The sequence below is a fragment of the Corella eumyota genome, chromosome 2 (assembly GCF_963082875.1).
Source record: "Corella eumyota chromosome 2, kaCorEumy4.1, whole genome shotgun sequence".
Taxonomy (NCBI): Eukaryota; Metazoa; Chordata; class Ascidiacea; order Phlebobranchia; family Corellidae; genus Corella; species Corella eumyota.
Genome location: NC_137491.1, coordinates 15,321,057 through 15,464,476, shown reverse-complemented (window position 1 = coordinate 15,464,476; position 143,420 = coordinate 15,321,057). Strand labels below are relative to the sequence as shown.

Here is a 143,420-nt window from a genome sequence, read left to right as displayed (position 1 = left end):
CATAAGTAAATTGGGCTGATTGGACAACGTGGAGTTGCAGTGTTTCGTGTGGAAGTGGTACACAGACTAGAAGTAGAGTTTGTCACGACCAAAATGAAGTTGAAAGGAATTTATGTCCGGGAAGTTCAATAGAACAGAAACAATGTAATTTAGGTGCATGCCCTAAAAGTGAGTAAGTTTTCTTAGTTTAAAAGCTAAACATATAAAGATGCAGCAAAACGTATTTAAAAATTGAACAAACACGTTCATTAGTTTATTGTCTTATTTGAGTTTCTTTTATATTTAAATTAAACCAGTATTATTTATAACGTTTAGGTAGTTAAATATTATTACACATTTAACATATGTATATTCAGTATTGGTAAATTTACCTAAATACCTATACCAAAAATGAATCAATATAAAAACTTAAATGTAAAAGTTTCACTTAATTTTTTTAAACAATTATTAGGAGAATGGAGTAACTGGGTTGGAAATACTTGTTCAGTTACTTGTGGTTCTGGAGTTATTAAAAGAACAAGAAGCTGTCTAGGATCTAATTTAGTTGGAGCTGCATTTTGTGAAGGGGAAAATACAAAATCAGATCCTTGCAGTTTGTCACTATGTTTGTCAGGTAAAAAATGCCATATTCGAAAGAGATTAAGTGTTTTTTTATGCGGTTTTATATTCTGACCTTTGGATTTGTTATTAAAACACCGATTGGAAAAGTTGAAAATTGTTTAAATTACACATGACGTGTCGTGGGTATAATTAGTTTTACTTCTTAAATGTGGTAACCATTATGTGACATATAAATACTACTTAGTTTTAACTGTAGAATTTAGTATTTGTGGCGAAAAAACGTTGGATTTCGTGTGATTAAATACGTAAAGATGTGTTATATTCTACAATTACATAACATTTGCTTAGTTTATTCAAATAATATACAAATTATTCCGCAATAAATTATAATTATGTTACTTCTATGTTTGTAAGCATTACTTTTGGTAAAACTTTTCCATTTTACAAGCCTTTTAAGAAACAAACAATTACCAATATGCTGATCTGTAGAATTTCTAAGTTAAAGTAAGCTAATTTGTATCAAAAAGCAATTAATCTTGCTAATGTTGCTGATTTTAAATTATTTTAGGCACGAATAACAATGCTTGTACTGAGATCATAGTTTCTATTTTAATGATTATTAGGAAGTTGGGGTGAATGGACAACGTGGAGGTGCAGTGTTTTATGTGGAAGTTGTACACAGGCTAGAAGTAGAACTTGTCGCGACCAAAATGGAGTTAAAAGGAATTTATGTCCTGGAAGTTCAAGAGAACAGAAACAATGTAACTTAGGCGCATTTCCTAAAAGTAAGTTATTTTTTACTAAAATATATTAATCTATATTCTACTAACAAATAAGCACAATTAATGTTCACGTAGCAAAAGCCATACAAAAAGTATTGATATAACTTAATATTAACGTTTTACTGACATTTTTGATACACGAGGGGGAGAATGGAGTAACTGGGCTGGGAGTACTTGTTCAGTTACTTGTGGTTCTGGAGTAATTAGAAAAACAAGAAAATGCCTAGGATTTGATTTTTTTGCAAATGCAAAAATATTATGCGAAGGCGAAAATACAAAATTGGTTTCTTGTCGTTTATCGCCATGTAGGCGTGTTTTAGGTGAGTGAACAAAATAAATTTTCCATTGTCAGTAAAATTAAAAAAAAAAAATTTTTGTGTGGGCAGATTTACAAACTAAACTACTAAACTTGTCTAATGTACAACATTGTTTTGAGTTAACATATTTCTTTTAAATTTATTTAAGCAAATGTGGTTATTTAAATATGCCTAATTTTATTTTTGTGCTGTTGAATAACATACATCACTTTATATTTTGTTTTTGTACCACAACGTAGAAAGACTAAGAATATGCTAATCTTGTCCACTTTTCTAAATTGTTTCCCTGCTATTGAAGTCTTCCATAATCAACAAATATCAAAAAGCAATCACATCGCATAGAAAAATACGCGTTTTATAAACAAAAAAAAACGATTTTAAATATTGGTAGTTATTATATATTTTTATTTCATATAGCCTATATTTAAAAGCTATTGTTTTATTTTAAAATATGACATTAGATTTTTTAAGATGTGTAGTCTAAATTTAGCAATTGGTTTATCTTAATATTTTTTTCTATTTTCCCAACACAATATTTTACAGTTAGTTTGAATATTTTTTTTATATGTTGATATTAAATAAAGAAATACAAATATAATTTAGCAAATTTAATATTTTAAGTAATGTTACAATAAATTTTATTTCTAGCCCTATTTTCAACTCAATTATGACCAGGTCTTTATAATTTTAAAATTGCGATGAATATTTATATTAAAACCGCGATAATTCATACATATGTGATAAATGCCTACACCAAGGAAAAAATGTTTTTAAAAACTCTTGAAATTTGATGTCCTATAAAAACGCAGACACTGAATAAACCTTATTTTGTTGGAGGCAATAAAAGTACTGATTACATTTGAATTTTTAAAGTGCCTGCTTTAAGTTTTTATTGATTCCTTGTTAAATTAGAATTAAATTAAGTGCCTGTTTTATCACAAATGCTTTAATATTGTTAAAGAAAGATGTATGTTGACTTAATTTTATTAGTATATATATAATAGTTAACACCAAATAAAAGTTTGCCAGCGTGTTAGAAGAACTTATAAAAGAGAATGTAAGTTTGATTTTGTATGCACGGCGTTTGACACTTTAATTTTAACCGAGCAAAAAAACATTAATTATAAAACTTTTAATGTAAACTGTTTGATTCAAACAGATTTAAAAACACATAAAAACATTAATGTTAACTTTTTGAAAACATTAATGTTAACTATTTAATTCAGACTGTTTCGTCTTATCAGACATTAAAATATTTAAAACAAATGCTTGAAAATGTTACTCTATTTTTTTATTTTGCATATTGAACTTATCATATTTTCTCACTAGATTCATCGCGTGACTGTGTGTGATGTCATGGGCTAAACTAATGCTATGTACAACAGTTTTATCAAAAAATTAAAATTTCACTATTGAAAGCATGTTTTATGTTATATTTGTATTGCTTTATAGATAAACATTTTGGCTTACGTTTTATATTTTATTAATTGAAAAGTGGCTACTGAAAAGTTGCTACTGAAAAGTGGCTACTGGGCTACTGCCCCATATGGCCTTCTTGGCAAAACCAATGGAAGTCTTCCATAGTAACGATATCTTCTATAGATTTTTTTATAATAAAATGTTTTTAAGTAAGTTTATTTATTTTTTTTAATGTTAAACTGAATAAAATAAGAATTAATAATGTAATTAAATGACCTGTTACTTTATATCACGTTAATAATTCTTATTACAAAAATTTTGTTTTTTAATTTATTTAAAATATTTACCTGATGCGGTAACTTGTGTACCATAAAATTGTTTAGGCAATGCACTTTGGTAGAAAAAAGTATAGGCTAAAAATTATTTATTAATTTTTTGTTCTTTGTGTGACTTTGTTACAATATGTTCTGTTTTTTTGGCAAAGTTACCTTTAGTGTGTTTTTACATTTCCATAACATTTGAACTCCTTACATTTAAACCCTTTTATTTGAACTCTTTACACTTGAACCCCTTACATTTGAACCCCCTTACACTTGAACCTAATTATGTAGCTTTTAAGTTTGTTTGCAACTTGCTTACATTTTATTAAGAACGGTGACCAGACATTTGAATCCCTTTTATTTAAACCCCTTCATTTGAACCCCTTACATTTGAACCTATTTTATTTGAATCCCTTACATTTGAATTCTTTAAACTTAAACCCAAATAAAGGAGTTCAAATGTAAGGCGTTCAATTGAAGGGTTTAAATGTAAGGTGTTCATGTAAAAGAGGTTCAAATGTCTGGCCACCGTTCTTACTAAAATGTAAGCAAGTTGCAAATAAACTTAAAAGCTACATAATTAGGCAAATTTCACATTATAGTTATGTTTTAAAAATATATTGATATACATACTCTAAACCTATATTTACTCTCAATATAAATATTTAACCCTAACTTGATAAACACAATTATTATTATTACTTTATAAGCGCAGTAAATAAATATTTTATAATCAAGATAATACATAGATATCATACGTGTTATTTTTTAACTTTAAAAACGAATTTTGTATTAAATAAACTTTTTGTTTGTTTTAAACAAAGTGCAATTTTTGTCTTAATTTTTTGTCCTAAGTTTACGGCGATAAAAGCATTGATTACATTTTAACGTTTACAGTGCCTGGTTCGAAGTTGTTTAAAATTGCCTAAACGCGTTTGTACCAAAACACGCGCCCTCTTTACCGTTACTGTTTTTCCTTAACCTTAAAACAAATATCGGCTTTATATTTTATATCAATCCAATGCAAAGGGATTGATATGTCAGAAGTAAGCTCTTATTGTGTCGTTAGTATAAATTAAAAAAGATTGCTAGCCGTTCCTAATATATATATATGCATATATTTATTAATACCAAACAAACAACATATGGATAAATACACCAGCAAGTAATTTAAGATGACTTATAAAATCAAAGGTAAGTTTAATTATGTAAACACGTCATTGAACATGTAGGTTTAGAGATTTAAAGACGGTGGTGACGGAAGGTCATTTGTTTAAACAATTTACTCGTTTGTTTTAAATCACGAAATTGATTTTGTCACTTTTCAATGTAACATTTATTGCATACATTTTCATTGCTTTTGTTGATGTGCGAAAAACCTAAACAAAGATATAAACGTTATGATAAACAATTGTTGTATATGCCTGTATGCATATTACAATGTATATCGATATTATTTTGTACGTTACATACGAGGCCACTTACAAAAATTTTAACAAAATCTAAATTCATTTTTATCGATGTTTAAGTCGTGTTAATAATTCGGCATTATTTGCACTAAAGCTTAAATAGTTATAAAACAATCAATAGAAGGAAAAACAAACCCAAAAATGTTTCAAATTGAGATTCTTTTTAAATTAAATTATATCTAAGTGACATAGCTAGTTTTTTTCATCAAATAGTATGTTTTTTGTAATTAAAACACCATTTTATGTTTTCTGGAAAAGTCCTTTACCAATTTAAATTTAGCAATAATAATTGCCAAAATGAGGAATGTCAATTTTGTGATTTGATTAAAAAATAGAATTACCGTTTTTAAAGATAACTACATAAATGCAAATTATTTCTGAATCCGATTATTCTTTTATTTTCAATATTTTTTCAGGCGCATATTTTATCAAGTAACTCGAAACGACGTATTTTTAACCAGATCTAACTAAGATAATAAATTGAGATTTTAATTTTTATCTTGTTTACTTCAAACAAAAACTTTTTTGCCATCTTTTAAAGAAAACACTTTAGGCGAAAAACTTTTATTTCGTCATTTAGCTACACGCTTAAGGCTTTCGGGTAGACGTTAAACAAAAAATCGCAATAATATACAAACTTGTAAAATTTTTTTTGTATAATGCATTGCATAGATTTTAAATTAACTTGATCGAGAATTGAAATGTTTTGCTACGGACGTAGTTTAAATAACAGCAATCAATTTGCAGTAATGGTTTTTACTTGCTTATTGTCAAATAAGTCAATTTGTTCGAAAACTTTTTTTGCAATCAAACTAGTATAGCTAATTTACATATAATAAAATTAGTAATTTTTATGTGCTGTTTAATTGTTACATCGTTACGAGTAACAATTTTTACTTTGAGGAAAATGCTTTAACTCGGGCAAATTATTTTTCAGTTTTAAAGGAAAAAAATCAATCAACATGAAATTATTAATTATTTTTGTTTTTGCTTGGACAATGAAATTACTAGGTAACACATTTTTTAAAATTATTTATTTATACTTGATGTAGCAAGATCATTACTGTACAGTCTCCACAAAAAAACAACATTTGCTAAACGACTACGATTCCAAGTGTCGGTTTGGGTTTTAGACATTGTTAATCTGATTATATTGCTGGATTAACTTTTAAATTTGGTATGAGTTTGCTTTGTGTCTAGGCATTACTTAAGAATGCTACCACACTAAAGCAATATTTTTTATATATAATACGACAATTTAATGATATATAATTTAATATTATATAGTTAAGCACGTTATTAATTATTTGAAGTCCAAATATTTAAAGTAATCCTTTTTTAAGTTATTAACGGACAAGAAGAATGTCCTTACGATGCATCTAGGATTCCAGAAGGACATACTTGTAGAAAAAGATGTACGACTGATGCAGAGTGTAAAGGGGTACTTAAAGGATGTTTTTGCGACGGAGGATGCGGATTTAGCTGTTTTAACCCAAGTAAGGCTTATCTGTTATTTTGCAATTTTATTTATAATAAAATATTTTTAAAATTAAAAAAAGATCAAATATGATAACAACAATCAACTTTTACAAAGTTTTTTACAAAACCAATAAAGATATGTTACCTTTTTTTAACATTAAAGTTATTATTTAATTTAAATATATATTCTTTTTAAATATATGCCACACTGTGTGGTTTTTTATTATCTTTTTTTCTTAAAAATAAATATTTGTATAAGATTTGTAAAAATCCTTTTTTTACTTATTTAAGATGCGGCATGTTATGAAGTAGAGCCATTTCCAAATGGAATAATAACAGGTGAGCGAACCTACAACCAAGTTATAACCTATACTTGCAATCCTGGATATATCCTAGAAGGAAGAAATCAAAGAATTTGTTTGTCTACAAGACGTTGGAGTGGCGAAGCACCAGAATGCATTTGTAAGTTATCTTTTATAGAACATTTTTATATTTAAAACTTAGGTTATAATTTAGAAACTAGGTTATTAAAAAATAAGGTTAATTTTTATAATTTAAAAATTAGTTTATATTAATAACAAAAACGACTGCACTTACTGCTAAACTGACATCACCCAACTGATAGAATAGCTAAACAATTTATTTTAGTTACTAAAATATCTATGCTTTAATACATAGTCAGTAAACTGGTGCCGACGGCAAATATGTATTTTTCAGTAGTTTTTAGGTACACATAAAACCGTCTTTAAGTTATTTGCAAATATATGATTTTAATATATAATTGCATTACATTTATTTAACCTTGGTTCTTAAATGTTAAAGACACTAGTTGTGATTTTGAAAGAGGAGGTCCGGATTCGACTTGTGGTTTTATCAGTGAAAACCATGACTGGATTCGAGAGTTTACAAAAGATGTTCCCAATGACTCAAAAGGTAAAAAAGAACAAACCACGCAAATATTTATTTTAATTGTGGATATTCACTTTCTTTAAAAATGGTAGTTTTGGTTCTGCAATTTTACTTAGCGTATTCTAAGGTGTGGTTTATATTCAACTTACTTGATAAATTGCCTTGTGTTTCGCCTTGTGCCAATGGAATTAGGGCAAACTAAAACTTTTTACGAAGTGTCTGCTGACTAAATAACACTAATATTTTTGGATCTTGTTAACTTAACAGTTGTTTAAGATTTTTAAAACTGTTACAGTTATGTTAATTGCAAATCGAAATATTAACAAAAACAATAAGTTCTAAATAATTTTTACAGGATTTGTATTAAAAACAAACTTTCAAAATGCAAGAACTAACTCAATTTCCACTCTTTTTTCACCGGTCCTAACAGGACGAAAGTGCATTAAATTTTTTTATAAATTAAATCGATTTCGCAGAGGTGATAAGTTTGTCGTGAACGAAGTTACTAACGGAGAAAGGTATGCCCTGTTTGGTAGAAGCATCAATAAAAATATTGGTACAAAGAATTTGTTGGTTTAATATTTTTACAGACAAAAAATATGGGCGGCACTCGAACACGAACCTGAAGAAACTTGGTTAAATTCTGTCATTTTAATTAATAAAAGAAATAATTATCAGATTGAGTTTAATGCAAATCGTGGAACCAAATCAATTTATCCCGCCATTTTCCTTGATGATATAACAATCGATGAAAATGAAAATTGTGGTAACTTTTAAATTTTTATATTTAAATCAATTATTGTACTTTACAGTCCTTGCTAAAAATTTTTATATACTAACAAATTAATTATTTATAGAAATAAGATGTTCAGAAAACACTTGTGGAAGAAATGGAATATGTCAAAACAGAATTGACAGAATGGAATGTATTTGTAATATCTTCTACATCGGACACCGTTGTCAAACAAGTTTGTATCTTTTAATCAAATATTAAAAACTGAATAATATTTTATAAAAACTTAACGATGAAAAAATAATATATTTGTTTAGGACTTGCTTGTACTGTACCTGAACCACCTGTTAACGGAAAATTGGTCGAATTGTCGGCTGGTAGTTTAATATCTGTGGGTCAAGATATAACTTATGCATGTAATCAAGACTATGTTCTTAGTGGGGAGAAAACATCCACTTGCATTTGGGGAGAAACTTTTTCATCAACAAGACTAACCTGCGAAGGTAAAACCTGAGCATCAAATTTAAAACAAAAAATTAAGTAGTTGGATGACCAAAATCTTTTGGTTTGCAATCTCATTATTATATTGGCATAATAAAAGGAATATATTTATTTACTTAGAAAAGTTGGGAAATTGGAATAGATGGACAATGTGGAGTTGCAGTGTTTCGTGTGGAAATGGAACACAGACTAGAACAAGAATCTGTAGCGAACAAAATGAGGTTGGAATTATTTTATGTCCTGGAAGTTTAAAACAACAGAAACAATGTAACTTAGAGGCTTGTCCTAAACGTAAGTTAAATAAAATTAAAATATTAAACTATAGATAATTAATAAATTCATTATTGGTTTATTTTTTATAAAGACTAAATATTTTTTAAATATTTAAATAAACAATCATTTACTTTTACTTAAAAAGATAAACTAAAGTAATTTTCTAATGCACATTTAATTTGATATCTTATAAAGTCATAGCGTTAAAGTGTGGATTTGTCGATCCATAGGTTTTTTTTTTACTTTTTTAAATTCAGAATTTATGTTTTAAGGACAAATAAAAGTTGGCGACGTTTTTATTGTGCAAATATTTTAAACAAAACACAATAATACTAAATGCATAAAAGTTTTTGACATTATTGTTAATATGTGTTAGGAGAGTGGAGTAACTGGGTGGGAAGTACTTGTTCAGTTACTTGTGGATTGGGAGTAATTCGAAGAACAAGAAGCTGTTTAGGATCTAATTTAGTTGGAGCTGCATCATGCGAAGGCGCAAATAGAAAACTAGATTTATGTCGTTTGTTGCCATGTTTGCTCCTTCCAAGTAAGTCAAGAAAAAAAATATTTGTTTGTTTTGCAAAACTAAAATTTAAAAAAAAATTATAAAACTGATTTAATCGAAGTGGTTTTATACAAGTACAAAAGTATTTGTTTTTTCTGATAATTATTAAGAAAAATGTCAAACTTGGGTTCTTGTTACCTTTTTTTGTAAGAGACTTCAAATGTCAAGTTTGTTGGTTTAATAGAAATTAATGTTGATAATTAGCATTTAAAATGTTATCAATAAAAATATTAATCAATAACAAAATAATTTTAAATTTTAGAAAAAGTTGGTTTAGATGATTCGTCATGTCCAACTGGTTATGTTTCTGATTCACCAATTTGTTACAAATTTTATAACCAAAGTAGAAACTATCTATCTGCACAGAGAACTTGTCTAGAACAAAAAGCAAAACTTCCCATTATTCGTAGTCAACAAATGCAGGACAAAGTTTTGTTTTACATTTTACAAGAAGATAGAGGTAGAAACTGGCTTGGACTCAATGACATTTTGGAAGAGAGAAATCTTATATGGGATGACAACCGAAAACTTGACAACTTACAATTTTTAAATTTTGTATCAAATGTGAAAACATTAAGATATATTGACTGTGCTGTAATATCATCTCAAACTATTTCATCAAGAGAGGCCGAAGGAGTTGGAAAATGGGACCATTCAATATGTACTCAACCAAGTACCTTTGTGTGTATTAAATTTGAAAGTTCAGTTACACCTGTAAATTTTACAATAGTTAATGCCACTAGTTTATCTTCTGCTTCTGGTGTTTACAATCTAATTCCTGGAGCACTTTACAACAATGCCCCGGTTTATGAATTACTATCTGACAACAAAAAATTCCATTTATCTCGAAGATACTTTAAAGGCTGTAAGTCGGTTTTTGAAATGTAGTGATTCTATTTATTTAAAAAAAATAATTATTTACTGACCAAATAACTTTTATGTAAAACAGTGCATTTCTTTCAACTTGGGTCTGCTCCATGGGCTACTGATATTAAGAATTTTATTTTTATTTTTTCTGATCAAACATACCCTCAAAACATTGAAAACATTTGGAATTCTGATAAAGATTATTCAAAAGGAGTCGGGGTCAGAATCGAGGTGGAAATCCATGTAATCGGTAATATTAATTAAAACATTGTAACAACAAATTAAAGTTGTTGATTATCTTAATTTTGTAAATATACTATACCTATATGAAAAATTTACGTTATAAAAAATAAAAAAATCGCAAAATTAATTTACTAGGAACATTTTTATATTTTTATAACTTACAGGAAATTGGGCTGAATGGACAATGTGGAGTTGCAGTGTCTCGTGTGGAAGTGGAACACATACTAGAAATAGAGTTTGTCGCGACCAAAATGGAGTTGGGACGATTAGGTGTCCTGGAAGTACAAAACAACAAGAACAATGCAACTTAGGTGCATGTCCCAAACGTATGTAAAGTTTTTTCCGTTAAAACTAATCATATAAATGTGCAGAAAATAAAATTAAATAATTAAACAAAAGCGATCATTAGTTTTTTTTATTTATTTAATTTTTGTTCAAAAACAGCTTTTAAAACTTTAGGACCTTAATATTAACGACTTTCTATCAAAAAAAAATTTAGTGGAATACAAAGTACAACTTTTAAATACCATACTCAAAAAATAAATATTACTAAAACTTTAATATATATGTTTTACTTGAATTGTTTAATATTTTATTAGGAGAATGGAGTAACTGGGTTGGAAATACTTGTTCAGTTACTTGTGGGACTAGAGTAATTAGGAGAACAAGAAGATGTCTGAGATCAGATTTAGTTGGAGCTGCATTTTGCAAAGGAGCTAGTTTAAAAACAGATCCTTGTAGTTTGTCGCCATGTATGCCTGCTCCAGCAGGTAATTTAATAATAAAATAAGTTGTTCGTAAAAATAATATATCTTCTAACGTCGGGTTGTGGGCCTGAAAATTAAGATTCTATAACTGCACCATAGGCACACTTTTTTCTAATTTTGGCACTTATGCGTGGGTTTATTTGGTTTCAATAACACAGCTTTTGATACTACTCTAAGATAATAATATACTAAACAAATTAAAATAAATAAAATGGTCACTTTAGTTAATGTACAAACATACCAATTTTTTTTAATTACAATACCTAATGTCAATTATGTAGGTACCTCGTACCTGAATGTTAAATTGTAAAATGTAGAAGTTTTTATATAGTCTTAATTGTCTAAAGTTAGTTTTACTATTTTTTATGTTTGTTACTTATCTTAGAAACCATATTTATATAATACATTGTGTCATTTAAAAACAAAATTTAGCATATAAAGAATTGTCTACTTAACCAATGTTCATTTAAAACAATATGTAAAACATTATTAAAAATGTAGCTAGTTTTAAACATTTTGATTTCAGGAGTCGGCAACTTTGTGTACACTGTACACCGAGCATCTGTGACATTTAGTACCGCGAGACAACGTTGTCAAAGTGATGGGGGTGATCTCGCAATCATCAAAAATCAAAAAGTTCAGGATATTTTGGCTAATTTAGTTCAGCGTAATCATCCGAACCCATCTAGTATATTTAGCTCGTTTTATTATGTTGGAATGCAAAGGGACAATAATAACATTTTTAGATGGTTAGATACCACCATCGTTCCTTTAACTTCAAATGATGGTTTTCAAGCCTGGCAGCCTGGAGAACCAAATATCTCATTAGAAAATTGTGGTGCTTTAACAACAATAGGAACGTGGTTTGATAGTGTATGTTTTTTCAGTGGAAACTATGCTTGCCAAAAAAGTAAGTCAGTAATAATTTTATTTTTTTAACCAATTTTTGTTGCTTTAATGTTGTCTGACCTTTGGTAAAAAACTAATAAGTTTGCTTGACTGAAAGGTTTAAAAAATAATAAAATAAATCAAATAGAATTAAACTTAACAATGCCACGTTTAAACTTTAGAAACTGATCCATGTGAATCAGAACCGTGTGGAGAAGTTGGCATGTGTACAGAGACAGATGAATCTTATTTGTGTCAATGTCCACCTAACAAAACTGGATCAAATTGTGAAGAGTGTAAGCAACAAAACGTTTTGTTAAAATTACTATTTATACAAATAAACTTTTGTTGTTTAATATATATAAAAAAAGGTCTGTGATGCTCAATGTCACTAAAAATATTTTTGTCAGCTAAATTTAAAAGTTAAAATTATATATATTTAAGAATTTAATATAAAGGTATAATATGTATTTGGTGTGTTGTGTATTAATATTATTTTTTTTATTTAAGTGTTGTGTGCGAATCCTTTTCTAAATCCAGGCGTGGAAATTATTAGTTCGGATATGTATCATCCAATTGGTACAATTCTTTCATTTCGTTGTTCAAGTATACTTAATGTTATTTTGGGAAGTTTTACCACGACCTGTCAATCGGATGGTACTTGGAACAGACAAACTCCTACATGCGGTATGACACCAGTTTATACATTTGTTCATATTCTTGTTATGAATTTCTTTGTTGTTATATATCTTTGTTTTATTGTTTGTAACTAATAAAAATTTTGTCTTGTGTAAATAGGTTATTTTTAGGATCTCCAAGATGTCCAGAATTAGTTAAGTCAGCAAACGGAAAAATCGTTCTTATACTTGACAACATGCCATCAATTGGTTCACAGGCATTTTATATTTGTGATGAAGGATATGCTATAGAAGGGGAGAATTCGATCCAATGCGGAGAGGATGGGCAGTGGGATAACTCCATACCGATATGTAAAGGCAAGTAGAAACAAATAAACTGAACAGCCTGAGGGTTATGTATATTTTTTTACTAAGCGTAATGCTGTTTAAGTTTTTGGATTGTATATTTGCTTAATATTTTGATTACATTGGTTCAAAAACGTGAAAAATCTCATTTTATTAAAATTTTATCCATATAATTGTTTTTTCATATTTATTAAAGTAAAATTTTTATATTATTGTTGATCTTAGATAAACCTTGCGAAATTTTAACGTTTTTGGTTCCAATTGGAGTTCAGATTGAAGGGGTACATTCTGCACCTGGGTCATTTGATTTAGACTCTGAGTTAAACGTTTCGTGCATAGACCCAACAAAAACATTAAATAAAAACTCGATTCTTCGATGTGGAAATGGCGCGCAATGGATTCCAATATATCAAACCTATGCTTGCGATTAAACATAGAACTACTGATTACTATTATACCGTAGAACAAGCTTAATTGAAATATTCATATTCATAAAAGTTATGACACTTTTATTAAAAATTGATGAAATCTCAAAACTTTAAATTTCATACTTTCTTAGACGCGCATTGGCCTAACTAACATTCAAGATAAAACATTTTGCAAAAACTTTCAGTAAAATAAAATTTACAGCTAATTTTTATTCTGGGTTTAGTTAGGTCACGTGATATTTTTGGCCGATACTATTGCATTTAAATTTTTTGAAACAAAAAAAAATTTTAAATCAAAAAATAATTGTTCTGTTAGAACTGCACAAGTCCAATTAACGAGTTTACACAATATTTTTTTTAAAAGAAAAATATTCATAAAATTTATGACACTTTTATTAAAAATTGATGAAATCTCAAAACTTTAAATTTCATACTTTCTTAGACGCGCATTGGCCTAACTAACATTCAAGATAAAACATTTCGCAAAAACTTTCAGTAAAATAAAATTTACAGCTAATTTTTATTCTGGGTTTGGTTAGGTCACGTGATATTTTTGGCCGATACTATTGCATTTAAATTTTTTGAAACAATAAAAAATTTAAAATCAAAAAATAATTGTTCTGTTAGAACTGCTCAAGTCCAATTAACGAGTTTACACAATATTTTTTTAAATGAAAAATATTCATAAAAGTTATAACACCTTTATTAAAAATTGATGAAATCTCAAAACCTAAAATTTTATATTTTATTAAACGCGCATTGGCCTTACTAACATTCAAAGTAAAACATTTCGCAAAAATTTTCAGTAAAACAAAAGTTACAGCTAATTATTATTCTGGGTTTAAGCATATAATTTTTTCGAAAAAATTAAAAAAATTTAAATAAAAAAATAATTGTTTTGTTAGAACTGCACAGGTTTAATTAACGTGTTTACAAAATTTTTTTTTTAAATTGATATTTATAAAAGTTGTAACACTTTTATTAAAAGTTGATGAAATCTCAAAACCTAAAATTTTAAATTTTGTTAGACGCTAATATTTTTTTTTAAATTAATATTCATAAAAGTTATGGCACTTTTATACTAAAATTTTATACTTCATTAGACCCGCATTGGCCTAACTAACATTCAAGATAAAACATTTTGGAAAAATTTTCAGTAAAACAAAAGTTACAGCTGATTTTATTCTGGGTTTAATGCGGTCACGTGATATTTTTGGCCAATGCTATTGCATATAATTTTTTTTTTAAGTTTTAAATCAAAAAATATATGTTCTGTTAGAACTGCACAGGTCCAAATAACGTGTTTACAAAATATTTTTGAAAAATATTAATATTCATAAAAGTTATGACACTTTTATTAAAAATTAATGAAATTTCAAAACCTAAAGTGTTATATTTTATTAGACGCAAAAAATTTCAGTAGAACAAAAGTTTAAGCTAATTTTTATTTTTAATATAATTAGGTCACGTGATATTTATTGCTAATGATATGATACAAATTAAAAAAAAATGATACAAATTAAAAAAAAATTTTAAATCGAAAAAATTTGTTGCGTTAGAAATACACAGGTCCAATTAACGTGATTACAAATTATTTTTTTAAATATAAATATTTATAAAGTTGTGACACTTTTATTAATAATTGATAAAAATTCAAAACACAATTGTTATATTTTATTAGACGCGCATTGGCCTAACTTACATTTAAGTTAAAACATTTTGTAAAAAATTTTCAGTGAAACAAAATTTGAGCTAATTTTTTATTTTTAGTATTAAAAGGTCACGTGATATTTTTGGCCAATGATTTTGCATACAAATTTAAAAAAAAAAAAATTTTTAAATGGGAAAATAATTGTTCTATTAAAACTGCTCAGGCCCAATTAACTTCTTTACAAAACATTTTTTAAAAAAATTTATATTCATAAAATTTATGACACTTTTATTAAAAATTGATAAAATCTCAAAACCCAAAATTTTAAATCTTATTAGACGCGCATTGCCTAACTAACATTCAAGATAATCATTTCTCAAAAATTTTCAGTAAAACAAAAGCTACAGCTAATTTTATTCTGGGTTTAAGTAGTCGCGCATTGGCTTAACTAATATTAAAAAGAAAACATTTTGCAAAATTTATTGCGAAGGTATAACAGTCCGTACGGAATAAAGTTCATTGTTTCTTTAAATATTTTAAATATTTTGTAAATTGATTATTTAATATAATAAAGTATACAAATCATTTTATCAGATTTTTTCTTGAAAAATGAAGATAGTCTTATGCTAATGCAATTCATTTAGTTCTACGGAATAAAAGTAATTAGTAGCTCTTATATTTAATTGCAGGAGTAAGTTTGATATCTTGGAATCCATTGTGCGCCATTTCCACATCGAAGAATCGAGTTTTTATTTAATGTTTTTGTTGGGTCTATGCACGAAACGTTTAACTCAGAGTCTAAATCAAATGACCCAGGTGCAGAATGTACCCCTTCAATCTGAACTCCAATTGGAACCAAAAACGTTAAGATTTCGCAAGGTTTATCTAAGATCAACAATAATTAAAAATTTTTACCTCAATAAATATAAAAAAACAGTTCAATGGATCAAGTTTAAATAAAATGTTTATAGGTTTTTAAACCAATGTATTTAAAATATTAAGCAAATATCCAATCTGAAAACTCAAACAATATTACATGCTTAGTGGAAAAAAGCATACATAACCCTCAAGCTGATCAATTTATTGGTTTCTACTTGCCTTTGCATATCGGTATGGAGTTATCCCACTGCCCATCCTCTCCGCATTGAATCGAATTCCCCCCTTCTATAGCATATCCTTCATCACAAATATAAAATGCCTGTGAACCAATTGATGGCATGTTGTCAGGTATAAGAACGATTTTTCCATTTGCTGGCTTAACTAATTCTGGACATCTTGGAGATCCTAAACAAAAACATTTTAAAATTAAATTATCTGTTAAACTGGTAATAATAACAGTATTAAAAAATAACTTATTTACACAAAACAGAATTTTTATAAGTGATTAACAATTAAACAAAGATTTATACAAACAAAGAAATTCATAACAAAAATATGAACAAATGAATAAACTGTTGTCATACCGCATGTAGGAGTTTGTCTGTTCCAAGTACCATCCGATTGACAGGTCGTGGTAAAACTTCCCAAAATAACATTAAGTATACTTGAACAACGAAATGAAAGAATTGTACCAATTGGGTGGTAGATATCCGAACTAATAATTTCCACGCCTGGATTTAGTGGAGGATTTGCACACAACACTTAAATAAAAAAAATTATATTAATACACAACACACCAAATACATATTATACCTTTATATTAAATTCTAAAATATATAAAATTTTAACTTTTAAATTTAGCTAACAAAAATATTTTTAGTGACATTGAGCATCACAGACATTTTTTTATATCTTAAACAACAAAAATCTATTTATATAGATAGTAATTTTAACAAAACGCTTTGCTGCTTACACTCTTCACAATTTGATCCATTTTTGTTAGGTGGACATTGACACATATAAGATTCATCTGTCTCTGTACACATGCCATCTTCTCCACACGGTTCTGATTCACATGGATCTGTTTCTAAAGTTTAAACGTGGCATTGTTCAGTTTAAATTTATTTGATTTATTTTATCATTTTTTTAAACCTTTCAGTCGAACAACCTTATTACTTTTTTGCCAAAGGTCAGACAATATTAGAGCAACAAAAATTGGTTAAAAAAATAAAATTATTACTGACTTACTTTTTTGGCAGGCATAGTTTCCAATGGAAAAACATGCACCATCAAACCACGTTCCTATTGTTGTTAAAGCACCACAATTTTCTAATGAGATATTTGGTTCTCCAGGCTGCCAGGCTTGAAAACCATCATTTGAAGTTAAAGGAACGATGGTGTTATCTAACCATCTTAAAATGTTATTATTGTCCCTTTGCATTCCAATGTAATAAAACGGGCTAAATATACGAGATGGGTTCGGATGATTACGCTGAACTAAATTAGCCAAAATATCTTGAACTTTTTTATTTTTGATGATTGCTAGATCACCCCCATCACTTTGACAACGTCGTCTCGCGGTACTAAATGTCACAGATGCTCTGTGTACAGTGTACACAAAGTTGCCGACTCCTGAAATCAAAATGTTTAAAACTAGCTACATTTTTAATAATGTTTTACATATTGTTTTAAATGAACATTGGTTTGTAGACAATTCTTTATATGCTAAATTTTGTTTTTAAATGACACAATGTATTATATAAATATAGTTTCTAAGGAAAGTAACAAACATAAGAAATAGTAAAACCAACTTCGAACAATTAAGACTAAATAAAAAGTTCTACATTTTACGATTTAACATTCAGGTACCTACATAATTTGCATTGGGTATTGTAACTATTACAGACTAAAAGTATGCTTGAACATTAACTAAAGTAACAATTTAGTTAAGAAATGTATTTGTATGTTTATAAACAAGACTAATAAACTTTAATCTCACCATATAATTATTTACAACAAATAATGTTAAAAACAAAAGAAACTGGTAGTATATCATTGTTGTGGTGCCACTTTAAAAGTAAAACTTTGTACTAAGTCAAATTTTAGAAACAAAAAGTCGAAAAAAACATAATTAATTTGCTCAAAAAAATAAAAGTATTTGTAAATAACTTACGGTTGGTATCTACGCACAGATTTCTGTTACATGCCCTGGTACCAACAAGTTCACCTGACCTACACCCTTCTGTCTCCACAACACAACTTCGGGTTCTTAATTGACTTCCCCCTCCACAACTTACAGAGCAGCCGGACCATTGCGACCACATGTTGCTACCAGACCACTGAGACCTAGTACTGCCACCTTAACATAATAAATTAAAATAGTGCGATCTAAATATAAAAGTTTAAAGTGTTAAGATGTATAAAAGAGAACAGTTTATTTAAACTATTCTAGCGACTTTTTTATACAATTTTTATATTTTTGTTTAGTAAAAGATATTTTACTTGTTTAGAAAATTATCTTAAGGTAATATTAAAAGCTGTGTTATTAAAACCAAATAAACCCATGCATAAGTGCCAAGATTAAAAAAAAGTTGGCCTATGTTGCAGTCATAGAATCCAAACTTTTAGGCCTACAATCCGACGTTAGCAGATATATTGTATTTATGAACAATTAATTTTATTATTAAATTACCTGCTGGAGCAGGCATACATGGCGACAAACTACAAGGATCTGTTTTTAAACTAGCTCCTTTGCAAAATGCAGCTTCAACTAAATCTGGTCTCAGGCATCTCCTTGTTCTTCTAATTACTCCAGTTTCACAAGTAACTGAACAAGTATTTCCAACCCAGCTACTCCATTCTCCTAAGAAAATAATAAATTTTTTACTTTAATATTATTTCATTATATGTTTTATAAGGTGTACTTTATAACACCGATAACACTTAAAACAATATTTATATATTAGTAAAAAAAATTGTTAATATTGGGGTTTTCAAATGTTAAAAATCTTTTTAAATATAACAAGAATGACATAAAATATAGAAAAACTAATAATAAAGTTCCTTAATTTTTAAATTAGTTTTGCTGCTTTTTCAAATATTTATTTAATACACTAAAAATCTTTACTTACGTTTGGGACATGCACCTAAGTTGCATTGCTCTTGTTGTTTTGTACTTCCAGGACAACTAATCGTCCCAACTCCATTTCGGTCGCGACAAACTCTACTTCTAGTCTGTGTTCCACTTCCACACGAAACACTGCAACTCCACATTGTCCATTCAGCCCAATTTTCTAACTTTTCTAAAAAATAAAAATTATGTTTTCACTGAGGCACTATGATAATGATATTGCAGACCGAAAGGTTTTTGTTAAGCTGCATCAAAGCTATATATTGTATTTGCAAAGAAGTTGTAGCACAACTAGCCTACCGCTCTATTTCAGTAGACAAATATTTATTTAAACCTGGGGTTATTTGTTAGTTTAATGTTTTTTTGTAAAATTTTAAATTTTGAAGCTGAGATGTTACCTTCGCAGGTTGGTCTTGTTGATGAAAAAGTTTCTCCCCAAATGCAAGTGGATGTTTTCTCCCCTCTAAGAACATATTCTTGATTACATGTATAAGTTAAATCTTGACCCACAGAAATTAAACTACCAGCTAACAATTCAACAAGGCCTCCGTTAACAGGTGGTACGGGTACAGTACAAGCAAGTCCTTAACAAAATATATTATTTTTTTCAATAAAATATAAAATATCAATAAGTTTTTAATCTTTGATTAAAAAACACATACTTGTTTGACAACGGTCCCTAATGTAGTTGATATCACAAATACATTCCAGTCTATCAATTCTGTTTCGACATATTCCATTTCTTCCACAAACATTCTCTGAGCATCTCATTTCTATAGATGCAATACATTTGTTAAATCAATCAATTTAATAAAACTACATGATTCTCCAAAAATGTAGGGTCATGTAATACAAAACGATAAGGCTGGGACAATAAAAGTACAATAATTATCTTTAATATATAACTTATTGTTCACAAAATAAAAAAAAAATTCAAAAGCTACCACAATTTTGATTTTCATCAATTGTGATTTTATCAAGGACAATGACGGGAGGAATAAATCTGAATCCACGGTTTGCATTGAATTCAATCTGATAATTGTTTCTTTTGTTAATTACAATGACAGAATTTAACCAAGTTTCTTCTGGTTCGTGCTCAAGTGCCGCCCATATTTTTTGTCTGTAAAAATATTAAACCAACAAACTGTTTGTACTAATAATTTTATTGATGCCTTTACTAAACAGGAAATACCTTTTTCCGTTGGTAACTTCGTTCACGACAAACTTATCACCTCTGCGTAATCGATTTAATTTGTAAAAGAATTTAATGCACTTTCGTCCTGTTAGAACAGGTGAAAGAAGAGTGGAAATTGTGTTTGTTCTTGCATTTCGAAAATTTGTAAGCAATTAATATAATGACTTACACCTGAATAAATTAAACAAAACAATCACTTTTATTTGGCGGTTTTAAAATATGCTTATTACATTTATGGTCTTCACCAAATTTCTGATTGATATTATTGATATTCTGATTTGATAGTAATTTTATTTTAAACCAGTTCAACAAAAAAATTTGTTAGATTTTTTAATTAAGTTTTACCTTTTGCTCTTAAGTCATTAGGAATATCTCTGGTAAATTCTCGAATCCAGTCATGATTTTCACTGATAAAACTGCAAGTCGAATCAGAACCTCCACTTTCAAAATCACAGCTGCTGTCTTTAATAAAAAATATCCATTACTAAATAAGTGTGATTAAATTCACAATAACAATATTTACAAATAACTTAGAAAGTCGTTTTTATGTTAACTTAAGAACTCAAATCATTACAACGCATCGTTTAAAAGGTTTCCTGGTGTGTCTCTGAGGTTAGGTCCATTTAAAGGAATTCAACTTTAAGTTACTTAAGGGCAAAATATTTTGAGAAAAATTCGGTTTGCATGTAATCGTTTTTATTATTAGTATATATTAATGCCTTATTTTTAAATTATACAACGTTTTATAAAATGTAACTTACAAATGCATTCTGGTGCTTCGCCACTCCAACGTCTCGTAGACAAACAAGTTCTTTGATTTCTTCCTTCAAGGATATATCCAGGATTGCAAGTATAGGTTATAACTTGGTTGTATAGGTTCGCTCGCCAGTTATTTTTCCATTTGGAAAATACTCTAAATTGCTACAGGCTGCATCTAAAAAATATCAAAAGTTAAAAATATGCAACAAAATTAGAATATAAAATCAAACTTTACCGCGTATAAAACAATATAATAGGGTTTAAAATTGATAAAGTGCAAAAAAGTATTTTTTTTAGAAAATCATTCATCTTTTTTGATAAGGCGAGTGTAATTTTTTTCAAGTTTAAAATCAACCAGGGCAAAATTTTTATCACTTAATTGGGAAAAATAAAATACTTGGATTAAAGCAGCTCAGTCCGCATCCTCCGTCGCAAAAACATCCTTTAAGTACTCCTCTACACTCTGCATCAGTCGTACATCTTTTTCTACAAGTATGTCCTTCTGGAATCCTGGATGCATCGTAGGGACATTCTTCTTGTCCGTTAATGACTGTTAATAGGCAGACATAAATAATAATATTACTACTCAAACGAGTTAATGTTCTTAAAATTATTAATAGCAACTCAAGACTGGGTTACTCAATATTATACTATATGTTTAGGCTAAATGCACTCAACAGAATTTAATAACAAAAAAATGCTTGCCTGTTATTATTAATACCAAAACGAAAGTAAAAATAAATATTTTCATTTGGATTTTTTTTTACTTCTAGCATAGGCTATAAAACTAAAAAATATTAGGTTATCATTCGTTTTTAACTTATCGCTATAGCGTTATAATATTATAGTCAAACCAGAAATACTGGTCTCTGTGCTGCAAAGTCAATTGCCTAAAGCTAAAACACATACCCGAAATATACACTTGCTTTTAAACAAATCAAACCGGGTTAAATTTTTAAAAACGCCTTACCACAAAAATGCCTATAAAATTCAAGACTACTTTTAAAGAAAATAATAATATTATTTATCCAAAGTCACATCTACTTGGGATATTTTTAGATTTTTAAAACACAAAATGCTAATCTTATACCGCATACCCAAAAAAGATAAAAATAATTTTACCGATTTTTGTTAACCATCTACATGGAAGCTCTTGGCCTCTAGCGAATCGATAAAACTTCAATTTTTTGCAAGTGTCTGCCAGTGTTTTTTTGCAAATTTTTTGCAAGTCTATATCTAATGCATCATAAGCCCGTTCAGTAGTTACATAATAAAACAACCATAACTATTGTTAACCAAAAAGAATTAACATGATGACAATAAATACATTTTTGCTTGTATTAAATGTGGTTGAAGTACTAAAGGTTAAACCTTTTAAATAAACTTGTAATGTATTCAAAAATCTTGATTTTTTTGTTGTGAAATTGTTGAAGAATACTTAGTCGTAAAAAATACTTACTTTATATTGTTTGGTATTTTAATACTATGTTGATTAATTTTGTTTTAAAAAGTTTTTTTTTATTTATGAACTGACTATAAGTTTGTTTTAAACTAAATGTAAGTTTTGTTATAAGTTTACGGCAATAAAAGTGCTGATTATATTTGTATCGATTAAAGTGCCTGGTTCGAAGTTGTTTTAAAATTGCCTGAATGCATTTGTATAAAAACACGTGTTTACTTCATTGTTTTAATGTAAAGTCTTCAATAAGTAAGTAGTGAAAAATTTTTTGTTGTATTGTTTTATTAAATTTGATTAAATACATAGATAGGTAGCTGTGCACAATTATACCAATATTTATAAATGCCAGACAAGCGACATACAGATAAATGCATTAGTCAGTAATTTAAGATGACTCAAAAATCAAAGGTAAGTTTAATTAAGTAAACACATTAAACTGATAGCCCAGCTTATATAAAAGTAGTATTAGTTTAGCTGTATATTAAAGTTACTTTAATAATGAATATTTTTTGCGTTATATATTTAATGCTAAGATTTGTAAATGGCAATGTAATAAGATTCCTATACTTTATTAAATAACAATATAAACTAGATTTATTCGACAAATAAATGAATGATGGTTCAAAATCTTTAAAGATGATTTGATTATAGACACTGGCAAACTATTTACTAAACTTTTTAACACACTTTAACATCTTTTAGCGGTGATGACAATTTACACATTCGATATATTTAATAAATATCAAATACTAATAAATGATTACATAACATTTATAAGCGAAATTAATTAGAGGTTATATAATGTAATAAAACGCCTAAATATAAAGAAGCACAAATATTTAAAACTTTGATTTTTCGCGATGACCCAAAATTTTTAAAACAGAGAGCGATAAATTTAATATTCAATAGATATGTCGGATTTACTAATAAGTGATAACTTGACTTCATTTAAGCCACGTTTTTAACTAAAATTGGAGTGTCTGATTATTATCTGCTTTTTAACACAATGTCGCAATTAAGGTTCTGATCGTCTATAAGCAATATAAGCGATCGAATCAATAAACAAGCGATTATTCCGTGAATGTCAATTACCAAAACTAGATAAACAAATTTGAGCTGTTATTTACGATAGTTACCAATGCGTAAACATTTTAATCCTGTAGTACTTTAAATAAGAGTTGTTGCGCGAAAATTTTTTAGCGGTGGTAATATTTCACGTGTCGTGCGATATATTTAATAAAAATTAATTTCTAATAAATGATTACATAACATTGTTAATCAAATTATATATAACTTTTGAACGTACAATTATGCAGAAGCACGAGAATTTAAACAAATATTTTTCTCACTGAATGCGATAGATTTAAAATTAAAGTAAAAACAACATGAATTACTAATTATTGATCATTTAACTTAACAATCAACTTTAGGTCATATTTTGCAACAACTACTTTGGTGACTGCCTTATTAGCTGCATTTTAATCCCTTGTCGCGATAGGGTGAGTATTTTTCTATACCCCTGATCGTACGTGCGCACCACAAACGCTAGTTCCAAAAATTTTGAACCAATATAAAAAGCGATCAATTCAATAAACAAACAATTATTTCGTAAATAACGATCACCGAAACTTGATAAACAAACTTGAGCTTTCATTTATGATAACTAACAATGTGTAAAAATTTCAATCCTCTAGCACTTTTAAAAAAAGAGTTATTGCGCGAACACCGAAAAAGAATAGTAGTAATAATAATAAGAATATCGACGATAACAATATGTTTTGAAATCGAAGATTTCGAACCATAATAAACGTTAAGTTATACCCATAGTACAAATTTAACCTAAAATTTGATTTTCCATGTCCTTTTTTAGGCTATTAAAAGACATGTTACATGACAAAAAATATATTTTAACAAAATGTAAGGTTATTTATGGACTCTATGTATTTTTTAAACATTTGATAGTTCGGTGAAGACAAGAACAAATAAGGTAAGCGTGATTCTAAACCTCTGATAAAATACAGATAAAATGTGAATTTGTGAAAACGATCTGATTCTTTATAAGTAAGCATAGAATTAAATATATATTTAAAAGCTTGACCCAAATGTTGTAAAAAGTTTAATAACGTATTCAATCTCAACGAAAGTGAGTGAAACGGGTATTAACAATAACAAATTCAAGCAAATATTTGTTTCTTAATGCCAATATGTAATTGTTAATTGTAAGGGAACCGAACAGGCTAAATATATTAAGCTCTATATCTGGGTTTTATTATTCAAGACGTTTCATTTTAAGAAGGCACTAGAAAAAAAGTTAATTTTATAATTTTTTTGCCAAAGGCCTTAGGCTTTCAAAAAGATGATAAACAAAAGCCTGTAATTTTTAGTCTTCTTTTTGGGTATGCGGTAAATAAAAAACTTTTTAGGAAGATTTGTGTATAAAAATTAAAATCAAAAATAATCTAAACTAAAAGTGATCTCGGTTAAATATTAAAAATATTGTTTGTTTTGGTAGTGCACTTAAGTTTAACATTTATATTGGATAAAGCTGGTTTGTTCAAAAAATGTATATTTTAGGTATGTATTATAGCTTTAGGCAATTGACTGCAGAAAACATAAAAACTTGTATTGCTGGATTTTTATGCGCTCATAACGTTGAGTTTAAAGATACGTAGATAACTGATGATAGCCCATTATTTTTAAATTTAATATAGAAATAGAAAAAGGGCTTAATGAAAATACTAATAGTTGCCATTGTTTTAATATTAATAATACTAGGTAAGCCTATATTTATTTTTTTATTTTTAAATCTTCTTCGTATCAAGTAGGCAGTCTACACTTGGTCTAAATATAGAGTCACGCCAAAACCTAAGTTTTTTTAATTTCTAAGACTTTCTTAATCTTTGCTATTTGGTGGTTTTTAAAAACGCTTAAAATAAAGTGCCGTTTTGAAATATTTTAAAATTAGAAAAGATGGTAATATATAATAAAGCACATTAATCCCAATATTTAATGCAACTTTATTTTTAGTTATTAACGGACAAGAAAAATGCCCCCGTGATTTGTCTAAAGTCCAGAAGGACATACTTGTAGAAAAAGATGTACGACTGATGCAGAGTGTAGAGGAGTACTTAAAGAATGTTTATGCGACGGAGGATGTGGACTTAGCTGTTTTAATCCAAGTATTTTATTTTACGCAATTTAATTGGTTGTTTTTAAACTTTAAAAATATAAAAATGAAACTAACTCTTGTAAAATTAACAAAAAAATTAACAAAAAAGGTTTTTTCTTAAAATTTAAATTAATTGTGATTTACTTTTTTGTAATACTTAAGTTGTGTTCAATATCTATACATTTAAAATTCTTTTTTTTTTAAATTTTATTTATTTGAAATTTTTTTTTGTTTATTTCTATTTATAACATTTAAAAGTTTTTAAGATGCAGCCTGTAACGAATTAGAGCCATTTCCAAATGGAATGATATCAGGCGAGCGAACCTATAACCAAGTTATAACCTATACTTGCAATCCTGGATATATCCTTGAAGGAATAAATCAAAGAATTTGTTTATCAACGAGACGTTGGAGTGGCAAAGCACCAGTATGCATTTGTAAGTTAAAATTTATACAACACTTTCTAATTTTACAGTATAGACATCCGGTTAAACTAATATTAACTACAAAGCAAGTTTTTTTAAGCTATGTTCCCTGTAGCATTTTAAAAATGAATATGCAATAATATTTAATATAAAGAAAATGCTATACAGACATAAGTGATACCCCAAGAGATCGGGTAAACAATGCAAAGCATAGATACAGTTTTTAGGTTAACAAAAAAGCTTTTATTTGCACATAGTTTCATATCATAACTAGATTTACTAAATTATGTTTAATATTTAAGACAGCAGTTGTGATTTTGAAAGAGGAGGTTCTGATTCGACTTGCGGTTTTATCAGTAAAAATTATGACTGGATTCGAGAATTTACCAGAGATGTTCCAAATGACTCAAGAGGTAATATATTTAAACTAATGATTTTTTGTGTAGTTGTACTTAATCAACACGACATTTTTTTAGAATGGTTTCTTTTTTAATCTAGTAGATAAATTGCTTTCTTATTTTGATCTTTGTTGATTGTATGTAACGCAAAGTAAAATGCTGTGAGTAAAAAGTGTTTAGTTATTGTTGCGACATTAAATGCTTCTTGTAGATTTATGTGTGTTTTTGCAAAGTTACTGCTGACTGGAGAACTACATTTTTCATATATTTTGCTATATATTTAGTAATAGTAAAAAAACATGACCCTTATATTGCAACAAGAAAATTAACAAGGAAAAAACAATTTTTTTTACAGGATTTGTATTAAAAACAAACTTTCAAAATGTCGGAACAAACACAATTTCCACTCTTCTTTTACCGGTTCTAACAGGACGAAAATGCATTAAATTCTTTTACAAGTTAAATCGATTACGCAAAGGTGATAAGTTTGTCGTGAACGAAGTTACTAATGGAGAAAGGTATGTCCTGTTTGGTAGAAGTATCAACAAAAATATTGGTACAAAGAATTTTTTGGTTTAATATTTTTCCAGACAAAAAATATGGGCGGCACTTGAACACGAACCGGAAGAAACTTGGTTAAATTCCGTCATTTTAATTAACAAAAGAAATAATTATCAGATTGAATTTAATGCAAATCGTGGAACCAGATCTATTTCACCCGTCATTGTTCTGGATAATATAACAATCGATGAAGATGAAAATTGTGGTAACTTTTAAAATTATTTGCGATTTTGGTTCTTAACACTCGAAATTTGTATATTTGAATCACCTATTGTACTTTACGGTCCTTGCTAAATATTTTGATATATTAACAAAGTAATTATGTATAGAAATAAGATGTTCGGAAAACACTTGTGGGAGAAGTGGAATATGTCGAAACAGAATTGACAGAATGTAATGTATTTGTAATATCTTCTACATCGGAGACCGTTGTCAAACAAGTTTGTATTTTTTAATCAAATAATAAAAACTAATTAATATTTTATAAAAACTTAACGATGAAAAAATGATATATTTGTTTAGGACTTGCTTGTACTGTACCTGAACCATCTGTTAACGGAAAATTGGTCGAATTGTCGCCTGGTAGTTTAATATCTGTGGGTCAAGATATAACTTATGCATGTAATCAAGACTATGTTCTTAGTGGGGAGAAAACATCCACTTGCATTTGGGGAGAAACTTTTTCATCAACAAGACCAACCTGCGAAGGTAAAACCTAAGCATCAAATTTAAAACAAAAAATTAAGTAGTTGGATGACCAAAATCTTTTGGTTCGCAATATCATTATTATATTGCCATAATAAAAGGAATATATTTATTTATTTAGAAAAGTTAGGAAATTGGAATAAATGGACAATGTGGGGTTGTAGTGTTTCGTGTGGAAATGGAACACAGACTAGAACAAGAATCTGTAGCGAACAAAATGAAGTTGGAATTATTTTATGTCCTGGAAGTTTAAAACAACAGAAACAATGTAACTTAGAGGCTTGTCCTAAACGTAAGTTATATTTTATCTTAGTGTAAGAAAAAAATATTTAAACAAACAAACATTTACTTTTATTTAAAAAGATAAACAAAAATAATTTCTAATGCACATTTAATTTGATATCTAATGAAGTCATTGCGTTAAAGTGTGGGTTTGTCGATCCATAGGTTTTTTTTACACTTTTTTAAATTTAGAATTTATGTTTTAAGGACAAATAAAAGTTGTGGACGTTTTTATTGTGCAAATATTTTAAACAAAACACAATAATACTTAATGCATAAAAGTTTTTATTGACATTATTTTTAATATGTATTAGGAGAATGGAGTAACTGGGTGGGAAGTACTTGTTCAGTGACTTGTGGATCGGGAGTAATTCGAAGAACAAGAAGCTGTTTAGAATCTAATTTAGTTGGATCTGCATCATGCGAGGGCCCAAATAGAATACTAGATTTATGTCGTTTGTTGCCATGTTTGCTCCTTCCAAGTAAGTCAAGAAAAAAAAATTTTGTTTGTTCTGCAAAACTAAAATTAAAAAAAAAATTATAAAACTGATTTAATTGCAGTGGTTTTATACAAGTACAGAAGTATTTGTTTTTTTTCTGTAAATTTTAAGGAAAATGTCAAACTTGGGCTCTTGTTACCTTTTTTTTGTAAGAGACTTCAAATGTAAAGTTTGTTAGTTTAATAGAAATTAAAGTTGATAATAAGCAATTAAAATGTTATCAATATAAATATTAATCAATAACAAAATAATTGTAAATTTTAGAAAGAGTTGCTTTACATGATTCGTCATGTCCAACTGGTTATGTTTCTGATTCACCAATTTGCTATAAAATTTATAACGAAAGTAGAAGCTATCTATCTGCACAGAGAACTTGTCTAGAACAAAAAGCAAAACTTCCCATTATTCGCAGTCAACAAATGCGGGACAAAATTTTATCTTACATTTTACAAGAAGATAGAGGTAGAAACTGGCTTGGACTCAACGACATTTTGGAAGAGAGAAATCTTATATGGGATGACAACCGAAAACTTGACAACTTACAATTTTTAAATTTTGTATCAAATGTGAAAACATTAAGATATATTGACTGTGCTGTAATATCATCTCAAACTATTTCATCAAGAGAGGCGGAAGGAGTTGGAAAATGGGATCATTCAATATGTACTCAACCAAGTACCTTTGTGTGTATTAAATTTGAAAGTTCAGTTACACCCTTAAATTTTACAATAGTTAATGGCACAAGTTTAAATTCTGCTTCTGGTGTTTACAACCCAATTCCTGGAGCACTTTACAACAAAGCCCCGGTTTATGAATTACTATCTGACAACAAAAAATTCTATCTGTCTCGAAGATACTTTAAAGGCTGTAAGTCGGTTTTTGAAATTTATTTATTTATTTTTTTTAAAAACAATAATTATTTACTGACCAAATAACTTTTATGTTGAACAGTGCATTTCTTTCAACTTGGATCTGCGCCATGGGCTACTGATATTACAAATTTTATTTTTATTTTCTCTGATCAAACTTACCTTCAAAATGTTAAAAGTATTTGGAATTCTGATGAAGATTATTCAGAAGGAGTCGGAATTAAAGTGGAGGTGGAAATTAATATATTCGGTAATATTTATTTAAAATATAAAGATCTTTTTATGTTATTATAAGTTTATAAATATAATATTAGCTACCGAGATATTTTAAATTACCTAAAACAGAAAAAACGTAAATATGAATAAGTTTGGCAAAACAATTTTATTTTAATGATTTTTAGGAAATTGGGCTGAATGGACAATGTGGAGTTGCTGTGTTTCGTGTGGAACTGGTACACAGACTAGAAATAGAATTTGTCGCGATCAAAGTAAAATTGGAACGATTTTTTGTCCCGGAAGTTCAAAAGAACAGAATCAATGTAACTTAGGCTCATGTCCTAAACGTAAGTGGATTTTTTTACTGTAAAAGTTAATATATCAATTCACAGCAATAAAAATACGAATAACAAAGCACGATTATTAGTTTTTTCGTTTTAATTGATTTTTTGTTGCACTTGAAAAAATAAAATTGATTTTTACACTTTAATAACCAAATATTATTACACGTTAAACTGACAAATGTACATGTTTGTAATCAGCGTTGTAAATATCATCTCATAAAAACGATATAAAGAAATTCTTGAAAGTTTTATATAAATTATTTAATATTTTTTAGGAGAATGGAGTAACTGGGTTGGAATTACTTGTTCAGTTACTTGTGGGACTGGAGTAATTGAAAGAACAAGAAGATGTCTAGGATCTAATTTGGTTGGAGCTGTATTTTGTGAAGGAGAAAATACAAAATCAGATTCTTGTAGTTTGTCCCCATGTTTGTCAGGTAAAAAATGCCTAATTTAAACCAACTTATATAATTTACATTTAAAAAAACACTTTGTAAATAATTATCATTAAATTTTTATACTCTATTGTTTTTATTTTTATGATCATAAGTAAATTGGGCTGATTGGACAACGTGGAGTTGCAGTGTTTCGTGTGGAAGTGGTTTACAGACTAGAAATAGAGTTTGTCGCGACCAAAATGAAGTTGAAAGGAATTTATGTCCGGGAAGTTCAATAGAACAGAAACAATGTAATTTAGGTGCATGTCCTAAAAGTGAGTAAGTTTTCTTAGTTTTAAAGCTAAACATATAAAGATGCAGCAAAACGTATTTAAAAATTATACAAACACGTTCATTAGTTTATTGTCTTATTTGAGTTTCTTTTATATTTAAATTAAACCAGTATTATTTATAACATTTAGGTAGTTAAATATTATTACACATTTAACATATGTATATTCAGTATTGGTAAATTTACCTAAATACCTATACAAAAAATGAATCAATATAAAAACTTAAATGTAAAAGTTTCACTTAATTTTTTTTAAACAATTATTAGGAGAATGGAGTAGCTGGGTTGGAAATACTTGTTCAGTTACTTGTGGTTCTGGAGTAATTAGAAGAACAAGAAGATGTCTAGGATCTAATTTAGTTGGAGCTGCATTTTGTGAAGGGGAAAATACAAAATCAGATTCTTGCAGTTTGTCACTATGTTTGTCAGGTAAAAAATGCCATATTCGAAAGAGATTAAGTGTTTTTTTATGCGGTTTTATATTCTGACCTTTGGATTTGTTATTAAAACACCGATTGGAAAAGTTGAAAATTGTTTAAAGTACACATGACGTGTCGTGGGTATAATTAGTTTTACTTCTTAAATGTGGTAACCATTATGTGACATATAAATACTACTTAGTTTTAACTGTAGAATTTAGTATTTGTGGCAAAAAAACGTTGGATTTCGTGTGATTAAATACGTAAAGATGTGTTATATTCTACAATTACATAACATTTGCTTAGTTTATTCAAATAATATACAAATTATTCCGCAATAAATTATAATAAAGTTACTTCTATGTTTGTAAGCATTACTTTTGGTAAAACTTTTCCATTTTACAAGCCTTTTAAGAAACAAACAATTACCAATATGCTGATCTGTAGAATTTCTAAGTTAAAGTAAGCTAATTTGTATCAAAAAGCAATTAATCTTGCTAATATTGCTGATTTTAAATTATTTTAGGCACTAATAACAATGCTTGTACTGAGATCATTGTTTCTATTTTAATGATTATTAGGAAGTTGGGGTGAATGGACAACGTGGAGGTGCAGTGTTTTATGTGGAAGTTGTACACAGACTAGAAGTAGAATTTGTCGCGACCAAAATGGAGTTGAAAGGAAATTATGTCCTGGAAGTTCAAGAGAACAGAAACAATGTAACTTGGGCGCATGTCCTAAAAGTAAGTTATTTTTTACTAAAATATATTAATCTATATTCTACTAACAAATAAGCACAATTAATGTTCACGTAGCAAAAGCCATACAAAAAGTATTGATATAACTTAATATTAACGTTTTACTGAAATTTTTGATACTCGAGGGGGAGAATGGAGTAACTGGGTTGGAAGTACTTGTTCAGTTACTTGTGGGGCTGGAGTAATTACAAAAACAAGAAAATGCCTAGGATTTGATTTTTTTGCGAATGCAAAAATATTATGCGAAGGCAAAAATACAAAATTGGTTTCTTGTCGTTTATCGCCATGTAGGCGTGTTTTAGGTGAGTGAACAAAATAAATTTTCCATTGTCAGTAAAAATTTAAAAAAAAAATTTTTGTGTGGGCAGATTTACAAACTAAACTACTAAACTTGTCTAATGTACAACATTGTTTTAAGTTAACATATTTCTTTTAAATTTATTTAAGCAAATGTGGTTGTTTAAATATGCCTATTTTTATTTTTGTGCTGTTGAATAACATACATCACTTTATATTTTGTTTTTGTACCACAACGTAGAAAGACTAAGACCATGCTCATCTTGTCCACTTTTCTAAATTGTTTCCCTGCTATTGAAGTCTTCCATAATCAACAAATATCAAAAAGCAATCACATCGCATAGAAAAATACGCGTTTTATAAACAAAAAAAAAACGATTTTAAATATTGGTAGTTATTATATATTTTTATTTCATATAGCCTACATTTAAAAGCTATTGTTTTATTTTAAAATATGACATTAGATTTTTTAAGATGTGTAGTCTAAAATTTTTTTCGATGTTCAACTTCTAAAATTTTTAAATTTAGCAATTGGTTTATCTTAATATTTTTTTTCTAAAGCAACATTTTACAATTAATTTACTGTTTAACCAATTTATTTTTGCCAACACAATATTTTACAGTTAGTTTGATTATTTTTTTTATATGTTGATATTAAATAAAAAAATACAAATATAATTTACCAATTTTAATATTTTAAGTAAATTTACAATAAATTTTATTTCTAGCCCTATTTTCAACTCGATTATGACCAGGTCTTTATAATTTTAAAATCGCGATGAATATTTATATTAAAACCTCGATAATTCATACAGATGTAATAAATGCCCACACCAAGGAAAAAATGTTTTTAAAAACTTTTGAAATTTGATGACCTATAAAAATGCAGACACTGAATAAACCTTTTTTTGTTGGAGGCAATAAAAGCACTGATTACATTTGAATTGTCGAAGTGCCTGCTTTAAGTTTTTATGGATTCCTTATTAAATTAAAATTAAATTAAGAGCCTGTTTTACCACAAATGCTTTAATATTGTTAAAAAAGTAGATGTATGTTGATCTAATTTTATTAGTATATATATAATAATTAACACCAACTAAAAGTTTGCGAGCGTGTTAGAAGAACTTATAAAAGAGAATGTAAGTTTGATTATGCATGCACGGCGTTTGACACTTTAACTTTAACCGAGCAAAAAAACATTAATTATAAAACCTTTAATGTTAACTATTTGATTCAAACAGATTTAAAAACACATAAAAACATTAATGTTAACTTTTTGAAAACATTAATGTTAACTATTTAATTCAAACTGTTTCGTCTTGTCAGACATTAAAACAATTAAAACAAATGCCTGAAAATGTTACTCTATTTTTTTATTTTGCATATTAAACTTATCATATTTAATGTAAGGTGTTCATGTAAAAGGGGTTCAAATGTTTAGCCACCGTTCTTACTAAAATGTAAGCAAGTTGCAAATAAACTTAAAAGCTACATAATTGGGCAAGTTTCACATTATAGTGTTTTTAAAAATATATTGATATACATACTCTAAACCTATATTTACTCTCAATATAAATATTTAACCCTAACTTGATAAACACAATTATTATTATTATTTTATAATCGCAGTAAATAAATATTTTATAATTAAGATAATACATAGATATCATACGTGTTATTTTTTCACTTTAAAAACAGATTTTGTATTAAAAAAAACTTTTTGTTTGTTTTGAACAAAGTGTAATTTTTGTCTTAGTTTTTTGTTTTAAGTTTCCGGCGATAAAAGCACTGATTACATTTTAACGTTACAGTGCCTGGTTCGAAGTTGTTTAAAATTGCCTAAACGCGTTTGTACCAAAACACGCGCCTTCTTTACCGTTACTGTTTTTCCTTAACCTTAAAACAAATATCGGCTTTATATTTTATATCAATCCAATGCAAAGGGATTGATATGTCAGAAGTAAGCTCGTATTGTGTCGTTAGTATAAATTAAAAAAAGATTGCTAGCCGTTCCTAGTATATATATATGCATATATTTATTAATACCAAACAAACAACATATGGATAAATACACCAGCAAGTAATTTAAGATGACTTATAAAATCAAAGGTAAGTTTAATTATGTAAACACGTCATTGAACATGTAGGTTTAGAGATTTAAATACGGTGGTGACGGAAGGTCATTTGTTTAAACAATTTACTCGTTTTTGTATAACATATAAGGTATTATACTACCATATTGTTTTTATATAAATATTTAGGCATGTTTTAAATCACGAAATTGATTTTGTCACTTTTCAATGTAACATTTATTGCATACATTTTCATTGCTTTTGTTGATGTGCGATAAACCTAAACAAAGATATAAACGTTATGATAAACAATTGTTGTATATGCCTATATGCATATTACAATGTATATCGATATTATTTTGTACGTCACTTACAAAAATTTTAACAAAATCTAAATTCATTTTTATCGATGTTTAAGTCGTGTTAATAATTCGGCATTATTTGCACTAAAGCTTAAATAGTTATAAAACAATCAATAGAAACCCAAAACTGTTTCAAATTGGGATTCTTTTTAAATTAAATTATATCTAAGTGACATAGCTAGTTTTTTTCATCAAATAGTATGTTTTTTGTAATTAAAACACCATTTTATGTTTTCTGGAAAAGTCCTTTACCAATTTAAATTTAGCAATAACAATTGCCAAAATGAGGAATGTCAATTTTGTGATTTGATTAAAAAATAGAATTACCGTTTTTAAAGATAACTACATAAATGCAAATTATTTCTGAATCCGATTATTCTTTTATTTTCAATATTTTTTCAAGCGCATATTTCATCAAGTAATTCGAAACGACGTATTTTTAACCAGATCTAACTAAGATAATAAATTGAGATTTTAATTTTTATCTAGTTTACTTAAAACAAAAACTTTTTTGCCATTTTTTAAAGAAACACTTTAGGCGAAAAACTTTTATTTCGTCATTTAACTATACGCTTAAGGCTTTCGGGTAGACGATAAACAAAAAATCGCAATAATATACAAACTTGTAAAAAAATTTTTTGTATAATGCATTGCATAGATTTTAAATTAACTTGATCGAGAATTGAAATTTTTTGCTACGGACGTAGTTTAAATAACAGCAATCAATTTGCAGTAATGGTTTTTGAAAATTTTACTTGCTTATTGTCAAATAAGTCGATTTGTTAGAAAACTTTTTTTGCAATCAAACTAGTACAACTAATTTACATATAATAAAATTTAAGTTATTTTAATGTGCTGTTAAATTGTTAGTAAGGTGGTTACGAGTTATAATTTTTTACATAAATTAAAATTCTTTAACACGGACAATATATTTTTTTTATATATTATTTTTTTTTTAGAAAAAAAATAAACAAACATGAGATTATTGATTATTTTTGTTTTTGTTTGGACAATGAAAATACCAGGTAACACTTGTGTTTTTTTTTAAATTATTTATTTATTCTTGATGTAGCAATTTCATTACGGTACAGTTTCTAGAAAAAGCAACATTTGCTAAACGACTACGATTCCAAGTGTCGGTTTGGGTTTTAGATATTGTTAATCTGATTATATTGCTTGATTAACTTTTAAATTTGGTATAAGTTTGCTTTGTGTTTAGGCATTTCTTAAGAATGCTACCACACTAAAGCAATATTTTTTATATATAATACGACAAATAAATGATATATTATTTAATATCATATAGTTAAGCACGTTATTATTTATTTGAAGGCCAAATATTTAAAGTAATCCTTTTTAAGTTATTAACGGACAAGAAGAATGTCCTTACGATGCATCTAGGATTCCAGAAGGACATACTTGTAGGAAAAGATGTACGACTGATGCAGAGTGTAGAGGGGTACTTAAAGGATGTTTTTGCGACGGAGGATGTGGATTTAGCTGTTTTAACCAAAGTAAGACTTATCTGTTATTTTGCAATTTTATTTATAATAAAATATTTTTAAAATTAAAAAAAGATCAAATATGATAACAACAATCAACTTTAACAAAGTTTTTACAAAACCAATAAAGATATGTTATGTTAAAAATTTTTTAACATTAAAGTTATTATTTTATTTAAATATATATTCTTTTTAAATATATGCCACACTGTGTGGTTTTTTATTATCTTTTTTTCTTAAAAATAAATATTTGTATAAGATTTGTAAAAATCCTTTTTTTTACCTATTTAAGATGCGGCATGTTATGAAGTAGAGCCATTTCCAAATGGAATAATAACAGGCGAACGAACCTACAACCATGTTATAACCTATACTTGCAAACCAGGATATATCCTAGATGGAAGAAATCAAAGAATTTGTTTGTCTACAAGACGTTGGAGTGGCGAAGCACCAGAATGCATTTGTAAGTTATCTTTTATAGAACATTTTTATATTTAAAACTCAGGTTATAATTTAGAAACTAGGCTATTAAAAAATAGGGTACATTTTTATAATTTAAAAATTAGTTTATATTAATAACAAAAACGACTGCACTTACTGCTAAACTGACATCACCTAACTGGAATAGCTAAACAATTTATTTTAGTTACTAAAATATCTATGCTTTAATACATAGTCAGTAAACTGGTGCTGACGGCAAATGTGTATTTTTCAGTAGTTTTTAGATACACATAAAACCGTCTTTAGGTTATTTGCAAATATATTATTGATTTTATTATATAATTGCATTACATTTATTTAATCTTGGTTCTTAAATGTTAAAGACAGCAGTTGTGATTTTGAAAGAGGAGGTCCTGATTCGACTTGTGGTTTTATCAGTGAAAACCATGACTGGATTCGAGAGTTTATAAGAGATGTTCCCAATGACTCAAAAGGTAAAAAAGAACGAACTACGCAAATATTTATTTTAATTGTAAATATTCACGGTAGTTTTGGTTTTGCAATTTTACTCAGAGTATTTTAAGGTGTGGTTTATATTCAACTTACTTGATAAATTGCCTTGTGTTTCGTCTTGTGCCGATGGAATTAGGGCAAACTAAAACTTTTGTTGTGCATGCTGTAAAAAGTTGTGTTTGATTAAAAGTTTCATGACCTTTAAAAATTTTGTGAATTAAATGTTTCACGAGTTTTGGGCGTTTTTGTTGAGGATGTAACAATAAATGCTTTTGTAAATCCATGTGGGTTTCTGCTGACACTAATATTTTTGGATCTTGTTAACTTAACAGTTGTTTTAGATTTTTAAAACCGTTACAGAATCGAAAAATTAACAAAAACTATAAGTTTTAAATAATTTTTACAGGATTTGTATTACAAACAAACTTTCAAAATGCAAGAACAAACACAAATTCCACTCTTCTTTCACCGGTTCTAACAGGACGAAAGTGCATTAAATTCTTTTACAAATTAAATCGATTTCGCAGAGGTGATAAGTTTGTCGTGAACGAAGTTACCAATGGAGAAAGGTATGCCCTGTTTGGTAGAAGCATCAATAAAAATATTAGTACAAAGAATTTGTTGGTTTAATATTTTTCCAGACAGAAAATATGGGCGGCACTCGAACACGAACCTGAAGAAACTTGGTTAAATTCCGTCATTTTAATTAACAAAAGAAATAATTATCGGATTGAGTTTAATGCAAACCGTGGAACCAGATCTATTTCACCCGTCATTGTTCTTGATGATATAACAATCGATGAAGATGAAAATTGTGGTAACTTTTAAAATTATTTGCGATTTTGGTTCTTAACACTCGAAATTTGTATATTTGAATCACCTATTGTACTTTACGGTCCTTGCTAAATATTTTGATATATTAACAAAGTAATTATGTATAGAAATAAGATGTTCGGAAAACACTTGTGGGAGAAATGGAATATGTCGAAACAGAATTGACAGAATGGAATGTATTTGTAATATCTTCTACATCGGAGACCGTTGTCAAACAAGTTTGTATTTTTTAATCAAATAATAAAAACTAATTAATATTTTATAAAAATTTAACGATGAAAAAATAATATATTTGTTTAGGACTTGCTTGTACTGTACCTGAACCACCTGTTAACGGAAAATTGGTCGAATTGTCGCCTGGTAGTTTAATATCTGTGGGTCAAGATATAACTTATGCATGTAATCAAGACTATGTTCTTAGTGGGGAGAAAACATCCACTTGCATTTGGGGAGAAACTTTTTCATCAACAAGACCAACCTGCGAAAGTAAAACCTAAGCATCAAATTTAAAACAAAAAATTAAGTAGTTGGATGACCAAAATCTTTTGGTTCGCAATATCATTATTATATTGCCATAATAAAAGGAATATATTTATTTATTTAGAAAAGTTGGGAAATTGGAATAAATGGACAATGTGGAGTTGTAGTGTTTCGTGTGGAAATGGAACACAGACTAGAACAAGAATTTGTAGCGAACAAAATGAGGTTGGAATTATTTTATGTCCTGGAAGTTTAAAACAACAGAAACAGTGTAACTTAGAGGCTTGTCCTAAACGTAAGTTAAATTAAATTAAAATATTAAACTAGATAATTAATAAATTCATTATTGGTTTATTAACTTTTTTATAAAGATTAAATATTTTTTAAATATTTAAATAAACAATCATTTACTTTTACTTGAAAAGATAAACTAAAGTAATTTTCTAATGCACATTTAATTTGATATCTTATAAAGTCATAGCGTTAAAGTGTGGATTTGTCGATCCTTAGGTTTTTTTTTCACTTTTTTAAATTCAGAACTTATTCTTTAAGGACAAATAAAAGTTGTCGACTTTTTTATTGCGCAAATATTTTAAACAAAACACAATAATACTAAATGCATAAAAGTTTTTGACATTATTGTTAATATGTGTTAGGAGAATGGAGTAACTGGGTGGGAAGTACTTGTTCAGTTACTTGTGGATTGGGAGTAATTCGAAGAACAAGAAGCTGTTTAGGATCTAATTTAGTTGGAGCTGCATCATGCGAAGGCGCAAATAGAAAACTAGATTTATGTCGTTTGTTGCCATGTTTGCTCCTTCCAAGTAAGTCAAGAAAAAAAATATTTGTTTGTTTTGCAAAACTAAAATTTAAAAATAAATTATAAAACTGATTTAATCGAAGTGGTTTTAGTATACAAAAGTATTTTTTTCCTGTTAATTATTAAGAAAAATGTCAAACTTGGGTTCTTGTTACTTTTTTTTGTAAGAGACTTTAAATGTCAAGTTTGTTAGTTTAATAAAAATTAAAGTTGATAATAAGAATTTAAAATGTTATGAATATAAATATAGATCAATAACAAAATAATTGTAAATTTTAGAAAAAGTTGGTTTAGATGATTCGTCATGTCCAACTGGTTATGTTTCTGATTCACCAATTTGCTATAAAATTTATAACGAAAGTACAAGCTATTTATCTGCACAGAGAACTTGTCTAGAACAAAAAGCTAAACTTCCCATTATTCGTAGTCAACAAATGCAGGACAAAGTTTTGTTTTACATTTTACAAGAAGATAGAGGTAGAAACTGGCTTGGACTCAATGACATTTTGGAAGAGAGAAATCTTATATGGGATGACAACCGAAAACTTGACAACTTACAATTTTTAAATTTTGTATCAAATGTGAAAACATTAAGATATATTGACTGTGCTGTAATATCATCACAAACTATTTCATCAAGAGAGGCGGAAGGAGTTGGAAAATGGGACCATTCAATATGTACTCAACCAAGTACCTTTGTGTGTATTAAATTTGAAAGTTCAGTTACACCCGTAAATTTTACAATAGTTAATGGCACGAGTTTAAATTCTGCTTCTGGTGTTTACAACCCAATTCCTGGAGCACTTTACAACAAAGCCCCGGTTTATGAATTACTATCTGACAACAAAAAATTCTATCTGTCTCGAAGATACTTTAAAGGCTGTCAGTCGGTTTTTGAAATTTATTCATTTATTTTATTTAAAAAAAATAATTATTTACTGACCAAATAACTTTTATGTTAAACAGTGCATTTCTTTCAACTTGGATCTGCGCCATGGGCTACTAATATTACAAATTTTATTTTTATTTTCTCTGATCAAACATACCCTCAAAATGTTAAAAGTATTTGGAATTCTGATGAAGATTATTCAGAAGGAGTCGGAATTAAAGTGGAGGTGGAAATTAATATATTCGGTAATATTTATTTAAAATTGGAAGATCTTTTTATGTTGTTATAAGTTTATAAATATAATATTAGCTACCGAGATATTTTAAATTACCTTAAACAGAAAAAACGTAAATATGAATTAGTTTGGCAAAACAATTGTATTTTAATGATTTTAAGGAAATTGGGCTGAATGGACAACGTGGAGTTGCAGTGTTTCGTGTGGAACTGGAACACAGACTAGAAATAGAATTTGTCGCGACCAAAATGGAGTTGGAACGATTTTTTGTCCTGGAAGTTCAAGACAACAAAATCAATGTAACTTAGGTGCATGTCTCAAACGTAAGTAAAGTTTTTATTGTAAAAATTATTTTCGCGGGTATTTTAATTTCTGTGGATTGAGACGTAATTTATGCCTGCAATCAAAATGAGAGGATAAAGAAAATTTATAGATGCATCGCAGGCGAAACGCTATTATTGCCCAAACCAACCTGCGAAGGTGAAAGCAAATATTTTTAACATATATAAACTCCTGCTAAGCCAACACTTCAGCAGCTTTATTTTCAAGCAGTTATAATCATAATATTTTAAACTGCCAAAGTCAACTTAAAACTGGGTCGGGATACCCGATTACTCTATGTTTAGACCATAGAAACAAACTTCCTAAATCGGGGGTACAGAAGTACAATAAAGGTATTTTTGTCTTTCGTAGACAGCTGTGTTGTTGGACCATTGCCAGTCAATGGACAGATATTAAATAATCGACCAGGATCTGTTGTTGAACTAGGTGGTAGGATTAAATATGGTTGCAACAGAGGATATTATACTACTACTCCCAAATATGCTACATGTATGGCAAGAGGAGTTTGGTCAATGGACACACCAACATGTGAAAGTACGGTTGTTATTTTTTTATCATTAATTACAAAAATAAAAATCTAAGTTATTATTTTATCAACTAAGATACGAAAGTAAATCCAGCTTAAATATACCTGCAAGCCGTTGTCTGTGCAGAATAACAAGCTAACCAACAAAACTAAACCCTTATTCTAGTATGTCAAATTTTAGCTTGGTATATTTACGCAAATGTGTTCATATAAAATGATTTGGGATTTATTTTTTTTTTCCTTTATTTCGTTTCAAATAAAACACCACCTTAATTGTTTTGTGTAACTGATGTAATGCTACACAGATCGAAAATGTCCGGATCTAGAACTTTCTGAAAGAGTCACCGTTTCTCCCGATATAACGATTTGGCTTTTTCCCCGAGTTGCTACATTTTCATGCCCAGATGGTTATCAAATATCAGGATCTCCTACCGCAATATGTCAAGATGATCGGACATGGTCTAGTAACGAACCGACTTGTATTAAAATGGTTGCAGGTAATTAAGATGTTTATCAATTTATTTGTCATTAATATATATTTAATGTTTTACATAAGATTAATGTCATTCTTTATAACTTAAAGTTGACTTGATATTGACCGGATATTTTAACTCGTTTCTTAAATTTAATTTGTATTTATAATATTTAGAAAGAGTTGTTCCAAAAGTTTCGTCATGTCCAACTGATTATGTTTCTGATTCGCCTAACTGTTATAAAATCTATAATGAAAATAGAAGCTATCTATCTGCACAAAGAAAATGTTTCGAACAAAAAGCACGACTCGCTATAATTCGCAGTCAGCAAATGCAGGACAAGGTGTTGTCTTACATTTTACAAGAAGACAGAGGTAGAAACTGGCTTGGTCTTAGTGATATTTCGGAGGAAGGAAATCTGGTGTGGGATGACGGCCGCGAATTTAATAACTTACAATATTCAAATTTTGTATCAAATGTTCAAACATTGGTGAATGTTGACTGTGCAATATTATCATCGCAAATTTTTTCATCGAGAGAGGCGGAAGGAGTTGGAAAATGGGATCATTCAATATGTACTCAACGAAGTTACTTTGTGTGTATTAAGTTTGAAAGTTCAGTTACACCTGTAAATTTTACAATAGTTAATGGCTTAAATTTATCTTCTGCTTCTGGTGTTTACAACCCAATTCCTGGAACACTTTACAGTGGTGCGCCGGTTTATGAATTGCAATCTGAGGGCAAAAAGTTTTTTTTACGTCGAAGTAAATTTAAAGGCAGTAAGTATATTTATGGAATTCAGTATTTCTTTTTTTTTTAACAAAAAATATCAACTTATTAAATTGCATTAACGTTAATCAGGGTATTTTTATCAACTTGGGTCTGCTCCATGGGCTACTACAATTGAAAATTTTATTTTTATTTACACTAATCGAACGTACCCCCAGAGTATTGAAAATACTTGGAATTCTGACAGAGATCACCCACAAGGAGTAGGGGTCAAAGTTGAAGTGGAAATTAATGTAATCGGTAATATTCAGTTTGATTATGTAAAAAATATTTATAAAATCATTCTTATCGAATTAACACAGTATCAAATTAAACAATTTTTATTAAGACTATTGGCAAAATAACACTATTTGCCAAATAATTTAATTGCCATAATAAATAACTTTATTAAAAACGTAAAAATTTAAGATAACCTGCAAAGATCAAGGTTTTTGTTTATTATTATTATTATTAGGAAGTTGGGCTGAATGGACAATGTGGAGTTGCAGTGTTTCGTGTGGAAGTGGTACACAGACTAGAAATAGAGTTTGTCGCGACCGAAATGGAGTTGGGACGATTAGGTGTCCTGGAAGTTCAAGACAACAAGAACAATGCAACCTAGGTTCATGTTAATAGTAATGGATGTACCGATCGAAAACAATTTGGCGGTTTTTCTCAGAAAACTAACCGCAAGTTTTTTTTCCAAATAAGGTATGTCCTGATTGAAAAAAACTTCGCGGCTTTGTTTAGAAAACTAACCGTAATTTTTCCCCACTGCAAATCAGGGCAAAGCACATTTTTAGCAAAACTCTAGCCCAAAAATTTTTTTAAGAATAAAGAAAACCTAGAACTCTATTCTTTTTTCTCAAAATGCAAAAAATTCGAAAAAATTTTTTTTTAAAAACTTATATTTTTTTTAAACTCAACAAAAAAAATGTTTTATCTAAAAACTTAAACTTTTTTCTCTCTAAAAACAAAGCGCAACGCTTCAAAAATTTTTTTTTGTCAATTTTTCTTCGGCGAGGAAGGAAGCTGGGTGGCATTATTAATGGATATTTTTTTTTTTGTGTTAAAAAATAAATAGTGTTTATTTTGTTTGTAAAATATTAAACAACCTAATTTTTTAAAGTTTTTAAAAATTTAACATGTATTTTTTTTTTAATAAATTTACTTATGTTGTAAATTTATCGAAATAAAAATTACATAAGTTATTGTTTTTTAGCTGCTTTTGTGGTTTATTAACATATACCTAAAGGTTAATAGCAAAACATTTTTGTTATAGCAAAACACAGAATATAAAAAGTACAAAAAAAAAATTTTAACATTAATAAAAATAAATAAATACGTGCTGTGGTTTTTGGTGAAAAAAGTTAACAAGTAAAATTTGTTTTAATAATTAAACTAAATATAGTATTAAAAAAATTTATTCATCGTAAATTGACATATTTTTTCTAAATAATAGTTTGTGTTTTCTAAGCTAAATAAAAAAAAAACTTTAAATATTTGTGTAGATAATGCATTTTGGTAATAAAACAAAAATATTGCGAAGAAAGTAAACTGTCAAACCAATGGAGTTATAGTGTACGTGTACATTGTTGGTTTAAATAAAATTATGATAAAAATTATATTAACTTGTTATAATAACCGAAAACAACACAGGGTAAAATTAGTTTTAGCACTGTTATGATATATATTTTTATGTACAGTTTTTTTTCATATATACATTTCTATAAACTTAACACATTTTTAAAATTTGTTTACTCTTAATTTTAGTATATAAAGCTAACTTTAAATTTTTATGTTTTTGGTAATTTGTTAAAGATTAATTTTGATAAAATTTTTTAAAACTACAGCGTTTTTCGACAACTGACTTTTGAGTAGTAAAAGTGCGCTGTAATTTCGTTCACAATTTATGAATTAAATAAAATAAACAACGCTTCAAATAGCATGCAAAATTTAAACCTTTACATTAAAATACTCGATTTTAACTTTTCTATATTTGATTTTTTTAGCTAGCTGTGGACGCACTTTAAAAAAAAAACGTGAAAAATATTTAGTTGACGTTGACCAAAACTTTAAAAATAAATATTTAATTTATTAGGATTTCAGCTTTAAATTACATGGGTGCGTGTAAGGACTACAAAAAACTTAAAAAGTAAATTACATGGGTGCGTGTAAAGCCTAATAAAAACTTCTAGCAAATACAAAACATATAAACTGCACATTTTAAAATTTAATGCTGAAACATATTAGGATAATAGTTATTAATTGGATATGATTTTTGTGTTATCACAGCGCTAAAATAAATTGATATCACGTCGTTTTTAAGCCATACGCTGGGTTCTGAACACACTAAAAAAATCTAGTTTAAGGTATAACGGAAGATCCTTTTTACTAAAATAAAACTGTTATTGAGAATTTTAAAATTAAAAGAAAAAACAACGAAACATATTTTTATTTATTGTAGACATACAACGACGATTTTTTTATTTCCTTAATTTTATATTCATTTTTTTATGTCAGCAATTAAATTTTATGTCGGTCGTTATATAGCTGAAAAATTATGCAATGAAGGCTTTTATTTTTTCTTTCACTGAAGTTTTGCAAAGCAAACATTTTTGAACATTTTTTAAACAATTCTGGCAGCAAACCAAGTGACCGCAGAGAAAAAATAAAACGCTACTAGCCTGATTATGGCAGTTGCGACAAAGCCTAGATCTTTCGAGACTTTGTAATTCCTGAAATGCATTTGATATTGGATTTTCGTGTGGTTTAGTCTCGGAAAAAATAGTTTCAGTTTCTAGTAGGCAAGTTATCCAACATTTCGCTAAAGTTCTCGAACGGTAATCCGCTGGTCTCACTACCCCATGTAAATAAACAAATTAGACTTTGGGGTTAAATTTGTTATATAAAATAACACAAACGCTTATATAATCTTTGAAGAATTTTTTGTATACTTTTGTAACACTTTTTGAATGTGCACATTGTTAAAACCCATTGACTTGCTTTTTCAATCAAATGTGATGTTTGAATGTCGCTGTTAGCGGTTCTTTCTCGCTCTGCTATTTTAGCTTCGCGGTTATTTGCTTGTTCGCTATATTCTAGGTTTGCAGTTGGACTAAAATCGTATTTAACAAGTTTAAGACTGTTTTACTACAGTATAAAAAAAAATAACGCAAAGTATTTTTGGGTTGTAAAATCTACAGTTATAAAAACCAGCTACATTACTCAAAGCTTGTTGAATCTGGATGTAAAAAAGCATTTTTTTATATTTACTTAAAATTCATAAAACTTGGTGCACTCCGCGTAGGTCGTTAAGGTTAGAAAATTGACTTACTACAGTTTTAACAAATCCTGATCTTTTTTTTGCAACAAAAACTCGCATCTGAGAGCGTTTATAAAACATAAACAAAGTGCTGTTAGAAACTTTTGCATTAAAACAGTTGTTAAGCTCACTTTGGGAACTACTTACTTGCAATACCAACATTTTACTTTATCGTGCTTACCTTAAACATTCTACGTATAAAGAAATTATTACATTGCATTTAATCAAAGCTAAATGCATGTTTAAAACTTTACTTTTTATTCTTGTTAAAATACCAACCCAAGTAAAACAGTTCAGCTTTATCAAACTGCTGAGGTAGGCTCTTTGTTCTTTCCTTAGGGCAATTTTTAGAGTCCATAAACGTTTGCAACCTGTCAAAAACATTTCTCATGTGTGGATTTCGAGGTCGCAAGCAAGGAAACAGACGTTCTAACTCAGTTTCAGTATTTTTATTAATTATTGAATTTGTCATTTGCGTAGGTTTTGTGTCTGTAAAAGCGTGCAATTAATTGGTAATTTGTGATTCAGAAAAAGGCTGGTTGTGTCATGTTTTTGGTCATTTAGTTGCGGATGCCAATGTTGATAGTCCTGTACAGAGAATTTTCTTTTACGTTTGTTTATTTTCACCATGAAAACACATCAAAAAAAAATTAAATCAAAGAATAATTGTTTTGTTAGAACTGCACAGGTCCAATAAACGTGTTTACAAAATATTTTTTTTAAATATTAATATTCATAAAAGTTATGACACTTTTATTAAAAATTGATAAAATCTCAAAACCTAAAATTTTATACTTTATTAGACCCGCATTGGCCTTACTAACATTCAAGATAAAACATTTCGCAAAAATTTTAAGTAAAACAAAAGTTACAGCAGACTTTATTCTGGGTTTAATTAGGTAACGTGATATTTTTGGCGAATGCTATTGCATATAAATTAAAAAAAAAAGTTTTAAATCAAAAAATAATTGTGCTGTTAGAACTGCACAGGTCCAATTTACTTGTTTACAAAATATTTTTTGAAAATATTAAAATTGATAAAAGTTATGACGATTTTATCAAAAAATTAATGAAATTTCAAAACCTAAAATGTTATATCTTATTAGACGCAAAAATTTTCAGTGGAACAAAAGTTTAAGCTAATTTTTTTTTTGATATAATTAAGTCACGTGATATTTTTTGCTAATGATATTGCATACGAATTAAAGAAAAAATTTTAAAATCGAAAAAAAATGTTGCGTTAGAAATACACAGATCCAATTAACGTGATTTCAAATTATTTTTGATGAAAATTTAAAGATTGATAAAAATTAAAACCCAAATCTTATATTTTATTAGACGCGCATTGGCCTAACTTACATTCAAGTTAAAACATTTTGTAAAAATTTTTAGTGAAACAAAATTTGAGTAACTTTTATTTTTATTATTAAAAGGTCACGTGATATTTTTGGCCAATGATTTTGCATACAAATTTTTAGAAAAAATAAAAATTTTTAAATGGGAAAATAATTGTTCTATTAAAACTGCTCAGGCCCAATTAACTTCTTTACAAAACATTTTTTGAAAAAATTTATATTCATAAAATTTATGACACTTTTATTAAATATTGATAAAATCTCAAAACCCAAATTTTTAAATTTTATTAGACGCGCATTGGCCTAACTAACATTCAAGATAATCATTTCTCAAAAATTTTCAGTAAAACAAAAGCTACAGCTAATTTTATTCTGGGTTTAAATAGTCGCGCATTGGCTTAACTAATATTAAAAAGAAAACATTTTGCAAAATTTATTGCGAAGGTATAACAGTTCGTACGGAATAGAGTTCAATGTTTCTTTAAATATTTTAAATATTTTGTAAATTGATTATTTAATATAATAAAGTATACAAATCATTTTATTAGACATTTTCTTGAAAAATGAAGATAGCCTTATTCGAATGCGATTTAGTTAGTTCTACGGTATAAAAGTAATTAGTAGCTTTATGTTTAATCGCAAGAGTAGGTTTGATATCTTGGAATCCATTGTGCGCCATTTCCACATCGAAGAATCGAGTTTTTATTTAATGTTTTTGTTGGGTCTATGCACGAAACGTTTAACTCAGAGTCTAAATCAAATGACCCAGGTGCAGAATGTACCCCTTCAATCTGAACTCCAATTGGAACCAAAAACGTTAAAATTTCGCAAGGTTTATCTAAGATCAACAATAATTAAAAATTTTTACCTCAATAAATATAAAAAAAAACAGTTCAATGGATCAAGTTTAAATAAAATGTTTATAGGTTTTTAAACCAATGTATTTAAAATATTCAGCAAATATCCAATCTGAAAACTCAAACAATATTACATGCTTAGTGGAAAAAAGCATACATAACCCTCAAGCTGATCAACTTATTAGTTTCTACTTGCCTTTGCATATCGGTATGGAGTTATCCCACTGCCCATCCTCTCCGCATTGGATCAAATTCCCCCCTTCTATAGCATATCCTTCATCACAAAAATAAAATGCCTGTGAACCAATTGATGGCATGTTGTCAGGTATAAGAACGATTTTTCCATTTGCTGGCTTAACTAATTCTGGACATCTTGGAGATCCTAAACAAAAACATTTTAAAACTAGATTTATTAGATAAATAAAATATGGTTCGAAATCGTTTGATTCTTTTTTATAAATATAATTTATTTAGTAGGTTTATTAATTAAATTATAAATTTAAATATGAACTTTTTTATATTTAAACCTAATTTTAACAAACGAACACGCATTCATTGATATTGTAATAGAAAAGTAAACTAAATTTAAAAGCAAAATACCGATCTTAATTTTTTAGTAATTAAACGAGTATTAAAATATAATAATAACAAAACAATTAAAAAAACAAAATTTACACATTTTTGACTTATACTGTAACATTTTACTTAAATTTTCAACCAATATTTTTTACTTTAATAGACAGCGAAAAGGACGATTTTTGATGGCGACCAGAACGCTATTAAATTATTCAAGCGTTAAACTCACACTGATTCGTTATTTTATAAAAAAAATAAAATAATGATTAAACGATATTTAGCTAGAGTTAAATCTTCATTTTAAATAGCAACATACAAAATAATAATACCAACAACATATTAAAATTTCAGAAAATTTAATCTTTAAATTTTAAAATTAAAATATATTAATTAGTATTTAGTGAAACTGGTAATAATAACAGTATTAAAAAATAACTTATTTACACAAAACAAAATTTTTATAAATAATAAACAATTAAACAAAAATTTATACAAACAAAGAAATTCATAACAAGAATATGAACAAATGAATAAACTGTTGTCATACCGCATGTAGGAGTTTGTCTGTTCCAAGTACCATCCGATTGACAGGTCGTGGTAAAACTTCCCAAAATAACATTAAGTATACTTGAACAACGAAATGAAAGAATTGTACCAATTGGGTGGTACATATCCGAACTAATAATTTCCACGCCTGGATTTAGAGGAGGATTTGCACACAACACTTAAATAAAAAAAATAATATTAATACACAACACACCAAATACATATTATACCTTTATATTAAATTCTAAAATATATAAAATTTTAACTTTTAAATTTAGCTAACAAAAATATTTTTAGTGACATTAAAGATCACAGACATTTTTTATATCTTAAACAACAAAAGTCTATTTATATATATAGTAATTTTAACAAAACGCTTCGTTGCTTACACTCTTCACAATTTGATCCATTTTTGTTAGGTGGACATTGACACAAATAAGATTCATCTGTCTCTGTACACATGCCATCTTCTCCACACGGTTCTGATTCACATGGATCTGTTTCTAAAGTTTAAACGTGGCATTGTTAAGTTTAAATTTATTTGATTTATTTTATCATTTTTTTAAACCTTTCAGTCAAGCAAACTTATTACTTTTTTGCCAAAGGCTAGACAATATTAGAGCAACAAAAATTGGTTAAAAAAATAAAATTATTACTGACTTACTTTTTTGGCAAGCATAGTTTCCACTGAAAAAACATACACCATCAAACCACGTTCCTATTGTTGTTAAAGCACCACAATTTTCTAATGAGATATTTGGTTCTCCAGGCTGCCAGGCTTGAAAACCATCATTTGAAGTTAAAGGAACGATGGTGTTATCTAACCATCTAAAAATGTTATTATTGTCCCTTTGCATTCCAACATAATAAAACGGGCTAAATATACGAGATGGGTTCGGATGATTACGCTGAACTAAATTAGCTAAAATATCTTGAACTTTTTGATTTTTGATGATTGCGAGATCACCCCCATTACTCTGACAACGTCGTCTCGCGGTACTAAATGTCACAGATGCTCGGTGTACAGTGTACACAAAGTTGCCGACTCCTGAAATCAAAATGTTTAAAACTAGCTACATTTTTATTAATGTTTTACATATCGTTTTGAATGAACATTGGTTTGTAGACAATTCTTTATATGCTAAATTTTGTTTTTAAATGACACAATGTATTATATAAATATAGTTTCTAAGGAAAGTAACAAACATAAGAAATAGTAAAACCAACTTCGAACAATTAAGACTAAATAAAAAGTTCTACATTTTACGATTTAACATTCAGGTACCTACATAATTTGCATTGGGTATTGTAACTATTACAGATTAATAGTATGCTTGAACATTAACTAAAGTAACAATTTAGTTAAGAAAAGTATTTGTATTTTCAAAATTTAGCTTCTTATGTCACTTGTTTATAAAACATATGCCTAATAAACTTTAATCTCACCATATAATTATAAACAACTGATCGAATTAAAAACAAAGGAAACTGGTTAGTACATCATTGTTGTGGTGCCGCTTTAAACGTAAAATTTTGTACTAAGTCAAATTTAACAAACAAAATGTCGATTGAATAAGAAAAACATAATTAATTTGCTCAAAAAAATAAAAGTATTTGTAATTAACTTACGGTTGCTTTCTGCGCACAAATTGCTGTTACATGCTCGGGTACCAACAAGTTCACCTGACCCACAACCTTCTGTCCCCACAACACAATTTCGGGTTCTTAATTGACTTCCCCCTCCACAACTTACAGAGCAGCCGGACCATTGCGACCACATGTTGCTACCAGACCACTGAGACCAAGTACTACCACCTTAACATAATAAATTAAATGAGTGAGATCTGAACATAAAAGTTTAAAGTGGTAAGATGTATAAAAAAGAACAGTTTATTTAAACTATTCTAGCGACTTTTTTATACAATTTTTATATTTTTGTTTAGTAAAATATATTTTACTTGTTTAGAAAATTATCTTAAGGTAATATTAAAAGCTGTGTTATTAAAACCAAATAAACTCATGCATAAGTGCCAAGATTAGAAAAATAAGTTTGCCTATGTTGCGGTTATAGAATCCAAACTTTTAGGCCTCCAATCCGCAGGAATATTATATTTACGAACAATTAGTTGTATTGTTAAATTACCTGCTGGAGCAGGCATACATGGCGACAAACTACAAGGATCTCTTTTTGAACTAGCTCCTTCGCAAAATGCAGCTCCAACTAAATCTGATCCCAGACATCTTCTTGTTCTCCTAATTACTCCAGAACCACAAGTAACCGAACAAGTATTTCCAACCCAGCTACTCCATTCTCCTAAGAAAATAATTATTAATTTAGGTAAAACAATAATAACAAAGTTTTTACTTTAATACTATTTTATTATGGCTTTTAAAGGGTGTACTTTATAATACCGATAACACTTAAAACATGTTTATATATTAGTAAAAAAATTGTTAATATTTGGGTTTTTAAGTGTTTAAATCTTGCTTAGGTGGGCACCGTTACTTGAACAAGAATGCATAGGTGGGCACCGTTACTTGAAAAATCAACCTCGATAACGGGTGTTCCGTTAATTAAATCGTGAACTTCGATAAAACTAAACTGTTACTTAAATACGAATGTATCATAAGTTACCAAGAACGCTATAAAGACTACTGTCAGATTGTCGACTGTACAATTAAACTTTAAAGTCTTAATAATCAGGCATACTATTACGGCGCAATAAGAAGCAAATAAAAACTAAAGCAAATTGCGTCACATTTTTTAATTTGTTACGCCACCGTTTACGATGTAAGTATGCGAGTTATTTTTAAAAGGTTTTAACAATAGATACAATTTATTAAATTAAAAGGTCTATCTGCTTATTAAAGTTAAGTTTTGATTAAACTTTTATACTATAACGACTATTTGTTTTTTGTAGCGCAACTCTGTTAGAAAACAACGTTTTTTAAATCGTAAGATGTCAATGAACTAAAATTCGTATATTTAAGACATTTTTGGTACTTACGTACTTTATCTAACGGAAGCACATCTATGTAACGAAAGTTAAGAGATTCGATTATGATTTTTTTTTTAAACTTAAACGTTAAATTTTAACGAAAAAGTAAACTTCGTTAATCAACGATTAACGCATTAACGGTTTGGTTGCCCACCTCTGCAATAATGAGATAAAATATAAAAAAATAATAATAAAGTTCACTAATTTTTAAATTTGTTTTGCTGTCTTTTTAAATATTTTTTAATACACCAACATTATTTACTTACGTTTGGGACATGCACCTAGGTTGCATTGTTCTTGTTGTCTTGAACTTCCAGGACACCTAATCGTCCCAACTCCATTTCGGTCGCGACAAACTCTACTTCTAGTCTGTGTACCACTTCCACACGAAACACTGCAACTCCACATTGTCCATTCAGCCCAACTTCCTAATAATAATAATAATAATAAACAAAAACCTTGATCTTTGCAGGTTATCTTAAATTTGTACGTTTTTAATACAGTTACTTGTTATGGCAATAAAATTATTTGGCAATGGTCTTATTTTGGCAATAGTCTTGATAAACATTGTTTAAATTGATACTGTGTTTATTTGATAAGTATGATTTTATAAATATTTTCTATATAATTAAACTGAATATTACCGATTACATTAATTTCCACTTCGACATTGACCCCGACTCTTTGTGGGTGATCTCTGTCAGAATTCCAAGTATTTTCAATACTTTGGGGGTATGTTTGATTAGTGTAAATAAAAATCAAATTTTCCATAGTAGTAGCCCATGGAGCAGACCCCAGTCGATAAAAATACCCTGATTAACGTTAATGCAATTTAATAAGTTTATATTTTTTCTTAAAAAAAAAAACAGAAATACTGCATTCCATAAATAAACTTACTGCCTTTATATTTACTTCGATGTAAATAAAACTTTTTGCCCTCAGATTGCAATTCATAAACCGGCGCACCACTATAAAGTGTTCCAGGAATTGGGTTGTAAACACCAGAAGCAGAAGATAAATTTAAGCCATTAACTATTGTAAAATTTACAGGTGTAACTGAACTTTCAAACTTAATACACACAAAGGAACTTCCTTGAGTACATATTGAATGGTCCCATTTTCCAACTCCTTCCGTCTCTCTTGATGATATAGTTTGTGATGATATTATAGCACAGTCAACATTCACCGATGTTTGAACATTTGAGACGAAATTTGAATATTGTGAGTTATTGTACTTGCGGCCGTCATCCCACACCAGATTTCCTTCCTCCGAAATATCACTGAGACCAAGCCAGTTTCTACCTCTGTCTTCTTGTAAAATGTAAGACAACACCTTGTCCTGCATTTGCTGACTGCGAATTATAGCGAGTCGTGCTTTTTGTTCGAAACATTTTCTTTGTGCAAGTAGATAGCTTCTATTTTCATTATAAATTTTATAACAATTAGGCGAATCAGAAACATAATCAGTTGGACATGACGAAACTTTTGGAACAACTCTTTCTAAATATTATAAATACAAATTAAATTTAAGAAACGAGTTAAAATTCCCGGTCAATATTAAGTTAACTTTAAGTTTTAAAGAATGACATTAATCATATGTAAAACAATAAATATATATTAATGACAAATAAATTGATAAACATCTTAATTACCTGCAACCATTTTAATACAAGTCGGTTCGTCACTAGACCATGTCCGATCATCTTGACACATTGCGGTAGAAGATCCGGATATTTGATATCCATCTGGGCATGAAAATGTAGCAACTCGGGGAAAAAGCCAAATCGTTATATCGGGAGAAACGGTGACTCTTTCAGGAAGTTCTAGATCCGGACATTTTCGATCTGTGTAGCATTACATCAGTTACACAAGACAATTAAGGTGGTGTTTTATTTGAAACAAAATAAAGGAAAAAAAAAATAAATTAAATGCCAAATCATTTTATATGAACACATTTGCGTAAATGTACCCAGCTAAAATTTGACATACTAGAATAAGGGTTTAGTTTTGTTGGTTAGTTTGTTATTCTGCACAGACAACGGCTTGCAGGTATATTTAAGCTGGATTTACTTTCGTATCTTAGTTGATAAAATAATAACTTATATTTTTATTTTTGTTTAAATTATGATCAATTAAAAATTAAATATAACATTACGTATTTCGCCATGAGATAAAAAAATAACAACCGTACTTTCACATGTTGGTGTGTCCATTGACCAAACTCCTCCTGCCATGCATGTAGCATATTTGGGAGTAGTAATATAATATCTTCTGTTGCAACCATATTTAATCATGCCACCTAGCTCAACAACAGATCCTGGTCGATTATTTAATATCTGTCCATTGACTGGCAATGGTCCAACAACACAGCCGCCTAAGGAAGTTAAAAATACTTTTATTGTGCTTCTTTACTTCCAATTTGTGAAGTTTGTTTCTATGGTCTAAACATAGAGTAATATTAGGTATTCCCACCAAGTTTCAAGTTAAATTTGGCAATTTAAAATATTATGAGTTATAATTGCTTGAAAATTAAGCTGCTGAAGTGTTGGCTCAGCAGGAGTTTATAAGAGTTAAAAATATTTTATTTTACCTTCGCAGGTTGGTTTGGGCGGTGATAGCGTTTCGCCTGCGATGCATTTAGATTTTCTTTCTCCTCTCAATACAAAATTTTGATTGCAGGCATAAGTTACATCTTGACGCACAGAAATTAAATTACCCGCTGTTAAATCTACCAATCTTCCGTTAACGGGTGGTTCAGGAATAGTACAAGCAAGTCCTAAAAACACATTGGTTAATAATGTAGCATCTGAAAAAGAATATAGACGAATATCATTTTTAGCTGGTTAAAATCAAAAACATTACAAACTTGTTTGACAACGGTCTCCAATGTAGCTGCTCTTACAAATACATTCCATTCTGTCAATTCTGTTTCGACATATTCCATTTCTTCCACAAGTGTTTTCTGAACATCTTGTTTCTATAAATTATAAATTAGTTAGTATATGCAGATTATAAAAGGAGTAAGAAAATAAAACGAATGTTTTAAAAAACAAAATTGCAAATAAACTTGAAAGTTACCACAATTTTGATCTTCATCAATTGTTATATCATCTAGAACAATAGCTGGGGGGGTTGATCTGGTTCCACGATTTGCATTAAATTCAATCTGATAATCATTTCTTTTGTTAACTATTATGACAGAGTTTAACCAAGTTTCTTCTGTTTCGCGTTCACTTGCCGTCCATATTTCTCTCCTATAAAAAAAAACAATATACCCACAATCAGTTTGTCTGAAAAATCTTTTAACTAAACAGGACATACCTTATTCCGTTGGTAACTTCGTTCACAACAAACTTATCACCTCTGCGTAACCGATTTAGATTGTAATAAAATTTAATGCACTTTCGTCCTGCTAGAACCGGAGAAAGAAGGGTGGAAATTGTGTTTGTTCTGACATTTTGAAAGTTTGTTTTTTGCACAAAACCTGATAAAAAATGGGTCAATAAGCATATCGATAAAAAACTTAATATACATAATAGTGACCAATAAAAAAAAGGTTAAAATTTATCGATTATTTTTTGGGTGGTATTGTTAAAATTTTAGACAGCAACTATTTGTAATTTCAAAACTTGGTAGTTTCACCTCTAAAGCCATTGGGAACATCATCAGTAAATTCTCGAGTCCAGTCATGATTTTCACTGATGAAACCACAAGTCGATTCTGGACCTCCTTTTTCGAAATCACAACTGCTGTCAACTTTAATAAAAAAAACGACGATAATGAATAAAATAGAAAAAACGTATAGCTAGTTATATTCTAAATACATTTAATAATAAATTTGAAATTGTATTTACTCAAATAACACAATTTCAATAAAAAAGTGCTACCAATTTTGCTTTACATATATTACCAATAAAAAATATATTGAATTTTGAATCTACCAATGCATTTTGGCTCTGGCCCCCAGGTCCGGTTTTCATTACAGACCCCATCAAACTGAACCTCTAACTTGTAACCCAAATCACAAATATATTTGACTTCTGATTGGTAGGTGTAGTCTATTCCAATGTCATTAACTCGACCGTTAACTGGAGCTATTGGTGGGGGGCAACTGATTACTGAAACATAGTGGAAATTTTAAAGTAAAAATTTAAGTTTATGTTTTAATAAAAATAACCTCTTTTAATTAAAAAATCAAGTAAGGGTAAGGAAAAGGACATTGTATTATTTTAATAAGGTGTATTAAAGAGATTTAATTAAACAATTCAATATAATCTTCCAAAGACACTAGTTAAAGTTTAATGCAAGTTTTGCTTTTCTTAGTTTTAATAAACCAAGCGTTTAAAGTATAAGAAATTTGAATAAGTAACCCACTGTTGCATGTTGGTATAGTTCCTCTCCATCTTCCACCAGTTCCGCAAGTCAAGTGAGTAGTCCGCTGGTTGGTTTCATAACCTAAAAATAACAAAAAACAAAGTAGTTATAATCAAAAAATGGATTCTTTTTTTAATTTACCTACTAGACATAAATTTATTTGCTATACATTATTTGTTTTTTTCAGAAAAAATGTTATTTTAAAAATTAAAAAAAGGTTACAGTAAATCAAGTAAATCATTCGATTAAAAGCATTTATTTCAAGTGAAACTAGTGCTAAATTTTACAACAAGATTTTCCGTATACAATTTATATTGAATATAAAATTTTTATATGCACCAGTGTTGCAGAAATACAATACTCTATCTCCAAACGCAAAATCTTCGCTTTCTATTCTTCGATGGCCGTTTATTGCATTGCCAGGATCTGGACAGGGACTTCTATTGCACCGAAGTTCTAGTGGTGACCAAATACCTCCTGGTTGACAAGTTCTATTTGGATTTCCATCAGATACGTAACCTAAAGATCCAAGTAATTAGAATATAAATTTAAAGTTACAATTAAGTATCAGAAAGAAGGACATTTACACTTTTTAAAAAAATTAAAATTTTTTTTTTGTGCATTATATAAATAAAAGGCTTATTACAAACTACCTAATATCAGAATAGTTTTTCTTTTTACAAACTACCCAATATCGGGATTGTCCACCCAGGCAGTTTGTTATATTATAGCGCCTTACTCAAGGATGCTACAACATGAGACCAATGGGGATTGAACCCAGGAACTCGTGTAGGTAAGCCCAGTGTTTTAACCACCACTCTACATTGCCGTGTTTACATACTGAAAGGTTATGTATTTAGAGTTGAACTTTTCATAGTGTAGCATTTAATTAATTCCTACCCGATCGGCATATATATTCCAGTTCCTCTCCAACTCTGTAATTAGTTCGGTCAGCATTGGGAAAGGAAGGCGCATTAATTCGTGGTGGCAAAAGACACCCCTCTAAAATCAAAAATATCACTTAGTTTAAACTAAGCAAGCAGTTTAGGGTAACGTTTTAATATTTCATTAGTATCAATTCGATACTTTTGTTAGGCTACTTAATATTTTAAATATAAAGCAACCCGTTTGGCACTAGATCGAAAGTGTAATTGATTCTCTGTTTTCTATAAATAGGTACGTATTTTATCAAAGCTAGACTTCATTTGCAAGAAACCGCGGTAACTGTCAACTGTAAGGCTACTTAAATGAGTTTATACAGATATAGAATAACTGTAGTTAAAACACTTAATATAATAGTAGTTTTAAAAGCAAATAAAACAGGTTTGTTCACGTAACTCCGGCCAGATTTACGTGATAAGCCACAAGATTAATTGCATTGCCCTAATAAACAGTACAACGTTTCAGTCAAGGCAGAATAAGCTTTTTACGTTACGCGTATAAAGTTATTTATAAGGTACCACCTATACGTATCATTGAAACAACAAATAACTTACGAACACAAGTCGGTGCTTCGCCAGTCCAGCGTCTTGTCGACAAACAAACTCTTCGTTCCACACCTTCTAAGAAGTAACCGTCATCACACGTATATGTTATAACGTTGTTGAAGGTGCGCTCGCCTGTTATTTCGCCGTTTAGAAATGGGTCTAATTCGTTGCAGGTTGCATCTTAAAAATAAAAGAATGTTAAAACAGAATTACAAGCATTGTTTATCAACATTTTATAGCATTTCGCAAGAGATACGATATTAAAATGTAGCAATCAACCAAAAATCACAGAGAATAGTATATAAAGTATCTTGTTGGATATTAGCTTAAAATCGCTTGTGCCACGCAGTTAGTTTTAAACTAAAATATTTTAAACAATGTTCAAGAAAAAAAAGTACTTGGATTAAAACAGCTTAATCCGCATCCTGGGTCGCAAAAACATCCTTTAAGTAATCCTCTACACTCTGCACCAGTCGTACATCTTTTTCTACAAATATGTCCTTCTGGAACCCTAGACGAATCTCGTGGACAATCTTCTTGTCCGTTAATTACTAAAAATTTAAATAATTTTAAAAATATGTGATTTCCTTTTTAAAGGTTTAAATTGAAAAACATAAGACAGATATTCAATATTTTATTGAATAAATCCACCTTACCTTGTGTTCCCAAAATAAATAAAACTGCAAATATAGTTAATCTTCTCATATTTTTATTCAAATTTTGTTACTTAAAACTGTAAGTATATTCAAACATTGTTATTAAAAATAACAAGATTAAACAAAAAATTCTTTTAATTTTTTCGTAGAGAAAATATATAAATTGCTGTTTTTCTACCTTACCATTTTATATCAATACAACATGCATAATTTCAATAATATATTTATTTCTGTCAACCCAAGCCCTGCAAAAATAGACTACACAGTTTTCGACAAAGCTGATTGCCTCAAGGTATAAGCTACAGCTAAAGCTTACAAAACAAGTCTGGTCTAGATAGAAAATTCCGATTACGAAAACAAGCCTATTTGCGATACAAAATTAACCACAATTTATTACAACGATAAACTTGAAAAAATTCCAGATTTATATATACATAATGATATATATCCGATAATATTTACTTCGCCTACACTCACTCTTTTTATAACACGAAACAATTTTATTCTTTTATTAATACGTAAACACAACTCTTTTTAAAAAAAATTAAATATAACAACTGTTTCTCAATAATTAGCGTTATCATGGCAACATATGATTTCATAAAAAATTTCTTACTTCATTTCTTAGACAAGTTGATTTATTTTATTCCTGATAAAATTTTAATTCAATTTCTGTTTATAGAATTGTGATAAGCCTTACAGCTACATGACGAATCGAAAACTTTTCGCTTGAGGTGCTGTTAAACAACTCGCGTGGGATCGATTAAATATTTAGCGAATTATGTTAACAAAATTTTGCTTTGAACTGTCAGAATAAATATTAAATAACAGAATAATTACGTAATGAAGGTGATATGTATTGCTTTTATGTGTTTATTACTTTACTATGACATCAGTTACGTGGACGGAATGTTGGTTAAAGGTAAATGGTGTTAATAAAATATCTAAATATATAGTTTACAATGTTGATAATTAATAATAAATGTGCATGTAATAAAATTGAATGTATGCATTTTCTCTAAAAAGCTGTTTAAAAAAAACATATAATTGTATTTTAATTAGCCAATTTTAAACGACATTTACATAAGTTAAAACATATAGGTTATGTATACAATCTCTTTATTATCATTTTATTGTCTTGCTGTTACAGAAAAATGTCCGATGAAAAATCAAGCACTAGCTAATCTTGTTGGAAGAGTAAGATGCAGAAAAGCATGCATCGACAGAGAAGACAAGTTGGGGAGATGCAGAAACGGAAGAGTTTGCCGATGCGCAAGAGAATGTGGATTTACTTGTATTAATCCAGGTGAAACAAGAGTATACTTTATAACCTTTTTACAAGCATACCTGTGCACTTAATATTTAAGTATGCTTTTTTCGTTCAGATAACTTTTGTCCACCCGCTCCAGTCATACCCAATATGGTAGGCGTGAACTATTTTCGATCAACTTTGAATGGCGTTTTTGTGCCTTTAAGCGAAACTCAAAACTTTCGCTTTGATGATATGGCAGAATATGAATGCAAACCCGGCTACCGAGTGGAGGGAAACAAATACAAACATTTTTGTCACGGAAGAAGGGGTTGGACTGGCACAACACATTGTGCTCGTAAGTTAAATATATAGGCTCAGTTCTTTTACTATATAAACATCACCTATTTAGAATAACAAACTAAATTCTTGCCCTTTTTCAATTAAACTAGGTGCTTGTCAACAGGCTAATTCAGCCAGAATTCAAAGATATGGACAAGTATGCACTTCAAACTGTGTTATTGATGAAGACTGTTCTACAAATAGAATATGTAGTTGCGACGGATTTTGTGGGCGAACTTGTATAAATGAAAGTATAATATTTTTCGGATAAAATATTTTTTAATGTTATCTATATACTTGGCAGTATACCTAAGCATTTATTAAGTCAATCTTTAAACATATCTTCTTCGAGATTCACTTTTTTGTTTTGCAAAGCAATTGAGTTTCACTTCATTATTTCACAGATATCGATTGTGGATTAGCTCCTTCAAGTTCAAATTCAATAATTGAATACACAGGCGAAAAGTTTTACAAGGTGGCCCATTACATCTGCGAAGATGGATATTATTTAGCAAGTGGAAATCCTTCTCGAAAATGCACGGCTGGGGGAACTTGGGATGGCATACTGCCCACGTGTTTGCGTACGTGTTCAAATCATCTATGTTGTAGGGGTACATGTAATATTTTAATTAGTAATACCAACAATGTTGAAGTTTTTTGATTTTATTTTGTAGGAGTTGTGTGTGGAAATCCACTTCCAGCTATAGAGGCAACGAGAGGTACAGTTGTTGACTGGGTTCCAGGCCCATACTACCCCGGTCACAACTTTACATTTTCTTGCCTCTCTACCCATCGTTTAATAGGAAGTGAAAAACGAACTTGCCTAAATGATGGAAAATGGAGTGGAACTGAAACTAGATGCGATAGAATGGGTATTGAAATATATATATTTTTTAAATTTCAATAGAAACTGCTATAGAATATATGACGTAAAGGGTTGTTGGGTTGACTTTTAATAAACAAAACTACGATATTGATTCAACCAAATTTGATTTTAGACGAAATTCGAAGATGTCCACATCCTGGTGTTCCAATAAATGGGGGCATCGACGGCAGAGATTTCCGGCCAGGGAGATTTGTTCAATTTTTTTGTGATCCCGGTTATGCGATGATTGGCGACGAGGAGCAAGAGTGTTTGTTCTTTTTGCAGTGGAGTGGAGGCGGAGCACCAAGTTGCATAAGTACTACAAAAAAAACTTTTTTTTATATTACTTTAAGGTAATTGGTTTTTGATTTTTATTGGGGAAGAACAGAAAATGTTTTAAGCTATGTGCAAACACCTAGATTAAGGAAGTACATTGTGGAATTGGTGCGACTCAAACTCAAAACTTTTTTGCCTGAAGTTATGCCTTTATACCAAAATACGCACAGAAATGCCTAAACCTGGTATTTACAAAGTGATATTAAGAAAAAACGTTATTTTCTTGCTTCTTTTAAGATCCGGCATACAGTGACAGCTCTACCGAGGTGTTGTCAAATTTACAACAAGCTACTGAAAATGCACAAGGTGTTACAACCTTGGGAAACGCTGGAAGATTTATTTCGTCTGACGACGCCAATGGAAATGAGGTTTTCTTTTTAATTGACTTATCCGGAAGCATTGTAGACAATAGTCCGTCCGCACTAGATGATTCCGTTCGTTTTATGGTGAAGTTAGTTGAACGGGTAAGTTTAAAAAAAAATTTGCAAATTTTGCTTAAAATTCGTTTATTTTTATCTATTTGAAATATTATTTAGTTGGCCGCTAACGCTACCGTTCCAGTATCTTATGGAATTATTATTTTTGCGTCTAATGTTAAAACGTTGCTGAGAGTTTCTGACGTACAGCCTCCAGTTTATGAAATTATAGAAATACTTCAAGACATTTCTATAAATCGAGGTACTAAAAACATTGCAAAAATTAGAAATCATTTTGCTTATAATAAAGAGGTTGAGGTTGGTGAAAATTATTTTTTGTTTTTTTAGAGAAACATAAAGCTGACGTTCTTTCTGGAACTTATATTTCTGGTGCTTTAGATGAGCTACTTGAGCAACTTGCCGACTCATACTTGCTGAAACCAGACAAAAAACGACACTGCTTTTTAATAACAGATGGTACGATTTTTTAATTTTTTAAAAGTTTAAGTATGTTAACCAATATAAAGCAAATTAACATGTTTTTTGTACTTAGGTAAACACAATAAAGGCGGCGACCCAATAGATGTTGTAAATCTCATTCTTCGAAACTTTGACCTAAATCCTCCAGAGGTAAATGTTTGAACTAAACTAATTCAAAACTTTAAATGTTTCAAGAAAATGACATTATAATCTTGTCCTTTTTAAGTTTTATAGTATCACGACTTGTGTCGAATGTGTCAGTGGAAACGGGGCAAGTAGCTACGACGAACTATTCGGACTAGCGTTGCGAAAAAAAGAAAATTTTATTTTCATAAAAGACTTTTACCAAATCCAAACGTTGTTGGATCAAGTAACAGATGCAAGAGTTGGTAAGGTTAACTTTTTGTAATAAGGCATAAAAGGTTTTTAAACCTTTTGCTATTTCTAGACTATTCAAAGTGTGGACAAGCAGGAGACGTGGGGAGCATAAAAAAGCAAGCCCAAGTAGGTCGTGTCAGTGGAGGCACCAAGGCAGCAGATCGCGCTTGGCCATGGCAAGTTGTTGTTACTGAATTTGGTGGAACCGTGTTTGGAGTAAGTTTGCGTCTTAGAACATAACTACACAAAACATTTTATTTTTCATTTTTACATCGTGTCAAATCAGACAAAATTCATTGTTGATGTATTTATTTCTTTTGTTTTTCAGACATATCGTCGACAACGCTTTCTTGGAGGGGGGACGATTTTAAACAACAGATGGGTGTTAACTGCTGCACATCTTTTTTTAAGGTCGGACAAAGAGGAACCGAATTGGTACGAAGATATTGCAATTACATACGGTAGGTTAAATTGCTTAAAAGCTATATATATATATATATATATATAAAACATGTTAATCACATTTCTGTATTAAATGAGTTTTTTAACAGGAATGCATGAAAGGCCAAGCACTCCGATTGCAACGATCCCTTCAATCGTTAAAGTATTTAAAGCGGGCCTTATTATTGAACATTCTGGTTTTACAGTTCGGGGTTTTGATTACGACATTGCTCTGGTAAGTTATTTAGATTACGTTAACCAGTAAAAGCATTGTAAAAATATTTAAATCTGATTTAGGTGAAGATTGGCCAAGAACAGATACTAAATGATGATTCATCGTTGTTAATACCGGGGCCTAATGTTGGCTGGGTGAACTATACTGAATACATTCGCCCGATATGCCTTCCTTGTATGAGTGAATGTACTGAGCGACTATTGAAACAGCAAGGTATAATAGACGACAACACAAGGCAAGAAGAGGCCTGCAACATTGAAGGTATAACATTTAATTATATGTGTGACTAGCCTCCAAGCCTTTAAACATATTAAATTTTAAAAACATCAACAAACCAGTTTAATTGTGTTCTTTAAATTAAGTTGATTGAAAAGCAATTTAAGCCTATTTTGATTACTTGCTTTTAAGCGAATTGGTTGTTACAACCGGGAAATTCGGAAAGAATACTTGCTGTAGTTACAGGATTTGGTCATAGTTCCGAACGTACAAGCACACAAGCAGCTGTGCCAGCTAAATTCTTGAAACAAGGTCTGATCAGGGTTCAAAGCAAACAATTGTGAGTAGAGAATGCATAAGGCAAAGCGTTTAATACTCTACACATACCCATTGTTGGCGCAAATTTTTCCCAAAAAACTAACATATAGTAAAGCAAAACCTGTTGTGATGTAATCTGTGTTTTTCTAGTTGTGAAACAAACAATCCACCAAATGGAATCACGCCAACAGATCGAATGTTGTGTGGAACGAGCGGAATACCAGATGGAACGATTGATGCGTGTAGGGGTGATAGCGGTGGACCGTTGGCAAGAGAGGTACCAGTTACATATACATATCACTTGACAAAAATAATCAATTATGACTTATTGTAGCACAAACAACACTAATTAGATTTTACTGCTTAATCTTCCTGTATATTGTATATATTAGGTGTACAACATAAACACCAAAGAAAGTTGCTGGGTTCAGCTAGGGATTGTAAGTTGGGGCTGGGGGTGCGGGCAATATCGTGTAGTCAATGGCATCAGAGCTCCCGTGCCGGGATATTACACACACATCATTGAAGTTCTTCCTTGGATCAAAGAAAAACTTGCAAACAACTAAAACTAAACAACGCCTTTTTGTAGAACATGCACTGAAATATTACCAGCTTTAAAACAATTAATATTTTATTTTTTTACTACAAGTAATATTTTTGTTAGTTGTTTTGCGTATGTTTCGTGCAATGTTTTAATGTACCAAATTTTTGTTTACATGCGCTTTTAACTTAGTCAATTTTTAAAACTGCAAAGTAAAATATATAAACTATATAACTTTTATCTGATACTAATAATACATTTGAATAAAAACTTATTTTTAATCTTTTTTTACCCCTGTTAAAAGTTCTAAATCTTTTTAGCTGCAAATCGTGTTTTGGACTGACTTTTGTACCTATTTGCCAATAAAAACAATTTGATCTTAAATCCATCGACAAAAGTGAAAAGCTTGCGCAATTGATTGTTTCCGTAATTCGTGGGTAGAAACAAGATTTGTTCAATCGAAACTAAACATGTTTAAATGACCATGTAACTTACAATAGTTAGTGACTTGTGTACCCAAAATGCACATTTTTGTCAAACTGGAATAACATATCATTGTTTATTACAAGATTGTTTTATGTTAGTGCTTGTAAACGTTTTTGCCCGAATATAGAACAAAAAACAGAAAAAATACGTTACAACTGATGACAAATTTTATGACATTGTTCTGATAAAAGTGTATGCCTCAAGACAAAATAGTTATATTTAATTTAACTGAAAGGTTTGTCAAACAAATTTGAAATAAAAAATTCCGCCTTTAATTAGTGGTAAAATACGAAAAAATAAAGTGAAACTAGTTTGGTGACGTTTTTTCCGAAACGAATAAAAACAATCTTGTTTTTAAGTTTTTTTGCTATTTATTTGGTATGACTATCAAAAAGTTTTTTGCCTACAGCAATTGCAGATATTTGGTATTGTAAATGATGAATCATAACTAACCTTGTATTAGAATTAAAACTTGTTTGCGGATTTGCACCAGACGATTGAGCCTGTAGATTAAGTTTAGCGATTAAAATTTTCAGAGGTTTAAAAAAACTTTTTGCCGCCGGCAAGTCTATACATCGAACGCGTTTTAGTTTTCATACTAGAATAGATTTTGCAACAAGGTTTATGATATAAGTTCAACAGATTTATTGATTGTCAATTAAGAAAACGAGATGAGAGGTTTTGTTTTTTCCGCTGGACTGTTTCTGATTGTTTTAATTTATTTTTTAAAAGATACGGAAGGCCAACGAGCAAAAGGTAATGTAAATTTGCAAATAACTAAACTGTTAAAGTTATACAAACTATCCAAAAGACGGATTTTTAACTTAGCAAACTAAATAATTAAACAATGCACATAATATTATTGAGCTATAGACTACCTTACTATAACATAAATGTTTAAAAATATATTACAGGAGTTTGTCAAACTAGAAATGAAACGTTAGCAAGGGAGGTTGGAAGAGTGAGATGCAGAAAACCTTGCATTGACGAAGATGACAAATTAGAAAGATGTAGAAACGGAAGACTTTGTCGCTGTGCGGTTGAATGCGGATTCACTTGCATTAATCTAGGTAGAAACGATTGTATTTTGTTAAACAACTACGTTCTGCATTAAAAACCAATACAATAAAGGTTAAATTAAACATAATATCACTTCCCTTAGCGAATCGATGCCCACCATTAGGTCTTATTCCAAATTCTGTTGGAATTGAGTACACTCGAGTAAGTGAGATCACTCAAAATGAGATAACTATTGACGTGATAGATAGTTTTATCTTCAACGACACTGCACAGTATCAATGTAGCCCGGGTTATTCCAACGAGGGCGAATATACAACACATTTCTGCCACGGAAGGAGAGGTTGGACGGGAAAATCACTTTGTGCCTGTAAGTTTTATCTTAAATATTTATATTTTTTTCGTATCACCTTAAGGTGATGAGTGTTTGTTATTTTATTAAAAAAACTATGTGCTGTTGAGACGTGTTTTTGAGCTATCTTTAAACACCGGGCTTAAGGGCGAATAGTGTGGCATTAGTGCGGCTGGTACCCAAAACCTTACGGTTCTAAGTCTGACGCCGTAACCGGTATACCACACTACCGGACTATATTTGACTTAGCATAATACTAGGCTTAAAATGTTATGTACATTAAAACTTTTCTTATGAATAACTTTATATAGTGATTTGCTTCGAACCTAACAATGAAAAAATTGAGGAATTTCAGCAAATTTGTGGTTCTAAGTGTGTAACTAGCGACGACTGCAGTGGAAATCTTACTTGTGCCTGTGACGGTTTTTGCGGAAGAACTTGCATTGACATAAGTAACTAACAGTTATAAGTATCAATAATAAAGCGCTTGATTACGGTGCATTCATACATGTTTATATTAAATGCATAAACTTCTAAAAACTATTGTATAAATTGCGCGGTCAACCTAACATGTAAAATAAAGTTGCTGTGACCATATTACTACAGGTAACATGTACCTGTAAAGTTGGCAATGAACTAGTGTCATATAAAAAATGGTATTTTTAAGTATTTTACGAATCAAAATTCTTCAGTGATTCCAACCAAAAAATAATCTTAAAGACGTTATCAGAAATGTTGTTTAAATTGAAATCATGCAATCAATTCGTTTGCAAATTAAACTTTAAAAAAAATCCAAGTCTTTTTAAATTTAACTTTTCAAAAAAAAAATTTTGTTTACAGATCGCCAATGTCCTGATGCTCCTGAAGCTGAAAATGCCCGACTTTTTTACACAGGAGAGGGTGTCCAAAGAGTCGCCCGTTATATTTGCAATGAGAATTATTATCTTTCCGAGGGGACAGTTGCTAGAAGATGTACAGGAGGGGGTACTTGGGAGGGATTTTTACCAGTTTGTGAAAGTAAGCACAAATGTAGTTAACAGTTAACGTTGTACCAATTTTTAAACAAAATTTTCAGTTAATAAAATATAGGTGATTTAATAACCACATCATGTAAATAACTTTAACAGAATATTAAAATATAGGAGTCACATGTGGAGATCCGTTGCCAGCAATAAGACAAATGAGAGGAGAAATATTAAATTGGGTACCTGGGCCTTATTACCCGGACCACAACTTTACCTTTGCATGTAACGGCGGCCAACGCTTATTTGGAAACCCAATACGAATTTGTTTAAGCAATGGTAGATGGAGTGGGCCTGAAATAGTTTGTGATTCCAATGGTAAGTACAGTTCGTTCTTCGTGCATGTGATTTACACACTTTAAAAATAAACATATGTTTTAAAAAACATTTTTTTTCATTTTTAAATAATATCGTGTTTTTATACAGATAACGCTAGAAGGTGCCGAAATCCAGGTGTTCCAATAAACGGTAGAGTAATTCTACGTAGTGGAAGGTTTGCCAATAGATTCAATGTCGAAAGTGTTGTTGAGTTTCGATGCAATAGAGGCTATGCTTTGATTGGAGAACAAGTTCAAGAATGTTTGCCCTTTTTACAGTGGACTGGAAATGGTGCACCGATTTGCAAAAGTAAATTAAATTTTATAAAGTTTAGTTCTTTTCGCTTAAAAACGATTAATTTTTTTGCATGGTTATACGTTGTAAAACAGACTTTTTATCACCTTTCTTCCTCAGATCCCGCTTATGGTGATTCCCCTGCAGAAGCCAGATCCAAAATACAAGCAACTACAACAAACACACTAGGTGTCAGTAATTTACAAGAAGAAATAGACAATTCTGCTGGGCGCTCCGTTGCCGCCGCCGCGGAAGGTGGAAATGAAGTTTACTTTATTGTGGATCGCTCTCGTAGCGTAACTGAGGGCGGCACAGTGAAATTAGAAGATACTATCAAGTTTTTAGTCGGTCTTGTCGAAAGGGTAAATAATGTAATTTTCTTCTTAATTAATTTTTAATATGTCGTACGGTTGGTTTATAAGTTGATTACTTCGATAGAAACTTTAAACAACCGTCCTGATAAACCTTTTCGCATGATAATTTAGATGTGTGGCTTTAGTGTTTAAACCACTAACCATAAAAAGCATAAGATAGTTAATTAAGCAAATACTTTAAATTACGTTTTTGTTAAATTAAGTTTTCGGTTTCTCTAACTTAAATAGACTAAGGCTTTTATTGTTTTCCTTAACAGCTTCAAGAAGACGCGCTTGTCCCTGTAGTCTACTCAATTGTTGTGTTCGCTTCTGACACTTTAGTATTGTTAGACTCTGCTGAGCAGCTAGTTGGCGATGTAGCCACCCCCGAGCGAGTTATTGAAATTCTTGAAAGCATTAACAAGTTGACACCCGGTAAGTAATATTATAATTTGAATGTCGAAATCCAGTGACACTCGTATATATTTTTTTCCATTTAGAACAAGAAGCATTTATTCGAAAGGGAACGAATACCAACAAAGCATTGACAACCGTGCGAGACCAAATTGCTTTGACATTCATAGAAAAACCTGACCGTGAAAGACATATTTTTCTAATAACTGACGGTAGGTTATATATCCCCGTACTAAACTATGTTTAAATACAAGAAACGTATCTTTCTTTAACTAAACAGCCTAATTATTTCTTGAACGTTTGTTGTTGCAGGCCAGCACAATGAAGGACCAAATCCTGTAGACGAGGTAGACGCCATGTTGATAGAATTTCAGGGCAAAATCGAGGTAAAAACAGTTTCTAAACGCTTAATTGTAAGCGTATTAAAGACAGGTTTAAAATCAAATTCATGTTTTAGTTTTACAGCATAACCACTTGTGCAGAATGCACGAGAACTGGTAGAAATGGGGAAGCCTATACAGAACTTTTAGGTCTGGCAATGAATAAGGAGGAAAATTTCATATTTATTGCTGACTTTTTTGAAATTCAAGGAGCACTTGATCTAGTAACTGACGCCAGAATAGGTAGGTAACACAGATACATAGTAAACCGAAAAAACACTATAGTAAACCGAAAAAAAACACCGTTTAAAGCCTACAAACCTCTAAGAATTTTTCTTTAATTTTTAACCAAATTGATCCAAGTTTCGGGAATGTTATTGTCAAAATTGCGGTTTTCTATAAAACTTTTTGGAAATTTGGCAGATACCATTTTTCAACCAAATTTTTAACCTTTATTGTTAGATTACAGTGATTGTGGGGTAGCAGGCGATGTGGGAGACGTAAAGGAATCAGCTCGTGTCAGTGCGGGTCGATCTACTAACACAGTTTCAGCGAAAAACGATAGATCTTGGCCCTGGCAAGCCGTTATATCGATTAAAAGGGCAAACATTTATATGGTAGGTTAAATAGATCTTTTTTTCAAATTTCCTTAAGGGAAAGTGTTTTTGATGTTTTTGTTGGGTAAAGGTGTGCGGTTGGGACGTGTTTTAGCTATCTGTAAACGCCGGGTTAAAGGGTGAATAGTGTGGCACTAGTGCGGCTCGAATCAGAAACATTTTGGCTCGTCCGACGCCATAACCGGTTCACTACACTCCCGGACATAAATAGATCTTAACTGTTACAATACCTTATATATAATAAACGATTGCCCTCTGGCGGACTGTATTTTAATAGTCGTAACAGTACCTACTCCAACTAATATAAGTCCATAGTAACTTACCTGTAAACTACATGTTTATATATACTCTAACCTTTTGAAACCTCAACTTGATAATTACTGTGTATTTGATAACAGGTTATTTAACTTAGTAATCACGATAGTTAACGTATATTGTTTGCGTAACTTTTATCACTTTTACGATCCTAAAATTTTTGTATAAAACACAGTAATAAAACCTAAATTCCGACGTATATAACTTCGGTTAAAAGATATATACATTTTTAAATTAAACGAATAAAGTATATCTCCTCAACACAGGACAAATACAAAAAACAATAACAAACGTTTTTTTTTTGACTTACCTTAATATGTCATCTAGTTTTCAATGTTTCAATATATAACTTCTAAAACAAAAATTTTCTATAAAACTCAAAAACTACTCATTATCACTTTAAAAATCATTTTTTTGTTAGTCTATGGTAAAGCTACAAAGTCCGTTTGATCAACATTGCTTAGGGCGCACTGTAACCAAATTGATCGAACATGCGCCTTCTTTGTGAATAATGACTTTTGCGTGTGTAAAAAGAAAATTTAAGTGACGCTCTATTTCTTAAAGTTCTATAAGAGGAGTTGCAATTTTAAAGTGATGTAAAAAACACGTCAGTATGGTTGACACTGAATAACAAAATGTCTTTGGAATCTTTAAAAAATAACTGTGGTACTTATAATTTAATTTTCAAAAGATACTGAAAAATGAATAATACCAAAAACCAGGTTACCATATTTTTTGTGTGACGTAGAAATACTAAGTTGCGTAGTGAGTGTATATAGCCTAGTACTTTTTACGTCATCACAAACAGGACTTTCCTTATTTTTTAATAAAGTTAATTTTTATTCTAAGTTGTATAACTTTAAAGTTAAGTAAAATTATTAGAAGTTCAAACAATTTTTGTGTTCAGTGACATCAACTTATCAGTTTTTAAGTAAAAAAAAATCGCCAATGTAGAATTTCAAGAAAATCAAATATTATGTAAAAAATACACAAGTTACAGATTGTTATAATTTTGTTTTAATACAAAATCTACGATACTTTTAGTTTATGTAACTTGTTTAATTCTTTATATATCCCTTTTAGACGTTTAAAACGATTTTGGGCGGCGGCTCTTTGTTAAACAATCAATGGGTTTTAACTGCAGCTCATATTTTTAATAGAGTCTCAGATTTAGATGACCCACAAACTGCTATGACTATTCTTATTACTTTTGGTAAGTAAAAATAAATATTAAAAAAACAACAATTTAGTTTTTAAGCTCGTACAGGATTTTCAATATTTCGGGTTTCCTTAGTGTGTAGGTAAGTTTAAAATATATATATATTTTTTTGTTTTATTTTTTTTCTGTATTTTAATTACAAAAAAAAAACTGAGCTGGCTTTAAACGCTACATTGTGTAGCATTTTTGCGGCTAAAACTCGAACTATTTTGCCTCGCAACCCAATGCCAAGAACGGTCTAATTACTACCGCGCAGTGTTTTAATTATGTTTTATTTATTAGGAATGTATGAACGCCCCCATAAAAGGGAGCATAGGGTCTCGGGAGTTGTTCAAATGTTCACTGCATCAGAAATAATATTACACAAAGATTACGATAGAAAAACCTATGATAACGATATAGCTTTGGTAAGTCACTTCTTTATGACTTTTTCTTGATAAAAGAAAATAAATTACTGTTTAAACCAATCTTTAGGTATAACTTGTGTAAATTTATTGTTTATTGATACTGTAGGTATATGAATATATTTCCCTTTTTTATTGGTATGTGTATACAAATCACGTAATAAAAACCTAAAGTGGGAATCTAACTTTAGATCTGTGATCAGTAAGTTGCAATTTATTATAGCGCCTGGTGATGGTAATTTTTCATTTTAAAAGTATAGCTTATATGTAAGTTTGTTTTGTAGCTCAACTTTCAACAAAATCAAATTAAACAATGCCAAAAATAAAAATAGTTTAATATAAATGCCAAAAAATGATTTAAGTTTCTTTGTATTTTGCTCCAAATAGGTTAGAATCGGTCAAGAGTTTACTGCAGGCAATTCAGGCGGATTTGTACTGGGGCCTAACCTCGGCTTTGTTAATTACACGGAATATATCCGAACGGTTTGCCTGCCATGTGAAAGTGAATGCACAAAAGAGGTTTTGAGAAAAGCAGATCTTATTACTGATCAAACTCCGTCAGAGATGGAATGTCCCATTGAAAGTATGAGAACAAAAATTATCTTTTTAAAGTAATTGATATTATTATATAAAAATAACGCAACTTATTTTTATGTTAAAGAAACCTGGTTGCTTGAAGACAATAGAAGACCTAACGAAAAGTCGAAAATCTTAGCTGTTATTACAGGATTCGGACACATTGACGAGGAACAAAGCAACATTTTTCAAATAAAGTTATCCACGACACTTAGACAAGGCCTGATTAACTTAGAAGGCGACAACATGTATGTCAAATTTTTTGTTATTTACCTACGTCTATCAAGACTTTATTTTAATTCAACTATCATTTTTTTAATTTTTAAATCTTGTTAAATATTTCTACGCGAGTCACTGTAACAATTAACGCTTAAAGTAATGAAAATCGTGGCCACGCCTTTTTAGTGTAACAATTGTTACCCTTTATTAGTTTTGAGTTGCCCCAAAAATAATCTTTTAATAAGTTTTTGTTTAGCGGGAGTCTATACCGTTTTTAAGGCCCTACCTTAAAAGCACTATCAAAACAGGGTAGTCTATATAGCGAATACAAATGTTCTAAATATTTACCAGTTTCTCCACCAAACTATATTTAACTTTATCCTCAAACTAATAAGTAGATAGATAATTAACCTATTTGTTTTTTTACCAGTTGCAGGGAGAGAGACCCTCCAGGAGATGAAACATACAATTCGCAGACTATGTTGTGTGCAACCAGTGGTAGTACGGACAAAAATGTTGATGCATGCAAAGGTGACAGTGGTGGCCCGGTCGTTCGCGAGGTGGGTTTATAGTAGCAACAGATACTGAAAAACATGATTATTATTTTTTAAATTAGTACAACCAAAAATGTTGCAAAAACTAAAGGGAATTAATAAAGCATTTGTATTCTAGTACGCCCTTTTTAAAAAGATCGATTTTTTTTAAGTAAGATTGACTTTTAAATTTATTGTTGCGCACTTTTAAATGACCTAAGCTTACAGGTTTTGTTGTATAATCAGTTTTTGCTAATCAAATGCTGTTATGTTTAATAGGTCTTTAATGAAGACACAAAGCGTAGCTGTTGGGTTCAAGTTGGCATAGTGAGTTGGGGATCCGGCTGCGGGAGAAACGGTACCGTTAACGGTGTTGAAAACGTTGCAATACCAGGATATTATACAAATGTACTAAAATATACCGAGTGGATTCAAAAGAGAATAACGGGGGAGGACGAAGATCCCTAAATTTTTACTTTAAGTAATTGCTTAGATGTGTTTTGTTCGCTACCAAGTGTATGTAGTAAATAGATGCCATGTATATTGTCTATACCCAAAACAAGCTATATAATGATTTAAGTTCCCTTTCTTGTGCTGACCTTATTTAAAAATTTTATCATTTTTACTAAAGAAATTATACGTAGAATAAATAAAAAAAATTGAAATGAGCTATTAAATAAAGTTTAAAAATCAGAGTTTCAGGACAATTTAGAAAAAAAAGGAAAAAACTATCAATTGTCGAAATTCGTAAAAAAAAACTATCTTGGTTTAGGCATTAGATTGGGCCTACTGAAAAACATCAAAATTATTCTAAACAAATATTTTGTCAATTTGGTATCGCGCATATTTTATTTGACTGCATAAAATCATTGTGTAATATTGCTAAAAGTATATACTATATGTTTAACGTAATCTAATTAATTAATTAATTAAAAGCAGCTTTAAAAAACAAAAAAGCGAGGCACAATATAAGTTTACCTATAAACAAGCAGCCCTAAACAAAACAATAATAAATATAGATCCTATAGCACACTGCATATTAAACATATAAAAATCTGTGATCTCTTATTCTGTAAGGTAATAACGAAATAAAAACTTTCAACCAACGAAAAAAAAAACATAAAAATGTCTTACTTTGCTAAAATACAACGAGCATAATAAATTTGGCTTGGATAAATATTACTTTAGGAGCAGTGTACCGTAAAGTTATAAAGATTACAAATTTATAAGCATAATTTTAGCCAAACATATACAAAAATGGCAATATAAATAGGTTATCTAAAACAGTTACTAAATATGAAGAAACAGTGTGTTAGAGCTATACGAAAAATATATATGTATATACAGTTAATAAAAATTGAACTTGTTTACAAATTAAACTTGTCACAGATAAATTTAGTAAGGTTGTGTTATTATCAGTTGTTCTAAATTAAACTTTTAAGATATCGTAGATTTGGAGCATACCATTCCTATCATGTCAACTGTAACGTCGTACGCAATAGCACTTTGCGCCCCTTCTACGTCACGCAATAAACTCATTACTTCATCATTCGTAATGACTTCCTTTGTAATAAGATATAAAAACCCACCACCGCCAGCGCCACCTAGTGCCATGCCGAGACAGTGGGGTCGTAATTTCGCCATCATTCGAGCGCAAACATCGGGTTCGCAACCGGTAGCCATTAATCGTTTTTCGTCCCAACTTGCATCCAAACAACGCCCGATTGCCTTTAAGTCTTCATTTTTAAACGCCTGGCCACAACTTTCGGCTGTGTTGCGTATGTTTCTGCAGTTTGCCATGATATCCGGCCGTTTCGTGTACCAGTTTCGCAGCACGTTTTGCAAAAGGTTTCGCGCGAGCCTTGTTTTGCCGGTGTAAATTAATTTGAGATGAGACAAAAACGTGTTGAGAAACTCGTCGGAAATGGGTATCGGCTCAAACGTAACGCGCAGCGGCATTCCTATTTCAGACCGCCCTGTTTTAATTCCGCCGACCAAACCTCCAACCTGATCTTGCCAGCCGCCTCCGGTCGTAAGCATTTGTTCGACCATTAAAACGGCGTGAATAAGGGAATCAACATCTATAAGCTTGCCCGACGCGCGCATCAGTACAGCCAAAATAACTCCAGCAAGAATGCTGCTAGTACCCAGGCCAGAACCTTGTGGCAATCGAGACCAGGTCTCCAGCTCGAAGCCACCGTTGAATTTATTAAAAAGTTGTTCCTTTAATGATGTATCGCAATCCAGGTCAACAATTCTGCACAAAACAATACAAGTTTTAAGAAGAGATCCCAAAGCACGAGGGTGGGAGTAGTCGTTAAAATCATCCAGCGTGGAGCACTCAATATATTGTGTTGAGCTCTCGTCGTTTCCTCTCAAAGTTAGTAATATTGTTGGCTTGTCGGTGATGCGAACTCTAGCACCAATTGGTCGTTTACCGTTAAGCAATACGGCAACGTTGGTGACGGAACCTCCGTGTTCGTAACAAACCGGAGGTGTATCTGTCCATGCGCCGGCAAAATCCACACGTGCTGGACATTCGGCGCTATACCACATATTCTTATCAAGCACGGGAATATCTTTTGTTTGAATAGATGAAAAATCACCGAAGACCGCATGCTTGATTAAAATTTGCTCCGCTTTTTCATAGTGCCTTGCCGCTCTTATAATTCTATCCGCTGGGTGCAGCCAATTATCGCGTAATTTTGCCAAAGCAACAATACCAGATTTAATATCATCGCTTTCAAGTAGTCTTAGGGGCAAAATCCATTCTTTGTTGGCAGCAGGACCGCTTCGTAACCCCGCCTTTTCGTCCGCCATGTAACCGAGCGTGTCGGATATACAGGCAAACACACGTGCGCATATGTCAGGTCTTCTTTTACCGATATCATTATGCTCTATGACTTCAATAGCAATTTCATCCAGTAAACCTAACACGTAGTTATGTTGCCCGGTAGCTACGAACATCTTCAAATACGGAAGAATGCTAATATTCAAATTTCCAGCCAAAATAGATTGTATTTTTTTAGTTGCAATAGACAAGTAAAGGGATTTTCGATACTTGAACTCATGCCCGACATCAACATTTTTTAACAACTCACAACACGACACTTTCCAGCATTCGCTCCAATATGTAAACTCTTCCTTTGTCGGCTCTTTCTTAAGTAAAACCAGACTGTCTCGAATACAAGGCTGCCTTTTGTGATGAAAAACTGGAAACATTTTCTCAGTAATAAACAGCTCACAGTCATCCAAGTGCTTCTTCTGAGGAAGAACAACGGAAAACCCATTATTTAAAAGCACAGAACTCGTATTTGCAGATTTTATGATGTTTTCAAAAGGCCTGCTTGGATATCCATTTGTCTCAATTCCATTTGTATCAATTTTATCGACTCCGTTAAACTTTTTTTGTAAATTGCTTTTAGACAACTTGGCATCATTTGACATGCTAATAAAGAGTCGTCCTAGGTTTTTAAAAGCAAAATCAGCCGACATTCCAATCAATGTGCTGTTATCGGGTATTGTACCGTCTAAAATATCCATGCAGCTCTGCCGGTCCAAACCGTGTAGAAAGCAATTTACGCCAACCGAAATGTTCTTCGGCAAATCACAATGAATCAGCGTCGAGCCTTCTCCAACTGACGTACCTGCGTCCAGAAAGGTATTAATAAGCATTACTCCAGGTTTAACAATTGCTTTCTCGTGTATAAAAGAGTGGACACGATCTGACCACTCCAGTCCTTTAATGTTTAGCTTGTACTGACCCAAATTGTGGCAAAACGACATTGGTGAGTCAGCAATGTTGAGATACCGATGAACGCTATTTTCAACCACGCAGCCCTTTAACATAATTCCACGCAAGCTTTTCCACAACGTTTCGCGAGCGAACGACATATTTGTGGCACCTTCGGAGCCTTCATCGACAGGTTTCCCATATGGACCAGAACGACGACCACGCACGAATTCCTCTTTTGTTACATCCGATGCCATGGATAATAAAATATCAAAAAAGAACGAAAGGCCAAGAGGCTTCATTCCGCTGTCGATTCCCATGTAGGTACATGCGCTCAAAGACGGCGTGACGTGCGTAGCTAGCAGCTTTTCTGTGGCGAATCTTGAAAAGAAAACAACGCCAGTTAGCACAGACACCATGTCGTTGTCGATCAAGCAGTCACGAATTTCATCAGAAGTTCCTTGAAAAATAAGATCAGCTAATGTGCCATCTTCCTTTATTTTACAAGAGCCGTGCATGAGTGCATAGCTTTGGGAGGCCGGAGTAGCAATGCACAAAACGCCCCCATTAAGATCCAGTTTCTTCCAGTCAATGCTGTAATTTCGGGGACATGTTAACAGCATGTCGCTGCTGCAAACCCAAAGGCCAGGAGGTGAATTTGCAGCAAAGTTTAAAGACAAGGTGTGGAACAAAGCGTCAAAGTTATTTATCAGCCCGTTCAGTTCTCCATCGCTTGAAACAACTGGAAGACAGACGAAACCTCGTGTACAAGGATCATATGGAAAATATCTTCCCATGTGCATGACAAGAATCCTTGCGTTTGTAAGTACATCAGAAGTGACGACTGTGTAGCCTGCCTTAAGAGATAAGTGCTCAGTTACTATTAGTAAAGCGTTTAAAGTCGCTCCACCACTACCGCCATCATTTATAGGGTCTTCAATGCAGAGAAGTAGTAGATCTTTTGGCAGAACGCCAAGCCTTTGTTTAAATTCCAATTCTTCTTGAAGTGCTTTTCTATACGAGGTTGTGCGACAAGTAACAACAAGTGCTGTCCAGCGAGCAGCTTTTTTATCCATAATTAATATGTCTATTGCCTAATAAATGTTTCACCACAATCCTAAAAAATACAAGAATAATAACTTAAAAATAGTTATATATCTTATCATACATAAGTGCATTTAAAAATATCTTTAAAAATATACACATAGATTCAGCAGGCAACCGCAACCAAAATATTTTACTACCACGTGACTTGACCAAAGTGCATTCACAACACACAATGCAAATTATGACGTATTTTAATGTTAAACGACCTTTTAAGCAACTGGTTTTTGAATTTACATTATCAATATTTAATTCTAGTATTTCTAAACCTAATTAGAGATAAACATATATTAGTTTATAACAAACAATCTATGCTTTTATATTTTTTTATGATTTTTCTAAAGGCAAACATATAAATGAGCATTTAATTAGGGTATTTTTGGGCCTGCTGTGTGTAAAATCCTAAATATTATACAGAAAACCCAAAATAACTTGCCTTGGCCAATTAACAACTTTTTAGAACAATTCTGCCTTAACGTTAAACTTAAATTTACATTGTTACCATGCAAATGTGAATAAACTCACTTAATACAAACTGTTGTTCACTGAAGTGGGTTCTTTATTGCTAATACCAATTTTCTACGCTAGCTAAAAACCCTACAAAAATATAGTTTAAGCAAAATCGAATGATACAGCCTTAATCCCTAAATAACCACCTTTAAATATTTTACAAAGAAAAATCTATAGTGAAATTTTCTATAAAATTTGTGTGTAGAAGTCTTGTGAGCTGCCTGTTATTGAGCGAAAAATTCAAAATGTCATATCACATTTTTGATTACTTCCTTAATGAAATTGTAAACACTACCTATGTAATTTGAAGTTTACCAAGGAATATATAGTTAAACATTATATTATTAATAACAACCTAAAGTTAAAAAAACAAACCCTTTCTCAAAATAAATGAAACTCCTGTTATTAAAACTATGCCCGACATTACGGTAGACATGATAAATTATTTTTTTTATAACAAATCTCTGTCTCTATAAAAAACAATTATAAAAACAGTAATAGTATAGACTAAGTCAAGTTGAAGGTCATTTACATTTAATAAGAGTTCAATGGCCTAATCTTATGCTTTTAACAAACTTTGTCGCCTTCTAAAAAATTGCTAACGTTAATATCTTTTAAAAATGAAACTAAAAATTTTTGTTTTTATAACGTCAAAACTAATCTAAGAAAAACTGTTTTTTTCAACTATAATGTCTATCGTTATTTAATATTTTGGCTTATGAAGTAACTCGTATTAATAAGCAAGTAACTCTTACTAATAAGAGTTAGTGGTCGTATTAAGCTAACTGTATAATCCATGTGAACCTAAAACTGATTGTTCTACTTTCCAAACCGGATAAAACACATTAATAATTGTTTTAGCTCGCTATAGTCCTAGCTGACAAATTAATTTAAGGAAATTCCGTATAGCATTTTAATGCAAAAAGATAAAAAATTAAACCTTATTTTATTATTAAACAGAAGACAAATGCAGTCAATTAATTCTTTTTTTAAATGCGATAACGCCCATAGGACTTATACAATTCAGAACTGTGTATATTGACTGACAACACATTGTTATATAAAAAAACAGACAAAACTAAGTAAAATATGTTTAAACAAATATCTTTACAAACACTTTTAAATTGGAATACTTATGACTGTTTTATTGTGTTGTGTAAGAGGGACAATTGGAATTAAAACAATGCAATTTGATCCCTGAATAATATTCTACTAAAACGGCCCGACTCCTCTAAAAAACAAATTATAATATATTTATTTTAAATTATTTAACCTCAGGTTTTCCTTAGTCGATTTGGTTTGCTATAACGGGTTAACTGTGAGAAAATGCGTATTATTTTTTGACTAGTCTTTGCCTTAAATTAACTTGTCTTAACACTCCAACAATACAAACGATAACACTATTATAAAAATCCTACCAACTTTGTTGATCATAGGTATTTAAATGCTTTTTCGTTTTATAAAAACCAAAGTTTGATACAAGGTTTTAAAAACTTAGCCTAATGTATATCATAAAATTATTAAGTTAAAAACGAATTGAAGACTTTTGTTTTTAAAAAAGAAAAAAGGCACCTTTGACCTAACCCTCTTTAGGTAAAAGGTATTATTTAAAACGTTATATTTGACCGCTATGTTTATACGGTTTTCTTTTTTTAATGTTTATATAAAATGATATATATTGTATAGATGGGCTTAAAAAATAAAAAAAATATATAGATATCAAATAAAAAGTCTAACAAGCATAAGAACATACCTGTAAGATGCCAGACAGGTACAAAATCACTTTTAAGCATGGTGTATTCTTTTTACGTGCACTTATTGTATGTAGAAAACGTTATTTAGCTTTTATTTAATCATGCGTAAAAATTCATAAAGTATATTTTAAACGCCAATCTAGTATAATTTTAAAGTTTTATTTTCAAGACCGCAAATATATTTACCAGATTACAGAAAAAATGGCGCCCTTTTTTTAAAAACGCATCATGTTAAAAACGTAGGAGTAAGTGTAAGAATAAAACCAAAATCTATAAAAGTTAACCAAATTTCATTTTAAAACAACGTTTACAAAAGAAATCTTATCAACGGTATTTTTATTTTAGTTCACCAGACTTTCTGTTTTTTTAAATCTCTAACTTATATCAAGGATATTTTCTGCCAGTAACTTTTAATTATTTAATAATTTCTTTATTTGTTTATCTATACCTGCAATATTAAATTACAAAACCTGCAAATGTGTCTTTAACATTTAAGGCTTAAAATAGAAATGAATGGTAGAGTTTTTTTATTACCACGCGAACCTACTAAAGCAATGCGCGCGTTGCCAAATTATGAAGTAAGTCTAGTCAGTAATACACACCTCTTTCAGTTCTATAAACAAAATCTTAACCTACTCATCAAAATACAATATTCATTAAAACACCTACGACTAAAGTCATAAACAAACAATGATCATAAACTACCGTATCCTTTAAAAACCAAGCAATGGAAAAGGCGGTCTAAGTTTATTTAAAAAAAACGAATTGCAATTCAGTCACCGTAACTTTACGTTCAGTTGGTAATTCGCAGAATTCGTGACGTCAGTACACATGACGTTTTAAGCTTTTGTACCGAAAACAAAAACCAAGATTCACGCTACACTTTACTTGAGTCTGAAATATCGAATTCCTAGTATTACCAAACAAACATTTTTCTATACAAAAAGTAAAGTAAAAATTTTAAAAATAGAAACAGGCCTGGGTATGAAAATGAACAGATATTGTATTTATAAACTGATACACCACAATACCACAAAATTTAAATTTTTCTACGCAAGTAAAAATAACTGTGATAAATTACTCCAATTTAAATTTTTAAATTGATTTCACCTTTTTCTTTTCAAAATTAAAATTCTTTTGTTTTATGCCAGGGCGGAACTGAAAAAACTCCACAGCATAAATTTGGTAACAGATGAGATTTTATCATTGTGGGCTCCTTACTGTTTTGTTAAACTATTTTATCTTGTTGGTAAATAACAGACTGATGGTAGGATATTGGAATTAGAGTACCATACTTACGTAACATATGAACTCTTAAACAATACCATTATAAATCACTATCCTTGTTTTGATCAAAACAATTATACTGGTAAAAAGCAAATTCACAAACTGTTATTACGTAATTTCTATCGAGTTCAACGACGCGTTACAATAACCATACATTCACCCATTGCATTTATGTACCTACGCGTTGAAATAACAATATAGACTATAAATCACAGTGTTAATGTTAGTTTATCTGGGCTTAAGCATGTGAATCCCTTAACAATAAAAGACCCAAAAAATAAGGCTAGCTGCCTATAAACCCCTATTTTGTCTACTAGTCTATTTATAATATTTATTTGATCTTTAATATTTCAACTCATAATAAAAATAAGCTTTTTTTTCTTATAGAATTTTTTATTAATTTAAAAGAAGTAATTTTAAATAACAATTAAGATATATATCAAGCAGAATTCTATGGAATTAGTAAAAAAGCATCTTTAATACAGTTAGATCTCGATTGCGTGGATTCGACGGGTTAATAGATCTTCAAAAACAATTATTGCATATATTTTAAGCATTTACTTTTCAGCATCAGCGCAAAGCAATAGCGGAGATTTGCTTCACAATCTTGATTTAACAAAAATATCACGAATCTCCAATTTTCCAACGCTATCTAAATGTACCTCGTCCGGCCCGTCAGCGATTCTTAGTGTCCTAGCCATAGCATACCTTTAAAAAAGAATTATTAACCAACTTTTAACAAAACTTTTAGACTCTTTGCAATAGCTTTTTTTAAATTGCTACACCATATGAGATTGTGGGTTCAATCCCACTGCTTTCAAGCTGTAACGCCCTTGAGTAAGGCTTTATAAACGGTATATACTCCTGCTAAAGCAGCACTTAATAAGCAGGGTAAATATGGGGCAATTATAATCTATTACATCTCGAACTGCCAAAGGCAAATCAAGCCTGGATCGGGGTACAGTTGTTACCCTATGTTTAGGTCGTCCATTCGACCTTCCCACATCGAGGTTAAAGATATACACATAAAAAAATGTACCTAAAAGAGCTTAGAATTTGCCAATAAAGGGAATTGATGTATAATTCCCAATATATGTATGGTTGTGGTTATTGATTTAGATGGTTAATATACACTATAAAATACTCAATGAGCCAAATAACAACAATTTCCACTTAAGTATAGGATAAATAAGCCTCAAATTCGCCAGGTGGACGGACCACACATGTATTTCCATGAAACTTAGATAATTAACAAAATCCTCACATTTCCGCAAGCGGAAAATCCTGCGAAACGCCACCGCCCCCATGCACTTGTATAGCTCTGTCAATAACAGCACAAAGCATTCTCGGAGCCGCTATCTTAATCATCGCGATCTGTAAGACAATGTAACAATGAGTAATAACAAACTATACAGGATGTTGCTTTAGCGCACTAATTCCTGCGTTACAGAAGCTCAGGAACTAAAACATCTGGTACATACTGTATAAAACAACAAGTTACCAGAAGCCTTACCTCCTTCCTGGCCTTTTTTGTTCCGTGTAGGTCGATCATGCTTGCCGCGTTGAGAGTAAGGAGGCGACATTGGTCGATTGAAATGCGACTTTCAGCGATTTGATGCTGTACAACTTGCTGCAGATACAACAAATCGTGTGACACTTATTCTGGTAGTGTGATATACCGGTTATGGCAGCGGACTACAGGTCAAAATGTTTTGGGTTCAAGCCGCGCCAATACCACACTATTCGCACTTGGTCCTGCTTTTGGCAGCGAACTGCGAGCCAAAAGGTTTTGGGTTCAAGCCGCGCCAATACCACACTATTTGCACTTGGTCCCGCTTATGGCAGCAAACTACGAGCCGAAAGGTTTTGGGTTCAAGCCGCACCAATACCACACTATTTGCACTTGGTCCCGCTTATGGCAGCGAACTACGAGCCGAAAGGTTTTGGGTTCAAGCCGCGCCAATACCACACTATTCGCTCTTGAGCCCGACGTTTACAGATAACTTAAAAATGCCTCAAAATTAACGAATAACTTAAAACATGCTCCGCACTTAAAAAAATATATAAACTTATCACCGTGAACTAAGTTTTTGCGCTAGTAAGACACAAGCCCGGTAGTAAGACACACCGGTTATGGCATCCGGGCAAAAGGGTCTTAAGTTCGAGCCCAACAACGCTCCCGTTATAACTTGTCTTAATACACCGTTTTCCAGAAAAATAAAAATCCCGGACCCCCAAATAAAATAAAAAATTTAACTATAGTTTTTTGTAATCGCCCTTGCATAGAGCATTAGTAAGAAAATGACCTTAATAATACATAAAAAACGGTCATTTCAATTTTAAACGTATTACTGCCATATTTTAATATTATTACTACATAGAAAGAATTTCGAACCAGGTATTGGTAATACACAATAATTCAAAATGTGATAAAAACAAATAAAATTACATTAAATTACTCAAAACCAAACAAAAAAAAACTACTTAAATTAAGACAAGCAAAATCAAATAACAAAAAAGAATTAAAACTTACGTGTTCAAGAATACGTTTCCCAAACGGTTTTCTTTCAGCAGCTCTTTTCAGTAAAAGCTCCAAAGCAACTTCGGCCAGACCTTTGAAAGTGTTTATTCAACAAAAAAGCTATTCAAAAGGTAGAAAACTAGGTATGGTTTTGGATCGCGTGACAGTGTTGTATTACCGAATAAACATTTTGCCGCTCGAGCCGCACCAATGCCACACTATTCGCCCTTGAGCCCGGTGTTAACGGGTAGCTCACGCACAACTGCACCCCTTACCCCCAATAAACATAAAAAAGCTATCACCTGTTTTTTTTTTGGTTTTTCGCACATTGATGAAAGTAAATAATAAATACGATATACAATTAATATTACAACAATGCGACGGGAAAAAATGACAAAATCAATTTAATGATTTAAAACATGCCAAAAGTATTAATGTTTACATAAAGATTTTAAGTATGTTATGGCATGGTCACGAGCCTTAAGTTGATATGGATAAAAAAAGGTTTCGCCGCAAGCTATAACCTCGAAAACACCATTCACCGTCAGCGAAATGTTTTTATTTCCCCCATTTTATCCCCACCCTTTTTTGGGAAATCCTCTTAAATTTCGTCCGAAGATTTTGGAAAAAATCGTTTTGGAAATTTAGGATTTCGGAAAAGTTTTTATTCGGTAAAATGCTATCGCTTATATGGGTGGATGCCTGTGTAAATGATTTTCCTTAAAGGCTATGTGAGGACGACAAAAGTTACAATTTTTAACTATTTTTAAGTCCGACAGCACTTTTTTTACCTAGCCGTTTCTTTTTTTAAAAAACAGCAAAGTCACGTGACAGAACTTCAAAAACTAGTCGACCAATCATATATAGATCCTTTTTTTATATTTATTTATTCTCGATGTAAAAAGGTCAACTTCTTAACCTTTGGCAGTTATGATACTATTGTTTATAATTGCCCTAAAATTAAGCTGCAGATTAAGTATCGGGTCAGAAGGAATTCATACCGTTTATAGCACCTTACTTAAGGGCGCTACAGCATAACAGCATATGAATAAAACCTAGGACCTTATGTAGTAAAGCCAAGTGTACTGACCCTTACACCACGCTACCGATAGATATTACAATTCGTCAAAATAACCAAATTTTCAGGAAGTAAAATCTCTCTTATATTTTTAAGGTACAGATTATAAATATAAACCGGCAGCTTGGTGTAGTGGTAAAAACACTTGCTACACCACACATGAGGTCGTGGGTTCAATCCCCACTGAGCTCATGCTGTAGCGCTCTTGAGTAAGGCGCTATAAGCGGTATGAACTCCTGCTAAGCCAGCACTTAATCAGCAGCATAATTATCGGGCAATTATAATCTATATAATATCCCAAACTGCCACAGGCAACTCGAGACTGGGTCGGAGTAATTGATGTTACTCTATGTTTAAGTCGCGCATTCGACTTTCCCACATCGAGGATAAAGATATTTACAAAAAAATAAATAAAAAAATTATTTAAACGTATAGGATAAAAATACGCACCAGTGGCTCGCATACAATGGTGAATTCGACCAGGTCCTAGTCGGCCCTGAGCAATCTCAAATCCCCTTCCCTCGCCCAGTATTAGATTCTCTACTGGGACCCTCACGTTATCAAATCTCATTTCCGAGTGACCCGTTGGCGCCTCTGATGGTAAAAAAAGTTGTAAATACGATAAAAGCATTCGAGAAAAATTGAGTATCTTGTCGAAAATATACCTTATAGAATTTACAAAAATGAATAAAAATTTTTAATATAGTTTTTATAGTATTTTGATTTATTTTTTGTATTTCTTTATATCGATGTCATAATAAAGGTAACATCTATTGCTCCTAATCAGTTTTGAGTTGACTCTGACACAGAATTTTGCCCAAAGGCGCCACGGTATAGGCAAGCATTTAAAGCTAAACTCATAACCTCATTTTCTAATCCAAGTGTTCTGATCACCATACCACGCTGCCAATAATTTTTCTATTTTTTTGGGGGGCTATTAAAGGTGTAATCAAAAACATCTCTTTGCAGATACGAAAATAAGGTAACTGTAAAAACAATAAGCCAGCAGCGTGTTGTAGTAGTCAAAGCATTTGGCTTTACTCCATGAGGTACTGGTATCAATCCCCATTGATTTCATGATGTAGCCCCCTTAAGTAAGGTGCTATAAAAGGTTAGTACTTTTGCTAATCCCACACTTAACCCTAAGCAGCAATTTTAATGTATAATATCCTAAACTGCAGTAGCACCTCAGGACTGAGTCGGTGTAACTGGTAGTACTCTATGTTTAGATCGTAAAGTCAACTTTCCCACATCAAGGATAAAAATACAAAAAAAAATTAAAAATTCCCAAACGACCTAAAAAAACAGTCAACATGAACTAACCATTGTAGCCAAATACGCGAAGATTTCGAACTCTAGTGACACCTGGTGTATCGAACGGAACAACAATCATGCTGTGGCTTTTATGGCGATGAGTGTTTCTGTCTCCAGTTCGACCCATGACAATTCCTATTTTGCATCTTGGGTTTGCCGCTCCTGTGTGTTAATTTAAATATTTAAAACCGGCAGCATAGTATGGTGGTCAGAACACTTGGCTTTGTTACATGAGGACCTTGGTTCGATCCCCACTGCTCTCATGCTGTAGCGCCATTGCGTAAGACGCTATAAACGGTATAAACTCCTACTTAGCCGATACTTAATCAGTAGCATGATTATCAGGCTATTATATTCTGTAATATCTAAACTGCCATAGGCAATTCAAGACTGGGTCGATGAAACCGATGTTACTCTATGTTTTGGTTGTGAAGTCAACCTTCCCATATCGAAGATAAATAAATATAAAAAAACTTGATTTAATGCTTAACTAAGTTTAAAATACAAAATATATATCCGCTGCAAACTTTAAAATAAGATTTTTACTTACCAGTGCTCCACCATTTCGATCCATTAACAATATATTGACTTCCATCACGTCTTATCGTCAACTCCATATTCGTGGCATCACTGGATGCAACCTGCGGTTCTGCAATCATTTTAAAATAAATATTTTTATCAATTTCAAAAAATATAATTAAAAAAGGCCAGAAAGCTTATTAAGAATTCAAATGCTGATGTAAACTAGATTCGGTATCAGTATTTTAAATAAACTGTAGTTCTTACAGACTTAATGTTAATATTAATATATAACCGGCAGCGTGGTGTAGTGGTAAGAACACTTGCTACACCATCATGAGGTTGTAGGTTCCATCCCCACTGCTCTAATGCTGTGGCGCCCTTGAGTAGGGCGCTATAAATGGTATGAACTCCTGCTGAGCCAGCACTTAGTTAGCAGCATAATTACCGGGCAATTATAGTCTCTATAATATTCCAAACTGCCACAGGCAACCAGAGACTGGGTCAGGGTAACAAAGGTTACTCTATGTTTAGGTCGCGCATTCGACCTTCCCACATTGAGGATAAAGTTGGGTAACAAATGTAACCCTACTGTAGGCCAAAATGATAAAAAACCTAAAAAAGTTATTCCAGTTGACCAAATAAAAATGTTTTAAATTAAAACAACAAGCCAGATTTATTACATGGCATATAAATCAAAAGAAATTAAAAATGTTAACCTGTCATACAGAATGCTGATCTAATTTTCCCATTCATTAATGGTTTTAACCACTTCTCTTTCTGATATTCACTCCCGTACATATGCAAGACCTCCATATTACCAGTGTCTATAAAACAAATAATTTAAAGTTTTTTTAATCAGAACAACAAAATATTTAATGCCAAAAATCAATATTAACTTAATTTGATTGACAAATAAATGATGGTTTAAAATCTTTTAAAGATAGTTTGATAATTGAAACTAATAAAATTATTCACTAAACCTATAATTTAGTTATTCAGAAAATTTTTTAACATGTAAACACACATAACAAATTTTCAGCTATGATTAATATTTTACATCTGATGTTTTGATATATTTAATAAATATTAATTTCTAATGAATAATTAAATGATAATATAATATGCAAAATTAATAAAAATTATATAACCTAATTGACCACTAAAAAAAGATAAAATGCTTTGAAGGTAATTTTTCAAATTAATTTGATATAGAATTATACACTGCTGTAAGTACTATTACAGGGTTTAATTGAAATTGCTTTTTTGTCTGGTTGGTATTTTATATTGCCTTTAAAGAACACATCATTAAAGAAACAGTAATTTAAGTAAAAAATTACATGTTGCCTATATGTTTTAAGTTGCAATACATTTAATACGCAAAAATTATTTAACATCTGCTTTAACAGTTTTATCTAGTGAAACCTTTTTTTTGGGGGGTTTTTCACACATTGATAAAAGTAAATAATAAATACGATATACAATTAATATTACAACAATGCGACGGGAAAAAATGACAAAATCAATTTAATGATTTAAAACTTGCCAAAAGTATTAATGTTTACATAAAGATTTTAAGTGTGTTATGACATGGTCACCAAACCCAAAAAACTTTGAAACATTTACTCAAAACTGATTACTTTTGTTTAATTTTATAAACAGTTTCATTTTATGATTTTTCCAAAAATTTTAATTTTGTACTTAACCTGAAAAATTCATTTTTACCTGGTGCACTACAGTTAAAAATTTCCGAAAGCATCGGAAATTTCCCAAGTTGTTCAGCAATGTGGGCATAATCAACATTACTTAATCCACTTATATCACCAAGAAACAAATTCCATAATCCCTGGGCTTTTGCCTTTTTCTAAATATAAAATTAAACTATTATAACCAAAATAAAGAATAAAACTTAAGATTTGAAAAGTAGACCTCACAACCTAAACATAGAGTAAGCATGTGGAAATCAAACCCAGGACCTCATGTAGTGAAGCCAAGCATTCTGACCACTGCACCCCGCCGGTGTTACAGCAATTTCCATAAATAATTTATATTTAATGAAGCTTAGTAAGTAATATATGTATTTCCAATATATAAACTTTCAAAATAAAATATGCCCGTTTTGAGTGCGCTTAAAAATTACCAAGAAGCAAATATAAGTTAAAAGTTGCAGTCTTATTACAAAAAATTAAAACACACCAGTCATAAAAAAAACCTAATAGTTATTCACTTTTATTTTACCAAAAAATGCACCAATAAATAACGTTTTTTTGGTTACTTCAGTAGAACACACCAATAAAACCTTATATTAATTTACCTTTAGCTCCTCTACTAACGGCACTGTACAAAAAGGATCTTTCGCAGAACGAATGAATTTAAAATATTCCTAAATACAAAATATAGAAATGAAAATAAACTTTATAAATAAACATATGTTTTTGTCACACTAAAAATTAAAAGTATATATCTACTTTGTTAATTTTATTAAAGTTCTTTTTTTAAATTGCTAACTAAAGTAATTAAAAAAAAAATAGTATAAAAAGTTCTTACATCTCTTCTTGGGTCCACTTCCTCTTTGATAAACTTTTTGACAGCGTCTAATGTTCTTCGCCCTTTTGGAGATGGAGAAAGGGTCATAGCAGCCATCTTTCTATCACTGGCAATTAAATTATTCAAACCATTAATAACAAACCTAAGTCCTTTTCAAATTAAAACATTTGTAATTAAACACAGTTCTTGAAATGTGCCTTTAAATCTTGCTGTTACATATATTAAAAGGTGTAAGTAAGCAAGTATAAGTAAGTAGTGTAAAACTCACTTATACTTGCTCGCTTATGCAGCAAATTCTCTAAGTCAATAAAACCAACTAAGGCACGTTCTAACTTAAGTTAATCATTAACTAGCAATGACAAGTGGATTATTTCAAACCTTTTAACTAGTTTTAATGCTGCTGATGCTAAAGGTTGGACTAGAGCGCCGTAAATTGAAGCGAACGTGGAGCTAGCATTTCCTTGTTTACTGCGGGCATATACACCCTGCAAAACACCAATACACAGAGTTGAATGAAAATTTTATTCACAAAGTCAAGTAAGAAATTAACAGTTCAGTCACATCTTTGAAAAAAATACATTTAAAAAACAATGCAAAAAAATATTGTAAAGCAATGTTTTTTTGATAAATCTTTCTGTATTTATTAACTCTTGTAAAATTAACAACTAAATAATTTTAACTATCTTTCTATTTTTTTAATATTGAGCTTGCACTTGCGCTATCTATGCATTGTATAAACACATTATCATTCGCTCGTTTTATTACCCAATTGCGAATTTCTAAAATTTAAGCTGCTGTAACATAAAAAAAGAAACAATTCTGGTACAAAAACAGAAAAAAAAATTCTTATATTGATTTAAAACTAAACTTACCAAGATTTTTATGGATATTTACTTACCTGCACTATTGAAGCAAGTTTAAAAAAATTTAACGCCAAATAAAAATTCCAGTTTGGTATGGGATAACTTATTTCACGCAACTGACAATAATACTTTAAAATATCTTCCTCTTTAGGCAATTCGGCAAAATATTTCCTAAAACAATAATAAAAAATATTTTCTTTTAAATTACCAAAACACAAATTTTGTCAAAATAAAAATAATAAATATGAGATGCTTTTTTAATGTTTACTCTTACTTTACGTCTTTTTCATCAACTTGTTGAATTCTGAAATAAATATCAGGCATGTGATATTGCAAGCAAAAATAGGCCAAGTCCATTAAAGGATGACCTAGCGTTGACAACTCCCAGTCTAAGACAGCCAAAACTTCATTCTAAAAAGAAAAAAAATGCGAAAATAGTGTATATATATATATTCTTAAATTTTTATTGAAATTTTTTTATTTTTTATTTGTATTTGTTTGTTCTTGCTGTGATAAGGTGGACTTTACAGCCTAAACTTTGAAGTAAAATCAGCTACCCTGTCCCAGTCCTAAATTGACATAAGTTCATACCACTTTTGGCCATAAGCGTCAATCCAAAAAAAAATTTAATTAAATTTAGGGGTGCCAAAAAATGGTAGAATCTTCGCCAAAAAATACTGTTTTAAAGTGCTCATATAGGGTTGAACTTGACTTTAAATAGTCTTAAATTTAACATTCGCAAAGATAGCAGACAACCTTAGTATATAACCAACAGTAGAACAACAATTATTACGTTGTATAAAGCACCAAACAACCGTTATTTGTTTCGCAATAATGCCAGTTTAGACAATCTATAACGTGGCACGCAGAAGATACCGTTTTTTAATGACATTTCAAAGAAATTTAGTGACATTTTAAGATTTTATTATCGTGAGATTTTTTAGATCATGTATATTACTACCAATTTTATGCCAAAAATGCAACATTTTGCAAATATCCCAGGGGTGCGACTTATATTCAGCACTTATTAAAATTATAAATGGGGGTGCATGCACCCCCAGGATCGACGCCAGTGCTTTTGGCATCATACTCAAGGGTGCTATGTGAGAGAAGCGGGAAGTGGGAACCAAACCCAAAACATCACGTAGTGAAGTAAAGTGTCAAAACATACATAGAAGCAGTAAAATTTAAAATTCGAAAAAAATACTTTTTAATATATACTTTTAATGGTATTGTTTATTTTTTATTTACATAACTTTACCTTTTCTGGATGAAACATGATATTATTTAACGAGTAATCTCCATGAATTAAACAGGATTCATCCGATATAGTGTCAATTTTTTCACCAAGATAAGATATTAAATGTTCCATTTCGTCAATTTTATCAGTGATGGAAGCTTTGTATTGTTTGCTCCATGTATTTAACTAAAAAAATACAACAAAGTGTAATATTTTAAGATATGCATCAAAAAATTTTTAAAAAATTCTAAGATTGAAAAAGTAAAATAAAATTTATTTGTATATATATATAATTTTGTGACAAAACTGTTGCTGTTTTTATTTTGGAAAAATTTTATTTACCACTCTTTGACAGAATCCTTTATTTTTTCCAAAGCTCGTAAGATCAAGATGTGCAGGATTTAATTTGTGTAAATTAGCAAGCGTTTTTGTTGCATCAAACATACATGCACGACATGAGTTAGCGTCAAGACCTAACATCACTTGTCCCAACACTCTACCCTGTACCATAGAAGTAATAATCATTTCAGTAAGTGTAGGCAAAATTTTTATGTTCCAATACAAGAAATAAGCAAAACAGATAAAAAATAAGATTTTAAAATTTTTAAAACGCCAATAAAAAAACAAAAACTATATTTTCTAAAGAAAACCTAGAGTTGTAGTAAATTTGCTACATTTATTTCAATTCAAAATTCATTTTTACCTGCATAAATTCCATTACATAAAACTCAGATCCCAAAACTGTAGGATCAGAACAATATTGATACATTTTAGGTACTGGAAATCCTGCTGAATATACAGCTTTCATAACACGAAATTCTCTGTTAACCTATAATAAAAATATATTTAAAAAAAATTGTTGTAGATATTTATTGTATATACATGTTATAATCATGTATACATCCTACCTGATGTGCTCCTTTTAGCAATTTTCCTAAAGGCTTTTTGCGAATAACAACATCATTTTGACCAATTTTTACGCAATATGTTGGATTTGATTGGCCATTACTAAAATGTTGTAAAAATGTATTAAAAAAGTGTTCAAACATTGATGTAGAAATTTTCGTTTAAAAAAACTTACTCAAATTTTTTAACAACAATAGAATCCCATATATGACCAATTCCACATGTATTTACTAAATAAAGTTTCAGTGCTTTTTCATCCAGTTTGTTTGCCCCTGTGGGCTCTATAAGTCCCATTTTGTTCAAAACATTAGCATTAAACTACCTTAAACCTTCATATAACGTAGACTTAACATATAAAATATGATAACTTTTTAACTTTCTAGCTACCTATCGTAAATGAAATAGACTGGATCAAATCTGACTTAACTGTGAATTCTCTTATCACTACATAATTTCAAAAACTAGTTTCAGATAAGGTTGGGGACTAAAGTTGTGTTGCAGTTAATAAGTATATATATATAGTTTAATTTATCCACGTACAGGTCCTACTAATTACCACACAGAACCACATAGGACCACACGGAAAGTGACTATTTACTACACCCAGGACCACCGAGGATGCATTGACTGTTTATTCAGGAATACTGTTTCTGGATTAAAAACCTAATGCCGACATTGAGACACTTTTTATTAACTCCCGCCCTTACCCGCCTCTGGAAAATACGCGATTTTTGCATTCTATTTTTTTGTCTTGTGTGGTAAATGTATTGTCATTTATGGCCTGTGTGGTCCTGTGTGGTAATTAGCAAGACCGTCCACGTGCTGACATGTCGAGATCTTACTCTAGTCTCTTGACTCGTAAGTCTGTAAGTCGTCTGGTCGTGGACTCGTGGTCAGGTGGTAGATGGTAGTCTAAGCAAATCTTTTAACTAAAGCAAAACAACGTCAAAATGTATTGAAATAAAAATGCATATCTGTCCTTTTAAAAGTCCTTTTTAAAAGTTAAAAAATGACGTAAAAGTTTGCCTCTTTATCAACAGAGACAACGTATTTGGTAAGCTTTAAAACTCTAACTGCAGCGTCTTGCAAAATTTGCTGAGCAAGCAATTCGTGCACTTTGTCATGCGTAACAAACAGGGCACACAATAATTAAATCAGCTGTTTAATTTATCCTCCAAATAAGATGGCTGTAATATAGACTTACCCAATCTCTGGAATGCATTTTGGTAGTATTAAAATTTAATTTTGATTAAGATTGGCACCAATCCGTTTCTAGCATTCAGATATTTTAAAATAGTAAAAGACACCAATTAAAGCCAAATTAAAAAAGAGGGCCAGTAGGGTAAATTTATTTAAAAGCGTTAATGCGAGAGGGGATGTATGTAAAGTTTGACATTCCGAATTTAACTAGACTTTGCAATCAGCGGGGTCATAAAAATTAAAAAAATATTTAAGGTTATAGATATTCTTACAAAGTAACAACCACAATAAAATACTACTCTAATTTTCTGGGTTTGGTGACCATGCCATAATGTACTATTAAATCTTTGTATAAACATTATTACTTTTGGCATGTTTTAAATCATTAAATTGATTTTGTCATTTTTTCCCGTCGCATTGTTGTAATATTAATTGTATGTCATATTTATAATTTACTTTTATCAATGCGCGAAAAACCAAACTAAAAAAAAAATATTAGTTTTATGAAACCACTTTTTTTTACAGCTGGCCTTAAATTATTACAAGTTTAAACATGGTTAAAAAAAACGAACAACAAAAATCTTGCTATCTAGAAAATTTTAATTAAGACAGTAATGATAACTTGTTTAACAACAACACAATAGCAAGTGTTTAAATAATCTGTATTACTCCATAATTTGGTATATAAAAATAAAAACAACATAATACAATTTTTCTATCATTCTAAATCAATCCCGATTAATTGTTTTATTTCCTTCCAATTTTTCGAAGCAGTTTCTCTTGCTTGCTCTTCACCGCTTTTTAACACTTTCTTAATGTAAGTTCTGTTTTTTTTGAGTTCTAAATATCGCTCCCTTATAGGAGCTAGTTCTTTTATAACACAATCGGCTACAATAAGTTTGTATTCGCATGTAGAAACACCTTCTGCATTCTTGCAAATTTCGTTTGTAGTCAACCCGCTAAACCCAGAATGAATCTAATAAAAAAAAAAAGTGTTTTTACATTAGAAATAAAAATAGGTAAAAAAAATAAAAAATTTGTTGTATTTTAAAAGAATATTGTTTTTTAATAATTTAGTACAAATATATTTACATTGATTAAATTTGAAACACCCGGTCGATTTTCGGGATCATAAGTCACTTCGGAAGTAAAATCTGTCAACGCTTTCTTTAACTTGTGTCTTATCTCTTCATCCGTGTCCGTTAGTTCAATCCGATTGTTTGCCAATAATGAAGATTTGCTCATTTTCGAAGAAGGGTCGCGGAGATTGCATATTCTCGATAAGTTATTATCTTTAAACAAAAAAAGATGTGTTGTGACAAAATTTATTTTACAGAAATTTTTTTTAACTGGTAGCTGTTTAAATCATCTTTTTAATTTGATCTATCTCATTACAGGAGCTGATTGGCCACCCTAAGAGCTGCATTTTAAAGTTCATTATATTTTAACTAATATTTGCCTATGCATCACAAATGGCACATTTTTATCTTTAAAGGCCTTTAAATTGGTCATACGTATTGTACAGTAAGCATATTAAAATTGATTTAAATAAACAACCTAAGATTTGATTTTTTTTATTTAAGATTTAAATAAACAACCTAAGATTTGTAACTTATTAATATCTCAAACTATATATTTTATTAATTGTTGATTTATTTACAAAAAACATTTTAATTCAAAATACCAGTTATTTACCCAAATACTTTTCATTATTTTTTACCTTCTAATTCTAGTGCCCAATATTGACTTACCCATTAAAAGTTCTACCCTTGGAAAGTAGTTTGTATAAGTGTTGTTAAAAGCTGATGCAACAATAAATGTTAAATCTATATGGGAGGCTTGATCTGCACCTAAACATTAACAATATTTTTTTTTTAGAAACTATCCTAAGGATAACACACTTATTTTTAAATGCAATTTCTTACCAACCGGCACATGCGTTGCTTTATAGAGAAGTATATCTGCTGTTTGAAGTAAGGGGTAAGTGAATAATCCTACATTTCCACCATTTTTAAATTGGTCTTTTTTTTCCTGTTCACACACAAATTGATAATAAGAATTTAAGTATAAATATATATACTTTTTTTACTTTTTTGCATAACTTCATTCTTAAAAGTAAAAAGGTCGAATTCACAGTCTAAACATTGGTTCACATTTTTTGCCCAGAGTCATAAGTTCCCTTTGGGAGTTTAAGATATTGTTAAGCATTTTGCAAAATCTAATATTGGTTTTGAGCTATGCAGGAGCTTTATGGCTATTATAGTGCATTACTCTTAGGTTAAGAACCAGTTGGATTCAAACCAATGCCCTTAAGTGATTTCTTATTCTTTAAAAAAGTAACCAATGAACAAAATCTTTGATTTATTTCTTTCAGGTAATTTTTATAGCATTTGGTCGAACACAGTAAAACCTTTGTAAATATTACCTTCCATGTTGGTATATTTTTTAATCGATTAAACTGCATGTTGCAGCCTAGTACCCAAGCAAGCATGGTGTGTTCCATTATGTTAGATTGTTGAAATAAAACACTTCGTTCTGGATTGATTCCAACTGCCAGCAGGCATGCTGCCATGTTATAAACATTTTCATTTATTACATTTTTATCCTGAAACAATTTTCAGTGAAATAGGTTAAGCTTAATTAAAACTTTATAAAAATGTTTTCTTTAGTAAATTAAAGTGTCATATTACCTTGATAAAAGTCAATGAATGCAAATCCACAATACTGTAGAATAATTTGCCAGGTTGACATTGTAAGTTAACCCAATATTTAAGAACTCCGAGATAGTTTCCTATGTGAGGCACCCCAGTTGGTTGAATACCAGAAAAAATAACCCGTTCATTCTAAAATTAGTAAAAGCATATTTAAAAAATATCCATTAATAACATTTGAGCTAACTTATTTTATGAGCAACAACGTATGTATATCAACATAAGGGCAACAAAAGGTTCAGTCAAAAAATAAAAAAGATTTGACCCAGTAAAATATAATCCTTGCCATTTCGATAAAATTTATATTTAACGCATTAAAATAAAGCCAATAAAAAAACACTACATTAAAGGTAACAATAAAAAATAAAAAAAACTAATATTTTTAAATCGGATTCAAACAATGAAAACTTAAACTTATTTTAATAATTTTTTACATTTTTCTATAATATTTGATTTATTTACAGTATGTTATTTTAAAGACAACCTTTCTTAATTAGGTAGTTTGATCCTAGTTTATTTGTAGTCATATTATCAAATGACCTTTTACTAATTTAACCTCAAAAAGGTAAGAATAAGAAGAGGTTAAATAAGTATCAGTATCATATCAGACACTCGGATAAAATTTACCAATTACGTAACACTTACGCTAGCTTCAGAATGATATTTTCTACAAGAAAACATTCTTCTAAACATTCTTAAATATATAGCTTGATTTGCGAATAACATATTCCTTTGGTCTTACTTACTTTCTAACTTTAAAATCAGCTCTTCGATTCGACTGTGCCTGTCTATATTGTTTACCTTTCAACATTTTTGCAGCACGTGCAAAATTGTTCCAATAATAGTTTTAACCGAAAAGTGACTAACGCCAACATAATTTTTAAAATGCATCACGTAATATTACATTAACTCAATATCAAGTCGTATTCGAGTATTACTAAACCTATCAAATAAAAATTTAATTAGCCAAAGTTTGATTCCGTTTTTAGTACCTCAATCAAAAGCGTTACGAAATAGAAGTGGTAGAGATCAAATCCCGAACGTCATGTAGTAAAAAAGTGTTTTAACCAGAATATACTTCAGGAAACCATCTATACAAAACGATTACAGGTAATTTAATATTTACCAATTAGCCTAAGTAAATTATATTGTTTTATTACGCTTGCCTTTGTAATAAACGTCCTTTTAGCAATGATAAATAATATAGTGATGTAACAATTGCAAAAGTTTGTATAAAATTGTTCGCATTTTTGGAAATCTTAGTCGATAAGTTTCCTGTGTTATATTGTAGACCTTTCATTTTACAGGACTACTAGAGATTTAAAAAAGTATTTAGGCAAACAGAACATGTGTAATGTTAGGTCTACAATATGGGCAGAGAACTATTGGCCTATATAAGAGGTTTGTTAGGTTTAAATTTCTGCAATACAAGTGAAATTTAAAAAACTTGACTAACAAAAAAGTTGTTTGCATACTTAAAGGCTAAATAATTAAGAAATAGAGAAAGTCGACGTTTTAAAAACAACAACGAAATAAAAAGGATTACATTTGAAAACTTCGCAGAATCAAAAGATGCTAGATTAAAAAAAGATATCGAAATTTAACGCAAGTAATAAAAAAACGTAAAAAAAATTGTTTACTATTTGACTATCCTTAAAAAATTAAATTAATCTTTTATGAACTGTCATTTAAATTGCGTGTTTATTACTACTTTTAAGTTTCTTATCATAAAAAAAATTATTATTATTAGCCTACGTGCATGTTTATATTTGTAACTATTGTAAAAAAGTTTTTTTTTGTTATTGCAAGTTTTATTATTTGCTTATTGAAAAAAATCGCCCCTCTTGACTCTATTGTGAACGACTCTATTTATTTTAATGGTTGCGCAAACTTGCATTACGTTGTGTTGCGTACGTCGTTTGAACGGACCTTGAACTCTTATGTTGTTAGAAATAAACTGCTTTTTAATTTTTATATTTATCTATATAATGTGCTGAAGTTGATTGAAGATATTCTTAAATATATTTTGATAACTAAATACAAATTTATACAAAAAAAAACAAATATTGACATTTGTTGTAATATTAATCAGGTACAACCTGTTTTAATTGCCGCAATTTACCCACTGTAGCTGTAATGCGTTACAATAGAAAAATTAGATGGGGATGACGCTTTTCAAGATGTGACATCATAGAAAAATGTTAAATTGCTGTATTCAAAAGGCCGGTAATTTACCAACTTTATTTGCGTTAGTTGCATATTTATATTTCGTTATTTAAGTTTTTGTTTAATTGCATTTATAGTAAAACAATTTTATTTCAGAACAAATAACTCCCCAAAATTATTTAATACAAATAATACAATACAAGGGTAAATGGTTGTTGCAACACATCTAGTAAGTAGTTTGGGTTTCAACGAAATCAGTGAGCCAGTTGAATACAATTTCTTCATTGTCCGCTCTCCATTGGATATTAGTCTTAGTTGATTCGATTGCTTGCTCAACTGACTGAGCGCCCGATCCAAGTTCATCGCTATTAACGACTTTAAATTCCTCAAGCTAAATTAGCAGCAAAACGTAAGATCATCAAAAAATTTAAATAACCATAAATAAGAAAAACATCGGCAGCATGGTAGTGGTCAGAACAATTGCCTTCCCCACATGAGGGGTTCGATCCCCACATGAGGGGTTCGATCCCCACTGCCCTCATGCTGCAGCACCTGTGAGTAAAGTGCTATAAACAGTTTAAAGTTCTGTTGAGCCAACACTTAATCAGCAGCTTATAATTATCGAACAATTATAATCTATAGTTTCCCAAACCGCAATGGCAGCTCAAGACGGTTGGGGTAACTGATGTAACTCTATGTTTAGGTCGTGAAGTTGATCTTCCCACGACGAGGATAAATATATAAAATGGAGAAAAAATGTAATACATATATGATATACCCACCTCCGTTAATTCAAACGAAGTTGAAAAACGTGATGTACATGCATCAATAATGGAACTAAATGCAAACAGCCCATTTCCATACCTTCAATTTCATAAAAAAATGATTAACTTTAAAAATATTTTTTAAAAGTAATAAATACAAGCTTTAACTTACACTTCGTAAATGTAATCCCAGTTTTCTCTCAGGTAGTTCCATGTTATATCCCGAGCGTGTTCATTACCACAGAGATTCTCATAGACAAAAGAAGCATCTTGTTTTTTGATTAGATTGGGATTTAAAGTATATTCAAGAAACCTAAACGGAGAACTTGTTTTGTCAAACAATTTTGGTGGGCATAATAAATCAAATAAAACTTAAAATATATACATTGGCTATAAATTTAATGTAAAGTTTAAATTGTAAATAACATAATAACTGTTTAAATTGGTCCATTCTCATGAACTAGTAAACATTTAATAAAGCAAATGGTAGGCATATTTTAATTCTAATATATAATTAAGTTTAGTTTTCAGAAAATCAAATAAAATGAAAATCAAATATTATATATTATGATATATTACCACAAGTAACATCCACTTAAAAAAATTTAAATAGCATATGAAAACCCTTATTTTGAATGCTTATTGTGTTATCTAAATTAGACTATTTCACACCTTTGTATTATCCAAGGTTCCTTAGTGCATGACAGCGCAGTTTGTAATTTATTTTTCTCATGAGAGTCACTTTCAACTTGGTATTTTGACCAAATAAAATCCCATTCTTCAGAGCGACCATTTGCTACCCCTTGGCAATACACAACTGACCTTAAGTTTGGTGAAATTCTAAAAATAAATTGTTATTTTTTTTAGACAATAAAATCATTTTATTATGAAATTTTTATTGAAATGTAAAATTTTCTTTAACGTGTTTGCAGTTGAATCAGTTTTCCAATTTTGAAATAGTTGATCAGCCTGCTCAGTGCAATTTCTATTTCCATAACTACATGATACTTGTATTGCATTTACTCGTTGCAACCTTAATTAAACCAGTCAGTAAATCATATTTTATTTAAACCAGTCAGTAAATTATTATTTGTCTTCTTAGTACTAAAACAGTTGGAAATTTTAGTAGAAGTAATTGATTGTTTTGGTTAAATATAACAAAAAAATTACTGATCATTAAGAATATTTGTAACAACTAATTTAAAAATTTTTGTTTAAAGATTGTCCAAAACTTATAATATAACTAAATAAAAAAATTTACTTTTGCAAATGTGTTCCTTGATCAATCCAAGTTAAATTTGTGTACAACGGGTTGACCAAGTACAATAAATATTCCTAAACATTTAAAATCTTAATAAAAATGTTAAACTAAATTAAAAATTTAATATAAAAGATATTCATTTTGTTCTTTTTAGTTTACAACTTACAGAATAAACTCCAAAGGTCTTAGATCTACTAAACATTTGATCAAAATATTGCAAAACATCCAAAGCACTTTTCCAGACAACGTAGTTAAAATCATTTTCCAAAGAAGTTGTGGTAGCCAGCGCAATATTGTAATCTAGTTGACCAGACCTAACAATTTAATAAAAAAAGAGTCTTTGATAAAAAAAAAGAACAAAAGAAATTCATATTACCTTGCTAGGTTAAATGCATCATCAATAATTTGTGCTCTGCTTTTTACATCAATAACCTGAAACAAATAAATTTAAATTTATTCAATTGCCCAACCATATTGTTAATTACTAAATTTACCCTGAAGTTATTTTCAATAGCATCTATGATTCTTTGCCAGTTTTCCAAATCGTAATTGACCCGATAATAGCCAAGTGCCTCATAGTTTCCAATGTAATAACTTTCAGCTGGTACTGTAATTGATATCTCTACAGAAATATACAAAGTGAATTGAAAAACTTATGAATTTTTATCTCAAAATTTGGCAGATTTAACAGTAAGCAAAAAATTGTTGTTTATTCAGATAATAGTTCACCTTGATCAGGTTGCATCCAAAACAGAGTTTTGTTCATATCACCTTTAAATTTAAACCACAATGGAATTTCCCATTTGTAACTAAGTATTTACAAATAAATTTAGTATTATTAGGAAAAAATTCATTTATAAATTAAAAAAATAAATTGTAAATTATCAAACAAATAATAAAAAATGTTTTTTAAACTTGAAACTTTAATTTTTAATTAGCTTACCCAAAATTACTTTCAGGAAAATTAAGATCTGCTTTTGGGTCAATCAAAAATCTTTTTTGAGTAACAGAAACCTTTCCTGGATTGTTTTTGTCCCGATTCATTTGAACGACTGGATAACCCATTTGTAGTACCCAAGTGTTCATTGCATCAGCAAACCCACTAGGTGGGTTCTCTGCCCCACCTGTTTCGTTTACTGCCTTTAAAGAGAAAAAATTAATTACCAAAGTTAAAGAAAACTTGTGAATTTGGTATATTTTAAATAATACTTAGTGCCTGATATACTAAAAAACTTGTGCAAACCATAAGGTTTAATTTTTAAGTTGTTTTAAAATTAAAATGTGGATAAAATAGGCAAGAGCCTGTAGCAATACACTAAAAAAATTCTAAATATAAATAAACAAATCAAAAAACCAAAACAACAAATAATAACATGAAGTCCTACTTGTTCCCAAAAATGAAAAAGTGCCTCATGTTCTACAGGACCATAAGCAAACTCTGTCAGGTAATTCTAAAAAATAATAAAATTACTGATAAAATTTAAAGATAGCATTTATATATTTACTGCATTACTGTTAATCCAAGTTTAAAAGCGTCATCCCCAATAAAATGATTAATCATCCGAATAATACATGCTCCTTTACTGTATGATATGTCATCAAATAAAGAATTTATCTCATTAATCGTGTTTATTTCACTGGGCACAATAGGTCGAGATGTTGTCAGTGAGTCTACAATCATTGCTTGATGTAAATCAACAACAACAAACTGATCCAACTAGAAAAAGAATAATATTTCTACAGCTAACTGAATATATTTAATCACAAAAAAACAAATTTAATAGAATCACTATTGGTAAAATTATTAAGCTTGATTAACCAAATAAGAATAATTCTACAATTATATTAACAAAACATATTTACCACATGAAAACTTGGTTCCACTAACTCAACACCAATGTATTCAATGTAAGTCGCAAATCCTTCATTTAACCATATTTCATCCCACCATAATGTGGTTACCAGATCACCAAACCACTGTTAAAAATTAAACATACTAATAAATTACGTATAAGCATACCTACTGACAGCATGGTGTAGTAGATAGAAAATTGGCTTCTCTATAAGGGGTCCTTCGTTAGATCCCAGTCAGTTTCATGCGGTAATGTTGTTAAGTAAGAAGGTATAAATGATATAAACACCTGTTTAGCCATAACTTATAGACAGATTAATTAACAAACAATTTTGATAAATAATTTTTAAAACTGCAAAGATTGGGTCAGAGTAACAGATGTCATTCTATGTTCTGGCCACAAAGTTGACCTTTTCACGAGAATAAACAAATTTCTTTGTTTATAAATTGGTAAATTTTTTTATATAGATAAAAATTATTCACCTGGTGACTGATTTCATGTGCGACAACCCTTGCTACATTTTGTTGGTCAAGTGCCGAATTAACGTTATTATCAAACAGCAAAGCTACTTCTCGATAAATAATTATCCCCCAGTTCTCCATACCCATAAAAGGAAAATCTGATACAGCAACAAGATCTTAAAAAAATAAAAAATTTTTTAAAGATTATCCAGTGATTTAGCATCTTTAATCGGGTAATTTTAAAGATATTAAATCACAAAATGTTTTACAAACCTAGTTTTGGTAGGGGATAGTCAACTTGAAAATATGTAGTAAAATGTTCTAAAATTGGAGCGGTAATGCTCATCGCATATTCAGCATTTCCATTGGATATTTGATCTGATCTGGCATATATTCTTATCTTAAAAATACAAAATTAGAAAAAAACGCATTTAATAACTTTACAGCCTATTTGCAATTAAATACTATATGTTTAATAATAATAAAAAAATAAAACATAAAAAATTACTTGTTTGATTGGCTCTTGCTCTGTCGTATTCTCAATTTTTCCCAAATCAGAAACAATAAAAGTAACGAGGTATGTACTCATTGGTAAAGATCGTTGAAATTGAGTTTGCTTCCAATTTTCATTTTCTGCCTAAATTATTCAAGCATTTTAATAAAAAAATTCTTTACACTAAAAAGTTAATAAGATTTTGGGTTTAAATATCATTGTTTAATTTGTCCAACAACATTAAGCATGGCAATATACTTGCTGTTTTATTTAAATCACTTTACTAAGAATATACTCAAATACCTAACTGGCCTTTTGAAAATAAAAATGGCACAATGATTACTTTGTAAGTAGTTTGTTATATCAGCCCTCTTACATCAAAATAAGTCAGTTAAAATTGTTAATTTTAGTTATTTTTATTCTTTTAGATAAACAAGTTTATTATCTTTTTTGAACTAACCTTATTGCAACAAAAAAACTTTATTTAAAATTTAAAAATAAGACACCTCCAACAAAAGTGTTATTAAAATAAAGTTATACTAACAAATATTTTAAACATACTTGAGTTAGAATACTTGGCATGTTTGAAAGTGCAAAGTAAGGATCTTTGTGCCACAAATAAACATCAAAGGTTGCCTTCCATTCTGGCTCATCAAAACAAGGAAAGACTTTTCTTGCTTCACTTGATACCATTTGGCTTACAGCCATCACACTTGAAATACATATTTGATACACATTTAGTGCCTATTTTAAAATTAAAAAAAGATAAAAATGGCTGACTTGATTTAATTTTTTTTTTGTTGGAGTAAACTCTAGGCAATTTTAAATTCCCTTGTTTCTGCAAAAATATCTGTACCAGATATACACGTCACAGTAGTTTATTAATTACAAATGTTTATGTTCTTAGTTGCTTCTCTAAGTTTAATAAACAAAGTAAAAAAAAGTACTCACACTTCTGTTCCATTAACATTTGTGTATGTACTTCTATAAAAACCAGCCAAATTGTTTTCCAGCTCAGCCGTATATTCTGTCTTTAGTGTATAATTATTTCCAAGTAACATTGTTTTATGCAACTCAATAACCATGTACTGATTTTCAAGATGAAACCAATAATCAGAAAATGTTAGTTGTTGAGATGTCTAACATAATTTACTTTTATTTAAAAAAGATGTGTAAAAATAATATATTTATATATTTTTATTTATTTTGATCTTTAAAATAATGTACCTTTTCATCAAAAACATGTACTGTACTGAAGTTTAAGTTGTAAACATGAATGAGTAGAACATTGGTATCTTTCATAGCCATAAATGTCACCTCACTTTTTCCACTGAACCAGTATTTACCACTTAAATCTGGTTCTAGGTCAGGCTGCAAGTCAACAACATAATGGGATGGTATTAGTGTTCGAGGGAGTCTTATGTTATCCCAAACACCAACAGGGTATAAAGTGGTGGGTTCCCTGGTGGGTAAAGTTGATACTACAGCTTGGGTAGTTTTTTCATCACATACAACTGGAGCCAAGGGCAAGGGCTCCGAGTTACTTAGCAGCCCAGTTAATAAACCAACAGTAACTAGAAAACAATAAAAAAAATGAATCAAGACAATATTATACAGGTTTAAATTATGAAAATGCAAAACTTCTTACCTATAACCAAAATAGTTACTACCACATACACAACAGCAGTTTTTTTCGAAATAATTATTTTATTCAACAAATCATCTTTCTTTAAGTCATCTGGCATAGTTTATATTTACTTTTGTAAATTAATTCTCAACAATTTAAAATAACATTCACTGTGCACAATTGTTTTGTGTACCTACCATAAATTAGCTAAATAAAATTACATTATACTAGTTAATGATTAGCCAAATTTGGAAGAAAAGAACAAACAATGGACATTTAAAAACAACAAACCTTTAAAACAATTTCATTTAAAAACAACAGAAAAATTTTTACCATTTTTTTTTAAACTTGCATTTCAAATTTAATTTAAATTTTTTTAAAAAACTTACCTGTAGTTAAAGCACTTGCTAAATAGGAGTCACTTTTCTTACAGGCATATAACATTATTGCAGATATCTCCAACAACAATATTTGCACAAGTATTTACTTTATTACACAATCAAGTATAGTATTAAAAACATTTGCCCTTTAGGCCAATATACATTAACACAGCATGCATTATTTTATTAAATATACAAACACGGCCCAAAGCTATACAGAAATATTTTATATTATGTAGATCCTAACACATGCAAAAAACAATATCTAGTTAAAAAACAAGGCCTTTGTTTAATGTGTAAGTCAACCAATCCACTAAAGTAATTTGGTTATCTGCTTTCCATTGAATATTAATTCTTGTATTTTCAATTGCTTGATTAAAAGCTTGAAAACCACAACCAAGTTTGTTGATGTTTCGATTTTTAAAAGTTTCAAGCTAAATTTTGAAATCCAAATGTTAGGTTTATGAAAAAATGTTTACAAAATCAACTAATTAGTTGAGTGACTCTTGGTGTTTTAAGGACTATTTCACAGTCTAATCATAGTGTATCATTTGTTACTCTGTCCCATTTTTGAATTGCATTTGATAATTAGAAGGTTTGTGACCTTACCTGTTTATTTCTTTGCTATTAGTCTTATAAAGAACTTACTTAAATGCCCTATAACATGGCATAGTTGATATTAAACCCCTTATAAAGTAAAAGCAAGTGTTCTAAACACAAGTCACCAGTATTATTAGAGAAACAGGTATAATAATAAATTTTGTTCTAAATCATAATTCATGTTAGAATAAGTAGAAATGGTGTAATGACTTACTTCCTTTAATTGCTCCAATGTAGAAAAACTTGACATACAGCTTTCAATTAAACCAATAAAAGATAAAAATCGCTCTCCATAACTAAAAAATAATCATCTATATAAGTGTTTATCTGAAATGTAGTACAGAAAACCCCCATCAAAAATTTTTGGCCTAGCATTATTGAGTACCGTTTGCAACTTTTTTAAAGTCAATACTACAGTAGATATACTAACTACCTTTCCAATTTATTTTAAGGCAATAAAAATTCAACTACATTACTTTTCATAAACAGATTCCCAGTTTGTTTTTAAAAAGTTCCAAACAATTTTTCTCGCAACTCCATTTGAACAAAGTTGTTTATAAACAGTAATAACATCTCTTGTCCTTATTAATGTATTGTTGGTTGTGTAGTTCAGATATCTAAAAAAACAAGAAATTTGTTTAATTTCTGTATGTTTAATTTTAAATCGTTAATTGCCAGCTTTACTAGCTGTATTTTTACCTACTTAACCAGTTATATCTGGTTGATGGTCATAACTTATCTTCGCATGCTGTAGTTTTTCAGCATTTTTTATTAGAAATAATATTTAATAAATAACTTTAATAACATATTACCGATTTATAATGGATTGATCCTTAGTACATGACAGTGCAGTTTGTAATTTATTTTTCTCATGAGAGTCACTTTCAACTTGGTGTTTTGACCAAATAAAATCCCATTCTTCAGAGCCACCATTTGCCACCCCTTGGCAGTACACAACTGACCTTAAGTTTGGTGAAATTCTAAAAAACAAACTTTCTTAAAAATACATATACATACTTTATATTATATATTTGTAGTATATTAAAAAATAAATAAGTTTTAATATGTGGAGGTTAAAACACTTAGGTTTAATGGTCCTAGATTTGATCCCTAGTGTTTCTATGTTAGAGTTGCCTTAAGTATAGCTAAATTAACAGACCAACTTCTGCTGAGCATAAAAAACAACAGGTGTAACTATCAGTTAACATAAACATATCAATTTTAAATTGCTAAATTTAAGTAAAGTCTGTAGTTAATCCATGCTTTGGTTGTAAAATTAGCCATATCACATAAAAGATATAAAAAATTCTAACCTAAATATATTGAGTATAAGAAAGTTTTAGCTTCGTTTAAAAAGCAAGCAAAAAAACAACTTTTGATTTTAATTATGTAAATTTAAAAAGTTATACCTTGAAAATGTTTTTCTCCATTTGTTAAATGAAGCTACAGCAGATTGAACACAATTTTCATCGCCAGATCCACATCGCAATTCAAGAATTTCAGTTCTTAATAATCTGCAATGAAATATTTAATCTGCTAATTCAAAGAATTTTGCTTACCAAAGTTAATAATTAAAAGTATAAGAAAATAATAAATTTTTAAAATACATTAGCAAAATTGCCACATTAAATTTAGCATCATGAGTTTAACTTTCCATGCAATATTTTGCCAAAATGTATAATGGTAGCTTTCATTTTTTTAACTACTATAGTACGTAAGCTTAATATATTGTTTAAAAAATCACCATTAAACAAAGTTATTTATGGTACACTGTGCTTAGCTATATACAATTGTACATCAGCAACTATATCACAATTTTGTATCATACTTTTGTACTGTTTATTGAATTTTTTTTGTGTAATTAACAAGTAGGGAAAACAAAAATTTTAAAATACTTTTTAAGATGATTTCCATTATCTTTCCATGTCAGACTGGTAAAAACTGGCTCAGAGAGAAGCAACAAATATTTCTAAAAAATTAATTTTACAAATATTGAGTTAAACCACATAATAAACATTGTTTTTGAAAGTAGTTCTTACCGATAATAAAGTGTTGGCTTCAGACTGGGTGAACATGTTTTTAAAGTATCTGAATACTTCTAAAGCACTTTTCCAAGTTACATAATTAAAATCTTTTCGGAGAAAAATGGTTGCGTTTAGTGCAGTATTGTAGTCCAATAGTTTAGCTCTAAAAACACACTTCGATTCATTTTTTTCATCTTTGTTATATATTTTATATTCACGATGTATAAAGACTGACTTCAAGGTTTAAACATAGATTAAATTGGTTACCCAAACCCAGTCTTAAGTTGCTTATTGCAGTTTTTAATACAATTGACCATACAATTGACCATTATAATTAACCTATTAGCTGATGTTGAAATTTTAGATTTTTAAAGTGCTTTCTTTAAAAGCACTAAAATATGAAAAAAAGCTGTTAAGATTAATTCCGAAACTCCATGTAGTGACATCTAGTGGTCAAACCACTACACTAAGCTGGCGCCTATATCAATTTGTAAATATAAAATAATTTTTTATTAAATTATATTAAAGTTAACTTACTTGGCTAAATTGAATGCATCATCTATAATTTGTGCACGATTTTTGATATTAATTTTCTGAAAAAAAGATAAAATTTAATTCAATTAAAACTTATTTTATCAAAACGAATAACTTTAAAAAATGTACCTTAAAATCACTATTTAAAACACTGATGATCATTTTCCAGTTACGATGTCCATAGTTGACCCGAAAATATCCTAAAACTTCAAAATTTCCAATAAAATATTTGTTTTCAGGTATTTCCAAGGTAAGCACTATTTAAAACCAAAGGTTATTATTTAGTAAACAAAGTGCATTTAAATCTTATTAATAATTACAAAAAAATAAAATAAAGATTAAAAATAATGAGGCCTAATAAATGAGTGCATAATACGTAAGCTTTAAAAAATTAATTTTCCTGGTAAATTACCATAGGCAATTATTTGTTGAAAACATATTACAACAAACCAGTTATTTAACAATAAAATGGTTGAATTTTATCCAAAGAACCAGTGGTTGACCAATATAAATATTAAAACATGCAATGATTGAAGCCTTACCCTGATTAGGTTTTAACCATATTATTGAATTGTTATCTTCTGTTTTATACCAAAGTGGAATCATCCATTTGTATCTAATAAAAATGACAATAGTAAATATAAAAAAGAACATTGCTAAATAAATTTTTTTAATTATTTTATTTTTTTTTATATGTTTACCTTGAATGTGGGAAGGTTGACTTCACAACCTAATCACAGAGAACAATTGTTCCCTCGACCCAGTCTCAAGTTGCCATTGGCAGTTTGAAATTTTATAGATTATAATTGTCCAATGACTGAGCTGCTGATTAAGTTCTGGCTTAGCAGGAGTTCATAGCGTTTATAGCGCCTTACTCAAAGGCGCTACAGCATGAGAGCAGTAGGGATTGAACCCACAACCTCATGTAATGTAGCAAGTTTTCTGACTACTACACTAATGTCGGGCATAATAAAATTGAATGGAACAAAACTTTAAAAATTGTATAGAATTAATTAATCATTTTTAATTCGATATGATTACAAATTGTTATAGTAAAATTTCTACATCTTATTTAACTGTAATTTTAAATAAAAACATACCCAAATTTATTTTCAGGCTGTGAATTATCAGCTGCAAAATCCCACAAGAATCTCTGTTGTGTTACCATTACTAAACTCTGATTGGTTGAACTTCTGACCATTGAAACAACAGGATAGCCCATTTGTATCACCCAACCTTTCATTGCATTAATATATCCACCAGGGGGAGTGGAGAGCTTGTTATTTGGTATATTGAGAGCAGCCTTTAAATAAAAAATTTATGCAATCTATATATAATGTAGCTTTGTGGGCGATGTACATGTCCAATTTATGGGACTACAAAATAAATAAAACTACCATTTGTGGTGTGCAGGTAAATCAATGCAGGCAAATATTAGTTGCGTGTTCCAAATGTATTGCAACAATTAAAATACCAAAAATTGGTTGGGCATTTGACTAATATATACTAACGTATTATTGTAAAAAAACAACTACCTAGACAAACAAACTAAACAATCAAGTGAATATCTGAGACGTACACCAGCTATTTAAATTTAAAAAAATTCAGGAACAATGTAAAGTTATTGGGGGTGGCAGTTGGTCAAAAAATATCCCCTATATTGCATACTATTTACATAATAATGGTAATTAAATATATTATAATTTGTATTTTTTAAATATATTTTTACACAAAACTTACATATTCCAATTCCTGAAACAGCTCAGAATGCTCCACACTCTTAAAAGTATATTTATCCAAATAAGTCTAAAAACAAATTTCATATGTCAAATTTTTAATACTGTTACCACATTGTTATTCTTTTGTTGTAAATATTTATCCTAATATGAAAAAACGAACATCAAAGCGTAAACGAATGGTAACATTTTTTAATCAAACCCAGTCTAAAAGTGCATTCTACACATTATTTGCATAAAACTAAAAAAATGTAGTAATTATTCTGTTGATTGGTTTTGGGCTTTGCAAAAGTTTTAAACGTTTAAAGCAACTTAATCAAGAGCACTTTTTATAAAAGCACTGTATAAAAAAACCTATGAGCTCATGTTATAAAGCCAAGTGTTTTAACCACTACACCATGCAGATGACCAGGTATGTATGAATGCTGAAAATCCTTTAAAAAATTTAAACAAATTATTGCATACAACAAGAACAAGGAGATTATTAAATAATTTACATCATAAATTTATTTTAGTTTACAAATTACAAAACAGTTTTAAAAAAGTCACCTTAATTCCCATTTTAAAAGCATCTTCTCCAATAATAAAGTTTATCATTCTTAAAATGCATGCCCCTTTTTGGTATGATATTTTATCAAAAACAGAACTTATTTGTGATCTTGTGGTGATATTTGTACCAACTAAAGGCCTGGAGCTTTGAAGGGCATCAATGTTCATAGCAACATGTAAATCGTTGACAACGAATTGGTTAAACTAAAAATTATAAAAAATATTTTGCCGAAAAAATTTTAATTATGAGAAATACCGAACCCAGGACCTCATGTAGTGAAGCCAAGTGTTCTAACCACTACATCCCACTGCCTGTATTTTAAATCCTCCAAAAAATATTTAAAAAAATTGTAAAACATTTATTTATTTTTTAGAACTTTGTTTACCATTTGCCAAGTTGAATCAATCGCATTTTGACCAAAGTACATAAAGTAATTAGCAAACCCTTCATTAAGCCACAATTCATTCCACCATTTAGCAGTAACAGCATTTCCAAACCACTATAACCAACAAAAATTGCAAAACATAAAATGAAAGTAATTATAAATTAGAAATTTAATATAACATTATAAAACAGCATTTATATATAATAAAGCTTAGTAGACGAAATATTTATACATACTTTAAATTTATAGACCCACAAAATAAATAAAACTGCTGTTTGCGGTAAGCAAGTAAATTACCGCTGGCAAATTTTAGTAAAGAGTTGTAACCATATAATAATGACATTTAAAAAGTTAACCGTAGCGCAGACTTTTAACTAGATGTAACTACAATAACTAACTTGGTGGGTCAACTCATGTGAAATATGCTTTGCAACCACTTGCTTATCAGCTGCTGAGTTGGTGGTTGGATTGTAAAGGAGAGCAGACTCATGATACGTCACCAAACCCCAATTTTCCATTGCATTTAAGGCCAAGTCTGGTACAGCAAGCTGATCTTAATACAACATACAAAAAACATCTAGAAAAGTTACAATGCTTACAAGATTAGCAACAAGATTTTAACATTTAGTTAAAATTTCACTTACACTAAAGTTTTTCTAATAAAGTTTATATTAATAATTTTGAGTAGATTGGTGAACCAGTTATTGCATCCAACTTGGGTTCAAGCCACACCAATGCCACACTACTCACCTTCAAGCTATTGTTTACAAATAACTAAAAAGACATTACAACAGCAGACCCTTTCTCAATAAATTATAGAATACAAAAAAAAAAGAAAACAATATTTTCCTAAAAACTCCTAATGGACTTACCAGATTTAGATAAAACATACTCAACTCCAAAATAATTTGTGAATAAGTCAAGAATAAGTGGAGTTATTGTCTTAGCATAGTCACCATTCCCTTTGGTTATTTCCTTTGTGCGAGCATAAATTCTTGTCTAGTAAAAACAAAATTTTCTATAAAAAAGGGTAACTGTTAAACTAAGTAAACAATATACCTGTGTTCCCATTGAATTGTTTCTGTTAACTTGCACGTACCCAAATTCACTAACACATAAGCCAAGTAAGTAAGTACTCATCGGCGGAGTTGTTTCAAACTTAGTTTGACTCCAATTTCCATGTTTGTTCTGTTTAAAAAAAAAGTAATACCAATGTGCCAAACAAAAAAAAATATACAAAAATATATAAAAAAGAAAATGTCTGTTTGTAATTAATAAAATGGATTAAAAAGTTATATGTTAGTTTGGGGTTAAAGTACAATTCAATTCTTACAATCACAATTAGGGGCATATTTGATAGTGCAAAAAATGGTTCCTTATGTCTTAAGTAAACTTCAAAGGTTGCCTTGAACTCTGGCTCATCAAAACAAGGAAAAACTTTTCTAGCATCGTAAGGTTGCATTTGTGAAACAGCCACTGTTCTGTTAGTAAAAAATTAAATTATAGGTGAATAAAGTTACTGAGATGAACTTTGCTGAAGGTCTCCTTAGGGTCTACTAATCTTCTGGGAAAGAAATATAACTGTTATCCCAAAGGACTAGATAAAGGGATACCGAAGTAAAGTCAACATAGCATATACCAAAAAAGTCAAAGGAAATAATTGATTTGTAAGTAAAAGTTAAAAATCAAACATTTTCAAACTGATTCAATTTTTACTTACTTTGTTTGGCCGATTGAATTTTTATATGTACTTCGGTAAAGACCTTTAAGATCATCTTTAAGCACACCAGAAAACGTAGTTTGTAAGGTAAAATTCTTTCCAACGTTCATGTTAAAACTAAGCTCAATTACAAGATACTGATTTTCTTCGTATATCCAATGTTTATAAATGTTCATTTGAGTTCTTGATTCATCAACCTATGTCAAATAACATAATGCAAAAAAAAAAAATCAATTGAATTGTTTTAACATAATTTTGTTGGCATGTTGTAGTGGTTACAACACTTTCAACATGGGGCCCTTTTTTGATTCCCTCAAATCTGAAATATATGAAACATACTTGCAACCTAAAAAAAATCATGTAGCACAATAGTAAGAAGCTATATACAATGTAAACTTCTATTTAGACAACAAAATAACAATTAACAGATTAGTTAGCAAGCAGTTATCATCAAAAACATTTCAAACTACCACAGTCATTTTATTACTTGGTCGGGTGACTAAAGTAAAACTAAGTTTAGGTAGTAAAACCTGCCCTTTCCACATAAACAATAAAAAGACACAAGAAAAATATCATTACTATTTTTACCTTTGTATAAAAGAGATTGATTTCACTGTAGTTAAGTTGGTTGCTGTGAATTATAATTTCACTTGTTTCTTCAACAACATTAAAGGTAACTTGACTAGCTCCAACAAACCAGTAATTTCCAGTTATATCCGGTTCCATATCTGGACTTAAATCAATTATGTAATGCAAGGGAACCAGTGATTTTGGAAGTCTAGGGTTTTTCCATGTCGAAGGCTCAACATTATCCAAAGGCTCTATCTGAGCATTATTATTTCCATCGCAGCGAACCAAAAGACCAACAATCACACCTACGGCAACTTTAAAAATATTGAACATTTAAAAAACAAAAACAACTTTTAAGTAAAAATAATGCTTAACTTACCAATTGTAATAAGCATCAAAAAACATATTGCAATTGCAATTGCTCTGCTGATAAAAACCATGATATTAGGCTATTTTTTCCAACTTGAACTAACTACTATACTTTTTGTTAAAACATAGTTTGTATTGCCTAAATCATACTAAGGTATAATTGTGTCTAGGTTAAAATATCAGCTTAACTCTTTAGGGGTTTGTGGTAAAGTGCTATATATAATATTATCGCAAAAACAAAAAAATTTCTGGTAGTATGAAAACTATACTTACATCAAAATAAAAAAAATTTAAATTTGTAATGTTTAAAACAAAGTTGCAACCTAAAAAATCACATTTAAATAATGATTTATTTCCTAATTTGCACAAAATATAAAAGCTTATTGAGGTTAATTCAACATAATTATAGTTTAAAACTTTCTTTTAAGCTATGCAGAATTTCACTGGCACGTTATAAATTATATAATAAACAAATGAGTACAAAGTACAATAAATGGAGAAGTCTATTTTATTCCCATATCTTGCAATTTAATTAGATCTGCATAGATTCCATTTTTTCTTTTTAGTTCATTATGATTTCCAATCTACAAAAACAATTTATATTTCAACTGATTTCATTTTTTATTACTTACAAAGAATATCCAAATATTTTTAGCAAAGTTATACCATTTCATATCAAAATAAATATTTTACACTAAAACATGAGGTTTATCTATTTAAATACAGTTAGTTTTTTTGCATTATCAAAATAAAGTTATGACTGTTACAGGTGTTCAAAAATTTTTTAGTAGTTGTTGCTTTGTTTTATTAGTCCTTTTTTTTATGGAGTTATGGAATTATAATTTCTGATTTTTAAAAATATTGATACTGTGTTTTCAAATTGAATAGGTATAATACACGAAAACAAATTCCTTTGGAAAATTTTTACCTCTTCAATTTTTCCGTTTTTCATAACAGCTATGACATCAGCATTTCTTATAGTGCTGAGTCGGTGAGCTATAATAAGTGTTGTTCGATTTTTCATCACATGGTCAAGTGCACTCTGCACTAACTTTTCTGATTCTGCATCCAAAGCACTTGTAGCTTCATCCAAAATTAAAATACCTTAACATTAAATATAAAATTTAAATTCTGAGATGTAAAATGGTTGAACAACTTGACTTTACTTCATCAGGTACTAGGTTTGATTCCTACAGCTTTCATGGCAAAATGGGCTACAAATGAATCAACTTCTAGTTCTAAAAACTAATTGACAGATTAAAATTTTTTTTTAAATATATGATAAAATTGGCTTCTATTTTACATCAAGCTATTTAAATTAGGTAAAATAATTGAAAACAAAATAATAAGTTTCTAAATGTTACTTGGGTTTTTTAGTAATGCTCTTGCAATTGCAATCCTTTGTTTTTGACCACCGGACAGCGCCACACCTCTTTCCCCTACAATTGTGTTATACTGGTCTGGAAACTGTTTAATAAACATATCAGCATTTGCTAATTTTGCAGCTTTGACCACTTCTTCGTGGGTTGCACTGGGTTTACTGTACCGGATATTTTCTTCAACACTGCCAGAAAACAGAACAGGTTCCTAGATAAAAAAATGATTATGTGATAACTTATTTTTTCATAAAAAAAAAATAAATTTGTTTAATTATTTTACCAAAATAAAATCATAATTCAGACTTTTAAAGTTTAAATCATCAATTTAATTTTCTACTGCATCAACAAAATGTTAATCATGTTTTTTTTTGTAAAGATAAAAAATTTTAATAAAAAAGTAGTTTTTTTTGTTTTTACAATTTTTTAAATATTTTATCAAAAAAAATTACAAAGGCATAATTTAACAATCTAAAAATTACCTGATTTATATATCCAATTGCTTTTCCTCTAAGCCAGGACGGATCTAAATCCTTAATATTCGATCCATCTAGGGTTATTATACCAGACGTTGGCTCATAAAATCTTTCTATTAAACTTGCAATTGTGGATTTACCTGTAATATTTTTTTAAGTTTGTGATAATAAATAAACATTTTTGAAACAGACTTTAAAATCTTATTAATGTAGGTATAAGTATTAATTCATTTACATAAGATAGTCTATAGATGTTTGGTAATGATTAAAGGAAAGCCTTATATGCGAATGCCTTATACAGCTTTAGATAATTTTAATATCTGTTAATAATTGTTTAAGTAAACAAAATCTTTTTTATAACGTTTTTATATTTTAACCAAAATAATAGGTAAAAAGTAAGCTACCCAAAAAGGTTATTCGATAATCAGTTTTTCTCCCCTTTAAATATTCCGCTAACCATTTAAATGTAAGACATAACTATTTTATATTTATACCAATACCACTAACCTGCTCCAGAGAGCCCACATAAAGCCACAGTTTGACTTGGTTTAATATCAAGATTAATCCCCTTTAATACTTGTTGGTTTGGTCTTTGCGGGTAGCTAAACCCAACGTTATTAAATCTCAAGTGACCCATTAAACAATGATAAGGAATTATTTTGCCCCCTGTCACAACATTTCTATTAATAAAATAAAAATTTGGTATAAAAATAATGTGATGCTAAAATTTTTAAAAGGCATGTAAAGGTGTAATTTTTATATTATTTTCAATTGTTTATTCTTCATACTTATAACGAAATGTAAAAATAAACCAACCCAATGTTAATATCATTATTATTATTAAAACTATGCAATAAATAAACAAAATATAAACTTTTTTAATTTTTTGTCAACTGTATAAAAGTGTTTTTTTTAATCAATATCGATTATTCTAAAAATTTAAAATTAACATAAACACTTACTCAGGTTTTAGTAAGATGTACTCAAAGACTCTCGTCCCAGCAGTTATCCCCCTTACTGCAGTTCCAAATAATACAGACAGGGATGACAATGATCTTTGTATCATTTGGGAGGATACAAGAAACGACATTAATTGACCTGAAATAAATACAAAAATTTAAAACCAATTTGAAGACAAACTAACTTAAGTGTTTTGGTTACCTTAATTTTAACGTTTTTTAATATAATTTTATGTTTATATCTATGTATAATAGAGCTTAATTTATGGTGTATAAACATATATGTTTTTTTAAATATTTTTATCCTTAATGTGGTAAGGTTGACTTCACGACCTAAACATAGAGTAACAACTGTTACCCGACCCAGTCTCGAGTTGCCTTTTGATATATATATATACATGCATTAATTTTATGGCCCTTTTAAATAAAAAATGATGTTAGAAAGTGACTACATTATGACAATTTAATTGTTATGGGTGATAAGGGTAAAAATGCAGACAAGGAGCATGTGTTTAACTACTTTAAATAGTATTATTTAAATTAAAAATTTTTTTTTCATTACCGGCATTGATTTCTTTAGTGGAGACTAAATATCCCCCAGTATATATAACACCAAGTACAATTCCATTTAACGCAATGTTACTTATTCCTTGGAAAGCTCCAATACCAATACCCAAAAACTAATTAAATAAATAAAATCAGCTTTTGTAGTCGTACACATTAAAAATATTTATAATAAAAAAACAAGATTGAATTTTAGAAAAAAAAGATTGAATTTTTTTAGAAGACCGGCAGCATGGTGTAGTGGTAAGACCGGCAGCATGGTGTAGTAAGAACACTTAGTACACCACACATGAGGTCATGGGTTCAATCCCCACTGACCTCATGCTGTAGCGCCCTTGAGTAAGGCGTTATAAACAGTATAAACTCCTGCTAAGTCAGCACTTAATCAGCAGCGTAATCACTAGGCAATTATAATCAATAATATCCTAAACTGCCACATGTAACTCGAAACTGGGTTTGAGTAACTGATGTTTCTCTATGTTTAAGTCGTGCAATCGACCTTCCCACATCAAGGATAAATGTATATATACAAAAAAAAACAAAAAAACATTATATTATATAAAAAATAAGTTTTCGTGTTTTTGATCAAAAAAAAGACTAAAAATAAATATATGTGAATTAATAAATATAGAATTTATTAACAAAACTAACTTTACCTGGTTAACATAACAGGATTTTTGAACAAGTTTTGAATAATTTTCTTGTTCTAACGATTCATTTGCAAATGCTCGAACAGTTCGAAAATTTGAAATCACTTCATTTGCTTTCGCCGTTGCATCAGCCGATTGCTTCTGTGCTAACCTAAAAATCATAAATTAAATTCAAAGTTCAATTGTGTTGATTTTTAATTAAACCTATTAAGGTATATATTAATAATGAAGGTTAGTGGCCAACAGTATTATGTGTATTTTTAATTTGAGGCTTTAAATATAAAAAAACAACTGCCATGCTTGGTGTAAAGGACAATTTATCATGAACAGGCATATATTAGTTACAAGCTGCAAGCCTGCAGCCACATAACCCCAACTAAAAAGCATCCCGTAGGGTGGGCCATTAAAAATTGACTAAGATATAATGGTTATGTTATATTACAAAAAAAATAAAAAATAAATAAATTTAGTATTAATATAAATAAGTTTTGCAAAAGACCATTTTAAAACTAAGTAGTTCATTTTTATCTTAATATTCAAACTGTTATTATTACTAACTTTGATAGTTTACGAAGCGAAATTCCAATTACAGATCCTATTGTCACAATAAGAGGAAGAACTGCAACTAAAACAAGTGTAAGTTTTGGAGATGTAACATAAAGACTACAAATACATCCAACAGTTTGTGTACAACTTCTTAGACCTTGGGAAACACATAATTTGAAAGAACTCTTAAAATCCTGTGAAATTTATAAAAAAGAACACTTATAATACTTAGTTCTGAAAACTATACAATTTTTCATATAGAAAAATGTAAAAAATATTTAAATGTTTAAAACTATTGCAAGAAACTTTATTTTGGGATATTAAATGGTTGGATTACTAAAAAGACAACTTTAATAAAAGAGGTATTTTATTATTGTCAGTACTCTGAAGTACGTTTACTGTTTAAAATATAAGCCTATACCAAATTATCCTACAACATATTTTAATACTATACCTACTGAAACATTCATAAAAAAAATATTAAAATATGTAACATTATTGTTAGGTTTTACATAATAAGAATAAAAACTAGAAAATTGAATAAATAAAATTAACCAATATTTTTTAAGAATCGTGAGTTTAATCCCCACTGCTCTCATGCTGTAGCGCCTTGAGTAAGGTAATATAAACAGTATTAACTTCTGCTGAGCCAGCACTTAATCAGCAGCATAATTACCGGGCAACTATAATCCATAATATCCCAAACTGCTAAATGCAACTCGAGACTGGGTTGGAGTAACAGTTGGTACTCTATGTTTAAGTCAGGCATTTGACTTTCCCACATCGAGGATAAAGATATATACAAAAAAAAAGAAATAAAATGGTAAATTGCCTGAATATCTGAGGTAAGGCGGTCCAACAATTCTCCTGTCTTATGTTGGTCATGAAAAGCAACATCTTGGCACAAGTAGCTATTGTAAAGGTTTTGTCTTAACTTGCATGCAATATTTTCGCCGACATGGCTTAATAGAGAGATGTATGTAAATGTAGTAATACCCTAAAAGTATAAAAAGTGGCTTTTAAAAATACAGAGGTGAGATATCAACAAATAAAAAATTAACAATTTTATCGAAAATTGATGCAAATATCATCTCTACGATTTTGAATTTATTAATATATAACAATATCAAACAAAAATTTTTAATTAATTTATAACCCTTTAAACAAAACTGTTATTTATGGTGAGCAGGCAGCTTATTGTTGTGATTATTCTAAAATAAAAAATTTATTAAAAATTGCCCTTGCACAAGTGGGTAAAAGTTCAGCACATATTTAACTAGTTAAAAAAATTACCTCAGTACACTTAAAAAATAAAACTATATACAACGAGAAAACTGCAGAAAACTATTTTAAAAATTTTTAAAAATGTTTACCTGAAATATATATAAAGCAATAAGGTTTATAACTGGTTCCTTTAAAATGGCCAAATAAGAGCTGGCATTACTATTAACTTCCTTCAGTTGATTGTTTAATATATTTATGAGGTCACCCAATGCTGAAGGAATTTTCATGTTCATAAATGCACCGACCAAGGCAGCCTTAAAAAAAACCCAATACTTAAATCATAAAAAAATTACCATTTATTTTACCACTTTACTGTTTATCAGTAGAAAAATTACTCAACAAAAATAAAAATTAACTTTTATAATAAAATAAATGTCAAAACACAAAAAATTTAAATACAAGATTAATGGAAATATTTACCACAACTGCAAGGCATAGTGGAATAATTTCGGGAACAATGTAATTCCAAAAAAACTCAGACCAAGGAAATTGATCAGGATTTTCGACACATTCTGGCACTGGTGTTTTAATATTCTCACAGCTTATCGATTTTATTCCTAAAAAGCACAACAAAAATGAAAACATCTGTATTTGGAGTTGTTCTTGAAAAACTTCAGTACACAGGAATTTAATGCTTTATGATAAGTTTATTATATGTTAATAAATAGTTTTTTCTTATAAAAAGGTTCATTTGTTCTGTATGTGCAAAGACTGCCTTAATCAAAAAAAGCTACAGGCTACCATAGAAATTGGAAAAATCGATCTCAGTAATGCATGTGGTGATGCCAAGTACCTTATAAACTAAACCAGGACACCATTAATTGTTTTAGTAATTTTTATTAGCCAGTAGTTAAAATAAAATGTAATTACCTAACAGTCGAACAAGGGCTATGCCTCCAAAAACACCGCCAGAAACTTTTGGTACAGAGGTTTTAAATCTTCGTGATACCCACTTAAGTTTAATTCGAAATCGTGAACATTTAAAAAGGTTAAATGTGTTGGATACTTCGGTTTTCAGATATGTTTGAAAATTGTCTTTTAGAGAAAACTTCCATATTTCATTCAAATTTTTGCAAAAATAAGGTTTGGATAGTCTTAGTAATAATGTCATTACTTTTTATCACTTTAAACAAATAATTCAAAAATTTTAATTTTGCTTCTGTCCCGGCAGCGTGGTGTAGTAGTTTAAAAAATTGTTTCGATCATTACTGCTCTTGTGCCCTTAATGCGCTATAAACATTAAACCCCTCCAGTCCAAATATAATCAGCAGATTAATTATTGGGCAATTTTTTATAATCTTTAATATCTAAAACTGCTATATGCAACTTTAGACTGGGTCAAGTAACTAATGTTTTTTTAAGTTGAGATCTTGAAGTCGACCTTCTAGCAGTCTAGATAAAGAACAAATTAGTTTGTGTTTTAGTTTACACTTTAAATTTTTTTAATTTTCTCGTTTTTAGATTTAAGTAATCAAACGATTCAAAGTTATAAAAATAAAAAATTAATTAAAGAGGCCATTACCAGATTACGTCCGAGATTTGTGTGTAAACAAACGTTACACCGTTAGACCGTTTAAAGCGAACCACTTTAAGCTTCTAAATTAACAACAAAATAGAAAATATTTAAAATGGGCATTGTCCTGTCACAAGTACCAATATTGTTAGTAATTACTATTTCCCTGACTGCCTGTGGAAATGTTTCCACAAGTATTTTCCGCTCTGGGATGGTGGACAGTTTCTTTAACTGGGGAAATCCCAAAGATGTTTCCCAAAATATTTTAACATTTATCTGGGGTTCAATAAAAGAAAAATTTCCATACTCGTTAAACATAGCCTGAATTTTTGCATCTAGACTAGTCTTTTTTTAATATTTTGGCAATGTATTGGTGTGGTGGGTACAAAGGTAGAGTGCCACATTTCGCAAATTAATATATATACATCAGGCACCTATAAAATATACAGGATCGACTGAATCAAATAGATCGAATGTACCTGAATGTATATTACATCGTTATCGAATGGATAAAATGTATATCAAGTGGTTATTGAATAGGCCGAATGGACTAAATGGACTGAATAGACCAAATGGATCGCATGTATTAAGGTTATTTGGAATAGGTGAAGGTTGGGGTTCGGATTAAATTTATGCAATCCTTTTGTTCCATTTGATAACCATCTTATATACATTTGATCTTTTCGATTTAATCCTGTATAGTTTATAGGTACCCATATTTAGCTTGGAATGCCATCTTTTCAATTTCAGGATTATTAAATATTTTAAACTGATTTAAAATAATTTTTAAATAAAAAAAAACTCTTATTTATAAAGTGGTTATTAGTACTAAAATGGTCTTTGCTTTTAATCATAAAGTGGGTCTAAAATTGATAGCAAAATAGAAAAATATTTTAAAATATCAGATAAGTTAAAAATAATATTTATTATTACTTTACATTTTACACAGTGAATTTTCTTCATGAGAATAAAAGTATTACACATTATAGCTCTCCTAAACTATAAACATTTGTAATACCACTGCTCATTATCAGGTATACAAACCCAAATGTTAAAAATTTACTTAAATAAGATGCCTTAGTTACTGATTGCATAAATTTGTATTATTTACTGGTTTTTGCATTAATACGATAAAAAAATTTAACAAGTAACACTTAACATTTAAAAAAACTATCATAGTTCAAGTGCATTACACATATTGCTAATCTAAAAACATTTGTTATATAAAACATCTACACAACATCACAGCCAACTAATGAAATTTTAAAACTTATACTTTGATAATAAAGTAAACATGTTAAAATAAAATAAAGTGCATGAAAATAAAATTTGTAACAGTAAACACTGGAAAACTAAAAAAATCATAGATTCTAAAAAGAACTTTGAAGTAAAATCACTAATAATTAATAAAAACAGAACAGTTGTGGCTGATTTGCATTTTCTGCAGTACAGTTAAGTCAAATATTGCAACTACACTATAAAAAAAAAAGTGTTACAAACGGCATTTGTAACTAACTTTCCTAAACTGCTTATAAATCAAAATAAAACATCCGTTCATTTATTACAGTCAAAATTGTTTTCCTTTTACATTTTGTCTTTTAAATTTTAATAACTCTGTGTGTTAAAACCACAACATAGCTTTCAACAAACAAAAAATAGTTTTTAAATAAAAGTAACCAACCAGAACTTATATTATTGTTATCAACAACCTAAAAAGTAAAATAAAAAACCTATTCCGTAAATTCAAAACTTGGTGGGGAAAACTTATCAATTGGATGACAATCATTAGAATACTGGTTGGGGTCATTAATTTCTAGTTTCCTGACAATTTCACAAACATACTCTTGAATTTTCCAAAATGCTGTTTTGGAAAGTTTACTTTTGAAGCGGTTGCTTACATCAATAATATTTGGACGTTCAGCAGGTACGTGCCTCCAACAACTTTCCATCTCCCTTTGAAGTAGATCAATAATTTCTTTATCATTGGGTAGTAAAGTATCTGTTAAGTTTTCAAATAGTTTCAAGTCAGGCCTTGTTCCTCTTCGGATACCTTCTAAATAGTAGTCTATTGTCATTCCTTTATTAGGAGTTTCTCGAGTTAAAATCATGTAAACAAGCATTGAAAAGCTATAAACATCCATTGATTTGCGAACTTTTGTATGGGGATTCTGTAAAGCTTCAGGAGCTAAATATACTAGAGTATGTGTATTTGTATATTGATTTGCAGTTGAAGTAGAATCTTCAGTGCATGTGGCAAAATTAGCTCCACCAAAATCTGAGATTTTACATGTTAAGTCACCAGTAAGAAGAATATTATCGGCTTTTAAGTCACCATGGGTAACTCTTTGGGAAGTACAAATGTTGTGCATGTAGGCAAGTCCACTGGATATTTCAGACACAAATTTTAATTTAACAACAGGGGGTATTGATTGAATTTTATCTTTTCGATGTATAACAAGGGTATTTAAATCACCCCCAATCATGTACTCCATAATAATTCCTGCTGATCTTAGCCATGTTGTATAACCAATTACTTTTACAACATAAGAATGGTTCAATAGTTGTAATATCTCACATTCGTTTTTTATTCTGTTGTTTTTTAGATAAAAAAGCATTTTTTTAAATTACAATATTAAATACTGTAAGTAAAAAATATTACAGAAAGGTTTACTAACTGATTGTTTGTTTGTTCTATTGCTACTTTGGATCCAGTTATTTGAAAACATTTTACAGCAACAGCACCCCATGCTTTTATAAAAGCAAGACGAACACATCCAAATGATCCTTTTCCTAAAAAGCCATCCTCATAAGGTACACATAGAATATCTTTTGGTTGATAAAGGGTTCCTAAATTATTCTAAAAATACATTGCAGTATCCTTAAAAATATTTTTTTTTTAAAACGTATTGTACACCTTTTTTTAAATAAAAATTGGAATTTTATCATTTTAAAAAAATGTGATTTAATTAAGTATACTTTTTAGCCTTTATGAAAGATAACAATGACTAATAACCTATCTACAACACAAATAACAAAAAAAAATTAAATAAATTTCATACTATTGTGTAAAATTTTTATTAATGTGTAATTTTTTTTTACTTTAAAAAGGCATTTTTTTACACAATCATATTTATAGTAAATTTATAAAAAAAATGTTTTTTTTTTTTTTTTATTTGATAGGCTAACTTATATTTATAGTAAATTTAAGAAAAAAAATTTAATAAATGACATATTATTACTACCTTTTTTAATTTCTAATGCAGAATATCAATAAACTTAAAATTTTTCATTTGAGAAAGGCTACACATATTTTATAATAAATTTAATAAAAAAACATTCCTTTTAACTTCACTATTTATGGTACAAAATTAAAATTTTCAGTCTAAAGGATAATGAATAATACGCGTTGCTATATGGTAAAGAAGTTAACAAACACTACACATTAAAATGCTTTTAGATTACAGAATGACTTAGGATAACTTACCATTTCTTTTTCATGCAAGTCTACTTTAAAATCTTGTAGAAACACATCTTTCTTAATAACATTATAGTGATGCTAAAACAATAGAATTTATTAGTTAAATATACAAGACACAAAGAGTAATGTTAATAACAAATGTTAAACAAAATTTGTAACTTATTAATACCAAAAATAACAAGCTTTACCTTTAGAATTGTTTCAACATCTGGCTTTTTGCCGCTCTCAAACAACTTAAAATAACAAAAGATTAAATCGCCGAATTCTTTTCCTGTCATGACCTTTTCATTGTGGGTTTTTACAACAATGTTTTCAGGTTTAAACAAATCTCTGCTCAAGTTTCCAACATCACGCAAAAAAGGATCACCAAATTCTGAAGTTAAACCATGAAACTTTTAATTAAAAATTATTTAAAAAGTCTGCAAAACTATAATTTTAATAGAAAAACAAGAATAACCATTTAATAAAGTTATGTATTATAAAGGTAAATTGTATACACTTAATTAGGTGTATAAATTGTATACACTTAAAAAACTTACCGTCAAGTGTTATTTTTTTATCATAGGACACTTTCATAACCTCACTGTTGGGCATACGTAAAAGAAAACAACTGAACCCCGAGAAGTATTTCTGAATGTCCTCCTGAACCATTTTAATTTTTTTTGATGTTGCAGACCTGTTAAAAAACTCCGCAAGATACTGCATCCCTCCTTCTTTCCCGAAAGCATAATTTTTGTCAAACCAATCACGTATCAAAAAGCTAAAATGCTAAAAATAGAATTAACTTTTTAATTTTTACACTCAATTTATTATGATATAATAATATAAAAATTAATAAGTAACATTATTATAATACTAACAAATACCTGAAACGGTTTAAAGGGTTTACTTTGACTTTCCTTAGCATGTTTAAATGCTGACTTTCCTAGTTCAGCAAACCACTAAATTAAAAATTTAAAAATTCTTTGAAAAAAAAGAACATAAAAAATGGTTAAAATACTTCTAGTTTTATAAAAATTAATTTACAGATACATGGTTAAAACTACAATAATAAGGTTACATGTAAATTTTGTAGATTATTGCCTCTAATTTTTTGCCCGACATTGCAAATTTGCATGGAGGTAATCAATGTGCTGAGGGAAAATATAACTGAAAATTCTTCCAGGTCAAATTCACCTTGGGTATACAACAAAAACAAGTTTACCTGCAAAAATACCTAGTTATAATTTCTCATAACTTAATTAAGTTAACAACATCATAACAATCCCAAGTATTATCAAAACTTTTACATCATAAAGTTGTAAATCTTCCAAAAAAAATATTTTATTTTAAATAGGAAAAAATTAACCACGTAACAAATTTCTTTGAGCTGTACAAAGTTCCAAAATTATAATTAAAAAAAAACTTGTTATAAGGCCTAGTTAAAAATGCAAATAGCAAAAAAAAAAAAAATAACCTCGCCCTGTGGAGTTTTGTACAAAAATGGTTTGTTCCAAATCCATATCCCTTGAGTTTCCCCGTTTACTTTCTGCCTGTCAAACCCATCAATTAACTGGTCAGTTGGATCGCTTACCCACTCTTCCTTCTATTAAATATTTAAAAAGTTAGTCATAAAAATTTGAAACTAAAATAAAGTCAAATATTTCAGTATTTTAAAATAAAGTAAAACTTATATACTTTATTCTAAGCATATATAAGATTTTCCAACTTGCCTTGTCAGCCCACAGATATCTTAAAAATAGATTGAAGAGAAAAGACTTTCCCATTCGAAATTCACCAGTTATGGAATAAATGGCAATTGGTTTGTCTCTTACATCATCACTGCAGAATATTTTATAGAGAATGTCTTCGTTTAATGTTATTCCACCAACATCTCCTAGTTCCTTGTTTTTCGGTTGAACTAACTCTATAGCTTCCCCATCGGCTAGAACACAAGATTAAGTTTCACAGCATTTGTTTAAAGTTTAATTTCCAAACATACAAAAATTGTTAAGCTAAATAAACAGAAACACCCACAAATATATTATAAATAATATTCATTTAAAATAGTAATTTTTTGTAAACTTTATGAAGATCAAATGGTAAAAACATGTTCAGTTTTTTATTTAACCAAACTACAGCAATAAGTCATGTTAAAAATATCTTTATTTTAAAAAAATCGCCTTTTTAACAACCTTTGTCATTTTGCTGTGCCTCTGCTTGACCCTTTCCTTCAATTTGATCCAGTAATTGATTCATTAACTCAGCAATATGGCCAGGTTTTTCCTCCATTATGTTTTATTTTTTTCATCATAGTAGAAGTATACCAATGCCAAGTTGCCTAACAAAGTTGAAACCTATTTTGCAAAATCCTCATAACATATTAAAAAAGAAATTCTGAAAAAAAAACCTTTACTTAGCACACGGTACCTATAAACTATACAGGATCGAATGGATCAAATGGATCGAATGGATCGAATGGATCAAATGGATCGAATGGATCGAATAAATAGAATGTACTCGAACACAAATGATTTTCGAATAAACCAAATGGATCGAATGGACCAAACGGATCGAATGAACCGAATGGATCACATGCATTATGCTTATTCTGAATGGGTGAGGGTCGGGGTTAGAGTTTAATTTATGCAATATTTTGTTCCATTCTATCCATTCGATCCATTCAAGATCCATTCGATATCCATTCGATCCATTCGATCCATTCAATCCTGTATAGTTTATAGGTACCCCTTAGCACACCCAACAAATAAAATCAACTTGATAACTATTGCAATTTGCAGCTTTCTAACCCAACTAATATTTATTTTATACCCCTACAGTAATAATTATTTCATACACCCCATGCAGAACTAATATACAGGCATTTTATTTTAAATCTCAAATATTTAAAAAAGCAGCTGCCTGATAATTTGGTTTTAAGCAACAATATTTATTTTACAAAACTAAAATTTTACTCAAGAATACTGTCGTTGAACATCAGCCCTACTTCCATATTTGCTTAAGTAGCTTAAAAAAAAACAATTTCTTAGAATCTAATTAAAAATTTTCCATTAACATTCCATAGAGTAATTATATTTAAATTATTTATAAATTATTTTTAAACAAAAAATTAAACACGCTACATCAAAATATTAAAATAACAGCTCATAAATTAAGTGCATTAAGGTGACCAATTGTTCCGAATTGCTTAAAAATTGTAATAAAATCTCTTTGTATTTAATGAAGCTAAAAATGGTTCTCTTTTGCATTTAGTGTTTTAATTTTATTAAAATTGTATGTGGAAACCATAAAATGACTTTCAACATACAAAAATTAGTTTTTAAATCAAAGTAATTGGCCAGGACTTATATTATTTTTATCAACAAAGTGACAATCTAAAAAATAATTTGAAGAACCTAAATCCTAAATAGCTAATAGAGCTCCAAAATGCCAAATGGAAATTTTTTAAATTTACAACCCAAAAATAACAAGTAACAATGCTTTTTTTAAATTTATACCCAGTTTCATTCCTATAAATACTAACTAACACATATCAGGAGTGTAAAAGTTTGTATTCCTATCTAACCAATCTATCCTATCAACGGTGATCTTGGCTTAGCCCCCAAAAACATTCCCTCTGTCTCCAAAACAACGACAACAACAAAACCCGCACAGTGATGGTAACAAAATGTGACTGTAAGTTTATAGTTCACGATATTCAACTGTATTTTTTAGAAGTTTTCAAGTAGAACTACCATAAAATACAATAATTTTTAAATAAATCACCCAAAATAATTTTGAATTGCTGCAATGTAGATAAAGTAAATCGCCCTAAATAATTTTGAATTGTCGCAATAATTTGATAAGGTAAGTCATAAATACATACATAAACGTAAGAAAAAAAAACGATTCAACCTAATGTTATGTATTGTCTAACCATTGGTAAAAATTAAAATGGGTCTTTTTTGTCTATATCTTTATCCTTGATGTGGGAAAGGGGAATAACATAAGTTACTCCGACCCAGTCTCGAGTTGCCTGTGGCAGTTTGGGATATTATAAAATATAATGCCCGGTAATTATGCTGCTGATCAAGTGCTGGCTCAGCAGGAGTTCATACCGTTTATAGCGCCTTACTCAAGGGCGCTACAGCATGAGAGCAGTGGGGATTGAACCTACGACCTCATGAGTGGTTTAGCAAGTGTTCTTACCACTACTCCACGCTATCGGTTCTTTAAATGTGTTGCAGGATTGGCAAAAAAACAATATTTTATTTTACAAAAATATTTCTCGTAAAAATCAAATATTTTGGTCACTTGTTAAACAACTTGTTTTAATATCTACATTGGGTTATAAAAGAAGAGGTTTATTAAATATTGTCTTATTGTTGGTAAAATGGCCTGTTCTGGTAACAGTATTTGGGTAAAAGCCCACTTGGTGAAATGGTTTTTTATTATTTAAACTTTATGTGTTTTCATTTCTCTTTAAAAAGGCCATAAAAAAATTTAATAATGTTTTACTATCCAAAAAATTAATTATTTTTTACTACAAATCTCGTAACTCAAAAGTAATAAGGTTTTATTACAAAAGTTGAAAGGTTTAGATATTTTAATATTGTTGACGAAATGGGTGTTGACTAACTATAAAATTTTGGTTGTTATGCACTATCAATATAAACCAAATTTAAATGGCTAAATAAATTAGGTGTATTTTTAATTTCAACCAAATTACTCATGCTTATATTTTGATACACATAATTAGTAATATTTCAATTGCATGACTATAGTTGTGATCCAAATTTAAATCTTAATTTTTTATTTTACGAAAACACGAAGCTCTTTAAGTTGAATATTCTTCGTAAAATAACAAGCTTTAAGACTTTTGGGAAAATTTTTAAAAAGGTTTGAGGTTATAAAGTCACATGATATATAAGAAATAGCAGTTTAATGATTAAACAATATTAATGTTTACTACTTTCACTTAAGATATTAAATTGCAGTTTATTCTGTTGTATGATTAATGCTTCCACAACTCCACACAAAATTAGTTGAAAAACACCAATTTATGTCTTCTCATATTATTTAAGTTACTGATTTGGGTACTTGCTAATTTTTTTAATTTTGATATTTTTCACAACACACGTAAGTGTGAAAATTGCTTTTAACTTAAGTGCTATGTTTGGTTTCAACAAATTTACATATACAAAGAAATATAAAAAAGAATAGCCTACAATGTTTAAAAATCCTAAACTATTAAAAGCATGAATTAAAACACAAAGAAAAAAAACTTTAGCATGAATTAAAACACAAAGAAAAATTAAAGTTCAAGTTAAATGTAAATTGCACTTTTAACAAGATTCATTATATAGAAAACAACATTGTTGCATAATAACAGTTTACTTTAAAAAATACATAATTTTATATTATAACTGACAATATAACAAAAATTAAATTAAAAAATGGCATAGACAAATTAAAATTCATTTTTCAGCTACAAACATTTAAGTATTTACATTGACATATTAAAAAAAATAAAAATTGCTTTTTGTTTTTCTGCATTACATCTCAGTCAATTATTGCAACCTATTGTCCTAAACTGCTTAATCAAAATAAAGTATCTGTTTATTCATTACAGCCGAAATTGTTTCTCTTTTACATCTAGTCTTATAAATTTTTATAACTCTGTGTGTTGAAACCACATCATAGCTTTTAACATACAAAAAATAGTTTTTTAATAAAAGTTACTAGCCAGAACTCAAATTATTGTTATCAACAACCTAAAAAGTAAAAAAAACAACTATTCCGCGAATTCAAAACTTGGTGGGAAAAATTTATCAATTGGTTGACAATTATTAGAATACTGGTTGGGTTTATTAATTTCCAGTTTTCTGACTATTTCATAAACATGCTCTTGAACTTCGGATAGTTCTATCTCAGAAAGTTTACCAATGAGGCGATCTCTAACATTTATAATAATTGGTCGTTCATCAGGTGCATGCTTCCAACAACTTTCCATCTCCTTTTGAAGTAGATCAATAATCTTTTTACCATCCGGTGATAGATTAGTTTTTAAGTTTTCTATTTGTTTTAATTTAGGCCTATTTTCTCTTTTTACACCTTCCAAATAGTAGTCTATTGTTATTCCTTTATAAGGAGTTTCTCGAGTTAAAATCATGTAAACAAGCATTGAAAAGCTATAAACATCCATTGATTTGCGAACTTTTGTATGGGGATTCTGTAAAGCTTCAGGAGCTAAATATACTAGAGTATGTGTATTTGTATATTGATTTGCAGTTGAAGTAGAATCTTCAGTGCATGTGGCAAAATTAGCTCCACCAAAATCTGAGATTTTACATGTTAAGTCACCAGTAAGAAGAATATTATCGGCTTTTAAGTCACCATGGGTAACTCTTTGGGAAGTACAAATGTTGTGCATGTAGGCAAGTCCACTGGATATTTCAGACACAAATTTTAATTTAACAACAGGGGGTATTGATTGAATTTTATCTTTTCGATGTATAACAAGGGTATTTAAATCACCCCCAATCATGTACTCCATAATAATTCCTGCTGATCTTAGCCATGTTGTATAACCAATTACTTTTACAACATAAGAATGGTTCAATAGTTGTAATATCTCACATTCGTTTTTTATTCTGTTGTTTTTTAGATAAAAAAGCATTTTTTTAAATTACAATATTAAATACTGTAAGTAAAAAATATTACAGAAAGGTTTACTAACTGATTGTTTGTTTGTTCTATTGCTACTTTGGATCCAGTTATTTGAAAACATTTTACAGCAACAGCACCCCATGCTTTTATAAAAGCAAGACGAACACATCCAAATGATCCTTTTCCTAAAAAGCCATCCTCATAAGGTACACATAGAATATCTTTTGGTTGATAAAGGGTTCCTAAATTATTCTAAAAATACATTGCAGTATCCTTAAAAATATTTTTTTTTTAAAACGTATTGTACACCTTTTTTTAAATAAAAATTGGAATTTTATCATTTTAAAAAAATGTGATTTAATTAAGTATACTTTTTAGCCTTTATGAAAGATAACAATGACTAATAACCTATCTACAACACAAATAACAAAAAAAAATTAAATAAATTTCATACTATTGTGTAAAATTTTTATTAATGTGTAATTTTTTTTTACTTTAAAAAGGCATTTTTTTACACAATCATATTTATAGTAAATTTATAAAAAAAATGTTTTTTTTTTTTTTTTATTTGATAGGCTAACTTATATTTATAGTAAATTTAAGAAAAAAAATTTAATAAATGACATATTATTACTACCTTTTTTAATTTCTAATGCAGAATATCAATAAACTTAAAATTTTTCATTTGAGAAAGGCTACACATATTTTATAATAAATTTAATAAAAAAACATTCCTTTTAACTTCACTATTTATGGTACAAAATTAAAATTTTCAGTCTAAAGGATAATGAATAATACGCGTTGCTATATGGTAAAGAAGTTAACAAACACTACACATTAAAATGCTTTTAGATTACAGAATGACTTAGGATAACTTACCATTTCTTTTTCATGCAAGTCTACTTTAAAATCTTGTAGAAACACATCTTTCTTAATAACATTATAGTGATGCTAAAACAATAGAATTTATTAGTTAAATATACAAGACACAAAGAGTAATGTTAATAACAAATGTTAAACAAAATTTGTAACTTATTAATACCAAAAATAACAAGCTTTACCTTTAGAATTGTTTCAACATCTGGCTTTTTGCCGCTCTCAAACAACTTAAAATAACAAAAGATTAAATCGCCGAATTCTTTTCCTGTCATGACCTTTTCATTGTGGGTTTTTACAACAATGTTTTCAGGTTTAAACAAATCTCTGCTCAAGTTTCCAACATCACGCAAAAAAGGATCACCAAATTCTGAAGTTAAACCATGAAACTTTTAATTAAAAATTATTTAAAAAGTCTGCAAAACTATAATTTTAATAGAAAAACAAGAATAACCATTTAATAAAGTTATGTATTATAAAGGTAAATTGTATACACTTAATTAGGTGTATAAATTGTATACACTTAAAAAACTTACCGTCAAGTGTTATTTTTTTATCATAGGACACTTTCATAACCTCACTGTTGGGCATACGTAAAAGAAAACAACTGAACCCCGAGAAGTATTTCTGAATGTCCTCCTGAACCATTTTAATTTTTTTTGATGTTGCAGACCTGTTAAAAAACTCCGCAAGATACTGCATCCCTCCTTCTTTCCCGAAAGCATAATTTTTGTCAAACCAATCACGTATCAAAAAGCTAAAATGCTAAAAATAGAATTAACTTTTTAATTTTTACACTCAATTTATTATGATATAATAATATAAAAATTAATAAGTAACATTATTATAATACTAACAAATACCTGAAACGGTTTAAAGGGTTTACTTTGACTTTCCTTAGCATGTTTAAATGCTGACTTTCCTAGTTCAGCAAACCACTAAATTAAAAATTTAAAAATTCTTTGAAAAAAAAGAACATAAAAAATGGTTAAAATACTTCTAGTTTTATAAAAATTAATTTACAGATACATGGTTAAAACTACAATAATAAGGTTACATGTAAATTTTGTAGATTATTGCCTCTAATTTTTTGCCCGACATTGCAAATTTGCATGGAGGTAATCAATGTGCTGAGGGAAAATATAACTGAAAATTCTTCCAGGTCAAATTCACCTTGGGTATACAACAAAAACAAGTTTACCTGCAAAAATACCTAGTTATAATTTCTCATAACTTAATTAAGTTAACAACATCATAACAATCCCAAGTATTATCAAAACTTTTACATCATAAAGTTGTAAATCTTCCAAAAAAAATATTTTATTTTAAATAGGAAAAAATTAACCACGTAACAAATTTCTTTGAGCTGTACAAAGTTCCAAAATTATAATTAAAAAAAAACTTGTTATAAGGCCTAGTTAAAAATGCAAATAGCAAAAAAAAAAAAAATAACCTCGCCCTGTGGAGTTTTGTACAAAAATGGTTTGTTCCAAATCCATATCCCTTGAGTTTCCCCGTTTACTTTCTGCCTGTCAAACCCATCAATTAACTGGTCAGTTGGATCGCTTACCCACTCTTCCTTCTATTAAATATTTAAAAAGTTAGTCATAAAAATTTGAAACTAAAATAAAGTCAAATATTTCAGTATTTTAAAATAAAGTAAAACTTATATACTTTATTCTAAGCATATATAAGATTTTCCAACTTGCCTTGTCAGCCCACAGATATCTTAAAAATAGATTGAAGAGAAAAGACTTTCCCATTCGAAATTCACCAGTTATGGAATAAATGGCAATTGGTTTGTCTCTTACATCATCACTGCAGAATATTTTATAGAGAATGTCTTCGTTTAATGTTATTCCACCAACATCTCCTAGTTCCTTGTTTTTCGGTTGAACTAACTCTATAGCTTCCCCATCGGCTAGAACACAAGATTAAGTTTCACAGCATTTGTTTAAAGTTTAATTTCCAAACATACAAAAATTGTTAAGCTAAATAAACAGAAACACCCACAAATATATTATAAATAATATTCATTTAAAATAGTAATTTTTTGTAAACTTTATGAAGATCAAATGGTAAAAACATGTTCAGTTTTTTATTTAACCAAACTACAGCAATAAGTCATGTTAAAAATATCTTTATTTTAAAAAAATCGCCTTTTTAACAACCTTTGTCATTTTGCTGTGCCTCTGCTTGACCCTTTCCTTCAATTTGATCCAGTAATTGATTCATTAACTCAGCAATATGGCCAGGTTTTTCCTCCATTATGTTTTATTTTTTTCATCATAGTAGAAGTATACCAATGCCAAGTTGCCTAACAAAGTTGAAACCTATTTTGCAAAATCCTCATAACATATTAAAAAAGAAATTCTGAAAAAAAAACCTTTACTTAGCACACGGTACCTATAAACTATACAGGATCGAATGGATCAAATGGATCGAATGGATCGAATGGATCAAATGGATCGAATGGATCGAATAAATAGAATGTACTCGAACACAAATGATTTTCGAATAAACCAAATGGATCGAATGGACCAAACGGATCGAATGAACCGAATGGATCACATGCATTATGCTTATTCTGAATGGGTGAGGGTCGGGGTTAGAGTTTAATTTATGCAATATTTTGTTCCATTCTATCCATTCGATCCATTCAAGATCCATTCGATATCCATTCGATCCATTCGATCCATTCAATCCTGTATAGTTTATAGGTACCCCTTAGCACACCCAACAAATAAAATCAACTTGATAACTATTGCAATTTGCAGCTTTCTAACCCAACTAATATTTATTTTATACCCCTACAGTAATAATTATTTCATACACCCCATGCAGAACTAATATACAGGCATTTTATTTTAAATCTCAAATATTTAAAAAAGCAGCTGCCTGATAATTTGGTTTTAAGCAACAATATTTATTTTACAAAACTAAAATTTTACTCAAGAATACTGTCGTTGAACATCAGCCCTACTTCCATATTTGCTTAAGTAGCTTAAAAAAAAACAATTTCTTAGAATCTAATTAAAAATTTTCCATTAACATTCCATAGAGTAATTATATTTAAATTATTTATAAATTATTTTTAAACAAAAAATTAAACACGCTACATCAAAATATTAAAATAACAGCTCATAAATTAAGTGCATTAAGGTGACCAATTGTTCCGAATTGCTTAAAAATTGTAATAAAATCTCTTTGTATTTAATGAAGCTAAAAATGGTTCTCTTTTGCATTTAGTGTTTTAATTTTATTAAAATTGTATGTGGAAACCATAAAATGACTTTCAACATACAAAAATTAGTTTTTAAATCAAAGTAATTGGCCAGGACTTATATTATTTTTATCAACAAAGTGACAATCTAAAAAATAATTTGAAGAACCTAAATCCTAAATAGCTAATAGAGCTCCAAAATGCCAAATGGAAATTTTTTAAATTTACAACCCAAAAATAACAAGTAACAATGCTTTTTTTAAATTTATACCCAGTTTCATTCCTATAAATACTAACTAACACATATCAGGAGTGTAAAAGTTTGTATTCCTATCTAACCAATCTATCCTATCAACGGTGATCTTGGCTTAGCCCCCAAAAACATTCCCTCTGTCTCCAAAACAACGACAACAACAAAACCCGCACAGTGATGGTAACAAAATGTGACTGTAAGTTTATAGTTCACGATATTCAACTGTATTTTTTAGAAGTTTTCAAGTAGAACTACCATAAAATACAATAATTTTTAAATAAATCACCCAAAATAATTTTGAATTGCTGCAATGTAGATAAAGTAAATCGCCCTAAATAATTTTGAATTGTCGCAATAATTTGATAAGGTAAGTCATAAATACATACATAAACGTAAGAAAAAAAAACGATTCAACCTAATGTTATGTATTGTCTAACCATTGGTAAAAATTAAAATGGGTCTTTTTTGTCTATATCTTTATCCTTGATGTGGGAAAGGGGAATAACATAAGTTACTCCGACCCAGTCTCGAGTTGCCTGTGGCAGTTTGGGATATTATAAAATATAATGCCCGGTAATTATGCTGCTGATCAAGTGCTGGCTCAGCAGGAGTTCATACCGTTTATAGCGCCTTACTCAAGGGCGCTACAGCATGAGAGCAGTGGGGATTGAACCTACGACCTCATGAGTGGTTTAGCAAGTGTTCTTACCACTACTCCACGCTATCGGTTCTTTAAATGTGTTGCAGGATTGGCAAAAAAACAATATTTTATTTTACAAAAATATTTCTCGTAAAAATCAAATATTTTGGTCACTTGTTAAACAACTTGTTTTAATATCTACATTGGGTTATAAAAGAAGAGGTTTATTAAATATTGTCTTATTGTTGGTAAAATGGCCTGTTCTGGTAACAGTATTTGGGTAAAAGCCCACTTGGTGAAATGGTTTTTTATTATTTAAACTTTATGTGTTTTCATTTCTCTTTAAAAAGGCCATAAAAAAATTTAATAATGTTTTACTATCCAAAAAATTAATTATTTTTTACTACAAATCTCGTAACTCAAAAGTAATAAGGTTTTATTACAAAAGTTGAAAGGTTTAGATATTTTAATATTGTTGACGAAATGGGTGTTGACTAACTATAAAATTTTGGTTGTTATGCACTATCAATATAAACCAAATTTAAATGGCTAAATAAATTAGGTGTATTTTTAATTTCAACCAAATTACTCATGCTTATATTTTGATACACATAATTAGTAATATTTCAATTGCATGACTATAGTTGTGATCCAAATTTAAATCTTAATTTTTTATTTTACGAAAACACGAAGCTCTTTAAGTTGAATATTCTTCGTAAAATAACAAGCTTTAAGACTTTTGGGAAAATTTTTAAAAAGGTTTGAGGTTATAAAGTCACATGATATATAAGAAATAGCAGTTTAATGATTAAACAATATTAATGTTTACTACTTTCACTTAAGATATTAAATTGCAGTTTATTCTGTTGTATGATTAATGCTTCCACAACTCCACACAAAATTAGTTGAAAAACACCAATTTATGTCTTCTCATATTATTTAAGTTACTGATTTGGGTACTTGCTAATTTTTTTAATTTTGATATTTTTCACAACACACGTAAGTGTGAAAATTGCTTTTAACTTAAGTGCTATGTTTGGTTTCAACAAATTTACATATACAAAGAAATATAAAAAAGAATAGCCTACAATGTTTAAAAATCCTAAACTATTAAAAGCATGAATTAAAACACAAAGAAAAAAAACTTTAGCATGAATTAAAACACAAAGAAAAATTAAAGTTCAAGTTAAATGTAAATTGCACTTTTAACAAGATTCATTATATAGAAAACAACATTGTTGCATAATAACAGTTTACTTTAAAAAATACATAATTTTATATTATAACTGACAATATAACAAAAATTAAATTAAAAAATGGCATAGACAAATTAAAATTCATTTTTCAGCTACAAACATTTAAGTATTTACATTGACATATTAAAAAAAATAAAAATTGCTTTTTGTTTTTCTGCATTACATCTCAGTCAATTATTGCAACCTATTGTCCTAAACTGCTTAATCAAAATAAAGTATCTGTTTATTCATTACAGCCGAAATTGTTTCTCTTTTACATCTAGTCTTATAAATTTTTATAACTCTGTGTGTTGAAACCACATCATAGCTTTTAACATACAAAAAATAGTTTTTTAATAAAAGTTACTAGCCAGAACTCAAATTATTGTTATCAACAACCTAAAAAGTAAAAAAAACAACTATTCCGCGAATTCAAAACTTGGTGGGAAAAATTTATCAATTGGTTGACAATTATTAGAATACTGGTTGGGTTTATTAATTTCCAGTTTTCTGACTATTTCATAAACATGCTCTTGAACTTCGGATAGTTCTATCTCAGAAAGTTTACCAATGAGGCGATCTCTAACATTTATAATAATTGGTCGTTCATCAGGTGCATGCTTCCAACAACTTTCCATCTCCTTTTGAAGTAGATCAATAATCTTTTTACCATCCGGTGATAGATTAGTTTTTAAGTTTTCTATTTGTTTTAATTTAGGCCTATTTTCTCTTTTTACACCTTCCAAATAGTAGTCTATTGTTATTCCTTTATAAGGAGTTTCTCGAGTTAAAATCATGTAAACAAGCATTGAAAAGCTATAAACATCCATTGATTTGCGAACTTTTGTATGGGGATTCTGTAAAGCTTCAGGAGCTAAATATACTAGAGTATGTGTATTTGTATATTGATTTGCAGTTGAAGTAGAATCTTCAGTGCATGTGGCAAAATTAGCTCCACCAAAATCTGAGATTTTACATGTTAAGTCACCAGTAAGAAGAATATTATCGGCTTTTAAGTCACCATGGGTAACTCTTTGGGAAGTACAAATGTTGTGCATGTAGGCAAGTCCACTGGATATTTCAGACACAAATTTTAATTTAACAACAGGGGGTATTGATTGAATTTTATCTTTTCGATGTATAACAAGGGTATTTAAATCACCCCCAATCATGTACTCCATAATAATTCCTGCTGATCTTAGCCATGTTGTATAACCAATTACTTTTACAACATAAGAATGGTTCAATAGTTGTAATATCTCACATTCGTTTTTTATTCTGTTGTTTTTTAGATAAAAAAGCATTTTTTTAAATTACAATATTAAATACTGTAAGTAAAAAATATTACAGAAAGGTTTACTAACTGATTGTTTGTTTGTTCTATTGCTACTTTGGATCCAGTTATTTGAAAACATTTTACAGCAACAGCACCCCATGCTTTTATAAAAGCAAGACGAACACATCCAAATGATCCTTTTCCTAAAAAGCCATCCTCATAAGGTACACATAGAATATCTTTTGGTTGATAAAGGGTTCCTAAATTATTCTAAAAATACATTGCAGTATCCTTAAAAATATTTTTTTTTTAAAACGTATTGTACACCTTTTTTTAAATAAAAATTGGAATTTTATCATTTTAAAAAAATGTGATTTAATTAAGTATACTTTTTAGCCTTTATGAAAGATAACAATGACTAATAACCTATCTACAACACAAATAACAAAAAAAAATTAAATAAATTTCATACTATTGTGTAAAATTTTTATTAATGTGTAATTTTTTTTTACTTTAAAAAGGCATTTTTTTACACAATCATATTTATAGTAAATTTATAAAAAAAATGTTTTTTTTTTTTTTTTATTTGATAGGCTAACTTATATTTATAGTAAATTTAAGAAAAAAAATTTAATAAATGACATATTATTACTACCTTTTTTAATTTCTAATGCAGAATATCAATAAACTTAAAATTTTTCATTTGAGAAAGGCTACACATATTTTATAATAAATTTAATAAAAAAACATTCCTTTTAACTTCACTATTTATGGTACAAAATTAAAATTTTCAGTCTAAAGGATAATGAATAATACGCGTTGCTATATGGTAAAGAAGTTAACAAACACTACACATTAAAATGCTTTTAGATTACAGAATGACTTAGGATAACTTACCATTTCTTTTTCATGCAAGTCTACTTTAAAATCTTGTAGAAACACATCTTTCTTAATAACATTATAGTGATGCTAAAACAATAGAATTTATTAGTTAAATATACAAGACACAAAGAGTAATGTTAATAACAAATGTTAAACAAAATTTGTAACTTATTAATACCAAAAATAACAAGCTTTACCTTTAGAATTGTTTCAACATCTGGCTTTTTGCCGCTCTCAAACAACTTAAAATAACAAAAGATTAAATCGCCGAATTCTTTTCCTGTCATGACCTTTTCATTGTGGGTTTTTACAACAATGTTTTCAGGTTTAAACAAATCTCTGCTCAAGTTTCCAACATCACGCAAAAAAGGATCACCAAATTCTGAAGTTAAACCATGAAACTTTTAATTAAAAATTATTTAAAAAGTCTGCAAAACTATAATTTTAATAGAAAAACAAGAATAACCATTTAATAAAGTTATGTATTATAAAGGTAAATTGTATACACTTAATTAGGTGTATAAATTGTATACACTTAAAAAACTTACCGTCAAGTGTTATTTTTTTATCATAGGACACTTTCATAACCTCACTGTTGGGCATACGTAAAAGAAAACAACTGAACCCCGAGAAGTATTTCTGAATGTCCTCCTGAACCATTTTAATTTTTTTTGATGTTGCAGACCTGTTAAAAAACTCCGCAAGATACTGCATCCCTCCTTCTTTCCCGAAAGCATAATTTTTGTCAAACCAATCACGTATCAAAAAGCTAAAATGCTAAAAATAGAATTAACTTTTTAATTTTTACACTCAATTTATTATGATATAATAATATAAAAATTAATAAGTAACATTATTATAATACTAACAAATACCTGAAACGGTTTAAAGGGTTTACTTTGACTTTCCTTAGCATGTTTAAATGCTGACTTTCCTAGTTCAGCAAACCACTAAATTAAAAATTTAAAAATTCTTTGAAAAAAAAGAACATAAAAAATGGTTAAAATACTTCTAGTTTTATAAAAATTAATTTACAGATACATGGTTAAAACTACAATAATAAGGTTACATGTAAATTTTGTAGATTATTGCCTCTAATTTTTTGCCCGACATTGCAAATTTGCATGGAGGTAATCAATGTGCTGAGGGAAAATATAACTGAAAATTCTTCCAGGTCAAATTCACCTTGGGTATACAACAAAAACAAGTTTACCTGCAAAAATACCTAGTTATAATTTCTCATAACTTAATTAAGTTAACAACATCATAACAATCCCAAGTATTATCAAAACTTTTACATCATAAAGTTGTAAATCTTCCAAAAAAAATATTTTATTTTAAATAGGAAAAAATTAACCACGTAACAAATTTCTTTGAGCTGTACAAAGTTCCAAAATTATAATTAAAAAAAAACTTGTTATAAGGCCTAGTTAAAAATGCAAATAGCAAAAAAAAAAAAAATAACCTCGCCCTGTGGAGTTTTGTACAAAAATGGTTTGTTCCAAATCCATATCCCTTGAGTTTCCCCGTTTACTTTCTGCCTGTCAAACCCATCAATTAACTGGTCAGTTGGATCGCTTACCCACTCTTCCTTCTATTAAATATTTAAAAAGTTAGTCATAAAAATTTGAAACTAAAATAAAGTCAAATATTTCAGTATTTTAAAATAAAGTAAAACTTATATACTTTATTCTAAGCATATATAAGATTTTCCAACTTGCCTTGTCAGCCCACAGATATCTTAAAAATAGATTGAAGAGAAAAGACTTTCCCATTCGAAATTCACCAGTTATGGAATAAATGGCAATTGGTTTGTCTCTTACATCATCACTGCAGAATATTTTATAGAGAATGTCTTCGTTTAATGTTATTCCACCAACATCTCCTAGTTCCTTGTTTTTCGGTTGAACTAACTCTATAGCTTCCCCATCGGCTAGAACACAAGATTAAGTTTCACAGCATTTGTTTAAAGTTTAATTTCCAAACATACAAAAATTGTTAAGCTAAATAAACAGAAACACCCACAAATATATTATAAATAATATTCATTTAAAATAGTAATTTTTTGTAAACTTTATGAAGATCAAATGGTAAAAACATGTTCAGTTTTTTATTTAACCAAACTACAGCAATAAGTCATGTTAAAAATATCTTTATTTTAAAAAAATCGCCTTTTTAACAACCTTTGTCATTTTGCTGTGCCTCTGCTTGACCCTTTCCTTCAATTTGATCCAGTAATTGATTCATTAACTCAGCAATATGGCCAGGTTTTTCCTCCATTATGTTTTATTTTTTTCATCATAGTAGAAGTATACCAATGCCAAGTTGCCTAACAAAGTTGAAACCTATTTTGCAAAATCCTCATAACATATTAAAAAAGAAATTCTGAAAAAAAAACCTTTACTTAGCACACGGTACCTATAAACTATACAGGATCGAATGGATCAAATGGATCGAATGGATCGAATGGATCAAATGGATCGAATGGATCGAATAAATAGAATGTACTCGAACACAAATGATTTTCGAATAAACCAAATGGATCGAATGGACCAAACGGATCGAATGAACCGAATGGATCACATGCATTATGCTTATTCTGAATGGGTGAGGGTCGGGGTTAGAGTTTAATTTATGCAATATTTTGTTCCATTCTATCCATTCGATCCATTCAAGATCCATTCGATATCCATTCGATCCATTCGATCCATTCAATCCTGTATAGTTTATAGGTACCCCTTAGCACACCCAACAAATAAAATCAACTTGATAACTATTGCAATTTGCAGCTTTCTAACCCAACTAATATTTATTTTATACCCCTACAGTAATAATTATTTCATACACCCCATGCAGAACTAATATACAGGCATTTTATTTTAAATCTCAAATATTTAAAAAAGCAGCTGCCTGATAATTTGGTTTTAAGCAACAATATTTATTTTACAAAACTAAAATTTTACTCAAGAATACTGTCGTTGAACATCAGCCCTACTTCCATATTTGCTTAAGTAGCTTAAAAAAAAACAATTTCTTAGAATCTAATTAAAAATTTTCCATTAACATTCCATAGAGTAATTATATTTAAATTATTTATAAATTATTTTTAAACAAAAAATTAAACACGCTACATCAAAATATTAAAATAACAGCTCATAAATTAAGTGCATTAAGGTGACCAATTGTTCCGAATTGCTTAAAAATTGTAATAAAATCTCTTTGTATTTAATGAAGCTAAAAATGGTTCTCTTTTGCATTTAGTGTTTTAATTTTATTAAAATTGTATGTGGAAACCATAAAATGACTTTCAACATACAAAAATTAGTTTTTAAATCAAAGTAATTGGCCAGGACTTATATTATTTTTATCAACAAAGTGACAATCTAAAAAATAATTTGAAGAACCTAAATCCTAAATAGCTAATAGAGCTCCAAAATGCCAAATGGAAATTTTTTAAATTTACAACCCAAAAATAACAAGTAACAATGCTTTTTTTAAATTTATACCCAGTTTCATTCCTATAAATACTAACTAACACATATCAGGAGTGTAAAAGTTTGTATTCCTATCTAACCAATCTATCCTATCAACGGTGATCTTGGCTTAGCCCCCAAAAACATTCCCTCTGTCTCCAAAACAACGACAACAACAAAACCCGCACAGTGATGGTAACAAAATGTGACTGTAAGTTTATAGTTCACGATATTCAACTGTATTTTTTAGAAGTTTTCAAGTAGAACTACCATA

At 29.5% G+C, this 143,420-nt stretch overlaps 12 protein-coding genes across 15 annotated transcripts; 4 read left to right on the top strand and 8 right to left on the bottom strand.

The window, feature by feature from the left end:
• Positions 1-25,241: 25,241 nt before the first annotated feature.
• LOC145743923 (uncharacterized) lies at positions 25,242-28,021 on the top strand. The gene is made up of 9 exons (XM_082561996.1): positions 25,242-25,349; positions 25,602-25,753; positions 26,010-26,180; positions 26,471-26,581; positions 26,922-27,084; positions 27,157-27,332; positions 27,457-27,567; positions 27,650-27,835; positions 27,954-28,021. Exons 3-7 carry the CDS (start codon positions 26,048-26,050, stop codon positions 27,522-27,524), a joined length of 651 nt encoding a protein of 216 aa, XP_082418122.1. The 5' UTR covers positions 25,242-25,349; positions 25,602-25,753; positions 26,010-26,047; the 3' UTR covers positions 27,525-27,567; positions 27,650-27,835; positions 27,954-28,021.
• LOC145742509 (uncharacterized) lies at positions 27,983-32,709 on the top strand. Its single transcript, XM_082560283.1, has 11 exons — positions 27,983-28,124; positions 28,429-28,596; positions 28,879-29,481; positions 29,566-29,733; positions 29,885-30,046; positions 30,319-30,480; positions 30,594-30,755; positions 31,040-31,201; positions 31,773-31,934; positions 32,075-32,251; positions 32,488-32,709. The coding sequence occupies exons 1-11, from the start codon at positions 27,983-27,985 to the stop codon at positions 32,523-32,525; spliced, it is 2,106 nt and encodes a 701-aa protein (XP_082416409.1). The 3' UTR covers positions 32,526-32,709.
• Positions 32,710-34,336: 1,627 nt separating this feature from the next.
• On the top strand, positions 34,337-43,125 carry LOC145742508 (uncharacterized). The gene is made up of 18 exons (XM_082560282.1): positions 34,337-34,355; positions 36,042-36,194; positions 36,475-36,645; positions 37,007-37,117; positions 37,543-37,705; positions 37,778-37,953; positions 38,078-38,188; positions 38,271-38,456; positions 38,575-38,745; positions 39,107-39,274; positions 39,550-40,152; positions 40,237-40,404; positions 40,556-40,717; positions 41,088-41,270; positions 41,568-41,759; positions 41,912-42,514; positions 42,597-42,784; positions 42,979-43,125. Exons 1-18 carry the CDS (start codon positions 34,337-34,339, stop codon positions 43,123-43,125), a joined length of 3,675 nt encoding a protein of 1,224 aa, XP_082416408.1.
• Positions 43,126-47,482: 4,357 nt separating this feature from the next.
• Positions 47,483-58,757, bottom strand: LOC145743922 (uncharacterized). 2 transcript variants are annotated; one of them, XM_082561994.1, is made up of 24 exons: positions 58,679-58,757; positions 58,421-58,573; positions 58,032-58,202; positions 57,436-57,537; positions 56,875-57,054; positions 56,536-56,616; positions 56,103-56,279; positions 55,804-55,917; positions 55,483-55,645; positions 55,240-55,415; positions 55,028-55,138; positions 54,752-54,937; positions 54,353-54,535; positions 53,814-54,005; positions 53,059-53,661; positions 52,806-52,973; positions 52,428-52,589; positions 51,306-51,476; positions 50,792-50,977; positions 49,827-50,210; positions 49,552-49,665; positions 49,164-49,340; positions 48,237-48,422; positions 47,483-48,021 (listed from the first exon to the last, which is right to left on the bottom strand). In XM_082561994.1, exons 1-24 carry the CDS (start codon positions 58,725-58,727, stop codon positions 47,816-47,818), a joined length of 4,395 nt encoding a protein of 1,464 aa, XP_082418120.1. In that variant the 5' UTR covers positions 58,728-58,757; the 3' UTR covers positions 47,483-47,815. The 2 variants fall into 2 exon arrangements, with proteins under 2 accessions (XP_082418120.1, XP_082418121.1); XM_082561995.1 differs by lacking the exons at positions 47,483-48,021; positions 48,237-48,422 and having other exon boundaries at positions 49,183-49,340; positions 49,552-49,659; positions 49,819-50,210.
• Positions 58,758-59,485: 728 nt separating this feature from the next.
• On the top strand, positions 59,486-73,663 carry LOC145742507 (uncharacterized). The gene is made up of 38 exons (XM_082560281.1): positions 59,486-59,600; positions 59,829-59,984; positions 60,064-60,285; positions 60,380-60,520; positions 60,674-60,850; positions 60,944-61,141; positions 61,268-61,450; positions 61,708-61,934; positions 62,007-62,148; positions 62,235-62,363; positions 62,440-62,516; positions 62,593-62,755; positions 62,815-62,960; positions 63,073-63,205; positions 63,296-63,420; positions 63,483-63,681; positions 63,829-63,976; positions 64,105-64,231; positions 64,347-64,508; positions 65,391-65,406; positions 65,896-66,051; positions 66,144-66,368; positions 66,662-66,802; positions 67,191-67,367; positions 67,493-67,690; positions 67,799-67,999; positions 68,105-68,346; positions 68,616-68,772; positions 68,838-68,963; positions 69,064-69,137; positions 69,209-69,374; positions 69,594-69,748; positions 71,147-71,276; positions 71,565-71,689; positions 72,074-72,269; positions 72,348-72,510; positions 72,912-73,041; positions 73,294-73,663. The coding sequence occupies exons 1-38, from the start codon at positions 59,522-59,524 to the stop codon at positions 73,480-73,482; spliced, it is 5,901 nt and encodes a 1,966-aa protein (XP_082416407.1). The 5' UTR covers positions 59,486-59,521; the 3' UTR covers positions 73,483-73,663.
• Positions 73,664-74,629: 966 nt separating this feature from the next.
• LOC145743610 (uncharacterized) lies at positions 74,630-104,710 on the bottom strand. Its single transcript, XM_082561612.1, has 38 exons — positions 104,527-104,710; positions 104,251-104,438; positions 103,861-104,011; positions 103,315-103,443; positions 103,080-103,206; positions 102,828-102,982; positions 102,356-102,469; positions 102,006-102,209; positions 101,878-101,943; positions 101,436-101,632; positions 101,222-101,301; positions 100,987-101,114; positions 100,869-100,924; positions 100,659-100,806; positions 100,493-100,566; positions 100,154-100,264; positions 99,904-100,071; positions 99,404-99,544; positions 98,742-98,858; positions 92,393-92,492; positions 92,188-92,313; positions 91,827-91,985; positions 91,506-91,670; positions 90,519-90,655; positions 90,280-90,415; positions 89,760-89,866; positions 89,382-89,487; positions 89,149-89,217; positions 88,560-88,698; positions 87,554-87,661; positions 86,866-86,964; positions 86,325-86,477; positions 85,452-85,595; positions 83,936-84,015; positions 82,916-83,032; positions 82,667-82,776; positions 82,028-82,110; positions 74,630-74,889 (listed from the first exon to the last, which is right to left on the bottom strand). Exons 1-38 carry the CDS (start codon positions 104,605-104,607, stop codon positions 74,759-74,761), a joined length of 4,704 nt encoding a protein of 1,567 aa, XP_082417738.1. The 5' UTR covers positions 104,608-104,710; the 3' UTR covers positions 74,630-74,758.
• On the bottom strand, positions 94,257-97,085 carry LOC145742849 (tryptophan--tRNA ligase, mitochondrial-like). Of its 2 annotated transcripts, XM_082560674.1 has the most exons (7): positions 96,947-97,085; positions 96,281-96,433; positions 96,016-96,155; positions 95,516-95,621; positions 95,342-95,440; positions 94,683-94,882; positions 94,257-94,566 (listed from the first exon to the last, which is right to left on the bottom strand). In XM_082560674.1, the coding sequence occupies exons 2-7, from the start codon at positions 96,339-96,341 to the stop codon at positions 94,309-94,311; spliced, it is 864 nt and encodes a 287-aa protein (XP_082416800.1). In that variant the 5' UTR covers positions 96,342-96,433; positions 96,947-97,085; the 3' UTR covers positions 94,257-94,308. The 2 variants fall into 2 exon arrangements, with proteins under 2 accessions (XP_082416800.1, XP_082416801.1); XM_082560675.1 differs by lacking the exon at positions 96,947-97,085 and having other exon boundaries at positions 96,016-96,195; positions 96,281-96,413.
• Positions 104,711-105,404: 694 nt separating the features above from the next.
• On the bottom strand, positions 105,405-113,995 carry LOC145741176 (aminopeptidase N-like). The gene is made up of 21 exons (XM_082558708.1): positions 113,805-113,995; positions 113,444-113,739; positions 112,856-113,052; positions 112,469-112,616; positions 112,195-112,323; positions 112,008-112,134; positions 111,534-111,688; positions 111,136-111,249; positions 110,750-110,953; positions 110,205-110,270; positions 109,565-109,767; positions 109,007-109,080; positions 108,594-108,721; positions 108,468-108,523; positions 107,946-108,093; positions 107,802-107,875; positions 107,316-107,420; positions 106,719-106,886; positions 106,383-106,523; positions 106,121-106,202; positions 105,405-105,740 (listed from the first exon to the last, which is right to left on the bottom strand). Exons 1-21 carry the CDS (start codon positions 113,863-113,865, stop codon positions 105,576-105,578), a joined length of 2,841 nt encoding a protein of 946 aa, XP_082414834.1. The 5' UTR covers positions 113,866-113,995; the 3' UTR covers positions 105,405-105,575.
• Positions 113,996-114,055: 60 nt separating this feature from the next.
• Positions 114,056-121,371, bottom strand: LOC145741177 (mitochondrial potassium channel ATP-binding subunit-like). 2 transcript variants are annotated; one of them, XM_082558710.1, is made up of 14 exons: positions 121,172-121,371; positions 120,520-121,041; positions 120,070-120,206; positions 119,739-119,903; positions 119,198-119,362; positions 118,378-118,559; positions 117,826-117,970; positions 117,168-117,285; positions 116,609-116,744; positions 116,154-116,326; positions 115,653-115,786; positions 115,159-115,381; positions 114,723-114,898; positions 114,056-114,378 (listed from the first exon to the last, which is right to left on the bottom strand). In XM_082558710.1, exons 2-14 carry the CDS (start codon positions 120,758-120,760, stop codon positions 114,298-114,300), a joined length of 2,076 nt encoding a protein of 691 aa, XP_082414836.1. In that variant the 5' UTR covers positions 120,761-121,041; positions 121,172-121,371; the 3' UTR covers positions 114,056-114,297. The 2 variants fall into 2 exon arrangements, with proteins under 2 accessions (XP_082414836.1, XP_082414835.1); XM_082558709.1 differs by having other exon boundaries at positions 120,520-121,371.
• An 881-nt stretch (positions 121,372-122,252) lies between these two features.
• On the bottom strand, positions 122,253-127,012 carry LOC145742810 (uncharacterized). Its single transcript, XM_082560627.1, has 10 exons — positions 126,815-127,012; positions 126,353-126,564; positions 126,097-126,225; positions 125,701-125,844; positions 125,507-125,581; positions 125,180-125,408; positions 124,829-125,013; positions 124,647-124,718; positions 123,838-124,019; positions 122,253-123,751 (listed from the first exon to the last, which is right to left on the bottom strand). Exons 1-10 carry the CDS (start codon positions 126,909-126,911, stop codon positions 122,893-122,895), a joined length of 2,184 nt encoding a protein of 727 aa, XP_082416753.1. The 5' UTR covers positions 126,912-127,012; the 3' UTR covers positions 122,253-122,892.
• A 2,391-nt stretch (positions 127,013-129,403) lies between these two features.
• On the bottom strand, positions 129,404-134,533 carry LOC145742750 (uncharacterized). The gene is made up of 10 exons (XM_082560540.1): positions 134,336-134,533; positions 133,874-134,085; positions 133,618-133,746; positions 133,222-133,365; positions 133,028-133,102; positions 132,701-132,929; positions 132,350-132,534; positions 132,168-132,239; positions 131,359-131,540; positions 129,404-131,272 (listed from the first exon to the last, which is right to left on the bottom strand). Exons 1-10 carry the CDS (start codon positions 134,430-134,432, stop codon positions 130,414-130,416), a joined length of 2,184 nt encoding a protein of 727 aa, XP_082416666.1. The 5' UTR covers positions 134,433-134,533; the 3' UTR covers positions 129,404-130,413.
• A 2,391-nt stretch (positions 134,534-136,924) lies between these two features.
• Positions 136,925-142,054, bottom strand: LOC145742116 (uncharacterized). Its single transcript, XM_082559877.1, has 10 exons — positions 141,857-142,054; positions 141,395-141,606; positions 141,139-141,267; positions 140,743-140,886; positions 140,549-140,623; positions 140,222-140,450; positions 139,871-140,055; positions 139,689-139,760; positions 138,880-139,061; positions 136,925-138,793 (listed from the first exon to the last, which is right to left on the bottom strand). Exons 1-10 carry the CDS (start codon positions 141,951-141,953, stop codon positions 137,935-137,937), a joined length of 2,184 nt encoding a protein of 727 aa, XP_082416003.1. The 5' UTR covers positions 141,954-142,054; the 3' UTR covers positions 136,925-137,934.
• Between the last annotated feature and the right edge of the window lie 1,366 nt (positions 142,055-143,420).

Excerpts from the sequence above, each read along its gene's own strand:
- LOC145743610 (XM_082561612.1), bottom strand. The coding sequence starts at position 104,607 with ATGGCTATGAAAGATACCAATGTTCTACTCATTCATGTTTACAACTTA. Across the intron at positions 101,633-101,877 it reads TTTTTCATTTTTGGGAACAA|GCAGTAAACGAAACAGGTGG; the intron begins GTAGGACTTCAT and ends TTCTCTTTAAAG. Across the intron at positions 100,072-100,153 it reads ACTGATTCAACTGCAAACAC|AATTTCACCAAACTTAAGGT; the intron begins GTTAAAGAAAAT and ends ATTTATTTTTAG.
- LOC145741176 (XM_082558708.1), bottom strand. The coding sequence starts at position 113,865 with ATGGTTTTTATCAGCAGAGCAATTGCAATTGCAATATGTTTTTTGATG. Across the intron at positions 112,135-112,194 it reads ACAATTCAATGGGAACACAG|ACAAGAATTTATGCTCGCAC; the intron begins GTATATTGTTTA and ends TGTTTTTACTAG. Across the intron at positions 107,876-107,945 it reads AAGCCAACACTTTATTATCG|AAATATTTGTTGCTTCTCTC; the intron begins GTAAGAACTACT and ends TTAATTTTTTAG.
- LOC145742849 (XM_082560674.1), bottom strand. The coding sequence starts at position 96,341 with ATGTCAACCTGGCAAATTATTCTACAGTATTGTGGATTTGCATTCATT. Across the intron at positions 96,156-96,280 it reads ATTCATTGACTTTTATCAAG|CATGCCTGCTGGCAGTTGGA; the intron begins GTAATATGACAC and ends ATAACATGGCAG. Across the intron at positions 95,622-96,015 it reads AAAATATACCAACATGGAAG|GAAAAAAAAGACCAATTTAA; the intron begins GTAATATTTACA and ends GTGTGTGAACAG.
- LOC145741177 (XM_082558709.1), bottom strand. The coding sequence starts at position 120,760 with ATGACATTATTACTAAGACTATCCAAACCTTATTTTTGCAAAAATTTG. Across the intron at positions 117,971-118,377 it reads TCGCTTCGTAAACTATCAAA|GTTAGCACAGAAGCAATCGG; the intron begins GTTAGTAATAAT and ends TATGATTTTTAG. Across the intron at positions 117,286-117,825 it reads AATCCTGTTATGTTAACCAG|TTTTTGGGTATTGGTATTGG; the intron begins GTAAAGTTAGTT and ends TTATTTAATTAG.
- LOC145742810 (XM_082560627.1), bottom strand. The coding sequence starts at position 126,911 with ATGGAGGAAAAACCTGGCCATATTGCTGAGTTAATGAATCAATTACTG. Across the intron at positions 125,845-126,096 it reads ACAAAACTCCACAGGGCGAG|GTAAACTTGTTTTTGTTGTA; the intron begins GTTATTTTTTTT and ends GTATTTTTGCAG. Across the intron at positions 125,409-125,506 it reads AACCCTTTAAACCGTTTCAG|CATTTTAGCTTTTTGATACG; the intron begins GTATTTGTTAGT and ends TTCTATTTTTAG.
- LOC145743922 (XM_082561994.1), bottom strand. The coding sequence starts at position 58,727 with ATGAGAAGATTAACTATATTTGCAGTTTTATTTATTTTGGGAACACAA. Across the intron at positions 55,646-55,803 it reads TGTTCCCAATGGCTTTAGAG|GTTTTGTGCAAAAAACAAAC; the intron begins GTGAAACTACCA and ends ATTTTTTATCAG. Across the intron at positions 49,341-49,551 it reads TGGATCAAATTGTGAAGAGT|TGTTGTGTGCAAATCCTCCT; the intron begins GTAAGCAACGAA and ends TTTTTATTTAAG.
- LOC145743923 (XM_082561996.1), top strand. The coding sequence starts at position 26,048 with ATGATATCAGGCGAGCGAACCTATAACCAAGTTATAACCTATACTTGC. Across the intron at positions 27,085-27,156 it reads GAAGTTACTAATGGAGAAAG|ACAAAAAATATGGGCGGCAC; the intron begins GTATGTCCTGTT and ends ATATTTTTCCAG. Across the intron at positions 27,333-27,456 it reads CGATGAAGATGAAAATTGTG|AAATAAGATGTTCGGAAAAC; the intron begins GTAACTTTTAAA and ends AATTATGTATAG.
- LOC145742509 (XM_082560283.1), top strand. The coding sequence starts at position 27,983 with ATGTGGGGTTGTAGTGTTTCGTGTGGAAATGGAACACAGACTAGAACA. Across the intron at positions 28,125-28,428 it reads CTTAGAGGCTTGTCCTAAAC|GAGAATGGAGTAACTGGGTG; the intron begins GTAAGTTATATT and ends AATATGTATTAG. Across the intron at positions 32,252-32,487 it reads GCCATGTAGGCGTGTTTTAG|AAAGACTAAGACCATGCTCA; the intron begins GTGAGTGAACAA and ends ACCACAACGTAG.
- LOC145742507 (XM_082560281.1), top strand. The coding sequence starts at position 59,522 with ATGAAGGTGATATGTATTGCTTTTATGTGTTTATTACTTTACTATGAC. Across the intron at positions 61,935-62,006 it reads TGGTGAAGTTAGTTGAACGG|TTGGCCGCTAACGCTACCGT; the intron begins GTAAGTTTAAAA and ends AATATTATTTAG. Across the intron at positions 71,277-71,564 it reads GACTATTCTTATTACTTTTG|GAATGTATGAACGCCCCCAT; the intron begins GTAAGTAAAAAT and ends TTTATTTATTAG.
- LOC145742116 (XM_082559877.1), bottom strand. The coding sequence starts at position 141,953 with ATGGAGGAAAAACCTGGCCATATTGCTGAGTTAATGAATCAATTACTG. Across the intron at positions 141,607-141,856 it reads GGCACAGCAAAATGACAAAG|CCGATGGGGAAGCTATAGAG; the intron begins GTTGTTAAAAAG and ends CTTGTGTTCTAG. Across the intron at positions 140,451-140,548 it reads AACCCTTTAAACCGTTTCAG|CATTTTAGCTTTTTGATACG; the intron begins GTATTTGTTAGT and ends TTCTATTTTTAG.
- LOC145742750 (XM_082560540.1), bottom strand. The coding sequence starts at position 134,432 with ATGGAGGAAAAACCTGGCCATATTGCTGAGTTAATGAATCAATTACTG. Across the intron at positions 134,086-134,335 it reads GGCACAGCAAAATGACAAAG|CCGATGGGGAAGCTATAGAG; the intron begins GTTGTTAAAAAG and ends CTTGTGTTCTAG. Across the intron at positions 132,930-133,027 it reads AACCCTTTAAACCGTTTCAG|CATTTTAGCTTTTTGATACG; the intron begins GTATTTGTTAGT and ends TTCTATTTTTAG.
- LOC145742508 (XM_082560282.1), top strand. Across the intron at positions 37,118-37,542 it reads TGTTCCCAATGACTCAAAAG|GATTTGTATTACAAACAAAC; the intron begins GTAAAAAAGAAC and ends TAATTTTTACAG. Across the intron at positions 42,515-42,596 it reads TCGAAGTAAATTTAAAGGCA|GGTATTTTTATCAACTTGGG; the intron begins GTAAGTATATTT and ends AACGTTAATCAG.